Source organism: Ochotona princeps, chromosome 18 (genome assembly GCF_030435755.1).
Source record: "Ochotona princeps isolate mOchPri1 chromosome 18, mOchPri1.hap1, whole genome shotgun sequence".
Taxonomy (NCBI): Eukaryota; Metazoa; Chordata; class Mammalia; order Lagomorpha; family Ochotonidae; genus Ochotona; species Ochotona princeps.
Window position 1 is genome coordinate 16,295,369 of NC_080849.1, and position 122,273 is coordinate 16,417,641.

The window sequence follows — 122,273 nt, forward strand, 5'->3', positions numbered from 1 at the left end:
GCACATTGATCTTCAAATGTAAAAACTGATCTTGAATTCCTGGAATAGCTTCACATGGTGAAATATATCATATATTAGCATATTTTTATATTTTCCTTGGTAAAACTTATTTGAATTTTTAAGAAAGACTTTTCATTTATGTTCAAGAGTCACACTAGCCTATGGTTTGCCTCTCTTGTACTGTCCATTCCTGGATTTGCTTTCAAGGAAAGGCTAACTTTGCAGAATGACTTGATGAGTATTCATTCCTCTTCAGTTCAGGAGACATTCTTTAAATGTTTGATAGAACTCACTGTGGAAGCCATCAAGGTCTGGAGTTCTCCCTGTGAGAAGACAGTTAAATAAAAATTCATCCTCCTTCATGGACACATGACCATCCAATTTATGTATTTCTGACGGAGAGTAATCTGGAAGTTTTTGTCTTTAAAAAAAACTTATCAATTTCATCTAAAAAACAAAGACTGGGTCATTGTTATTATTCTTCATCACTGTGACTGTTATTTCAAATTTCAAATATCGTTTAATCATGGCTTCTTTTAGGGTCAGTTAATATTTTTTTTCTAAAACTCCTGTGCATTCCATGTAAAGTGGCTAAGCAGTCCACTGGCTGGCTTTGCTTGTGCAACTTGGTACCTACCACATTTACCAGTGAAGAGGCCTGCTTGCTTCCTTCGCCCTGAAACATGTCCATTACCCTGGTCGTAGACGTGTAAACTTAAGTTATTATTCCAAAGGAGGTCAGCAAGTACAAAACCAAGGACAATGGTAACGAGCAAAATTGCAGATGTGGCACAGGTGTTTTTCCCAGTGGTGAGGATGCTCATGGGATTGCCTGGGCTTTGGTTGTCAGCTATGTTTCTGGTTCCAGTGTCCTGTTAATGGCACCCTGGAAGGAAACGGGAGATGACACAAGTACTTGTATCCAAGACACTCAACTTGGGACATCTGGAAAGAACTTCGGCTGGTTCAGCCCCACTGCGCAGGCATTTGAGAAGTGAATCTTTCTCTCCCTCTCTCTTTTTCATCTCCCTTTCCTCTCCCTCCCCATTGCTCTTTCAAGTAAAAATAAATTAGACTTTTAAAAATATTAGGGTCATGTCCTGCTGCTGATGACACAGGAGTATCGCTCCTTGTTGAGTCAGGAGTATCACCTCTATTAATGATAATTACAGTGGTAACTCACACTTGCAGATCACTTGCCATATCCCAGGGCTTTTGCTAAATTGGAATCTTACAAACATTGTCCTATTTAATCCTTACAATAACCAGAAATGTAAGAGCTATTATTATCCTCATTTTGCTTAAGAGGAAACAGTCTTCGAGGAGCTAATACACTTGCCAAATCACAGTAACCATGAAACAAATTTTCAATGATAGCGACAGACATAACAGGAAGAATCCATCTACTTCATCAGAGAATATTAATACAACAGGTGGCTATGGACATGAAGTTGAAAAGTCAAAATGGAATTTATGGAGTTTTTTTTTTTTTCACTGACTTGTCCTACTAACTCTTAAGGAAATTTCTCTGCAAGAAGTCTAAGCTATATTCCTCCTCTTACAATACTTACCTGTTTCTTCTCTATGAGAAAGACAGAATAATAATTGTATTCTGGGGCCATCATTGTGGCAAATTTTCATTTATTATTGTATTTATTTGAAAGGATTACAGAGAAACAAGGACATAGCGTGTCAGCATTCTTTTCTATAGTTGTTATTTTATATTATAATCAGGTTTGTGCTTAAGACAGTTATGTGCAAGACATATTTTTGCTTGTATGATTTGAGTCCAGCCTTCTTGTGGATCTTTAAGAGCGGATAGTTGAGGGAAACCTATCAGGAAGAGCAGAGTTCCTGGATGAGGCAAGAAGATGACAATGAGACTTCCTGAAGAACCCTGGCGAGGACACATCACCTGCCTCTGATCACAGTACAGAGCAACTGCACTTACCTAAATGACCCTCTAAGTGCAAAGGTTAAACAGTCTTTGAAGTGGCACCGGAATTTTTCCTAAGCCTTTCCTAAAAACTGTGGCTCCCACTGCATTTACCAATCTGATTTTAGTGTATCGATGAGCTCAGCAGATTTTCATACACTAATATAACTATTTAGCTTACTGTAGATGAAATGTGTATAAAGAAATATATTCCTTAGGTTATTCTTCTCATAAGAGCTGGTGCTATGAAGACAGGCATGCCACTTAAATCCTGTCATCTTCTTTGTCAGTTCTCAAATGTGTCTAGACATGCAGGAAGAAGTAAAAAATTGAAGCAATCAACTACATAATTTGGACAGAAATATTCCATACAGCTGAAACACTGTGCTGATTGGATAAAATGAAGCAAACTGCCCAGCAGTCCTCATTTTTTACTGCCTGCTCAGACACAATTCTTATCTAGGATGTCAGAACAAGGCATAAATCTATGTAATCCATCTAAATTGGTGATAATCAGTTCAGCCTCTGCATCAAAATAGAGATAGCTAGTCACAATGATATAAACTGCCAGCTCTCCACACTTGACAGTTCCCTGGTCAGAGCTTGTCTGTATCTACAATACCCCGAAATGACTTGATGAAAATTGGCACTGCGGTCACATATGCAGATGCAGTATCTGATCACTGAATCTCAGCTTACACGTTTACAAAGCAGTTAGTAACCAAACCTTGTCCTACAAATATGAAAGCAAAACTGAGACATTGGGCACCGTATGTAGACAGCATTTCCATCAATTCCTGAAACACCGTATTTCAAATGATTTGCATCTTTGTTCTTCACCAAAAGGCCTATGCTTTTAGTCTACTTGGAGGACACAACCAACAGCTGCATATCTGGGAAGCACCTATCACATTAAAGAGAGTCTTACCAATGAATCCAGTTTGGGTTAACATCATCCTGCCAGCAGCTAACCATGCCTTGTCCTGGGGATGGTACATCTCCCTGTGTGTTCCTCTCCCAGGGGTCTTCCCAGCCTGCACAGTGAAGTAAGTACTTGGTGTCTTGGCAGAGTCAAACACAATGGTTTGTTTCTAAGCCATGCTGCAGTGAAACACCTCCTCCACCTTTTTGGTGGTGTGATTCTGTATAGGGTGAGTAACAATTATAAATACATATGCATGCCAATTGACAGGTGAGGTTTAATTTTTCTTTATCTCTTTTTATTATTATTATTCTCAGTTTATGATACATCTCCATAGGCCCTAGAATTTTCCTTATCCCCTCCCCAAATCTCCCTCCCACTGAGGTCCCCCATATTATTACTACAGTATAGTTCTTCATAAACAGTCATATGTCCATCATTTCAGGCATGGACAATGGCAGAGAGTCCAGCATCCTATTGTTAAGATATAGCTAATAGTTTCATTGTGAGTCCATCTTTGATTAGAGCTGCATACTGCACTGTATCCTCACATCTGGATATGATAGTCTCCCTTATAGTTACTATACATACCCTTAAATGAAAAGCCACAATACAAAATCAACAACAGCAAGAAAAATGGAAATTTACACTGCCATGAAGTTAAATAACATGCTACTAGATATGATAGTCTCCATTACACAGTTATTATGCATTCTCTTAAATGAAAATCCACAAAACAAAATTAACAGGAAGAAAAAAATGAATTAAAGTTCGTTTTCCTGGCAAAAACAGTAAGATACGCATTTAACTCAAGGTTTTCTACCAAGTTCATTTTTACCAATCTCAGAAGTTACAGAAAAGAGCAATAATCAAGCTTCTACATAGATCAATCTATAGAATCTTGAAAAATTAAACATCGTATCACCAGTTCTTTTACAACAATGGCACCGTAATTATGGAAACGGGACCTCTGAAGAATAAAATCCCACACTTTTACTGAGTCAGCACCCATTCTCCAACAGGTCCTGCCTCCAGAGTCAATGCGTGTGTCATGTTATGCACAAGCAGGACTCCTAGCATACCTCAAAGGTGACCAACAGAAATTGTTGGTCTGAGAAAATGGGACACAGTAAAGAATGATCTGAGAATGTCTGGACTGTCTGTGTTCTGCTGCTGTAACAGGGTACTGGCTCTGGGTCTGTTATGAACAGTGCAAGTTTATCCGGCTCACAATTCTGGAGGCTGGGAGAACAGGCCTCTGGCATCAGGCATCCCTGTTCTTACTGCATCATAGCATCGTGGCAGGGCAAGTAAGCCTATACAAGAGGCAGAAGCAGGAGACGGCTGAACCAGCGTTGTAATAGCTCACTCAGGTATTACTCCCCCTCCAGAAGAGAATATTAATCCATGTAAGAATGTATAGCCCTCATCATCGAATTAACACTTAAAAGACTTATCTCTTGATATTGTTACAATGCCAACAGTCACACCGCATTCACAGGTGGCAGAAGAAATAGCAAAACAGCCTGAAAAGCAGGCTTCATTGTGAAAGCATTTTTCTCTGTTTCAAAAGCAGAGGAGTTGTGGGGTAGGGGTTAAGTTGCTTTTTGGGATGCCTGTGCTCCAGGTCAGAATGTCTGGGCTGGAGGCCAACCTCTGCTTATGCTTCCCGCCAAGGCACACCCTGGAAGAAAGCAAGTCCTTGGCACATATGTGCTCCCACTCAGGTGCAGTTTCAGTTTCCTGGCTTTGGTGGGCACTGGGGAGTGAACCAACTGATGGAAGTTCTTCTCTCCCTCTCTGTCTCTTTCTCTATATGTGTGTATATATCATTCGCATAAAATTATGATATATACAATATGTTTATATCATTCAAAGCAAAGGAGCATTGTAAAAGCAGAAAATTTGATCTTTATGTCAATAATGCAATTTTATTTTCTTCATAATTTAAATTGCTTTTGAGTTTTGAAACAAACAAAAACCAATAATTAACAACTCCTGCTATTAAACGTGGGGTTTTGTGGTCATTTTCACTTACAACTTCATCAACGAGAAAGTCAACTCAGTATCCCCTTAGAAAGATTATCCAATTTGCTTTGCTGCCAGTGCAAGTATTACTGTGCTGGCCAAATTCAGCCACTTGAAGATCGTTGCGGGTTCATGTTCTGCACACTTGTAGGCTAGTTCAGCCATCTCACGTTGGGGTTTTTAATTATTATTAATATCTACGAATTCTGGAATATTGAATTGGTACCAGGCTGTCTTAGGCTTCTACATAACTCTACATCCCAGAAACTATGAATAATAGGAATTGTTTGCTGCTAAAGTTCCAGAGCTAGAGCAAGAATTACGGGAAGGCTGAATGATTCCAGGCAGATATCACCCAGGGAAAGCAGCATGACAGTATAAACAAAACAGGTGTGTTGGGTTCTCTGGTGAAGTACGCCCCTGTACACAGCACATTACTTTCAAGGGTTCAAATATGACACAAATGAACATTTTTGTCACTGAATATGTTTGCTTCCCTTAAACATCCTCTCAGAAATAGAAAGCTTAGTTTTATAAAACATTGCTTTATTCTCTATTGTTTTTAGCAGAGCATGATTCAGTAATGTAGACTATTTTATGTAATATTTTAAACAGCTTAAGCACGGTGCTATAGGATAAAAAAAGTAAATTGCAAAAGTTATAAACACAAAGATCAATTTTATGGGCCCAGCATGATGGCTCAGTGGCTAAATCCTTACCTTGCATACACTGAGATCCTCCAGTTTGTATCCCAGTTGCTCCACTTCCCAGCCAGCTCCCTGCTTGTGGCCTGGGAAACAGTAGAGGATAGTCCAAAGCCTTGGGACCCCGCATCCATGTGGGAGACCCAGAAGAGGCTCCTGGCTCCTGGTTACAGCTCAGCTCAGCTCTGGCCATTGAGGCCACTTAGAGAATGAACCAGCAGATCTTGTCTCCCCTTCTCTCTGTAAATTTGCCTTTCAAATAAAAATAAGCAAATCTTTAAAACAAGTTATTTTTAATAGTTACATTTTTCTCAGTTTTTGGAAGCTTTACATTATTTATTGTTATTGGTTTAATTGTACTCACCTCTTGAAAACCAACTGAAACAGGTCTGAATGTAGAAACTCATAAAATAAGACAGCTCCTTTTTATAAGATTACTAAAAATAAATAGAATGAGGATAATTACCAAAGTTAAGGACTAAATTTAGTTTTGAGTCTGAAAATATAACAGATATGCATTGAGAACTTAAAATTCCCATTGTTTTCATGAAAAGCAAAAGAATTCAAATATTTGGCAATGTATTTCAGAGGGAAGATTTAGAGTGTAATAGCCACCACTGAGTCAGTCCTAGGCCATAGATTTGCTGGGATACCCATATGAGAGTAGATCAAAGCATTTGTGGAAAATGTAATTAAAAGTCATTTATTTTGAAGGAAAGAAAATTTTTAATCCATGACTATGTTTTTCATGTTATGCAGTTCCCGTGAAGTTTTTGAATACTCTGCATATAACCTGTAAAGGAAAACACGCTCTTATCAATCATACTGATCCTTCTGATAGGTTATAGAATCAAACAAAACATCTTCAACTACATTTTACAATGATTCTGATTCATTATTCAAACAAATATTTTCATCTCCCTTCTGACAGAAAGAGGATGTAGTATTATTAATGGAAGATGAGCATGGCTGAGTATGAGAGAATATAAAAGACATGAATGGTTTGGCAAGCGTTGATTTCTGGGGAGCTGGCTCAGTGCAAGGATACAATGAGAGTTAATGGGAGAATGAAAACAAGCAAATCCTTTCATCAGCTCTGTGAAATATCAAATGCCTTAAGTAAGCGTTTGGCAGCTGCAACACTGCAGCGGTTTGTAGATGAATGCACTAACATGTTCCTGTTTTGTGGTTTTCTCTGTTGCCAAAAAAATTCCTGATGTGCAAAAAGCAGTGTTAGAATTCTGTAAAATTGCTAAAAATTCTCCTATGTAGAATCTGTCTTTGTGCCTTTGTTTTAAATAAGCTGAATCTATATTTTGTCACTTGGAATGGGTAAGAACCTTCGCTTTAAAACTTGCAAATACACACTGTTTGTAAAATGGAAAGTGAGGTTGTTTGGGATGCAACTCACATCATTGCTCTCTGTAAATTTCCAAGTTTAATTTTGTATTTTGTATTCGCCTGTTTGGACTTCTGTTATTGTTTGAGGTTAGCGGTGTCTACCATTCTTTTTTCTATTTGGTTTTCGGGGAAGAGGGGAGCTAATACAATTCAGCCACTAGTAAGTAGTAGTAGCATTTAAGGTGTTTTCAGTTTTTGTGCCATAACATTTTTAGTGCTTAGATCCAGCAATTCCAGATGTCTAATCAGGACTTGGAGGGACTCAGAGTTTTAGGAAAATCTTGTGTGTATTATGCAGAGGTTACTAGAAGTATACCACATTCTGAGGTATGCAACTTACAGACATTTACAATGCAATTAACTATATTCAACATACATATGTACATATATGAATATGTGTGTATGTATGTGTGCATACACACACAGTAGCCCCTCATTATCCACCAATGGCTGCTCCCAGGACACCAAAATCTGTGGGTGTTTAAATACCTTGTATAGTGTCTGCATATAAGCTGTTTCCGCTTTCCATATTTTTAAAATTTATTTGGAAGACAGCATTACAGAGAGAGAAACCTTCCATCTATTGATTCCCTTCCCAAATAACTACAGCAGCAGCTGAGTCAAGCCAAAGCCAGAAGCCAGGAACTTCTTCAAGGTGGCCCATGTGGGTTTAGGGGCCCAAGTATTGGGGTCACCATCCTCCACTGCTTTCCCAAGAACATTAACAGGGAGCTAGTTTGGAAGTGAGGCAACTGGAACAATAGCTGGCACCCCCATATACTTTAGGTAATCTCTAGATTGTTTTATTAGAAGTTATTACAGTTAATAGCTAATTATACTGCATTGTATAGTCCATGACGACAAGGGAATGTCTGTACACGTTCAAATCAAAAGCAACAGCTTTCTCAAGTATTTCTGATATACAGTTGATTAAAACTGTGAGTGCAGAACACAAGAAGACAGAGGGATGACTGTACAAGGACACTGCAAAAAGTTGAAGGAAATGGATATTATGAGTTTTTCTGTAACTTGCTGTGTGGCCACTGGGTTTGGGCTTTAATAAGATTTCCTGGCGATCTTGAGACAGTATTTCCTCTGTGTCCTCTGCAACCTAGGACACAAGTGAGAAATGAAAATGCTAGGTCAACAGTTATTCTAAACTCCTTTGTGCAGGATGAGCTATTTTGGTTTATATTTGACTTAGAAAAGAGAGGAACAGAGAGCTGCTCTGCTAAACTTAAAGGTGAGAGGGCCTGGCATGAGGGCTCAACTGGCTAATCCTAGTCTTTCAATTGCCAGCATCCCATAAAGGCACTGGTTCGTGTCTTGGCTACTCCACTTCTTATCCAGCACCCTGATAATGGCTTAGGAAAGCAGTAGAAGACCCTGCACCCACATGGGAGACCAGAAAGAGGCTCCAGGCTCTTGGCTTCAGATCAGCTCAGCTTTGAAAAAAACACCTTCAAGATGAGAAAAGCAGGAGTTAAACTTAAGAGTGTGTGTTGGCTTACACAGAGAAGACTGGTTCGGAAACTGGGCTTTGGGTTCCCTTCTGCATCACGGTGTCCTCTCTTTAGCATGGACAGTACAGCATCCACAGCATAAGCCAGCTCTGAGGACAAATTAGGCAAAATGTTTGCCAATGTTTAGCCGCTGCTTGTCATTTTCTCTCTGTCATCATCCTTGTCTGTGGAAGGCAACGTGACTTTGAACCACTCATTAGCCAAACAGACTTTCTCCCCCTTCCATCTCTGTGACTGAGGGTTATGCATTAAGTCTCCAGAACGTATTCATCTTGGAACTGAAACTTTGTGCCAAAGGTCCGACATCTCCTCCCTTCCCTGAACTCTTGGTGCATAGCTATCAAAGCATCAAGATGTGTGCCATAAGAATATATGACTTTCGTGTTTTGAGATATATCAACAAAGCCTTTGTAAAAAGGAGAGGTATAAGTAAGAGAGGAAGGAAAAGAGGATGAAGTAAAAATTATAGAAAGAAAGAAAAGAAGGGAGGGAGAGAAAGAGGTGGAGGAAAGAGAGAAAGAAAAGCCAGACAAGAAAAATTGATAAACAACAATTACAAGCTGGGAAATTTTATTGTCAATTTTGTAAACTTTTCAAAAATTCTGTCTAGTTCTCTTTAAACAAGGTGTTTTTCCCTCCAAACTTGCCATTAAGCACCACCATGTTTTTTTAAGATTCATTTTTATTATTATTGGAAAGGCAGATTTTAGAAAGGAGGGACAAAGATTTTCCATCCGCTTGGTCACTTCCCAAGTAGCCACAATGTCCAGAGCTGAGCTCATCTGAAGCCAGGAGCCTAGAGCTTCTTCTGGATCTCCTACACGTGTGCAGGGACCCAAGGTTTTAGGTTGTCCTCGACTGCTTTCCCAGGCTGCAGGCAGGGAGCTGGATGGGAAGTGGAGCAACTGGGACACTAACCGGCGCCCATATGAGATCCGGGTGTGTTCAGGGTTAGAAGTTTGCCTCTGGGCCATTGCACAGGGCCCACCATTTTTTTTTAAGTGTTACAACTAAGGGAGCCTTGTTGATTTAACGTAATTGTCATTCAGTGTCCCCTGACTTCTTCCTCACTCCTCAGAGGACACCCTAAATGTCTGAAGATAAGAAGGACTCACTGGAGAAATGAAATACCTAACCATCACAACCTCAAACTATTATTATGTTTTCACAAGTCATGGCTTTACTTCAGCTCTCTGTATTTTTCAATTGGTTGATAGCTATATATGATTAAATTTAGTAAACAGGAATTTAGCGCAGAGAATTCCTTGATTCCAAAAAAAAAAAAGTGGCTAATTTTAATTAAATTAAATATGTAAGTGGCTACATTTAGCCAATAAATATATATGTATAAGTTCCTGACCACAAATTTTCAAAAAGTAAAGTATTAGCAGAAATAAAACTATTCTCTAAAAATTCAAATATCGCAGCTGATACTGTTTACAACATGCATTAAATTTTAGTGAGCTATGTTAAAATAAAGTGGCATATGTTGTTTTTTCTACTTTTTCAGATTTCATCCTGTTTTTCCTTCTTTGTTTTATTTTCTAATTAGTTGTGTCTGATCATGGTACTCAAGATCCCAGTGCAATCACTTCACAGAATTCTTAGCAAAAAAAATATTACTAGTTCTCCTAGAATATTGCTTTCACTGATTGCTCCAAAAATGAACGCACAATTCATATATATTCTTATTATAACTGAAATTCTGTTTCTCAAAAAGAAAGAAAAAAACAAACACACCTGTCTTTGAAAACTGAGCGTTCTTTACCGCATGCTGTGTGTAGATCTGTTTTCAAAGGTTAAGGAATCAAAGATGACTCTATGTTTGGGTGCTGGCACTGGTCGCTGGTTAAGTGCAATGCTGCAGTCAGGTTTCCCAACCTGAGGTCAAGGCCAAGACAGCTGCTTGTACATAATCGCTCTGTGTTCCAGTTTTACCAAATGCGTATATTTTTCTTGAACAATTTATTTTAGGTGGAAGTCAGAGTTACAGAGAATAAGGAGACAGAGAGAGGAAGAGAGGGCTCTTCTGCCTGCTGGTTCTCAGCCCCCTGGTTGCATAGTCCAAGACTGAGCCAAGTCAAGCTTCATCCTGTCTCCAACTTGGATGAAACAGTCTGTGAACTTGGCCCCTCTTGTGCTGCTTTTCCCAAGTCATTAACTGGATCTGACGTGGAACAGCTGGGACTCAAACCGGCACAGATGCTAGTGTTGCAAGTTGAAGCTTTACTCACTATGCCACAATGTCAGCAAAACAGGTATATTGAAGGTAATAGGCATTCAATCATAAAATTTATAAGCATTAAGTGGTTAATTGTTGTAAAACATGATGATTCCCCACCCTTACTGTAATTTCTTTCTAAAACATACAGTTCCAGGAAATCAAAGTGTAAGCATGGAGAATCTCACCTGGAGAAGCACACTCTGCATTTCCTGATTCCAACGGGAAATGATGTTGTGATATAAAAATTCCAGGAAGAAATCAAATCAAAGCAATGGAGCAGCAACAACAAAATAAGATAAATCTGGGTTTATTTTGGTAGATGCTAAGAGGTTTGATAGACAGCTATTTGTTTTCACTTTGAGTTCACATTTTTTAATAACATTCATCTAATCCCAGCTCTCCATGTCCTGTCCCCCAAGAATTTGTTTTTAAGGGTTTTTTTTTTCCTAATAAAGTGCTCTCTGGTTGTTCCCTCTGTGAACTGAAAATTTACTGAGACTTAAAGTCATATCTTAATTTTTCTCTTATTTCTCCTCTAAATCCAAGCACCCTATTTCAGGTTCTTAAACATTCTTGCTGAATCATTGCTAATAAGACTTAAAATCGGCAGTTTCATCATTTACAAGTCACTCCCACATATCCCATTGTTTTGGATCCTCATTTTTTAAATATCCACATTTTTGAGTTTGGAAAACTGAATGAGAAAATTCAGTAATTCATAAGCTTAGCAAAACCAGTAAGTAGTAGAAGACACATTCTGAGCTCAGGGATTCCGGCCCACTCTTCCTCCTACACGTTCCACGCAAGCTCTCCTTTCTCAGCCTCCACAATGGATGGACAACTCTAGGGTGTGGTAAGCCCCTCATCTTTCACATCCAGGGGCAAAATGGTTTCTGGACTTCTACCCCAGTGCTCTTTTAACCAACAAGAAAGAATTACTAAGGTACGGTAGGGAAAGCACCCATGGGTAGCAATGTTCACGACTCTTCCTTTTGTTTATAGTCAAAACTTTGGCCAAACTGACTTGTAACTCCCCAGAATTTCAAAATGTATGCATCCTCTAAAACAGACTGGTTAGGGTGTTGGAGCCCTGAGGTTGTACAGAAAAACCTCTACATATTTAATTACACATTTTATTTCTTTTCTCCTTTAAGCCACATCGTACACAGCTTCTTTAAGGAGAGCTTCTTCAAACATGTGCCTTTGGTGTGGAAGATCAATATGTTCCCGACAAATCAATTAGCCATGAATTAATTCTAGTGTAGCAGATAGAAGTCTCAGTTCCCAAACGCAGGTGTTCAAGAAATATTGCAGTTTTATTGCTTTTTAATCAACTTAATATGGCGCCAAGCCCATACTACCGTTCCCATCAACATGAGTACCCCTATATTCCCAAGTCACAGCAGCACTGATGAAGATTCTGTGAAGTGAGAAAAAGCAGGAGGAGCTTCCAGCCTCGATCGCGACAGACAGAAGAAGGAGGATCAATGCCAAACACTCTGGCACTCTTCACCTCACAAGAATTAGAGATCTGGCCCGGCGCGATAGCATAGTGGTTAAAGTCCTCGCCTTGAACGAGCCAGTATCACATATGGGCGCCAGTTCTAATCTCGGCAGCTCCACTTCCCTTCCAGCTCCCTGCCTGTGGCCTGGGAAAGCAGTGCAGGACAACCCAAAGCCTTTGGACCCTGCACTCACTTGCGAGACCTTAAAGAAGCTCCTGGCTTCTGGCTTCGGATTGACTCAGCTCCAGCCATTGCGGCCACTTGGGGAGTGAACCATCGGACGGAAGATCTTCCTCTTTGTGTATCTGCCTTTCCAATAAAAATAAAATAAATCGGGGCCCGGCGGCGTGGCCTAGCGGCTAAAGTCCTCACCTTGAAAGCCCCGGGATCCCATATGGGTGCCGGTTCTAATCCCGGCAGCTCCACTTCCCATCCAGCTCCCTGCTTGTGGCCTGGGAAAGCAGTTGAGGACAGCCCAAGGACTTGGGACCCTGCACCCGCGTGGGAGACCCGGAAGAGGTTCCTGGTTCCCGGCATCGGATCGGCACAGCACCGGCCCGTTGCGGCTCACTTGGGGAGTGAATCATCGGACGGAAGATCTTCCTCTCTGTCTCTCCTCCTCTGTGTATATCTGACTTTGTAATAAAATGAATAAATCTTTAAATAAATAAATAAATAAATAAATAAATAAAATAAATCTTAAAAAAAAAAAAGCAATTAGAGACCTCTTCTTGGTCTGGCAGTCCTTGGTACCCGGGGTCTCTCTCCCCTGGAATCTTCCCTACCCACACTCTTGTCCCAGCATAATGCTCTATTCTCATTTCCTGTGTGACACGAAATCTTCAAAAGCCATATCTACTTTGTTTTTTCTGATAGGACATTTCCACAAGTTCGGAGACTCTCAAGCCTTGGAAAATGTGAAAGGAGGAAGGAAGGAAGCATTGTTTCTTTTCTCCATTTCACAAAATAATAATAATGATAATATGAATAATCTCTGGCCAAGGATAGAGAGCCAGGCTGTATTTCTCAAAAAGCAAACTTAGAGATGAAAGGGGGAATAACAGAAGAGAACCATCAGTATTTGGCAACTTATCCTGCCACATTACCTCTGCTCTTAGATCTCTGAGTAAGTGATTGCCACAAAGCTGTTTCACATGAAATAAGATTTAACAAGACTAGCTCCTCAAAACTGTGAGGTTGAACACAGCTGAAAGCATGCATTAAGAAGCATTACAAGAATAAAATGTTCCCACAGGCCCTGCAGACACAATGCAAACTTGATGGATAAACACCATCTCTCTGCTTGCAGGGAAGCAGGTGAGAGGTGCTGACGGCTGAACTGGACAGGATTAGAAACCCCAACATACACTTCCTCCTGCGGATGCCTCCACACCTTCAGACTCATCCCTGTCACCCAAGGGGCATCAGAAAAACTTAGAAACAGCCTTCAGAGAACAAGTAACCACTTCTATTTTTCCAAAAGCATTTGTTCCTTAGTTATTCTTAAATATCTGCACGATGCCGGAGAGTCTGGGTGAAGATGCAAAGGAAGAAAGGAAATTATCAAAGCCTTCCTCCAAGACAGCAGCCAAACAGAACTACCCCAGCCTACAGCTGCCTAAGTGAGGGAGAAAGACAGAACGCTAATGAATCACCAAAATCCTGTTGGGCAGGATTACAGGCTTAGTACTCACTGAAAACAGATAGGAAAGAACTTGAAGGCTCCCTTTCAAAGACAGGAAGTTAACAACATTGCTTCACCAGATTTTGGAGACAAAACGTCTCCCAGCACCTTTTCTAGCCTCTCTAATGCTTAATTAACATCATTAGACAGTGAGACCCCTTGAGATGCCCGGGCTTTTATAACTATTCTTTGTTCACTTTGAGGCACTTTATCTTGACTTGATATTGACAAATGGATTTGACGCCGACATTGTTAGCAATTTTTTTTGCTCAAATGTTTCCATTCTTCCCCTGCCTATTAGTTGTTCATTTACTTATATTGATATTAACGTGTGTTCTTTGGGTTGTAAACTAATATTACTCCATTTCTTTTATTCACCAAGTTGTTTCAGCATTGTAAACTAATATTAATAATGTTAAAAAATGAACATCAGAAGATAGTGAGCCCTATAAAATAAAAGCTATCCCTATTTTATAATAGGCAAATCCAGACAAAATTATCTTAAATAATTTTTAAAGATCATGATTGGAACCTCAAACCACAGGATCCACAGCAACTGTAACTTTCACACACCATTGCTGCCAATGGTTGGCAGGGAAAAAAACACTGGACAACGGCCAAAGGCAATGTTTGCACTGCACTTAAATGAAAAATGAATGATCTATTAAAACAAACTTTTGTAGGACATAAGCGGGATATGAGCCAACACACAGTCATTTAATGTTATTCTATGTGGACCTACATCATAATAATTATTAAAGAGCAAGTAAATGCACAAAAAAATCAAATAAATGTCTATAAAGAGCAAAATATTTTAAAGGGCAATTGAAGCAACCTAACAATGTTACTCCCAGCATCACCAGCTGGCTCCATGGCTCTAATTTTCAGTAGCATGAAAGTGACCAATTTGAATTTTCTCTCTTTCCTCCATTTCTCTACAAGTCTCATTTTTTAAATTTATTTTTTAAAACCAATGGGCAAGACCTAAATAATTGATTTGGAGAAATCTTTATGTCCAGGCCAGGAGGATTGTGGTGAAAGAGAGGCTCTATCTTAAGCTACCCCTGACTACACACACGATCAGCTAAGTAGCCCTGAAGGAGAGAACGTTAAGGAAAAGTTGTAATTCTGTCCTGTGCCTGACAGTCCTTCTTTCCTATGCACTTTTCCAAAATACAGTCAATTTCAATGTCAGAAATTTTCTTTTGTGAGGGAGAGACTTGACAGCAAACAACTTGTGTATCACAGGCTAGCGCTAGACCTTCAGCCACACGGCCTTTGGTTACACGACCTTCAGCTGTGTAACCTTTGGCAAGAGACACCCCTGAAACTGAGCTGCAGGGCATATAATAGATATTCAATATGTCATCTTGTTTCATTCTCCGGGAGAAAGTCTTCACTTTTCCTTGAAATATAGACTCTTTCTACTTTGAGTTACAATATATCTCTACTCCCAAAGCGCCCTTTGTTTCCCTCCCTGGTGGCCAAAGACTGGACAGACTCTTCCTCCCAAGGTTGCAACTGTTTACTCCCTCACTTCTCTGAACTGTGTTCCTACACGATCTGTGTCACTGGTTGTGACTTATCCCCACACTGCTTTTCATTGAAATTTAAGCCTTTTGTGGAGATTCTCTCACAAAGCTTGAGGGATTATTTCTTCCCTTCCATTCACACACCTTATTTAGTCCAAAATGATACATTCCCAACATGATACTCATTAACGGGATAAATGATACCTTTCAAACAAGTGTGCATGTGTGGCTTAGAGAGAGCCAAGCAGAATAAATGTCATTCTATTCATATACTGAGTAACCAAATGGCAGAATATCTTAAACTTTAAAAAATCAAATTAATGAAATTTTGACATTTGGAATCTTGGGAAACGCCAATATGATGTACTTCACATCCTCTCTAGACAGGAATAGTTCCCTTCCTAACAGCAGGTGAGTTCTAGCTGTAAGCCCAGCTCCCTGCTCAGCTGTCTTCCCTGCCAGTTCTAAGCCCATCTCTGTGCTACAGTAGTTCTCATTACTTTCTTTCCTGAGCATTTATTTGCTAGGTATGACATTGGACATCAAATAAATAAATAAGTTAAGGAAATATCAATCTCATGTAGCTGGCTGCTCATCTACTTAAGCATGTTATTTTCCACATTTCTTAGCTAGGACTGCCACAATAAAATGGCTGAAACAATAGAAATATGTTGTCTGACGTATCTGATGAGTGAAACTCCAGGTCTAAGGTGTTGGCAGGGTTGGTTTCACCCTGACGACTGTCCCATGATGCTCCCAAAGGCTCAGGTGGCTGGCTGTGAACCTGAGCATTCCGTGGCTGAAACACCTTCTCAGTCTCTGTCTTCATGTTCCATGATGCTCATCCTATGTGTGTGCCTCTGTCCAAATCTGTCCTTGTTGTGGTAGCTTGCCCAAATGCACACACTCCAATCTGATCCTGTCTTAACTATTTACATCTGCAGTCATTCTGTTTTCAAAGAAGGTGGTATTCTGAAATACTGAGGCTTAGGACTTTAACATATGGGGCAGGCAGTGTACACTGTAACCTGTAACAGTCATACAATCTGTATTTTATTGTATTATTCTATTGTAAAGCTTACTTGACAGCAAGTGCTAGACTGGTACTCTGCACCGTGAACTCTGGCCTTGCACTAAATGTTGGACAAGTGTTAGTTATCAGTACTAACAGTATTATTATTATTTAGGTATTAAATTTCAGCATAATGTCAAACAATAATTCACCTCCACTAATGAGTGATCAGTAACAGTTGAATCAAACAAAAAAAAAAAAAGAAAGAAAAAGAGTTGTGAGAAAAAGCACAATGTGATGAATTCAGGTGTAGTTGACCATAACTGGGAATTTACAAATTAGCCTCCATGATCTGAAATTAAGCATGCAGAAATTAAAGTGTAATGGATTTATTATGTAAATGTGTTCCTGATGTATTGATCCATCACGGTTTTTATTTTTATCACAAAACTGCAGAAAGGAGGAGTGAATTTCCCGGTGGGACACATTTAATGAAATATATGTGGACCACTAAATACTTATTAAACCTAAGAAGTATAAAAATACAGATACTCAAATTCTTTAACTCAAAAAGTTTACAAATTTTAAAAGAATATACAAATGATTAAGATATAAGATGAATGCTATGGGAATTCCATAGAAATGTGTAAAATGTTTTTGAAAATACACAAAATGATATAAATATTCTCATGAGGCATCAGCCTGTAAATTTTTGTTAGCGAAAAGTTTTACAAACCTATTAGCACCTGACTTGATCACAAAGGCACCTGGCTTTTAGACAAAATTGTGTTAGGATTGTTGGCTAGAGAACAAACATAGAAAGAGACTTAACAGCACACTTTACAAAATTTGCTTGGCTTTCAAAGGAGGCTTAGATGTACTGAGATTACGAGTATGAGTTTGAGATTATAAATATGGAGAGAGTTTAAAGTGAGATGTCAGGGCTGGTGGCAAGAGGTTTCCTAGAAGGGATGTGCATTAGCTGTTTGAGAATGACAGACAGGTAGAAATCATCGGTCCCATTATAGCTGGAGGAAAGCTAACCGAAGCAGCAAGATTCTGACAGATGACAAGCAAGCAGAGAAGCAACAATAAAGCTTCATGCTGAAAAAAAAAAAATACCTTCATGCTGGTGTGGCTGAATTTGTTCACTTTTCCCTTTGAAGTCACTTTTGGTGGCCCTAAGTTTCACCTTGCAAAACCTCCCAGTGTTTGAGATTTCCACTTCTGCCTCAGCCCTGAGAGCCTACCTAGTGAACAATATCGAGAAAGATAAGCACACAAAGTTGAACACTTTATGAATCAGTTTCCCACATTATCTTCCAACCCAAATGTCATACATTACTTCAACCATGTATTTACTGATACTATTTTCAAAATATTTGAAAACCGAATTACCAAATTAACTTCAGTGAAATAACACAAGAAGTAGGGATGATGTAGGTGCCGTCTGCTGTTAAATTCCATTTATGACTCAGTTGTAAACATAACTCCTCCTCTGTCCAAAGCTGTCTAGCCACTCCAACCAGCCAGATCTGAGCATCTTTCTTGGTTAGCCTTCTGTCACAGCCCCCTGATTCTGTGTCCTGCCCAGGCTCAGGTCCTGGAACCAGACTGGCCAGGTTTAAATCCTGTCACCCGTCCCCCTAACCTCCGCCATACTGTGATTTCAGGTCAATCGGCTGAATTCCTTTGATCCCATATCTTGATCTGTAAGTGGAGATTATAAGAATCTCTCTTCATTCACGAAAAGTACTTGAACCAGTCAGTCACTGTCCATATTAAGCACTCAAAAATATGTTTGTTATTTGATTCCCTCTGACATATAGTGTGTGCTCAGAAAATCCTTGTTGGATGGATGAATAAGATTCCTTTGCTTAAAAAGAAGAAAAATGTGCATATGTTCCTCTTTGCATTTCTCCCCAAACCTAGCTCAGTATTTGGTTAATAGACTTATTGTTAAAGAAAGACAAGGAGGCAAAGGTTTTACATAATTAAGGAAACAAAACAGTATCATTAGGGATATTCCAGATAACCAGGACAGACTTTCATTTCACCAGAGATTTTCTCCTTAGTCGCATATTTAATCTACCAACACAGGAGACACAGTAGAGTTCCCTAATATCACTTCCAAAGAAAAGATGTCCAGAACAGGTTAACTTCATCTTCCAAAAAAAAAAAAAAGTCCACAAGAGTTGAAGACAGGTGAAAACGAAAAGGACTCTACGTTCCACTCCTGAAATAATTCCTGGTCTTTTGCAGGATGTATGATGCTGCCATAACATCTCGCTGAGGTGTTTGAAGTCATTCTTTAATAACAACTCGGAGAAGCGTTAGAATGCTGCGGCTAATCATGGGTCTGTGGAACACACCCAAGAATCACAACAGGCAGGTGGAAACCTGTCCAGACAGTTACAGGAGGAGGACGGGCAAATGCGGATGTTCCCACTCAGAGGAACACCAGTGTTATCTAAAAAGCATGCATTCGCTACAAGCCCGTACCACTTTTATGGCAGATCTTTGTTCCAGATGTGAGCAAAGAACATTTACACGCAGCAGAGATCTTTCATAGACATGAACCTTCAATTACAAAGGCTGAACTACAACAACATCGAAGTTAAAAAAATTAAAATCATCAGTTTTGATCTAACTCCACTTCTGTATGAGCCACAATAGAGCTCTAGTCATTTAGTACCTCTGAGATGGGGCAAGAATACAGGTTTTGTGAAATAAGGGTAATGTTTTAATCATTTATGTATTTAGCAAGTCACTGTTGGAAAACTACCAAGGATCATGAATATAAACCATTAAGGCAAAATACATTCTATATAATACCCTAAAGAAATAAGTTAATATAAACTGAAAATGAATGGTGTTACTCTTTGTTATAAATATGGTTATATTTGTCTTTTAAGGAAGATAAAAATAAAAATCTGTTGGCAAGTGTCAGCTCTTAATTTTCCTACAGGAAAGGATGCAGCTTCGTGTCAATTACTCTGTGTTTTCATTTATTTCCTCCAGAAGCCATAGCCTTCATTCTATCTTTGGTATCCCTCCAATTCTGCTTTTTATTTTTAAAGTGGCCCCAGTTAGTTTCCTTGGTAGTATGTATTGGTAGCTGTATCTTACATTTGTTTACTGGCTCACTGTTCCTTTCCATCACAAAACATGCTCTCCTGGATGTCACAGATCAAATACTCGCTGTGTTCCTGCCACCGGGGTCTGAGCAGTCCCTGGAATACGGTAGCCAGTACCTGCTCTCTACCTGAACAGTTGGATAAGCATCATGTCACAAAGGAACAGATGCTATGCCTTGGGAGTCATAGCAATTCCTAGTTAGCATTAGTTTGAATTTTCTTTATATTCAGAGGCATAAAGAGGCAAATAACTCTGTCCTAGTTTCCGTGCCCTCCCATGGGAGTGGTAACCCAGCAAGGAGGAGCCCACTATTTCCCTCCCAGGCCTCTCCCACTCCCGGATTATGCACTCTCCAGGTGGTTTCTTTCTCTGCTTTTTCCACTGATCTTTTCTTTCTCAGTAAGGAAGCTTGTTAAAAAAATGAACAAAAGCCAAGCAAGACAGTATCATTGTGTTCACTGACATACAATTTGCTCTTTATGCAGCCTGAGCTGGGTGCTTTAGCCCAGAGTTTTCATGCATGTGTATTAATAAATCTTCCTCTGGAGAATAGAGGCATGCCCCCAGAAGTCTCCAGGAAATCAATTTTTGGCAGAACTTTCCTTAGAACCGTAACTATCTTGTGCAACAGAAACCAGGCTGCAGTGGTTGGCACAAACTTCTCCGGCGGTGTGTGAGCGCCATCTGATGCTCAGACGTAGAGTGGCAGCCATTTCAAACTGATTTCCAGGGTTGACACAACTAATCACCAAATACCATCAAAATAGTCACTAGCTCAAAGTTAGTGAAATTTCTTATTAATAACATATATCCAGAAATACCCAGGGTGACTGCTAACAGCCTCAGTACTATTTTAACATTTTTCTTTACATTAATTTTATTTTATACCTGAGGCCAGAGTTTTATCCAGGCAGGAGTCATACCTCATTCTTGGCTATGCAGAAGATCCAAAACTGAATAAGGAAGGGAGAAAAACAAACTCTTATTCTCAAGGAATTTTGCACTCTTGCAGGAGAGAGGAAACATCTTGACAACTTCAGAGAAAAAATCAACATTAGTCAGTATGAGTGTAACATGAGGAGGTTAAAAGTGGCTTAAAGAATACCCAGAACAACTCAGAGCATGGGGTATGTAATGAGCATGAGCAATCACTCCTGAGGACCACGGAACTGGGCGAGGGTGACTCTTCTGCTTAAAACCAGTGTCTCACCTGCTGGCGAAGGTGTGGAGGAAAAGGCGCCCTACTACATGCAGGTGAAATTGCAGACCAGTGCAGCCATGCTGGAAATCAATGTAGAGAGTGCCTAAAATGAATATGCCATTAGACCCATTAGACCAGAATCCCCACTCCTGGGGATATATCCAGAAAAAGTGAAATCTACATGTGACGAAGCAATCTGCATCCCTATATTCATAGCAATCCAGTCTACAATATCAAAGACATGGAAACAACCCATATGCCTACTGAAAGATCAATGGCTAAAGAAACTTGGGCACATCTACTTCGTGGAACACTACTCAGCCACTTAAAAGAACGAAATTCTATCATTTGCAACAAAGCGGTCCCAACTGGAGGCCATTATGCTTAGTGAAATAAGCTAGTCTCACAAGGACAAATGACATATATTCTTTCTGCTATGAGCCAACCTGCACACTGAATAAAAAGACATGTAGGGTAACAACTATGCACATACACCCTCACATGTAAACAGTGACATGAGAGTACCAGGAAACAAAGAAGTTCTAGAGTATGCATCTCTACTCCTGGGGGTCTAGCAGAAGAACCCCCAATGAAACTGCTAACTACACCCTGACAGCCAGACACTAAGTTCTCTACCATTGCCTCTACCTAATGTCATGGCCCATGTTCCTCACTGAATGTTGGCACTGTGGCTGCAGCTATAGAATTATACTATTACAAAATACAGGAGAATGTGGTGTGGAGGGGAGAGAAGATGGAGGCAGACCAGGGTGGGGTGGAGAAGCAATAAATAAAGACAGTTGTGGTTTTTTTAAAGGTAGTATTAGCAAGGGGAGACTTGCAACAGGGATATAGCGATGCACTGGGTTTGGTACTGAAACCTAGAGGCTCAGAAAGTAGGGGATATGTAACGGAAACAAGAGAGTGAAGAAAAAGAAGGCAGCTAGAGCACCACAGCAGCATGTTTGTTTGGTGGTAGAATGAACCTCCAGCAGTGCCCAAACAGCAAACCCATCCTCGCCAAAATGGCACAGGTCTGCAGAGATCAGGTGGTGGACTCCTCTCTCAGAAAATGTCTCCCTCTGTGTGAGCTGCTGAGACATAACCTGACCCTTGATTTCAGGCCCCAGGACCTTCTGCACTGACTGGGGAAAATTAGTGGGGTGCAAGCATTTGGGAAGGGGATTTAGGAAGAGCCTATGGAACCATATCAAGGAATAATAAAAAATAAATTTTCTTCTTCTATTTTATTTTTAATTTTATGATACAATTCCACAGGCTCTGGCATTTCCCCAGCTCTCCTCTGCCTGCCTTTCCCCTCTGAAACTGTGCCATGCCCCCAAGCTGCACTCCATAGAGCACTTAAGATGTTAACAGGTTGCCTTGACATGGAAGGGAGTCATGGTTATAAATGCAGTGAATTCTGAATGTCCGTGCCAAGGAGGTGTCTTAGCTCTTTGTAGGGATACAGGGTACTGCAAACACTTTGTGGGAAAAAAAAATAAAATTAAAGACAAGTTGATTTGGGATCGGGCATTTGGCAGAGCAGTGAAGACACCACCCAGGACGCTGGTATCTCACCTAAGTCTCTGGGTTTGAGCACCAACCATACGCCCAATCTCTCAGTTCCTGCTAATGCCCGAGAGGCAGCAGCCCATGGCTTGAATACCTGGGTTCCTGTCATCCACATGGGAGATGTAAATTAAGTTCTATGCTTTTTGATGATAGAAGAACTATATATCTGTTTTTCAGGAAAGAAGGAAGGGAGGGAGGAAGGGAGGGAGGGAGGGAGAGAAAGGGAGGAAGAGAGAGAAAGATACATTACGGGCGCTTCTCACCCTTTTTAAAGACTGCACATAGTTTTCAAATGTAACCACCTGAATGGTGTAGATGACTTAGCTCAGGATGGATGCCATTTAGCCTTGAGCATTGGACCACCTCCCAAGCCCACCAACAGTATGGCACCTGTCTTCACTCTCTGGCAGCGCCCTTTTTCAGTCTCAACTCTTTGGACTAATCTGTGTTGACTTAACTGATAAGTCTCTCAACCTTGAGCTCTTTTCTTATAATAGCCAAAATAATTTTGAAATTTTAAGGACCTAAATGGCCCATTCATAAATGTCAACGTCTCCAAATTTTCTATCAGATATCCAGCTGCCCCAGTATGTAACTCTATTTAGTGTTGCACAGGCAATTTCTTTTTTTTTTAATTATTTATTGTTTTTAATTCATTAATTACATTGTATTATGTGACACTGTTTCATAGGTACTTGGGTTCTCCCCACCCCTCCCCAAACCCTCCCACCAAGGTGGATTCCTCCACCTTGTTGCATAACCACAGCTCAAGTTCAGTTGAGATTCCCCCATTGCAAGCGTATACCAAACATAGAGTCTAGGGTCTTACTGTCCAGTCAAGTTCAACGGCTTCTTAGGTATACCCTTTCTGGTCTGAAGACAGAGCCAGCAGAGTATCATCCCAGTCAATTAAAAGCTCCAACATACCATCAGCAACAATTTACATCATTATGGAATTAATTGACATAAATGCGAGTTCCTAGCCACCTTCTGTGATCACCTCATTGACATTTCAATTTTAGTTTATAACATTCATAACATAACACAGGCAATTTCAAGCCAGCACATCCAATGCCCCAACTACTCAGTCATGACATACTTCACCTAGCACATCAAAGTACGAAACCACAGCTTTCCTCCACCAGCAGCACCACCTTTATTTCCTATTTCATTCATTTGTTCATAAGTCTTCAATATACTTTTATGAAATATTATCTTTTTCCCAATAAATCCAGAGGAGAGTTAATGTTGTTGTCTAGATCTTCAAGGGATAAGACTGATATTTAGAAAGGTGACAAAAATTTCCCAAAATCTCATACCTGGTAAGACGCAAAGCTAAGATCATGTCTTGGTTCCAAGGACAAGACCCATCTAATATTAATGGATGGAAACATTCCAGAAGCTATGGGTTCCTATATACCCAGACCTTACTATAATGCATGAGCCAAAGAAGATTTGAAATAAGCATGCCCCTTTAGGTACTGAATACATGTTCATCGTCAAATAGAAATGCGACGCTGCTAAGCAGCTATGAAGGAAAAAATAAATAATGAGACATAAATCCTACTCTCGGAGTGTTACCATCTTAAAGAAAATGAAAGCAGTGATTCAAAATTATCCTGATTCCCACATCATCCTTTAACATTATTCTAAAACTGCAAAACCAAAACAACTACCTAACCAAAAAAATAAAGCTGGAAAATTTCTCATAATTTTCAGTTATTTGATTCATAGAGCTAAAAATTCAACTTGATACATTTTTTCTAAAAATAGAGATTTGAGTAAGATGAACAGTTACAAAATGACTACATGAAAATCAGTAACTTTTCTGAATAATCAAAATAATGTAATAAAATATAGGGAGATATCTCATTCATAATTTAAAAGATCAATCACCAACTTAAGAAATATGAAAAAGAGGGCCTGACTTGGTGGCCTAGTAGTTAAAGTCCTTGCCTTGCACACACCAGGATCCCATATGGGCACCAGTTCTAATTCCAGTGGCCCCACTTCCCATCCAGCTTCCTGCTTGTGGCCTGGAAAAGCAGTTGAGGACGGCCCAATGCCTTGGGATCCTGCACCTGCGTGGGAGACCCGGAAGAAGTTCCTGGCTCCTGACTTTGGATCAGCTCAGCTAAGGCCATTGCAGTCACTTGGGGAGTGAATCATTGGAAGGAAAATCTTCTTCTCTGTCTCTCCTCCTCTCTGTACATCTTTGCAATAAAAATAAATAAATCTTTAAAAGAAAGTAGTATGAAAAAGATAAAGAAAAGTATAAATTATTATAAATTATATGAAGTATATAAGTATATATAAATTATTATGAATATTGTTTTATATGAAAGAGCTAATATTGTTTAAATGTCACACTTAACCCTTACTTTTTGGAAAACAAAAATGCAAGAATAACTAAGAATTGCAAAAAAATATTAAGGTGAAACCTAATGGTCTGACCATGACACTAACCATTCAGTGAAGGAATAGATAAATCAACAGTACATAAAAGAGAACACAGAAATAGGAGCAAAACAATAAATTTGGAATAAAAGCAACAGTGCAAATCAGTGAAGAAAAGCTGAACTATTGGACAATTACTGCAGGCAAAACCCCGGATAAAGATAGCAAGATATCTGACTTCATATCTCAGTTAAAAGCTAAGGACTTAGAAAAACACCTGTAGGATTTTTCTTTTTTTGGTTCACTTTCCTGTGGATTACAAATCAGGGCGGGGTCCACCAGAACAGCTCTTTTTTCTGGTCTTGACAGGGTTTATTCATGTGTTTACCATCAGCTGCCCCTCAGCTGCCATCTTGGCTGGGGACCAGCTTGTCTAACATGGCCCCATTCATGTCTCTAGAAGTTGGCTCTCCATCAGACTGAGTGACAAGAGTGACATGGTCACATTCATGCCATCAGCCAGCAGGCTTGTTCCCATGACCCTGTAGGTACAAAGGATGCAAGCAGAAGCAGAAAGGGTCTTCACAGTCTAGTCTTTGTCCTTGCACAATGGCACACCTGCTACATTTCACTAGTCAAAGTGAGTCAGAAGGTTAACCCCAATTTAAGAGGTGGGAAAAGAGATCCCATCCCCTGAAGAACACATTAGTAAAGAGACATAGAAACGAAATATTTATGCTAAAAATGGTGTGGGGGGGGTATCCCTTTTTGTTACCTATCACACATAGAAAATTTGAGTAAAATAAAGATTCCACAAATGTCTCAATGTATCCACAAAGTTACTAAACTTCTAGAATAAAGTATAAGTGAATATTCATATAACAATGGCTAAAAAAACATTTTCCTAAGCAAGACAACAAAAGTAGATATAACATTCTGATTTACCCAAATATCAGAAAGTTTTGCATGTCCAGAAAAACATCGACCAAAACGATAAGAAACTGGGTGTACTGTGCAATACTAACAGTTAACTCAAAGAATTTTTGACAATTTAGAAAGAAGACAAAGGATAGTCTATAGAAATACAAATCACTAAATATCAATAAAGATGTTCATCCTCTGTGATACTACAAGATGTGCAAATTTAAACAATAATAACACATTTTATTTGCCTTTGGAATTGGCAAAAACTTTAAAATTACGATTCAGAGGTGATGTAAGGTTTGAAAATTACACTGTTGATGGAAAGCTAGGTTGCTTCAAACAAACCTTTCTGGATGGCAGCTTAGCCATCTAGAAAAAGGAAGTTAACACTGTTGATGGAAAAACTGGATTGATGTAAAAAAGGCTTTCTAGCTGTCAACTTAACAGTAGGCAGCAAAAGTCTAAGTGTGTATACTTGACCATGATTATTCTAGATCTAGAAATACGCCTGTGAGCTCCACATGCCAGAGTCAGGGAGGGACATCTGTAGTAGAGCATTCATTTTTCTACTTTGATGCGGATTATTGAAAATGTGACATTTGAGCAAAATCCTGAAAGTACTGGGGAGCTCAAAATCATACAACACCCAAGCACCTGCCCTGAAACATCAGTGCCCTCAGGCAAACCCAGGCAACTGGAGAGCCAGGCTGATGAACCGGAAACAAGTGAACAGCAGCAAAAGCAATGAAGATGAGAGTGCCAAAGTAGTGTTGGTGAGCCTTGGAGGGATGAGCTATGGAGAGTGGCAGAGGACAGGAAACAGGTCACAGAGAACTTTATAGGACTCTGGTTTCTCTCAGTGAAATGGGAACGTTTTTAAGGAGAGAATGACATGATCCAACTTGGGAGAAGCATGGCTCTACTTGGTTCACAACACATCTGAAAGGTAGGCACAGAAGCAGACAGCCAAGTCAGAAAGTTCCTGAGACAAGTCGGAAGAGAAACAGTAATTGCTCAGGCTAGAGTGATGCTAGAAGAGATAGCAAGCCCTTGTCAGACCCAGGGTCTGTGAACAGAATGAATAAAGGATGAGAAAAATAAGGATAAGAATAACTTGCCAACTTTCTTTGTATTTCTGTTCTACAGCTATACCACCCTGAACACGCCCAATCTTGTCTTTGTATTTCTGCTCTTCTCTGTCCTGTAAATATACCTTTAAGATCTTCCCACACCCAGGATAGGTGGGAGCCCAGTATCATAAACTTGTAAAACCACCTTTTAATGCCTTTACGTTACAACGTAGTAAAAAGTTGTGCTTGAAAGACTTATCATGCAGGCTAACAGAAACGGTTATGTCTGACCCTTCACTACTTGTAATTCCTTGTGAACAGAGACAAAACAGTATGCAGGGACAGTAAACACTGGAGCAGTATTCAGTGAGGAAAGCTGGTCTAGGTACATGAGCCGTGCGAAGGCCTTGCTAGCATTTTCCTGCAATCACTGTTTTCTTTTTAAGACTGTAATGACTTGATTTTATTTCACACTATGGGGCAGACACAAAGCTCTATTCTTTTTTTATATTTAATGTTCCTGACACTACTAACATCCACAGAATACAACCTTTACAACAAAACAAAAAAATAAAAAAAAAAAACCTGCCTCTTGTCTAATTTCTTGAAAAGAGTCCAAAATAATAAGGGATTACTCATTGCTTTGCTGTTTGGGAAGAAGAGGTGATAAAGTGTTCAAATCTTTTTATTTTCCTGACATCAAAAGTGAACTTGCTGAGTATGTACTAATATTGCAGTTGGGTATCAACGAAGCCAGCATCTTCCCTGTATGGCCAACACAGTGTAGAGTCCGCCTTGGTCTGAGCACTGCAGTTTGCCCTCAGTAGGAACCTGCTTGCACTCTGAACGAAGGAAGCATCTGAAAACACCACGGCAAAATAATGATAAAATTTAGGTTTATTGTCAGTACAGTGAAGTTGAGCATTAACAATCAGGACAAGAGGTAAAGACCTATTCGGGCGAGCTGTGATTTCTTGTGTTAAAAAAAAAAAAAGCCAATTTTAGTGTGTTTAAACTTCAGGGATTGGAATGATAATCCCCAGCAAACACAAACTGCGGGGGCAATGTAATGTTATGAGGTTTGTGAAAAAATTGAGGAATAAGGGTTATTCAGACATTGGAATGTGAAGCACTGACTATGTTCATCTGAACATGCAGATTTACCTGTTCAGCTTCCTTAAAAAATATTATGGACTCACTGATAAAAATAGAAATGAATAAACATTTTGAATACACATGGTGTGCAAAGATCTGGGTTCAGGTAGTGCAGAGCAGGGCAAGAAAGTAAGCCACAGATTTGAATTTAAAACATTCAAGCAGCAAACTATTCCTAAAGTCACATCCTGTGTCTCACACGTAGTCTTAGAAGAATCATAGTCCAGGTGTAAACAGAAAATCAATGAGTAGGTCATGGGTTGTGTCACAGTAAGTTAAGCTGCCACTTGGGACGCCAGCCTCCCATATTGGAGTTCCTGAAGGTTGAGTTCCAGCACCTCTGCCTCCTGTCCAGCTTCCTTGTAATGTGCCTAACAGAGAGCAGAAGAGAGCTCTGGTGCCTGGACCAACGCTGTGCACATGGGAGAGCCAGATGGGGTTCCAGGCTCCTGCCTTCAAGCCTAATCCAGTCTTGCTGTGAAAGAGGTATCTCTCTCTCTCTCTTTCTCTCTCAGCCTCCCTTCCTCTCTCAACCTTTCGAGTGTATAAAGATAGATATTTTTTAAAGGGAAATATAACTTCAAAATCAATAAGTAATTGATAAAATAAGCATTGGCTAATATCTGATTCCACTTATAAGAGGTATCTGGAATAGGCTAATTGAGAGAGAATAGAAGTTACCAGAGCTTAGGGGAGAGAGCAAGAGGACAGAGTTTTTGTTTGGAATGACAAAAAATTCTGAAAGTGGTGATAGTTGGACAACACTGTGAATGTATACAATGCCCTTGGAATTGTTGACTTCATAGTTAAAATGGTAACTTCCATAATTACTTTACCAAAATATATTTTAATGAAGAAGAAATATTGTGTCATTGCCTACGCAGAAATGGGGAAGTATAATCTCAGGGAACTCTAACCGCCCCCTCATAGAAGTGACCGGAACATGGACAGCCCAGGATGCATATGGGAGGCCCAGCAAAGGAGAAGCAGACCCAGTGTTGGGCTGGCAGGTCAACAGGTAATCAAAGCCCCTGCTCCCACTTGAAGAAGGTGCATCGCCTCTGTGTGAAGGAATCTTCCATACACTTGAAAGCTGTGACCAAACAACCATTACACAGGTTGGATGTGGAAGATGAGAGATGCGGTTAAAATGCCTGAGATTTGCTCTTGAATATCTTCCTTGCCATCTGGACAAACCCGCCTTTTCAGGTCTCAGTTTGCATTTGGCAGATGTGAAGTGATGGGACCAGGATGACGCATGACCTCTCCTGTGATCCTAAGTCATCTCATTCCATTACTTCTTTTTTTTTTTTTTTTACATTTTTTTTTTAAGATTTATTTTATTTTCATTACAAAGTCAGATATACTGAGAGGAGGAGAGAGAGAGAGGAAGTGGAGCTGCCGGGATTAGAACCAGCGGCCATATGGGATCAAGGCGAGGACCTTAGCCACTAGGCCACGCTGCCGAGCCCTCCATTACTTCTTATACAGTTCCAGGTTAACCATGAGGAAAAACCTCAGAAGCCCATTTCTTCAGCCATCACTACACTTTTCTGGGCTCTCCAGTTTCTTCCTAGTTTTCAGAGGAACAGGGATCCTGTTTCAAAAAAAAGTTTCAAAAATTTTCCTTGGCACCGAGTACGGAGAAGACATTGCTGACAACTTCTAACGATAGCATTAAATTGCTGACTCTCTTTGCTGTATATTGAAGCAGTAATATTGCAGTGCTGACACATTTAACTATTGGGATAAACGGCAGTCATTGAGAATCAAGCTATATAGTAACAAGAACTACTTTTCTTTTTCTAGATTGGCTGGGTGATAAAAGCATCCTGATTACTCCTTAGAGAGTAAGGATGAAAGTAGGAACAAAGAAACTTTTTATAACCACTTTCCAGGATTTAGAAGCAATAAGAAACTCTCAGTAGTTTCTTTTTAACCTGTAGTTTTTGTTCAAATAACACTGATCCATCTCACTTCTGCAGAATTGCTGTTAAAAAGAGCATTACTTAATTTTTTTTTTACATTTAAGAATGTTTTATCTGCTACCATTCATGCCACTTCAAATCAATCAATGTGGTTATATCATAGAATGTTTTCAAGTATAAAATGGATATTGTAAGTTCAGTTTTTAAAGAAAATCTTTAACCAAAAGCGTAGCTTTTGCCTATGTAATGCCAAATATGAGTGTTGTTGAGTAATTTACTTTTTAATTAATTATAATAAATAGGATAGACAGACAAAAAAGCCTAAGGCACAACCATATTAATGCACAAAGTTATCCTAGAAAATAAAATTGCAAGAAAATTATCTAGGGCCCAGCGCGATAGCCTATGGGCTTTGGTTCAGATCCCAGCTACTCCATTTCCCATCCAGCTCCCTGCTTGTGGCCTGGGAGCAGTCGAGGACAGCCCAAAGCCTTGGGACCCTACACCGGCGTGGGAGACCCAGAAGAAGCTCCTGTCTTCAGACTGGCTCAGCTCCAGCCATTGCGGCCACTTAGCAAGTGAGCCAGTGGACGAAAGCTCTTCCTCTCTACCTCTCCTTCTATCTGTAAATTTGACTTTCCAATTAAAAAAAAATAAAAAATGGAATGAAGAATATCTATCAGCATCCCAAGATAGGGAAAAAGACCAAATTTATGAAAACCAAGTGCAATTGAATAACATATCCCACCGTAAGTAGTAAATGAACAATAGCATAAAGTAATTGTATAAGGTTATTTTTCAGTTTTAAATTCATTTTTTATTAAGTTAATCTTCAAGTTCCAGAGAGTTCCTGCATCATACAGAGTTTCCTTAATGGATGATAATTCATAGCTTGAGTATGCCAAAGGAAGTTCAATAATGCTTCAATCATAAAAACATATTTCATTGAAGATTATGACAAACTATCATCAAAGACTGGCAAGAGTTTCATTGGATGATCATACAGTAGTCTTGCACAATATTTCTTAAAGATTTATTGTTTTTATTGGAAAGGCGGATATATATAGAGGAGGAGAGACAGAGAGGAAGATCTTCCATCCAATGATTTACTCCCCAAGTGAGCCGCAACGGCCGGTGCTGCACCAGTCCGAAGCCGGGAACCTGGAACCTCTTCCAGGTCTCCCACAAGGGTGCAGGAACCCAAGGCTTTGGGCCGTCCTCGACTGCTTTCCCAGGCCACAAGCAGGGAGCTGGATGGGAAGTGGAGCAGCCGGGATTAGAACCGGCGCCCATATGGGATCCCGGGGCTTTCAAGGTGAGGACTTCAGCCGCTAGGCCACGTCGCCGGGCCCAGTCTTATACAATATTTCAAGACATATGAATTGGATCAGGAACAGTGGTTAGTATATTACTCAAATATTAAAGCAAAATAAACTTTCTATTTACACCTGTCAACACACATTTTTGTGTGCTTTTTGTGACCATTTCCCTCTGTTTAGAGAACCTATTTCATACACCCAATACAGGTGCTGCTCAGCGCAACTTTCCAACCACGTTCTTCCTTCTGGATGGGGACCCATTATCTTTCAAGTCTCCTGAAGGCAACACAACCACTGCCATCTCCCATTGCTGACAGGCACAGATCTTGCACACTCACACACACTCTCTCTCTCATTGTCATCCTCATGTGTTGGCTATCCCTTAATCTGCATTCAGAGCTCCTGCAGAACTCCTTCTTGACATCCGCCCCTGGCACCCTGTAGATGGGTTTAATAACGCCTCATCTAGGTAGGCACATACCGCTTAGGACAATGCACAGTTTGCATGCATACACATGCAGACACATACCACTTAGGACAATGTCCACCTAGCACAGCACTAACACATACAGTACCATCTCCTTTTTGGCTTCCCTCAATAGGTTGTAAGTACCTTGAGGGCAGATACCATTTAGTACTCAACTCTACAGCCTTAAATCCCAGATGATGGCTGAATATATGTGGTGTTCAAAACCATGGATCAACTAACAAATGCTCATTACAGATGTGATTACCTTGTGCAGCTAAGAGTGAGCCTGAGTTTCACTGTACACCAGACTTGATCAAAGGGCCAGCTGTTGAGATGTGAGGTTGAGACAGAGAGGGAAGGAAGGCAGAGATTTCTGGATGCCTGGAAACCATGACCCTAAGCCGTCTTCCAAATCCCACTAGCTAGGAGAATGATTGCAAAGGGAGGGTCCTCAAGGGCACTAAAAATTAGCTATACCTACTTCAGAATTTTATATGGAGCAGTCCAGAACTGAGGGAACACTAAATACCCACTATCACAAATTCCAAGCAAAAATCAAGCACTGATAAGACTTCAACAATTTCCTTTCTACTTAAGACAGTGACTCCCAGTGCCGAGCTGCTTCAGCATGATGATGTGTCCTTGACCCCGTATTTGCATACACAGCCAGCATTACCAACACACTCAATAGACCATATGCTTCTCTTGCACAAGAATGACTCTTGTTGAATGTAAATAGATGACAAGGTGATGGATGAAATCCAAATACACTCAAGGATGGTACTGAACTCATCATTAGCTTATCACTAAATATTTTCTTGGCTAATACAGAAGTACACGGCTACTATTATGAATCAGTCCTGCAAAGTTTGGCCTCAAAGAAAGTATTTCATGCCAACAAAAGGGCTGCGAATTGCCAGCTATGATTCCACGCTGAATTCCCCAGACACTGTTTGACATATCTGGATTCCACCACTTCAACAAGCATGTACAGACTGATCCGACTTCTTTCACAGATGCATTACAAATATTTGCAAGCTTTACTGGTGTGCGTAGGAAGACTAGATTTGCCTTTGGAATAATGAACTTGACAAAAGGAAAATGAAGATGCACACATAGCATTTGAAATCCACACAAAAACACATGGACTTATTAGGCCTCCCCTGGTCCATGCATTGACACTGAAATATCACCTGAGCATGAATCACCTACAGTCTCTCTCATCGGGGCTGCTTCCAATCTACTGTCTCATTCCCATTTCTTGAAGATCAGCAGTGGCCAGTGCAGCAGGAATGACAGACCCAAGCTTATCAGCCACTCTAAGGCCGGCTGATTGCCTGATCCTCCTTGAATTTGGGCCAGGATATGGTCTGCTGTGGCCTGCAGGTTATCATCCATATCAAGGGTTTGCAGCTGTGGGTGCAAAGCAAAGGAAGATGTGTCAGCACCAAGCCACTCAGACCGTGACAAAGATTCAACCGCTGCCAGGGCACTTGTCTGTCTAACTAAGAGCCACACACTCCTGGCAAAGGGCCTGCTGTGTGTCCATCTTCCCTTGCCACAGGAAGCACACCTGTGGCAGCTAAAGGGGCTGAGGTATCAAATGTTTTCCTTAGAGAGGATTCTGCCCAGCTGGAAGCAGTCTCACGGAACAGGAACCAGAGCCTCCACTGCTTTCCCAGGCCACAAGCAGGGAGCTGGACGGGAAGTGGAGCATCCAGGACACAAACCAGTGCCCAGATGGGATCCCGGCACGTGCAAGGCGAGGACTTTAGCCAGTAGGTTACCGTGCCGGGCCCATCCTTTTTTCATTTTTTATAGAACATTAATTAATAATCTAGATTCCCAGACCATAAGCAGGGAGCTGGATGGGAAGCTGGGCTGCCGAGATTAGAACCAGCGACCATATGGGATCCTGGCGTGTTCAAGGCGAGGACTTTGGGCCCAAGGTCCTATTCTAAAATAAGAAATCTAAGAACTAGAGGAGTGATAAGGATGACAATGGTTAAAATGTTTCAAAAAGGAAAATGCGAGACTTGGTCAGAGCTTTATAGAAATGTAAGAGTGAGAGGAATGAACTGTGTACAAGTCACGCATATCTAATCCCAAACTGAGGACCAACACGCCACTCAAAAACTTTGGGATTTTGGGAGCATTTCAGATTCCAGGTTAGGAATGTACCAACAGGGAAGCCCAGGCAAATATTCCAGAATCCAAAAGAATTCCAAAATCTGAAACACTCTAGTCCCAAGCATTTCAGATAAAGGATACTAAGCCTGGATTCCAAGCACGATAGCAATACGCACAAAAGCGAAAACATACACGGATAACTGGGGAAATCTAGTTAAAGCAATACAGCTACAGCACTTTGGAAATAAGTACAATTTAAAAGGGAAATTAATCTTAGAACAGATATAAGAAAAACGGGGAAAAGAGAGCAAGACAGGAGACAAAGGAAGGAAGAGACAGAGGGACACACTATCACCAACTATTGCTGAAAACAACAACGCGCTGTGCCTCGCTCTGCTGGGGGTCTGGCTCTGCTCTCCTCAACCACTAAGTGGCAAAAAACGAAGCCCAACATTATAAGATGTGAACAAATCCTTTCTACACAAAAAGAGGCACGCACAGACTTGCACATTTGAAGAAATGTCAACTGTTCAGGAAATGTGGTTTTATTGGTCTTTTGCGTCTTTCGCCACCTTTCACGCTACTGAGCTTTTTCACAAATTCACACGTTTTGGCAGCATGTCCGTCCAACAGGTTTTTATGGTTTGCAGGGAAGAGTGACAAAGTGGAACAGAAAACAAAATTAAAAATTCAAATTCATAAAATCAATTCTACGTAATCAAAACACAGGAGAAAATAAGAAATCTTTTCATGATGCATCTCTGGGCAACATTTCGTTATTGCAACATGTGATTTTAAAAGACATTCTTGTAAGCTGTTACATATAAGACAATATCAAAAATACATACTCACATTCATACATTTTGACAAGAAATAGTAAAAGATAAATATATACCAAAACAAACCCAAAATGACACAATTGCTCAATCTGGGCAGAAATACCAATGAAGGGGAAATCAGATGTTGCCAAAAAAAACCCTAAAAATAAAAATAATTCATTTCAGTCTTGACTCCACATATAGGTCACAGCTTTATCTCTGGTCTCAAGTAATTCTTGGAATTTCATTTTTATTCTATATTGTTTCAATTCACTTACATATGTAAACATGACTTAATATTACAAAAATTTATTAACTGTTTCTATATATTTTCTCAATACATCTGAGAGCACTGAGCACATTAAAGTTTACCATCCCATTATCAGCTCTAAGTTCTGAACTCATCAGTCCAGAATGTTGTCCCCTACCCAGAAATATCAAAGAAAAAATCTTGGCATTTAATCATGTAATTAAATTACTTCTTTAGAAAATTTCTGGAATACTTATTAAATTCAATTTCTGAGTTAACTCTCTTGCATATTTCTGTTAGGATTGCAATGAATAATTTTCGTGAAATTAAATAAATACTTTTTAAAAGTAAAAGACTCAATCTTCATATTTAACACAAGATAGAAAACCAATGCTCTTTTAGTAAATACTATCAAAATTTCTTATGGTATCAGTTAGAACACAACACTCTGGAACAGGCTCCGCCATTCAGCACTGGAGATGTTTCCAGCATGGGCAGTGCCGCGTCAGTGCTCAGCCTGACCGCAGGATCACGTCCTGGCGCTGCTCCCCAGGCACCACACGCAGTGAGCAGGGACAGTCAACAGCCGTTGCCTCCCGTCATCCTCCAAGGGTGACTCTTACTCGGCCTGGTGTATGGTTCTCGCACATCTGCTTAGGGACAGTCACTTCAACTCTGCATTGTTGTCACAGGTACTTTAATCCTCAAAATAACGCCTGTTAAGTTGTGCGTGCGATTTGCTGCAACGCAGATCACGTTCATTCAGAAAAACAGAACGTCAGTGGCAAAGAGAGTAAACACAGTTCTTGGCAAGTGCCTGGTAGACAAGCCAGGGCAACACGTGAAAACCTCACTGGGCAAGAATAAAATAAATAAATAAGCAATAAATAGTATTTGTGCTATCATGTTTACTATGTCTGCTTTAAAACAAAGGTACTACTAAATGGTGGTTTAACAATCTGGAAAACAAACTTCTTTGACCCACGGTGTTTGGGAAGTACCACTCAAAAGTAAATCTGCTTATCAAGTGTGTTGCCATTTGGGTAAATTATTAACCTGTTATATGTGTGTGTGTGTGTGTGTACACCAATATTCTTTAATTTCATGAGGCTTTTTATATATGCTACGTTAGTAATGCTTTATCACTTGAGCCTGAAGTTTTTGGTAAAGGAGTAACAGTAATTCGCCCAGGGTTGTGGCAAGCCACCATTTGTGACACCAGTACTGCATGTCAGAGTGCCAACCTGCTGGCTGCTCTGCTTCCCACCGAACCTCCTGCTAATGCGCCGGGCAGAGCCGCAAAGGATGGCCTGTGCACTTGGACCCTAGCCAAAGATGACTGTGGAAAAGTTCAATTCTTACAAAACAATTTCATAACAGCTGCTTGTGGCTTTTCCTTATTTGTTTTCTTTAGTGTCAAGTTTCAAAAACAACCAGCAACTGAAGTCAGTTTTCAATAGTTTAAACTGATCACAAAACTAAAATTGGGAGATAATCTGGGAAATATCTAAATATTAAATTTTCAAATGTCTCCCCCAAAATGTTTCATGAAATGGCAAGTATTACTGAGATTATTTTACACAGATCCAAACCATGAACTCAGCAGGGAGACTCCCCTCTGTGTTACAGTATCATCCAAGGTGAAACCGATGTTTGCAAATACATTCTCCTAAATGTCTATAAAAATAAGTAATAAGACTTCCATATAAATGGGAGATACCACAACTACTGAAGTTCCTTAAAGTGCTTAAAGCCTATAAAAAAATCTATTTCAGAGAACTTAGATCAACACAGTATTTCTTAGTGACCCAGGCCAGATGAAAAGGGTCAGCCTAAGCATATTGTAAGAACAGGCATAAGTCATCGTCAGACAGCAAACGTCTGTTGAACTGGAGTGAAAATTCAGGATACGTCTCTCCAGTTCACACCCCGCATTCTGGCACAAGATGAGGATAGGTCAGAAAACCTATTAGCATTCTCCAAGTTAGTTCTTTAAGATACATAATACCTGAACCAAGCACAGAATCGTATATGGCATATAATCATGTACTCAGCTTAAGTCATAGGAAAAAATACATGTCTGTTCTGGGTCGCTATTTATTATCGGGTGGTTCACTGTCCTCTTCACATTTTCGGTGGCTGTTTCCCACTGGTATCATCCACCAGCTCTCTCAGGCGAGATAAATGGTGCAAGGCCCTTCACAAAAAGTAGAAGAAACATTGTAAAGACACCAGGAAGGACTGAATAGCCAACGCAGGCAGTGAAAAATGACAATGACGTTGTTTGTTAATTTCAAAGACAGTATGAGAAATTAACTTCAAGAATAATAAAAACATCTAATTTTGAGAATTCTCCATTGTACAACTTTGGGATCTGAACAGTCAAAATATTTTTCTAGAGTTCTAAAAATATTTACTTAGGAAACTGTAATTTTTTTACATTCAACTTTTAAAAGTTAATTTGCTAGGAAGCATAACAAGAATAACCATTACTGATGTAACTGTACCTGTAACAATAGTTACTGATGTAACACTGATGGCATGTTCCATGTATTTTCCATGTAATTTTTCTCATAGTTCTATGAAGTAATAACTTCTTTTTATGTGTTGCATATATCACTTCATAAACATAAAATTCATCTTTCAAATTCAAACTTAAAATAGCTTTAAACAACATATTAAAAGAACTCTCGAGCCCAGCGTGGTAGCCTTGAACGAACTGGGATCCCATATGGGTGCCGGTTCTAATCCCTGCTAATCCACTTCCCAGCCAGCTCCCTGCTCGTGGCCTGGAAAAGTCGTAGAGGACATCCCAAAGCTTTGGGACCCTGCCTCTGTGTGGGAGACCTGGAAGAGGCTCTGGACTCCTGGCTTCCAATCTGTTCAGTCCCAACATTTATGGCCACTTGGGGACTGAACCAGTGGAAGATCTTTCTGTGTCTGCTTCTCTCTGTATATCTCACTTTACAATAAATATAAATAAAACTTAAAAAAAAAGAGCTCTCAAGAGGAAAACTTATCTTACTGTATATAGAGGAAACCAATGATTTTGCCATAAAGACTGAATAAAAGCTGTTAAAGATCTGATTTTTCCTAAAATGAAGCAAGGATTTCCTATCAGACCTCACTGAAGAAAACTGTCACCCTCAAACAAGTAAGGACATGCCCTAAATTCCCAAGCTTCCTTTGAAGCAAATCCTACAAGTTTTTCTGTACCAGATCTTTCTGTTTCTTGGGAACCACTCAAGAAAACGCGAATCAATCCTATACATTTTAGAAATAAGGGACACTAGGAAAAAGAGACAACATGAAGGATATTTGTGGTAATCTCCAATGTCAGTACTTTTCATTAGGTAATAGTGATTATAATACATATTGTTTCCAACATGGGAGGAGTAAATGAAATCAATTCAAATAACGTGTTTGGTGCAAAAAACTTGAAATCCGTGCATATGTTTTCATAATCTGCATTTTCCATGAACTTTTGGAAGATACCTTTCCTATTAAAGGCTCAATAGATATTTATAAGACAAAGCACCTTTCCCCCTTCCCCACGCAGCAGACAGGAGGCGGCCAGCAGTGCCCGTTGCTGTGGGAACGGCTATTTCCCTGGACTTCCTGGACACGCTCTAACTCAAAGGTAACGAAGGAAGAAACCGGATTCTTCCAACTGGGTTTGAAATTTTCAGTTACTTTTTGAATTCTTGATTTTCATCGACTAACAGCAACTCAAACCATACAGTAAGAGGCAAAATAACTAAAAACTTTAATACTGTTTCTGTGTCCTATGGTAATGCCAATCTATCTGAAGAATTCTTTTTCTTACAACGAGACAGTTACCAGAAAAAAAAAAAAAAAGAAAATGTGTAACTACACTTTGGACTTTTCAGGTTTGTTATTTATCTGTGATTCGGGGAAAGAAGAGGGCAGGCGGCTAAAGCCCTGCCTTATTAATTATAACTCTCAAAAGTGGGCCTTGGACCTCCTGGACTTAGACTCTATACACCGAATGCAGACGGAGTTTTATTTTTGTCAATCACAATCTGTCAGTTTCCTTCCACGGTGAATACAGACCAATATCTGTAATCCTGCAGCTCACAGAATTCAGATATTTCTAGGTCATTTACAGTCACTGTGAGTAAAACAAAGTATCTTTTTATACTCATTGTTTAACCTAAAAGTTATATGTTACTAAAATTACAGAAATATTTGTAATCTCTAAGGGCATGTGACAGTGACTAGCCAACTATTAGCCAGTCTTCTGCTAACTCATCCTGTGCCAACTAGTTCAATTCCTTAAGCAGCCCAGACACTCATATTTCCCAAGAATCCCTTCTCTAAGTGTTGATCCACACACGAGGAACGAGGTAAGCAAAAAATATCACTTCACAACAGAAAACCTCCAAATTGATGTTTTTACAAAATACATATTTTGTCTCAGCTTCGGATTAGCCCAGCTGAAGAACCTAGATGTTTTCTGCCTTTTGTAATTCCTGCCTTAACGGCTTGGCTGGGGGCTGTGTGAACCCCAGGCTGAGAGTCTACGTGACACCCATGACACCCTGCAGGACACCTGGCAGGTCAGGAAGGCAGACCACTCCTCAGAAAGGAGGTACCAAGTGTTTGATACGATTCACCGCCCTCGAAAAAAAAAAAAAGATTCACCGCCCTATAGCTCATTGATTTGTACTTTTTGAAAGTTGCTTGCTTCAAACCCACCAATAGAAGCCTGCTAAATCATGACTGTATAATTAATAGCCTGAAATGTATAAGAACTGGGGGCACGGGCTCTCGCCTCTCTGGCTTGTGCACTCTCCTTTTTGCTCACCGTGCGGATCCTCGCAGCAGCCTTGGCTGCAGCTGCCCCTCCCATGGCTGGGCTGGGGGCGGTGGCTGGGAGACCTAGGTTAACCTGAAGAAACCACCTTTATGCCTTAGCTCCGACTTCAGACTTGGTGATTTTCTGGGGATTTCAAAATCCGGCACAGCGATGGCTGTTACGGCTACTTGGGGAGTGAACCAGTGAACTGAACATGTCTCCCTGTCTCTCCCTCCCTCTCTATGTAACTTTCAAGTAAAATAGATTCTAAAAAAGACAAATAAATATTGTCACATTAAAAACATTTTATAATTAGCTTCATATGAATGATGGTCTTTGTATTCCTGTGCAGTTTATTCTATTGGCCTAGCAGCAGTCCCAGGAGTGGGAGGAAGCAAGGACGACAGGGCAGGACAGCACTGGTGTGTAGAGGTGTAGCACACCGGGAGAACAGTCCCTCTTCTCTTCTTTTCATCTCTATCTGCCCTGCTAAGACTGCGAGAATCAACCTACTTGGAAAACTAGCTATCTGGCAGTGATCACTATTGCCAGTGTACCTGGAAGGAAGGAAGGAAATTACTCATGATTTTCTTCTCTAAAAAACGAGGGAGGGGAAGCAAGCTAACAGGGAAAACATCCATTACGGGTGCCATTACAACCTGAATTGTCATGTACCTAAAAACGGAAGTGCGGTGGGGGATGCCCCTAGCAGCTGGGACACCACACCTCACATCAGCGGGCCTGGTTCTGTGCCTGGCTCTGGTCCTGACCAGCTTCCTGCTGCTGCAGACCCTGGGAGCCAGCAGGGATGACTGAGTACTGTGCTGCCCCCATGTGGGAGCAGAGACTCAGCTCCCAGCTCCCAGTGTGGCGCTAAGGACTGAACCAGCAGATAGGAACAATCTTCATGCTTCTGCCTCACAAACAAATAATAATAACAATAATAATTTTAAAAACAGAATAGGGGGCCCATCGTGATATCCTTGTGGCTAAAGTCCTTGCTTGGACGTGACGAGATCCCATATGAGAGCCAGTTCGTGTCCCAGCCTTGCTTCCCATACAGCTCTCTGCTTGCAGCCTGGGGAAGCAGTCAAAGACAGCGCAAAGCCTTGGAACCCTGCACCTGCACGGGAGACCCGGAAGAAGCTCCTGGCTCCTGGCTTTGGATCAGCTCAGCTCCAGCCTTTGTGGCTGCTTGGGGAGTGAATTATCGGATGAAAGGTCTTCCTCTCTGTTTCTTCTTCTCCCTATATATCTAAGTTTCCAACAAAAATAAAATCAATCTTTAAAAAGAAAAAACTAGAAATGAGATGACCCAAATGGCTAACTAAGGGCAAGTCAAGATGATTTTGAACATGGAAAGAGGCGCTAACGGGGAAGTAGAAAGCAGGAGAAGCCAAGAAGTCCACTTCTCTCTGTCTGCAGGTGCTATCAGCTATCAGGCTGAGTATTAGAAACGGAAAGAAACAACTTGTACATCAATCCCATCCTCAAAAGCTACAAGAAATTTAATCTTGGGTTAAATTTAACTAAGGATGTGAAAGAGCTCTACAATGAAAATCAGAAAACATTAAGGAAAGAAATAGAAGACACACAAAAAATCCTCTATATTTATGGATTTAAAATCAATATCATTAAAATATCCATCTATGCCAGTGATTTATACAGAATGAGAATGAGAAACAAAAAAAAGTGAAATCCTGTCCTTGACAAGTGAATGGCTGCGGCGCACGAACACCCCGCGCAGTGAGCCCCGCCAGTCCCAAGGAGCCCCCTGGCTCGCGCTAACACACAGAGTACAAACAAGTGCAACGTCCAGGAACGCACCGGGAAGCCCAGGCACCTGCTCACAGCTCTTGGCTCGACTCTACTTCACAACTGCTGACTTTTTTCTAATCACAGGGTTAGCTGGTGATTATAAAGTAAATTCAAAGTTTGTCATTGCAAAACCAAAGAACAAGAAAGAAGAGAGGCTGGGTCCAAGGGGGTGAGGAAGGGGATGGTACGCATCCTGGTGTTCTTAGATCTGTGCACACAAAGTAGGTCGGATCTATTCCCCTTACATACATTTTAACAGTATTTTAAAAAGAAAATGTTCTAAGTTGGATGTGGTGAGAGCTGTATTACAAATACATTCTGAGCGTTTATATTCATTGTATCTTAGATGTCCAAGGGTTCTAATTAGATTCTTAATATATTTTAAACAGGAAATCATAGAGATTTAAGAGAAAACAATATTTTTCTCTTACAGAGTAAATGGTGTACTCCAAGAAGCTTAAATATGACCAGCAGTTATCTAGTCTTGGAATTTTATGATTTCAGTCCAATTAACAGTTATCATGAATTCATACACATATTCTTAAAGAATACTCACTTTTGAAGTGACTTTGTAATGGGAATCATACTTTCTCTCAATTGTAATGTAGAGAAATCATCTTCTGAACTCTAATGTTAAAAACGTAAAAAATGTAATTACAAAATGCTATTTGAAATGTGATTATGAATATTACAAATATTTCTGTGCATCTCTAGAATTCTAGTATGTAATTTTTAAACAAAGCATTAAATAATTTTATTTTTCTAAAAATATACACATACTTACGTTCATCTTCCAATAGTCCTAAAGTATGCTTGTAAAACATAAGAATATTAAAAACTGTATGTTAGCTTGAGGTTACAATTTTACTAAACAACGTTGTATCTTTTTTCAAAGATTTACTTCTTTTTATTTGAAGGTCAGATACTGCAATGAGAAGGAGAGACGGTGAGGTCCTCCATCCACTGGTCCACTCCCTCCAGTGGCTGAAGTTGAGCTGATCCCAAGCAGGGATACTGGGAGGGAGAGTAAATTTAAGAGAGCTATGGTACAACATGGTGACTGACTACAGTAATGAATAATGTATTGTACACTGGGAAATCACTAAGAGCAGACTTCGTGTTTTCATCACAAACAGTAAGTATGTGATATGATAGACAGGTGTGGATACATCAGTTAAGCCTGATTAGCCACTGCACAATATACACATATTTCAAAACCTGCGGCACATCAAAAATGTATATAATTTTTGGTGATTAAAAAATAAGTAAATAAACCAAAGGAAATCAAAAGATGTTAAGTGATTTATAGAAACACTGCACTTGTTAATGAGTGGCAGAATTAGAATGCACAGTCAGACTAGGGAGAATGTAAACTGGACTCAAATGCTCCTTCACAGGATGATTTGAAATGAAAATCCATCCCTCACAGAGTAGCAGTCCAAAGCAGAAACAGATCTTCAAATTCCTGGGAAATGCACAAAATTTAAAAACACAATGATCCTAAAATAAACCTCTGTGTAAGTATGTCCTAAACAGTGAACAAACACACGGGAATAAAATTAAATTCCACGTGACGAATGAATTTAAATGTCGGGAAAAGCTTTTCTTGGTTTGCCCAAATGTAACAAGTTAGACTACACAGATTAATTTTGTAAGACATTAAGCAACAGCTCTTATAGTCTTTTCATACTGTCACTGAAACACACATTGAAATAAAGTGAATTTATAATCATCAAATTAAATACTGATTTCCAAAGTAAAAAAAAAAACTATAGAATCTAATACTATAAATGTGAGTAAATTATTTTCTTAAAAATGAATTACTATACAATTCTATTTGTGGGAGACAGCATGCCTGGTAACACAGATCTATAAGTAATAACGAAAAGATACAGGAAGCAATTTTAACGTAAGAAATAATCTTCATGTAAACTCACAGACCTCAATTCAAAAATCAAGTCTGTGCTTACCTGCTTGAGTCCTTCTTCTGGCTCTGTACTTTTATTCTGATTAAAACTTTCTTGTACTGCTTGAAGATTAAATAACATTTGTTTCAGGGCTTCAACAGGACCATGGTGTCTGCCTCCAGAAAGGGTACAACTCTGAAGTTGCAACAAATAATAGTAGAAGGTTAATCGCTAAAACTTGGGAGAAAAGCGATTTTGCTTTACGTTTCATTAGAAAACCAACATTAATATCCAAACCATACATGTCAGAAAGTACTCTACGATAGCAAATTTGCAGTGGCAGTGTTTTAATCCCCCGGGTTTCGCCGCCTTTGCAATGCCAGCATTCCGTGGCAGACACACTGCTGGTACAAGTCGTACAGAGTCTCTGCAATTGTCCTTGGAAAGGTAAGAGTAAAAGGCCTAAGTGATGAGCCACGCCACCACGTAGGAAACTACAACCGTGTTCCTGACTCCTGGCTTCCGGGTTCAGCCTGGCCCAGCTCCCACTACAACAACCAAAGGAGGAGTAAACCAGCTAACTAGAGATTCATTCTCTCGCTCTCTCCTCCCTCCCCTCCCCCACCATTTTACGCTGATTAAAGAAGAACTGTAATACAGCACTTTTCCACACCCAAAACCCATCTAATGTTCCTTAGGTAACCATCCCAGAAATTAACCCAGACATCTACTAGCAGCAAATACCAAACAAGCTAACACCATTCCCTGGAGAAAGCACAGGCTCTTCAACAATGGGTTTTGGGAAAATTGAATTTCCACGTGCAAAAATTTAAATTGAGACCCCCGCCACACCTCACCTCACACCCTATTCAAAAGTCAACTCACAATGGGTCAAGGGTCAAGGGTCTGAACTTAAGACCTGAAACCATCAAATGAGTAGAGGAAAGCATGGGGAAGATGGTGCAGACATTGGCCCAGGCAAAGACTTCTTGAACCAGACTCCAGAAGCACAGGCAAAAAAGAAACAGACACGGTATTACATCTAGCTGTTTCTAGAGAGTAAAAGAAGCAATTAACAAAGAGCCAACTGATACAATGGGAGGAAACAATTGCAAACTATATACACACTAAAGGATTAACACCCAGAATATATAAGAAGCTCAAGAAACTCCACAACAAACCAAACCACAACAGTATTCAATACCAGGTCTGCTTAATTTGAAATACTATAATAAACTATTCCTAATTCTGGAAGGCATATGGATTTTTGGATATGTGTTAGGGAAAATATGGGTCTTTCTCTGAAAAATATCTAACTTAGAAATTACTACATAAAAATAAATGTCAATAAATATATATGCATAGACACCATAAATAATCTTTTAGCAAGATGAAAAAATTTAACTTCACCCACCTGATCGTCATTATTTAAGAAGTCTTCAAGAACCTGATTAGCACACTTGGCCCTTGAACTTCCAGGAGGACTATCTTCAGAGCTAACAGGGACAGGAGATTTGCTGTGCATGATTTAAATACATACAAGGTATCAATTAAGTTCTCAGCTTCTAAAAAGTAGTATTTACTTTTTAATTTTTCATTTAAATACAAACGGTCACCAAGAAATCATCATCATATACTCTGCTGGCTCTGTCTTCAGACCAGAGAGGGTATACCTAAGAAGCCGTTGAACTTGACTGGACAATAAGATGCTGGACTCTATGTTTGGTATATGCTTGCAATGAGGGAATCTCAACGGAACTTGAGCTGTGGTAATGCAACAAGGTGGAGGAATCTACCATGGTGGGAGGGTTTGGGGAGGGGTGGGGAGAATCCCAGTACCTATGAAACTGTGTCACATAATACAATGTAATTAATGAATAAAAAAAAAAGAAATCATCATCATAGATAATAACAACTGTCATGATGTTGAAAAGCAGTGGCTGGCTGTATTTTCTCCCTAAATGACACCAGAATTCAACGCCAGCCTACCTCCTTTCTGCTTCTGTCAACCATAAAAATAACTACAAAGAAACACAAGCTATCATTCCTCAACCAAACCAGTAAGTCATCAACCAGAGATTAGGCACCAAAATCTCAATTTTTTCCAAAATAAATAGCACTTTTTAAAAATAATAAACAACAAGAAAAAAACATGAATTCCTAGGAGTTTCTACTGGAAGGACAATTTCATGTTCTCTTACTTTAAGGCAATAGGACAGACTTGTACTCCAAAACTGGTATTAACATAGCACAGATAACCTGGGAAAAGGATTAATACTAAAATTAAATTTCTTAGGACAAACCCCAGCCCCACTCACTCATTTAGATGAATTTCAGTGCCTATGTTGTGGTCCCTCCCCTCTGTAAGATTAGTAAGAGGTGTTGCAAAAACTAACTAAATTAATTCTCTGTGCATCTGGTGCAGCTAATAGGTTGTGTTAATTACTTTCCTGCTGCTCAAGGGCATCCCAGGCAGGACTGAGGCTCCCCCAGACTCGAAACTCACTGTCTTGTCGTTATGTATCATTATAAAGTATCTGTAACTCAAGTCCTCACACACTAATTCTTATAACCTTTTTTTAAATATATTTTTATTTTGAATTTTGAATTATGTGGTACAATATTGTATAGGCTGGGATTCCCCCCCAAACTCCCACCCCCGACAGATTTTTCCCATTTCGTTACAATAGTCTAGTCAAAGGAATCATCATTCTATCAGTCTCTTATTTAAGTGCACCCCGACACTGTTGGTACAGACAGTGTCAGACAGTCCAGCATCCCATTGTCTGCATGTCCATCAGTTTCACTGGGAGTCCATCTTTCGTCTGGATGCAGGGATGCATGTTCCATTATACAACCTTTAAATGTCACAATATTAATGTTTTTCTTAAAAAGCAGAACTTCAAAAAATTGAGAGTAACTTAGTGTAAGCTTTCTCGCTTGACATTTCTTTTCCCTCCTTCTTCCCCAGCGTCGTTTTGAACCCCACCCGTGCCATCCAAGGGCACTGACCTGACTTTGCCAGATGAGTGTGGAGCGCACTCACGGACTGCTATTCTACTTCTGCACTACCTGAAACTTTTCAGAATAAAATCTTCTTTAAAAAAGCAGTTATCTGGCTGTGGCTTTGGTCTACCTTTCAGAGTACTACAGTTAGTACATATTAATTTTGTTTCAACTTAATGACAGGTTGATAATCTGTCAATCTCAAACTGCGGTCTATTCATTCTTTCAGCAATACAGCATTAGTTTGATCTATAAACACATCCATCACAGTGTAAATTCTCTCTTCCAAATATGAACTACTGTAGACAAGATACTGAGTCATTTTGATAGTATTAATTATACAAGTTATATCATCTCATTACAACACACATTAAATGCGTTCAGAAATTTTACACTTGATTTAAACATTTCTGCTATAACTTTGACATATAATATCTGACATAATTTAAACATTCCTGACATATTACGGGCTCACTGATTTTGGTTCCAATTAAAATAGTGCAGTTATAATAATTTACACAGGCCAGCTGACAGAAAAATGAAACACTCAGAAATAAAAATAAGAGTTAAAAACTGAGTTCAAACCCGTTTTTTAAAAAAGATAATGTGAAATAACATGAGAAATAAAGCTAAAGGAGAAAACACAACATTCTTTTGTAATAGATTCAAATCTAGTCAGAAATTATTTCAAGAAATTTATATTCATGTTCTAATCAATTGAGTCTATGTTATAACCCCAAAGTGGCTATCATTTCCCATGCTCCGTGTCTCTGAAGTTACAGAGGCAGCTTGCAGAAGGTCTCACACATCCAGAAAGTGGCATACAGGATGCAAACAGAAATTACAGTCAGTGTGCACAAGCAGGAGGAGGTGTTAAACTTGGTAATTAATCAAGAAAGAATACAAAAATTAAAAAATTATTAAGACAATTACCAGAGTCTAAAGCACGAGTTTGGAATTATTAATACACCCAACAATAAAGCTTTCTCGTGTAAGCTCCCCGTTATAACTCCACACACACACACACAGTGAGCCACGTCAGTGAACACTTTTTAAATGAATCTGAGCAACTGTCACAGTAAAGCTAAGCACACAAATGAGAAGAACCTCAGAAACTACAGATATTTAACAACAGATCACTTAAGAAAACACACCATCATTTAACGAAAACACCAGCTAAACAAGAAGGTAAAATGTAAATGAGAAGTGATAGATAAATCTAATATATGGCAGGAACACAAGGGTGGGGCTTACAGGAAAATGTTCACAATAAATTCACAGCACTATTCCATCTGCAGAAAAGTAATTTTTGTTGTAATCCTTCTATTAAGATATCAGTATTCACATTGAAACCAAATGAACCCATAAGAAAGACAGAAGCTACAGCCAGCACCTAGGATTATGAAACATTACCCCATCTTGTGGTGAAAAAGGAGAACTACACCTTTGAAGCCAAGCCTGAAAGCTATGTTCTTAGGAACTGCCATGTTACTATCATTGCTAAGTCATTTAACATATAGGTCTATTGATCACATAAAGTTCTCCCACTGTGACTTACTTACAAAGGAACAGGAACATTTTCCCACGATCGCTCTGCTTCAAGTTTATCTAACGAGCAAGGACTGTCATCCTTCTGCACAGACCTTGGTAAGTCTTCAGCACTCTGCTCTAGATTGCTCTTGGCCTTCAGGATAAGCAATTCAATTTTGTCACCTAATTTTAAAAGACTATATTACTCCTTAAGAAAAAAATTAGGGGCAAAGCATAACAAAATCTGGAATCTACATAATTGAAATTATATAATCTGGAATATGCATATTTTAATAACAGCAAACTTTTTAAAAAATGTGCCATTTCAAGAAAACAAGACACTTTAAGTACAAAATGATATTACATAAATGAAGATTATAAGCATTCTAAAAAGATAGCATTACATCAAGAGTAAAACATAAACATCCGTAGCTACAAGTCAAGTAGTCTTCCTTTGGTTTAAAAATAACTTTTTTTAAAAAAACTAAGAACGAAGTATTACCACTGAATGGCTTTTTTCCTTGTCCTTGGAGCAGTGGATTTTCACATTGACAGTGGCTATGTTCAAGATCACATTTGTACTTATTATCTAGTCCTTTATCAACATTCAAGGAATTGGAAAAGTTTGAGGGTTCCAGAGCATATCCAAAACAATCCAATTTATTCGTTAGCCGAGAAGTTCTTTGTGCCTGATAACTGTGTCTAGGGGAACACTGATCTTCCTTAAATGCTTTACAAGCCTGCTGACCGTTCGCGTCAGGTAGCAAATCTTGACTGTGGAGCCAGACTGGATATTTGGAATCAGGTATGCTAGTGATTCCTGAGACATTCAGGTCGGATTTCCGGCTTGTGAGCCACCTTGGATAATTGTTCTCAGCGCTGTGTTCTGAACTGTCCTTGAAAGATGACTTCTTGGGAAAAAAGGAAGATGATTCAGAAATGCATTTATTGGTTCTATTCACAAGTTTTGGGTTTTTTAGCCTCCCACACTGCTTTCCACTTCTGCATGTGTACACAACAGGAGTGACTAATTTGTCTTTGTCCATGGGAGTGGCAGGGTCCCGGAAATCTGAATTCTGTTCCACGCTCAGTGAACCCAATCTTCCGAAGCTTTTCTTGTTTTTCTTGCTCGCTCGATGCCCTGGTCGGATGTAAGTGAGATCCAGTGATCCATCCGCTGGAAGTTTCAACAGATCATCAGTTGTTAGGCTAATAGAGTCTGTGTCTTTAAAAGTCTCTCTTCTATTGGGTAGGTTTAAGGAGTTGGACTGCTTTATGCGATCAAGATTTTCAAAAGCTGAAAAAATACAGCACAGTTCTGTTTAACTTTGTCACACAAAACTCCTGCATGACATTCGACACTAAAGAGTTAAGGACAATCCCCTTCTCTATTTTTGCTTCATCCTCACTAAAGCACTGATTAAAATAAAAAGGCACAGGTTAACAAAACACAGTATGTTTCTCGTCTGTTTTCTCTCCGGTCACCTGGATTTTCCCGTATTCTATAATTGACTATTTCTTTAACTTTTCATTTAGATATATCTGATACATTAATACAATCACATTGACGCTGTGTATTAATTTATTTGAATAGCAGAGTTAGAGAGGGTGGGGATGCCAGCTGATGGGCCACTTGCCGATTTGTTCACCCAGATGAGCATGAAGGCCAGGGTTGGACCAGTATCACTCAGTATTGGGTTCAGCACAGAAATAATATGCTATTAAATAATTGGGATAATAACCTGCTTTGCTACCTAATCTTGCAATGGCATTGCATATACAGAGACTAGCTGCTCTAACTCGCTTTTAGAATATACTGCCCATATCACTTAGAGTTGGAATAAAAACATTTACCTAGACCCATTCTTGAAGTGCTCGGTGAGGTGTCAGGACAGACATTTGGCAGAGCGGCTAGGATACTGTTTCTCAGCAGCGAACCTGCTTTCAAGTCCTACCTCGGCTCCCAACCCCAGCCGGCTAGGAGGCACGTGATGGCTGTAGGACTCGGGCCCTAAACTCTACATGGAAGTCTAGAATGAGTTCCTCTCTCCTGGCTTCAGCCTGGCCCGACCCTGCACACTGGAGGTATTTGGGGAGTGAATGAGCAGATAGGACAGTGAGCCAGGGGGTAGGAAATTTTTCTCTTTCAGATAAAATAAAATTTTCAAAGCACATCACTTAAAAACTCATGTTCTTATAATAATATTTCAAATAGCTTATATGCATTCTACGAACTTCTCAGGGAAGATTTTCTCAAAGACAATATGTTGTAAACAGTACTGTTTGACACAGATCAAAAAGGCCAGCATATGGGCCCGGCGGCATGGCCTAGCGGCTAAAGTCCTCGCCTTGAAAGCCCCGGGATCCCATATGGTCGCCGGTTCTAATCCCGGCAGCTCCACTTCCCATCCAGCTCCCTGCTTGTGGCCTGGGAAAGCAGTTGAGGACAGCACAAGGCTTTGGGACCCTGCACCCGCGTGGGGGACCTGGAAGAGGTTCCAGGTTCCCGGCATCGGATTGGCGCGCACCAGCCCGTAACAGGTCACTTGGGGAGTGAAACATAGGATGGAAGATCTTCTCTGTCTCTCCTCCTCTCTGTATATCTGACTTTGTAATAAAAATAAATAAATCTTTAAAATAAAAAAGGCCAGCATAGTTCTATGCCATCGGTTGGAATTGAGCAAATATAAATGCAAAAGTTAGGGCTTGTTTAAAGTCGTTTAGTTAGTTAACGAAAGCCATAATGAACGTGTTCATGCTCTTTTCATTATGCCACAAATGAATTGACAGTTTAGCATAAGCTTCTTCAGGCTGAAGAGTGTCTGTGTTGTGGCACACCATGCTAAGTAACTGACAGCATCCGATAACTATCAGTTCAAGGCCCTGCTGCTCCACTGCCAGCCCGACTCCCTAACACACCTGGAAAGCAGATGGCGGAGACCTCAAGGGGGTCCCGGCCTCTCAGCTGCAGCCTGGCCCAACCCTGGCCTTCAGGAAATTGGGGTGAGTTAATCAGTAAATGTCCCATCATCTGTCATCCCCACCCTCTCTCTCTAACTCTGCCATTCAAATAAATTAACTAACTTTAAAGAGAAAAAGTTCAGGGCCCGGCGGCTTCGCCTAGCAGCTAAAGTCCTCGCCTTGAACACCCCGGGATCCCATATGGGCGCCGGTTCTAATCCCGGCAGCTCCACTTCCCATCCAGCTCCCTGCTTGTGGCCTGGGAAAGCAGTCGAGGACGGCCCAATGCATTGGGACCCTGCACCCGTGTGGGAGACCCGGAAGAGGTTCCTGGTTCCTGGCATCGGATTGGAGCAGTACCGGCCCGTTGCGGGTCACTTGGGGAGTGAAACATCGGACGGAAGATCTTCCTCTCTGTCTCTCCTCCTCTCTGTATATCCAGCTTTCCAATATTAATAAAATCTTAAAAAAAAAAAAAGAGAGAGAAAAGGTTCAAAGAAGATACAGACGAAAATCTGCATGAACTAGGCAATTGTATCATTGTACAAAAATTGCTACATTTCAATGTTACATTATTTAAGTTATTTGTACTCCAAAATACACCAAGTTTTATAACACTATACCACATCTCTCAAAGGTTTTAAATCACTGGAAAAAGCAAAATGGAATAAACGCATACCATTGTGTGATTTATAACCGTGGCTGGAGAACTGGCGTGCCCGAGTAGACCCTTCGTCGACGCTCACTCGCCCAGGGCTTGCACCTGCGCCTGGATACATCCGACTTAGGTCATAATCCTCAATATAGGCCTGGAGAGCCTCAGAGGCAGAACTGTACAGCTTGTTCTTGAAGTGAAACGAGCCGGCAGAGTTGGAGGAATTACTCCCACTCAGGTTACAGCTTGCCAGCAGAGCAGAGACTGAAGATCCCGGAGAACACGTCCTGTGTTTCGTGTTGGGTTTGGCCATGGCTTCCTCAAAATGGGTTATTTCCATTCACTTCCCTTAAGAACTGCAAAATCAAAATAAAAGGTGAGGATACCATCTCAAGGGAATAATAGTCTCCAGAGAAAATAACAAGCACGGAAACTTCTAAAATTTTAAGAAACAAAATCTGTTCTCTATAAGTAACACTGCCTATTAGGCATTGCAGGTGTTCTTGTTATTTCTTCCATCAATAATTTAGAAAACATTTATTGAGCACCTGCTATGTACCTAGAAATATAAATATAAAACTTGTTTTGAGAATATATAAAGTACCAAAGAAAAACATTCACTTCTTCTTTTTAAAATTTACTTATCTTTATTGGAAAGGCAGATTTACACAGAGAAGGAGAAACAGAAACAGCATCAACTGGTTCACTCCCCAAGTGGCCACAGTGGCCGGAGCTGAGCTGATCCGAAGCCAAGAGCCAGGACCTTCTTCTGGGTCTCCCACGCAGGCCTAGGATCCCAAGGCCCTGGGTGGTCAGTCCTTCACTGCTTTCCAGGCCACAGGCAGGGAGCTGGATGGGCAGTGTGGCTGTCGGGATTAGAGCCAGTGCCCACATGTCGGGATTAGCCGGCACGTGCAAGACAAGGACTTTAGCCACGAGGTTACCGCACCAGGCCCCAGAAAAAGTATTTAAAATAAGTAACAATAGAGAACATGTACTTTCCTTTTTGCTAGTGAGTAAAATTCATCTGACAATGGGAGAACATTCATGCCTGCAGAACAAGTTATACCGAGAAACACACAACATGTGTACGCTGAAGAGAGGCTCCTTAACTAGGGAGAAAAGAAAACTTAAAAACAGCACCTGGGTTTGGGTAGTTCCAAGATCACGAGGCGGGAGAGTGGAGGAGCTCGGTCCCGGCACTGGAAGCCACACTCAGCACCTGAGCGAGGTCCGGGCTGAGAGCAGCGCTCTCTGGCCTTCGGTCGCCTTCCTTCTCCCACGAGCCCTGGGCCCAGATGCAACAGATGCATCACGGGAAGACAGATGGAGAACATCCAACATCTAACTTCAACCCTTTCCCCAAAAGACTGGGAAAATAATCTGGATATAAATGCCAACACGTAACTTTAGCTACTCTACTCCTTTCCCCAAACAGACTGGAGAAAATAATTCAGGGCCAACACAATGGCTCACTCAGCAAATCCTCCACCAGCATCTCACACGGGCACCAGTTCATGTCCCGGCAGTACCACTGCCCGTCTAGCTCTCTGATTATAGCCTGGGAATGCAGAGGAACATAGCCCAACGTCCTGAGACCCTGCACGTGCTTGCAGGAGCGGGGACCCAGAGGAGACTCCTGGCTCCTGGCTTGGGATCAGCTCAGCTCCAGCCGTTAAAGCCATTTGGGGAGCGAACCAGTCGATGCTGTTTCTGTTTCTCCTTCTCTGTGTAAATCTGCCTTTCCAATAAAGATAAGTAAATCTTTTTTTTAAATGAAATAGAATAATGTATATTTATCTGTTCAAAAACTACAAGCTACTTAATCTGTCTTCTTCTTAAAACAACACTATTAATGACTCCTTCACTGTCACTTTGGATACTACTGTCCCTTTTCAATTGACACATCAGATTCGCGTCTCCTCCCATTTAAAAATCAATCAATATATTCAGTTTATGATTTTGACTAAACCAAAATTGAGAGTATGCTGGGGCCAGCGCTGTGGCATAGCCGGTAAAGCCACAGCCTGTAGGGCCCCATCCCTTATGGGTTTGGGATCTAGTCCCAGACATTCACATCCAATCCAGCTCCCAGCGAATACGCGAAAGCAGTGGGGGACGGCCCCAGTCCTGGAGCTCCTGGCTCCTCGCTGTGGATCGTCCCAGCTCCAGCTGTTACAGCCGATGGAAGAGCTCTCTCCTTGTCTAAGTCAGCCTTTCAAATAAATAAATAAATCTCTAAAAAATAATTGAGAGAAGTCTTGTCTAGCTTAGTACAGCTATAAGATTTGTATTTGAAAACCTAAGAAATCACAGAATGAACAAACGTTAACTCCATAAATGACAAGTTCTGCTTAGAATTCAATCAGAAACAGCTCTATGTAAAAGAGAACGTAATGTTTATGACTGAACACATGCCATGTATTGTTTAATTAAGGGATGTAATTTCAGGAAACACTGAACTGACAACAACTTTTACTGTCATCTCCACTGTCCAAATTGAGTTTGTAATATGCAAAGCTTTCTAATTAAGGGAAGACAGAGTGAACCACCCTCCTGGCACCGCCTTGGAGGGTGCAAGCATGCAGGAGGCCTGCCGGTGACCAGGGGAAAAGCAGCAGAGACGCCAAGATACGGGTTGTTAAGCCTTTACAGCTTTTAAATCATGTCACATCTCCAGAGGAACGCCGAAATTAGAACAGCGGTTCAATAAATCCATCATCCTGCTCCCCAGTCACCAGTTCGCCCCGGCTTTGAAGCTGCATCTCCTCCTCCTTCCCTCCACTTCGCTCTCAGGTCATTTCTTGAATCCCGTGTATCTTACCATTTCCTCCACACGTGTTTTGGTTCGAATCCCCAGAAGAAAACCCATCGTGCAGAGAGAACAAGAATGTTGAGCTTAACTGCAGGAAATGTCAACTCCTGTGATTAAAAAAAAAAAAAAAGTTCAGGGTTAATCACGAACGGGAACATCGCCCAGGAAATGAGGACGTCTTGGCAACCACGGCACCCTGCCTCGCGGGCCGTAGGAGTGAAGTGGGCTGATAACAGGCTCTGGTGGGCGACCTGTCCACGCAGCACGAGTGAAGGCCACAGCAGGTGCTTCGACCCACCCTAAGCCCACCCCAGAGGCCCGGGCAGGTCTCCGCCCCAAAGGCACCCCTTCCCCGCGTCCTTAAGCCGCACAGTCCTCTTCCCGCCTCGGACTGTCCACGGAGGGGTGTCTCCCTGGAAAAGACGCCGCACTCTCCACTTCAACTCACCCACGGAGGCGCCAAAAGTGATTTTAAAAAAAAAAAATCTCACGCTCTTTCCCAAAAGCCCAGGCCCGTGACCGGCCCGTGACCGGCCAGGAGACGCGACAAAGCATCCCCGACAGGGACGCCGCCCCGCCTCAGGCGGGCTCCTCGGCCGTCACAAGCGAGGGCGACGCCCGCGCTCGCTTTCAAACTGTCCCAACATGGCGCTGGGCGGCGGTGCGCACGCGCGGCGCTCGGGCGCGGGCGAGCCAGGGCCGGGAGCGGGCGCGGCGACCGGGGCCGCCGCAGGGCAGAGGGTGGCGACCCCTGCTCGGGAGTGTACTTTCTCCTCCTTCTTTCTGGGGCTGGGAGAAAGGTGTGGTGCTGGGCTAACATCCACGGTGCCCTCCGTCTACCCCACCTCGTAGGTATCTTCTGCTTGTTTGCGTCGCTGACAGGCTGAGCTTCCTATAAGGCCAGGCCTGGGACTGTCGGGGAGACCCGGGTTTAGGGGGCAGCAGATGCGGCGCTGGGGGGCTGCCCTTGTGGGCGCCCCCGGACTCCGGTGGGCGCTTCTCCATCCCGCTCTGAAAGCATTCCGTCCCGAGAGGAGCCACCCTCTGAACCAGGGGCAGCTCCTCCCAGCGCTTCTTCCTCCCCTCAGAGCGCCTTCCACATCCCACTCGCAGTCTGGGCTTCCAGCCAGCCCCTCGGACCAGAGGCATCTGCGGGGTGGTGGGGAGGAAGTCCGGCCGAGGGTGGGATTTAACTCTTTAGAGACTTTGATTTTTCAGGGACGAAAACCCAGCCTGGACTGAGGACTTAGTCAGTCCAGAAAAAAAAAAAAAAAAGAAAGAAAAAAACTAAATACAAAAACCCAGTAACATGGGTGAACCCGTCTACAAGGCTGGGCAGGGTACCAGGTTTAAAGGATCCAGTTTCAAGTGATAGATCGAAATAGGAAAAGATGCCCGCTCAGTATTGGTTTCTGTTTATTTTCCACTGACCCTATGGATGAAGATAACTTTGAGCGTTACTCCTCAACATGCCCCAGCTCATCCGATGCTCCCTCACCAGGTACTGCAATTGTGCTCTTCCTGTTTCGCTCTTTATTTTCACTCTTTCTAAGCCTACTAAGCCTTACTTCCTTCCCTGTTCTGTTAGTGAAGACACCCGCAAGGTACAACATTCAGTTTGTTGGATCAATTAAACACATATCTACTATAGCAAGCAGTGCTGTGATGAGAAGATGGTAAGACGGTTCCTCTAGGAGTTCTGACAGTCTCCAGAATTTCTAGTCAATCACTTAATCAGGTTGCTGAGAAGAAATAACACAGAGTAAGGAAAGCCCAGGGAGCAGCGAAAGATTGTGAGTGACAAGAGATTTAAAAGCTTACATGCTACTTGCAGTGTTCGACCTAAGTGACTTTTAACCCATCCTTCCTTACAATGATATCTTAAAATGTCTTTTCGTGAATGGTATTTTTAAAGTTCTCAAACTACTTAATAGTCCATCTTGGAGCATATAAAAGACCTTCAAAAAGTCTGTAAATGTATGATAAAAATAACATGTAAATTTAAATGTTTTTGCACCAAGATAAACTTAGCTTTGAATTCTGCTTTTCCGAGATTTTTGAAGTTCCTTTTTGTACAATGGATATTTCCTAATGAAGTTACAAAATATAAGTAAAATACTGAAAAGATGTAAAGGAAATTAGGAGTTGCAGTATACAAGGGCACTTGGAAAACTTTGTGGAAAATGGACCTGCAAGATAAAAATAAAAGACAAATTCTTTTTCTCAACATAAGTATCATCAAGTTCAAGACACTTTTCTTAGTAATAATATAAACCCTTTCTGCCCTAAAGTACATAGGGTTGTAGGAGTTTAACCATTGCAATGCATTCTTATGTACTTTAAAGAGCAGCAAAATGGATGCTATTTAAGTATTTTTTTACGATTTGAAAGCAGAAGTCAGAGGAGCCAAATGAAGACTGTAAAGTGGATCCCGAACGGTTTCCATTCATACCAATGATTTCCCATTGTAAAACTACCCTGGGAACAGGGCATAGTCCTATTGGAGAAGGACTGCGGGGAGGAAGCTACTCTGGACATATTCCTGATAAAACTGTGGCTGCCAGGCTCAGAATCCTCTCCTAATAAACCTGTGTTAGAATTCTTTGGCCCTCCAGAATTCCAACGGAAAACTTTTGCCATGACTTTCCTTCCGGCTGATCCACTTTTCCCTTGAATTGACCGTTCCCACCTGTTGGTACTGTTGTCTTTGGAGTCTTCCTACTTAGGCCATGTTTCATCTCATGCTAGAATTTTTCAAAACGCTTCAGGGTCTTAATTCCACTTTCTCTCAACGTCTTTATCCGTCTCATTTCAATGTTTCATTCGAAGTTCTGCAGTTGTTTATAGCAGAGCTGGATAAAGCAGTTTCAGTCCGATTGTTTAAACGGAGTCAGCTCAGATAGCTTTGGTGTTAGTTATCGTACCCGCCACGACCAGCCCTCTTCAGTTAGGATGTTACTATTATTTTTTCCTCCCAAACTGATACGAATGAGCTGCTACTGCGAGCTTCGTCTTTAACATCAGCACATCCTTTCATCAAAGGAGTTATTTATCCCTTTGGAAAGTTCTGATTTCTTTGGAAATTGTCCCCATGGGCTCTTCTTATAACAGCCATGGTTTTGCTGTTCCTCCATTTTTGATCTTGCTTCAATTTTAGCAGAAATGATTTATCCCAAACTGATGCCTGCTACTTTATAGCGAATCACTCTAGATCCTCTTCAGACATGTCGTGACAAGTTAGTCCCACTTTATTTGGTGCGGTTTTTGAAATCTGTGCATTGTTTTCCCATAATACGCACAAATGTTTTGAAAACCCATTACAATGACCTAATCGGTGCATTCAAATAATTCCACTTTTTTGTTTCACAGGTTAAGAAATATGGAGATTTCCATGGGGATTTGGAGAAGAATCCCAATAGTTACTGAAATTTTGGATTAGGTTTGTTAGAAAAGGTAAAGAAACCAAGAATTTACTAAGAAACAGTTTTTCAAATATGGAAAAGCAGGTGTTGTGCCTTGCAGGAGAACTAAACAGGAGAAAACAGATTTATGACTGAACCTAAAAAGTTTTAAATCTCTTAAAGATGTTTAAATTGTAAGAGATATTCTTACAATTAAACTTGAAGAAGGTTTATTAAATGCTTAAGGAGATGAGACAACTTGTAAGAGTCTTTTGAATGATACATTTATTTGTATCTGTTAAGAACTAACCATTCTGATCATTTAGAATAGTGCCCTCACACAGTTTCAAGCACTTTTCCATATATTAACTCTTGTAAATTTCTATATATTAACTCTTGTAAATTTCAACAACTCTGTAAAATAGGTATTTCCCCACTCTGTATGTGAAAATCAAAGTTCAAATGCTAGGCAGTTTACCTCAAACAGTAGAGCTGCTGGTGAGAGACAAAAGGCAGAATTTGAATTCAGCTCCATGTTTGCCCATTCTTTCCACCACATCTGGCAGCTTCCCCTAACTGAACACTGCATGCTGGGCCATCCCAAACTCATACCAAAGCAGGTTCCTATGCAACTGTCAGCTACACTACGCCACTGTCTTAGTTCCTGTGAGCTGCTACAACAAATTACCTGAGTGTGTGTTGTAGAGACCATTAATATTCACGTCTGGCAGGCTGGCAGTCCAGGATGAGGGTGTGGACAGTATTGGCCTCTGGGGAGGTTCCTCTTCCAGGATGCACATTGTTAACTTCTGCCTGAAACCAAGTTTGGTTGAAGGGGAAAATGAGTAGGCACTTAGCCCATTCATGAGAATTTTGTCCTCGTGACTTTATCATCTCACAAAAGGCCCCCACCGTCTGATACCATCACCTGGGAGGTTAGGATTTCAAGATAGAAATTTCAGAGAGAAAAAAGTAGATATTCAGCCCACTTGACCTGCTAAAGCACTAGCCCCTAGGTTCCAGTAAGAGAGCAGTAGATGTGTTTAAGTTGATCTGAACTTGAATCTGTCTGGGGGAGGGGAGTACTATTGAAGCAAAGTCACCAGTGAGACTAAATTAGTCACGTGAACACACTGGGGAGAAATGTTCCCAGTAGAAGAAAAAACACATTGAAAGATGCTCAGTTAAGAAGTGAGTTGGTTATAGTGAGGGATGGTCAGACGTTTAGTCATTGGAGCTGAGTGGACAAGACCAGAAGGAGGCGTGTTCAAAGGAGAAACCTGGAGTGAGATCAGACAGTGCCCCTGCCATTCCCTTTAAAAAGATGATTTCCCAAAAATGTGCGACTGACAGATTGTGATACTTGCCAAGAAAAAGAAAGCATGATCCAATTACTAGGAACAATGTCCTTTTATTGATTGACTAGCTTGTTCCAGGAACTGAAGTAAGATTTGTAAGTGCATTATCTTGTTTAATTCTTACACTAATTTTATAGGTATTATTCCAGTTTTATACCTGAAGAAAATGTGGAAATAGTAATATTAATGTGATTCAATGACAGAGACATGATTTAGCCCAGGTATCTTTGATTCCAAATTCTTTTTTTTTTTTTTTACCTTACCGTATTTTCTTGTTTAAAAGACTGTGAATAAGGAAAAAAGGGTTCATGTATTAATATCATTGATAAGTAATTATCATTCATTGCTATAGGATAGACACTATAAAGTGATGTTATAATATTAAGTAGCATTTTTAAAGCTTTTACATGATTAAATTCTTACCAATTATTTGTTTTTAAAACTTTGCAGATAGATGGAGTATAAGGCAATTGCCCAACAAACTGCCCAAGAAGTTTTAGGTTACAGTCAAGATAAATCGGGCTGGAAAGTGGTGAAAACTGCAGTAAGAAAATAACTTCACCATGTTCCAGAGCTTCATTCTGTTTTTTTTTTTTTTTTTCAATTAGAAACAATTCCTTGTAAAGACATTTATTTAAGATATTTGGTTTACATGCATAAAAACATCTTATTTTTGGGTTGTTTTCATTATCATTATCTGACAGCTAATTTGTGAATTTTTGCTTTCCCTTTGAGAAAAAGATAACTGTTTACAGCAAAGCATCTAGAAGATTCCGGGGAAATCTGTGAGTACACTCACCTACTTACAGTTAGTTTTCAAATTCAATGCAATTAATGTATCTGGAATTCAGTGCTAGTTTGTTAAAATTATGCAAGCTATTAATTATCGGGCAATCAACTATTAAGTCACTAGGCTGAAATATTATCATTTTGAAAAAGTTATTTATTTATTTATTTATTTACTTACTTAATAGTAAGAGAGAGAGAAAGAGGACAGAGAGAGAGAGAGTTCTCCCTTCTGCTGATTCACTCTGCGGATGTTCAGAAAGGCCAAGGCTGAGAGCCAGGAGCTTCTTCCCACAGGGACAGTAGGGGACCACGTACCCACGTACGATGGGCCGTCCTCTGCTGCTTTTCCAGGCCAGGGAGGGCACTGGATCAGAAGCGGAGCAGCCAGGACATGAGTCAGCACCCTATGAAATGCTGGCATCTAAAGCACTGGCTTTACTCACTGCAGCACAAATCTAGCCCGTGACATGTGATATCAATAAAATAGAGCAACTATGTGCCACCTGATTATTTGTTTTTAACTTGAAGAAAATCAGTAAAAAAAAAAAAAAAAAAAAAAAAAAAAAAAAAAAAACTGTGCTGGTGAATAATTTAGTGAGATATTTTCAATTTAAGCCAGTTTGATATTTTGCTAATGCTAGCATTTTGTGATCTGCTAATTGGTTTTTTAAAAGCAGAGAGAAAAGGAAAGACACACAGAAATCTTTTTTTAAAGATTTATTTATTTTTATTGGAAAGGCAGACCTACAGAGAGGAGATGATACAGAAAGTAGAGATCTTCTACCCGCTGGTTCACTCCCCAAAAAGCTGCAATAGCCAGTACTGGGCCAGGCCAAAACCAGGAGCCAGGAACTTATACTGCTCTCCCATACGGGTGGCAGGGGCCCAGAGAGTTGGCAGTGAAGGAGCTGGAGCAGAAGTGGAGCAGCCACGAGACGCACAGGCAGCCAGATGGAATGCCACTGCCGCAGGGCTGGCTTTGCCCACGTTGCCACAAAGTTGGCTCCCAACGTTTATAATCCTGATGACATTCTCAAGAGAAAACAAATCAATTCATTTTTTTTTTTACTCGAGCAAATTTCTTCCTCAATGAATTTTGAGCCTTTAGTCTTTTTTATAATGGTGGGAAATACATGAACACCCAGAATGCGGGGCAGTTCGCCATCTGGTTACTGTTAACAGGTTTAAAAATCCATGAAAGGATGTGCACACCTCTGTTGGTATCAGTTTGGTTAAAAAAGAAAGATTGATTTTCAAAGAGTTACAGTACAAGTGGGAGAGACAGAGAGAGACCCTCCAGCTGCTTGTTCACCCCTCAGGTGGCCCAACAGCCAGTGCTGTGTCAGACCAAAGCTGTGAGCTTCGCATGGATCTTCCATGTCGGTGGCAGGGACCCGTCGCTTGGGTCACCTTCTGCTGCTTTTCCCAGATGACTGGCATGGAGCTGGATTGCAGCTGCAGCAGTCAAGACATGAACCACCCAAATGGGATGCCAGGTGTTGCATGTTTTACCCACTATGTCACAGCATAGATCTCCATACTTAAACTTTTTCACAAGATTTATTTGCTTTTATTTAAAAGGCAGACTTTACAGAGAGAAAAATAATTTTGTGCAACCTCAAAGCGAAAAGTGGGTTTTACAACTTCAAATGGGCACAAACAGAGTATTTCCTGGCATGTGGGGAACAAATGAAATGCAGAACAAGCCCGTGTCTCTAACATCCAGTGGCAGCCCAGCCACGTTCGCGCATCCGGCCTTGTCCAGGCTGCCCTGTCAGTGCAGGCGCAGTCACATAGTTACAACAGAGAACACACAGCCCAACATGCCTAAAGTTTCTACTATCTATGCCTTTACCAAAAAAATGCGCTAGATAGCATCACATGCTTACATTAAAAATTAGAGCCGTAAGATACACCATCACCACACACACCCCTCATCAATGACTGTTGGCTTGTGCTGAACCATAGCAGGTAAATGTTTAGTAGTACGCTTTTTGGAATAATACTAAGTAAAAAAACAACTATAAAAACATAGACAGAATTTGTAGGAAAATGAACTTTGTTTTTTGGAAAATGAACTTAATATGAACTATGGCAATGCATATTTAAGCCACACAACTTTCGATTTAATTTTAGTATATTGAATGCAGATGTTACATTCACTGTTAACTTACTTGAATCTGTACTTTCATGGCGTTATGTTTTCAGCTTAGGCTAAATTTGCTTTGAATTTTCTTCATTTTTTTTAAAAGATATCGTATTGAAGGGATAATTCCAGAATCAACAACTAAGCTATCTGAATTCCTCTACCAACCTGGAAACAGAGTTTCATGGGATAAATCGCTGAAAGTGTACAATATGGTACACAAGATAGACTCGGTAATGTGTTACTTAACATACTTAACACTGTGCTTCCCCTGCAGTAGCATATTTTTAGTTTTATATCTTAGTTGGATATTTTAAAAACTGTACTAAGTAGACATTTAAATATTCGGTAGATTCCAATAGAGCAGATATGTTTGTAACAAGCCCTCGAACTTCCTTCCTTAGGCATCAGTGGTACAATCCCAATTGGCTTTATTCTATTCGTGAATATATATTACATTCTGAATCTGGTAAACTGCCATGCTGATGCCAACCTCTTGTTAAAAGGGAAATAAACTCAGGGACTCACTTCTATGATTTCAAAGGCAAAGATTAAGCATAAATGTATCTTAGTCATTTTACACTAGAAAACAGGAAGGACATATATGTTGGGACTTTAAAACAAGGAATGTAGCACTTAAAGATTCAGGAAAAATATAAAGCAAAGAAATAACAGATAAGCCGTTGCAGTTTATTTACGTTTTCAAATATTTTATCTCAGTTAAGTAGATATGGAGAGAGAACAGACAATGAGAAGAGTACAGTGAGAATAGAAAGTTGAAGACAAGTGAGAGAATACTCAGGTTTAGACGAGGCGATCCACAGAAGAGCAGGTGGAGGGAAACTTCAGGAGGAGCCACAGTAAGTGAGAGGCAGAAACACGAGGGACAGTAAGACGGAAACGAGGGAAAGGAAGCAGGCTACGGGATTCTAGAAGTTGGCACAGCACACTGTTGAGCTCTCATCCAGTACGGCCACTGCAGAAATAGCCACCTAAAGGAGGTGATTGTTCCTTTGTCATGCTTTAGAATTTGTTCTCCATCTTTGTTGTTGCATCTGTTTTTTCCTCTTATGAATTTATCTGTAGAAGAATTTTGACTGTGTTCCCAACCCGTTCCAGACAGATGTTAGTGTTGTTTTGACTGGGTAGTTCATTCCACAAACACGTTTGCACTCTCACTATGAACTCTGAACTGTTTCAAGAAGCCAGGATATACAAGGGACAAGAAAGAGCCTAAAATCTTGTCGTGAGAAATGAAACAGATCAGCCGACTTTAAAAAAATATTGTATATTCATGAGGGTCATGAAGGCCATGATAAATAAGAATATGTATTTTTTTTTAAGATTTTATTGTTATTGGAAAGCTGGATATACAGAGAGGAGGAGAGACAGAGAGGAAGATCTTCCATCCGATGTTTCACTCCCCAAGTGAGCTGCAACGGGCTGGTACGCGCCAATCCGAGGCCGGGACCAGGAACCTCTTCCAGGTGTCCCACACGGGTGCAGTGTCCCAAAGCTGTGGGCCATCCTCGACTGCTTTCCCAGGCCACAAGCAGGGAGCTGGATGGGAAGTGGAGCTGCCAGGATTAGAACCGGCACCCATATGGGATCCCGGGGCTTTCAAGGCGAGGACTTTAGCCACTAGGCCATGCCGCCGGGCCCAAGAATATGTATTTTGAAAGGTTATGTTCATAGTAAAGTCAATGATTGGAGAGGTTAATGAAGACCTAGTCAGGAAAAGCTTCTGTTACGGCAAGGTGTTTAAGTTGCAACCTGAGAAACAACACTGAGGGGAGACACACCTGCAGCCATCCAGGGGGAGTGAGGCAAAGGCAGATGCAAAGGCCTTGGGACTGGAGAGCCGTTGGCACTGCTCAGTGCAGAGCAAAACCAGCCCATGTAAACACAGAGACCAGGGAGCAGAGTGGCAAGAATGGAGTTGGAGAGGTGAGGTTGGCATTAGACTGCGTAAGAGTCTCCTGGTGAATGGGGAGACATTTTATTCTGAGATCAGTACTAAAACGAAAGAGACTGGTTAGGGCTTGAGAATGCAGTAATGATGAAGAACAGTTAAAAGGCCATCAGAATATTTCAGATGAAGCATCTTATGCTTATGCTAGGGTGGAGGCAGCAGAGAGAGGATCGGTCACTGGAGTCAATGACTTAGTTTTGAGAGAAAGTCCGTGGTACTTACCAGTGCAGGGAGGGAGGAATCTTCTAATACAGGATCGTGATGAAGATTGTACAACTGCACATGCTTGAGAAAGCTCATTGAACTGAATACTTTCAATGGGTGAATGTATGGTTCCAGAAAGCTGTTTTTAAAAGCATCCTTATGTCTCTGGCTCCCAGTAGTCTTCTTAGAAAGAGGTGGTCATGTGACTGATGGGGCGGAAACAAACTTTCATGATTTTCGCAAACAAAGCCATTTGTAAGATTCCAGATCACTTGAAATTTGAATCTTTAGGTCTCCAAGCTTCATTCTAATCTCCATGAAAACAAACAAATAGCTTAAAGATCTACTATCCCTTTGTCATTTATTTAGAACTTTGTAATTTTACCTACTTTTATGAAACCGATCTTAAAGTCTTAGGGGAAAGAGAAAAGCCCAGGAATGTAAATTAGAAAGGCTCAGAAGTTTCCCCTCCACACAAATCACACCCCTTGACCTTTCTGGGAGGTGAGCATTCAGTTTGAAAAACACCATCCATCTCAAGGAGAAATGTGGACATTAGACTGATTCATTAATCATCCAGTTCCATAAGCTCTTCAGATACTTCTGCTCTTGTGGCAAATCATCAGTTACAATGGAAAGAACGTTAGACTTGACTTCAACAACTTGAAAAGAGATTCAGAAAGATTATGTGACTTGCCTGGTGTTTCTTCAGCCAATGTGTGGCAAAACCACAATTTGTGCCTGGTCCGCTGGTATAAATTCTAGGCCTTTTCAAGTACACCACTGTATCTCTGAGTGGCTTTATACTGTAAGGGGAGCTGTTTTGCTTTCCTGTTAACATCTGTAGTATTCACGTCATCTCCGGAGCTCTTTTCTGATTGCCTTGCATTCACCCCAGTGAATGGAAGGATTCCCACTGAGGTCCTCGACAAATGCACACCCCGGCACTGGACAGAGGAGACAGGCAGCACTGCATGCAGTAGTCACTAGTCCCAGAGCTAGGACACAGAACACACGATGCCGCACAGGGCAGCAGAGTGAGCAGCAGGGGCTGTGTGAGTCGATTTATGATGCCCACTCCTTCCTGGTTTCTGCAAACACCAGACTGGCCTTCTTGGGACCACAGAGGCCTCTGGAAGCCCTTCAACCAGGTTGCATGCAACTCTAGTTATGATGATAACACAAGATTAGGTGCCAGTTTCTCAGTGTAGAACTGAAAGAGCAGGTGATCTCAATTATTTTCTGAATTTTCTAGTCATAATTGAGGATTATAGACCCAAGTGTTCTTTTAGCATTGACAGTTCCAGTTGATTTGGTGACAGTGTTTAAAGCTTCAAAACCTTGTGTTGTTCAAATCAAAGGCAATCTTGTGCAGTGAAAGCCTTTAAGAAAAGTACAGAGAGCATACGTGTGAAGTAGTTCCAGTCTTTATGGTCTGATTTGTTACAGGACACGTTCATATGTCATACCGTCACACAAAGTTTTGCCATGGGCTCCATTTCCCCCCGAGACTTTATCGACGTAGTATACATCAAGCACTATGAAGGGAATATGGACATTATCAGCTGTAAGTTGAAACATTTTGGCCATATTTGGGGATTACTATGAGTTATTAATGGGTTTTTCCTTCATTTTAGATATGATCTGAAAAAAAGTGTTTTCAATTATTTCCTTTATTTTTTCTTATTTATTCAGTGGGACCAACAAGTGTATGTGTCTTTCCACAAACCTGATCTTTCACCCAGTTCTCAGGTGTTGCTCATGTAACAGTTGGTGGGTGTGGCATCCCCTGAGCTTTGGGAGGAATGTTACAGATACAGGCTAAAACTTCAAGGTGTACATTTTTTGCATTCTAAGAAATAAAATTAGTTTGGGGAATATGTAATACTTCAGTTGCTTAGATTAGGCCAATCTGCCAAATGTTTAAGCTAGTGAAGAATTTTCCACTATGTAGGACTTCATATAAATGTGCTTAAATGTAGTTTAGAAACTTGACCTTTGATGTAGACCTAGCCTCCTCCCCACATGTGTTCATCAGTAAAATTATAATGTTTAATCATTTCTCATAAACATTTCTCTACCATTTCATATCATGAGGATCTCAGGACTCTAACTCATGGCGAAGGGACTTTGTAATAATGTTGGCATGAAGCTTTTTCTCTGTAGATTGACTTAACTTCGCCATCCCTATCTGGATGATTTCTCTCATTGTAAATGACCTGGGCGTGGGAGCAGTTAAGCTTTGTTAATTATTTCGTGGCCAGATCTCAGCTCCTCTGGGATGGCTACAGTACTCAGTCTGAGTCTAGCGACTCAAGCACTCACTCAGTGAGGACAAGCACTCACTCAGTGAGGACATACAACACAAAATACTGTGTCTGAATTAAGGATCTGCTGTTACCTTCATCTGGAAGCAATCCCACTTTTATCTCATTATTTGTGGCCAGAGGGAAGTCAAGAAAGTACAGAGATTAAAATGGACTAGAAAAGGCGTCAATCACTGGATACACAGACTGCTGCTGGAGTTTCTGTAAGAAACTTTTCTGAGTGAATTTTCCATGAATATTCGTAATTGTCTTATTAATTTTTTTAGCTGAATCTCCAACATTCTTTGATTATTTTGTGTGCATTATCTCACTAATGAATAATTTCAAATTCAGTGAGATTAGGCAGTTAAGAAATAATAAGCAACTGAACAAAATTAAAATTCAAATCTTTGTTTTTCCACAATGTGGTAAAGTGGATACTCGTTGCTGTCTACAAGCCTACAACAGATTTTTTTCCACGTGTATTTATTTATTTCAGAGTTAAGGCTTACATGAGCTGCACCTGAGAACTGGGTAAAAGATAAGCCACAACAGATGGTTTACCCCCAAGGAGCTGCACTGGCCGGGACTGAGCCAGGGGCATCCACCCAAGCTCACACAAGCACTGAGGCCTTTTTCCACTGCTTTCGCAAGGTCATTGACAAGGAGCTGGCTAGGAGTGGAGCAGCCCCAAAGGGGATCTGGCATCACAGACGGCGGCTCTGTCCGCCTTGCTATGAGACTACCCCTACAACAAATTTCTTTTAAAAGACAAGCAAAATAGCCATACCTTAAACCTTAAATTATTAAAGTCACTCTGGCAGAACCATAATGCCAACCGAATAGTCCCTTGGTAAGACTATAACACAGGTCATAAAGTAGAAAATTCATTATTCTCCAAGGCAGTGATTCAAATTGTATTTCCCACAAAATTCATGGTTAAGATCATATAGGAAAATCCATCTTCTCTGACCAGGGCAGGGTTCAATTACATACATCTACTGGTATTTTTAAAAATGTTTTTGACACTAAACTAATCAGTATATATTACGCTCTGAAATTTCTAAAACAAGTAATTGGCTTTTTATTCAACTGCAAAGTCTGGCAGAAAGTCTTTTTGAATGAATGAATGAATGAGTGAATGAATGAATTGTTTATTTATTTACTTTATTTAGAGAGGTGAAAAGAGAGCACTTGTGTTCGCTGGTTTTCCTCTCAAATGCCAGTAATGGGAGCCAGGAGCCGGGAAACTCACTGCACGTCTTTCATCAGAGGATGGGCAACAATGACCTGACACTCTGCTTCCCTGGGTCTGACTTGGCAAGAAGCTAAAGTCAGGAATGGGAACTCAACCCAGGTGTTCTCATCTGGGCCGTGGCTGCCTTGACTGCCATGTCTAGTACCTGCCTCACAAGGAGATATTTCAAGCTACTTTGATTGACACATCATCTAGCCATTTAAAAGCTTTTCCTTAACATCAACATGAGCGGTGCTGTGACACAGTGGGCTGAGCCACCCCCCGCAGGGCTGGCATCCCAGATGAGCTCCACTTTGGTCCAGTGGCTCCCCTTCCGATCCAGCTCCCTACTAATGCTCCTGGGAAGGCAGCCCAGGAGAGTCTCGGTGTGTGGGCTGCTGCCACTCACTCAATTACTTTCCTCAAAATATTTTTTTAATCTTTATGGAATAGGTCTCATGTTCATTTCTTTTCACCATCCAGCTAAAAGTGTGGATTTTCCGGGCTACCCTCCAACTTCAAATTACATCCGTGGTTATAACCATCCTTGTGGCTACGTTTGTTCACCTCTGAAAGAGTAAGTGATTTTCACTGGTTTATTTTTAAAACTTTTTAAATTCACCTCGCAATTTAGCTCAGGATTCCGAGCCTATCAGTAAAACATGTGTCCGTAATTCTGTTGAGATCTAGGAAGCTAAATGTGACTTTGTAAGGGCCTTTGTCATCTACAGTCTAACCAGAACAGGTACTTCCCGTCAAGAGAGATTTGAGGAATGATGAGCTGTGACTACTCAAGCACATGCTAACGTTTTCCTAAACTTAAACTTTCTCTGATGTTTTCCATTTTCCTATTAAAATAATTTCCATAAATAACTAGAGAATATTTTGTGAATTAAAGATAAATTTCCCTAGAGTTACAACACAGTTATCAAATATGAATGCTTTACGTTGAAAAAAAGTTCTTTTCCAATGGCCCACCTGTAGATTCCTCACAATGAGGGACATGCAAATTAAAACAACTGTAACTATCCCGGGGAGTCCCTGAGCCCAGGTGGACAGCCTTGGCCTGAAATCGCAACACTGAATTAACATTCTATGAAAGTATGTATGCTAATTCAACATATGTAACTTCACAGATCTCCTAAGTTGCTAGATGACTTTGTATCAAGTAAAAACCACTGGTACATAAAACCAGATGAAAAACTTCATGTTGATGAGATATAAGCTTCTCAGTACAGGAAAGACTATGTGAAGGAAACCAAAAAAAATTAGATCGTAACCTGTATTCCTTCATGTTTTCTATACTCAATTAGAGAACTGCGAAAAACTCTATTAAAGGGTCCAATCCTTACTGTATATATGATCTTCCTATCCATTTGTCAATTCTGAATCAATGGTTTAGACTTTATTCTTTATATCAGGGGAGAAATTAACCATCAAAGGTTTACTATGTCAAATCAGTGAGGTAAATCAGTTGCTGGCAGGAACTCCGGTTGGGAGCTGACCATGCGCAGTGCGCTCCACAGACCAAGTCTCTTTCAGGAGCCTGTCAGCCTCCCATTTCTACTAGGAGAAACATGGGACAAAAGCTTTGGTCTAAATCCAAACCCCGTCTGGGTTGTTAGACTGCCTCAGGGTCCCTGTGCAGCAGCGCCCCGGCAGCCCTGGGGGATGCAGGAGCAATGGCAGCCACTGATGAGCTCGCCCAAGTGCAAGTGCCTGGGGCGGAGACCTCAGCCGTGGGGGTGCAAGCTTCTTCCGCAGGGTGTTCTGTTTGAGGGATATGTCTCTTCTTTTGAACAACCGTTCTCTGGTTTGATGGGTTGCCTATCTCTGTTGACTCTAAAGCCTTTCTGAATACAGAAGAATCGAGTGACATTTAGATCGTCTTCAGCATTCAGGGACCTTCTGTAAAACCCAGCGAGGGCAGTGACGGGGTCCACCAACACTTTATTATTCTCCCTTGAACATTAAGATTTTTCATAGGATTAAATTCATGAAAAGGGTACAATTTTCAACATACTCCAAGCATTGAAGTTTGTTTTTTTTTTTTAATGGTTATCACCTTTATAAGTGCATCTAGCAGGCTCTCAACAAAACCATAAAAACTTAAAACTCAGCATCATCTAATCTTTGCAAAATACATCCAATGTTTAGTGGAAATTTTGCATCATCCCTTTCCTCTTTAAACTCATTTTTAAATTTTTTTACCCTCAGGTACATTTTGCTAGTAGAATTTGTTTCATGCTTTGAAATCTGTTTTGTATCACTCTATCACGATTCTCTGCAAAATTACACTTATTTAAAGTTTTTACATTTGCTTTGTTTCCTTTAACCACAATATTTAAATGTAAAAAAAAAAAAAATCCATGCCAGTTGTCGTTAGAGTTTGGCCATAACCAAAAGGAAAAAAACACTAGCAATTCTCATATAATTATTAACCACAAGGCAAAATGTTATTGGAAATACATATTTTGTTATTAACAAGACTTGGCACTTGCCATGTGTTAAGTGCTGTTTTAAGCATTTGCTTCTGTTGACTCATTTGGCTCCTGAGCTAGCTCCTACGGTCGGTGGTGTTACCGTGCCCAGCTCGCACGAAAGTCCCGAAATGAGTTGCTTTCCTCACGTTCCACATCTCTCTCTTCTGATGACTGAATTCATGCTTCTAATTAATATACCCATTTTGGTTAACTGTGCATGGATATTACTAACAAAATGAAACAGCATTCAATGTCATGATGACTGTTTTCCTTGGCTAAATATAAAAACTCAGAAATTTATTACATTAGTTTCAAATGCAAGAGTCTGACTAGTTCTCAGTACTAGTACTAGTACATCGGTGCCTTGAAATCCTTGTAACTTCTATATCATTAAATCACTCCATGTCCTGTTACCAAAACTTGTTGAATGATCTAGTGGCTAATGAGCCAATTAGATCCTTAAGTCTTTTGGAAAGAAAGGGACAGACACGACATGGATTTACTACCCAGTCATTTTCTTTTCCAACTAACTTCCACTGACATCTCGAGATTTTTACATGCTGGAGTTAAACGCCATAGCACATTCAGTACTACCTCGGACGGTCACTGTGTCTTCGTTCGATGGAGTACAGAATGGTGATTGTGAAGAGGCTGGTGGTGAAAAAAGCCCATGTTTCAATCACATATGTTTTCCCAGGTAGGTTTGAGGACAAATGCACATGAAAGTTAGGGATTTTGAAAATTCACTCCCTTAACAGTATTCATCCTCTCAAACCCAGCTTAAAGATCATTGGGTTAAAATATAAAATATTGAACTTCTTAGAAGGCAACTTGTAAATAGCATGTCAAAATGTTAAATATGCAAATGGCTGCATTACAAAGATTGGGTTTTACAACTTGACTATAGTAACAAAAAATGGAACAATCCAAATGCCAGTTAAAAAATTGTTATACAATATGAAATACTGTCTGTGACTCTGAAGAATAAGCAGAACAAACATACAAGTAAGTAGTAACAGGGCCTGGCACAGCAGCCTAGTGGCTAAGTCCTCACCTTGCATGTGTCAGGACCCCATATGGGTACTGGTTTGTATCCTGACTGTTCCACTGCCCATCCAGCTCCCTGCCTGTGGCCTGGGAAAGCAGTCAAGGATAGCCCAAAGCCTTGGGACCCTGCACCCACGTGGGAGACCCAGAAGAAGCTCCTTGCTCCTGGCTTCCGATCGGTTCAGCTCCAGCCTTTGCGGCTGCTTGGAGAGTAAACCAGTGGAAGAAGATCTCTCTCTCTCTGTGTCTGCGACTCTCTGTATAGCGCCTTTGCAATAAAAAAAAAATAAGTACTTGACAGTCTTCTAAGAAAAAAGTAAAACTGGTGGCAGAAAACTGAACATACTTAATTTTACAATAAAATCCATGTGTGTTTAAGCGGGTTCCATGTGCAGGTATACGTACACAGGCCTGCGGCTGTGAAACGCATGCAGAGACAACCATCTGAGAAGGAACAGCTGAGCCTGTCAACAGTGATCCTGCCTGGGGACTAGAAGAAGGGAAAATGCTGCTTAAGTTTTCATAATAAGATACATACTTTTATAATCATAAAAATCAAATGGCAGAAAGTGAGAGGTGCCTAAAACTATGATGATTTTAAGATATACTCTAACTAGTCCTTGCTTGTATGTAGGATTTCTGTAAAGATGTTTCTGCTAATCATACCACCCCACCCCTTACTTCCTGTCATTGTTCACTCTTCATCACAAGTCCTTCAGGGACAATAAAGGGTAACTGGAGCAAGAATTGCGTTCTCTATCAACTTGCAGATTCAATAGATAAGCCTCAAAGTTATTTTTCTTTTGTTAACTCTTCCTTACAGAAATCCAGCATATTCCAAACTGGTGATGTTTGTCCAGACGGAAATGAGAGGAAAACTGTCCCCCACAATCATCGAAAAATCCATGCCTTCCAACTTAGTAAACTTCATCCTTAACGCCAAGGATGGAATAAAGACACAAAAGCTCGCGGCGTCACGTGATTGTCACCATACTGGTCATTCATCATGCCAAAAGAAGTAACGAGACCCTCCCCTGTGAAATCATGGGTAGCACGCACTGCGGCTTGCTCCGCAGTCTACCTGCACAGAGGCTGCTCACCGATGCTACACTGTGTTCTTACACAAATTCCTGAAGATACTTTGTGAAAATCAGAACTCACGGCTGTACAAGAAAGCAGCATTAAATCTAGTTTTTAATCTCAGAATGATGTTAAATAACCAGTGTGGTTCATACACTTTTATCATTTGCTTTCACTCCTCGGAAAATGTTCTGTATAACAATCAGTAAGAAAGCACATAGTCAGAGGCCAGTGTTGATTAAAGATTAAAATACACTTGAAGTGGTTCTTTGTTTCACTGCTAAAACTGGGAATTCCAGGAAATGTGAACATAAACATCAAAAGGAATTCCATTAAAATGTATGCTCAATGATACTTAGAACTGAAAACTGAATGAGTCGTGCATCAACTCCCAGCTCACACGTCCATGTCACTCCCCCCATCCCTTCTTGTTACAACCGAAAGATCCTGCAGTCACAGACACGTGAGGGAAACTCAAGCGTGGATGGGAGGCAGGCAGCACACTGCTGTGGGCCTTGGCATCTGAGCAATGGCTGCCAGTGAGTCACCTGGATTTCCTTATGGACTCAAACGTCGCAGGGCACTGCCGAAGCCTCCATCCAGGCACCACTCACAGGCACATGCCACAACTAAAAACCAAAAATCTGCCCAAAGACAGCCTGCACACCCTAGCTAGAAGGTCAGGAAACGGAAGCCTAATGAAGAAGAAGAAAAGACACTCCCCACCCTACGCCAGCCCTCTACCACATTCCCCCATGCCCTGAGCTCCTGTCCCATAAAGTAGGCAGTGATGCTCAGGCACCCTCGCTCTGTGACCACAGTTGCATTCTTTCCTCACGCAGAAAACTGGCCCTCACACAGAGAACCCTAGCTGTGCCACGATCAGGGACAGTAGCAGTCTTCCACTCTAGGATCGTGTGATAATCAGTCATATCCACATGCAGGTACTCTAGGGCAGAGACAAGACGAAGTTTCCTACTGCCGTGCACACACACACACACACACACACACACACTCTGTTCAGCAGGAAAAAGGATAAACACCGAAACGCCAAAACCAAAGGTGGGGAGCAGATAGTCATCGGGTCACCACAAGTCTGATGCTCGCGCGCCCACCGTCCCGGCAGTGGGAAGTGCTCCCCAACACAGTTCGGTTCCGCTCCCGGGGAGTTACTGATTGCTTCGCTGTGCTCCACGGCTTCCAGGAGCCCTCTTATCCAGCACTCTCTTTTAATCTTTCTGTAAAAATGCATCACTTTCTCAGGCTGCTTTCTATAAAGAATGCTAGAGGCCACGAGGCATTTTTTTAAAAAGATTTATTTATTTTTATTGGAAAGGCAGATATATAGAGGAGACACAGAGAGGAAGATCTTTCGTCCAATGATTCACTCCCCAAGTGACTGCAATGGTTAGAGCTGCGCCGATCTGAAGCCAGGAGCCTCTTCCAGGTCTCCCACGCGGGTGCAAGGTCCCAAGGCTTTGGGGCGTCCTTGAGTGCTTTCCCAGGCCACAGGCAGGGAGCTGGATGAGAAGTGGAGCAGCAGGGATTAGAACCGGCGCCCATATAGGATCCCGGTGCGTTCAAGGGGAGGAGTTTAACCACTACACTATCGCGCCAGGCCGGAGGCATTTTTATAGCTTGAACTACCTTTCAGTCCAAGCACTGGTTTCTGTTAGTGGTTTCTGTTAGCGCCAGGCCCTTTAAAACTTGTTAGTTCTCTGTGTTTGATTATCGTATACTCCATGTTTAAAAGTCACACCTACCAGTGATACCAAATGCTTCTCTAAATGTCCCTACTGTTGTCTTTGCCCCAGGCTTCTGTAGAATTTTAAGCCATTTCAGATGACCAGTGCCGCACCGCCGTACCGCTTTCAGAGGTCTTAATCCAGTACTTACCAGTCTAGCGTACATTTTAGTTTCACTTATGTTGCTGACTTATTTTGAAACTTTGCACGATGGAAAGGCTGATAAGACAACAGCTCTACTTGCAAGTTTTTTCGCTTCTGTTGCTTCTGTTTAAATTGAACTGCTTGCAATCAGGCCAGCTCTGGTGCTTACAAAACAAAATCCTATACATCTCCAGCACCTCAATCCTATACAGTTAAGTGCCACCAGATGGCGCTGTCTACATTTTACTTGGAGAGATCTCAGGTCAAGAGCAAAGGTTTATGGGTATATTTTCCATTTTCCAAGGAATTAGAGGTAGCTATTTGACCAGATGTTTCATAAGAGTTTCTGAAAGTCATTTCCTCACCATTATTACAGTCTAACAATTTTAGCAATCCCCTGCTGTCCAAAAACCAAAACAAGTATTCGTTGTGTAATATAAAATGAAAATGTGTTTAAAATGTTTTTAAAGACTTATTTATTATTATTTGAAAGGCAGAGTTACACAGAGAAGAGAAAGAGACAGAGAGAACTGGAGAGAGAGAGATCTTCCCTCAATTGGTTGACTCCCCAAATGGCCATAACAGCCTGAGCTGGGCTGAGCCGAAGCCAAGCAGCAGAAGCTTCTTCCTGGTCGCCCACGTGGAAGCAGGGCCCAGGAACTTGGACCATCTTCCGCTGCCTTCCCAGACCATAAGCAGAAGCTGGATTGGAAGTGAACCAACTCCCATCTGGGATACTGGCACCACAGGCAAAGGCTTAGCCTGCTATGCCACGGCACCTGTCCCTAAAATCTTCAGTACAAACATAATAAATCAGGTCCAATACAGATACAGCATGGAAAATGGTTTTAAAGTAATGGGATACAATTTACATATCATTCTAGGAATAGTTCAAAATTGAGGTAAACAGAAAGGAGTGGATTTAATATGAATAATTAGGCACTTAGAATATTATCTGTAAAAGTAGAAAAAGAAAGTTACAGGCCTGAAAGGTGCCTTCTGGTATGTTATTCCAGAGTCCAACCAGGGGAGAAACTACTTCTAAGGCTACACTGAACAAACCCATATCTACCCATCATGTGTTGGCAGTGAAAATCTGGGCAAATGGAGCTGAGCCGATCCAAAGCCAGGAGCCTCTTCCAGGTCTCCAATAGGGGTGCAATAGGGTCTCCAATAGAACTGCCACACAAGGCCTAAACTACAGGAGCAAGTGAGCAGGCGCGGAAACGAGAGAAGTGGTACCCATGGGCATCCTGGAATGGGGCAGAAGTGATGCCGCAGGGTTTATGCCTGTTCCTTAAGCAGCAAGTGTAAACTGTCCGAAGGAAAGCATTCACAATGTAGCTCCCTTGTCCTTCTGAAGGAATCAAAGACAAACACTCGGGGCCAGAAGAACAACGGGACAAAACAAGACTCATACACTTAAATACATGTGGATTCAAAATACTGACACACTCAGACATGGAACATAACAAAAGTTAAACTGGACTTACCAAACACAGTTAAGAATGAATACAAAGATGTTAAGAATCAAATAGAAAAAACCATCGTAACTAAAGCCGTGAATCCTATTTCAAATAGCCAGGAGACGCCGCTCAAAAATGGACTGACAGAATTGATGAAATTACCCAAGATGCAGCCACTGCAGGTGAAAAATATGGGAGCCTGAAACATGAGGGGAGAATTAGTCAAGCACTTGTTCAGAGTCCTGAAACAACGGAGGATGTTGGAGCAAGCTAAAATATCTAAAAAATTTATAAAATATGAAATGAAATATACAAGCAACAAGAATATACCAAGAATAGTAAATTAAAAGAAACCCACCCTTCCAAACATTAAACACACAGGACATGAAGAGATAAAAGCAGAGGGACAAAAGCGTCCACCTTACTGCGCGTGTGTGTGTGTGCAACACACATACATTTCCCTTTCCGCAAAGTCAACTTCACTCTTAAGGTAAATAATTTAACATATTTTTATTTTAAAACAAACATGAATGTATTATGCAGGAGAATGCAAATTTTACATGAATTTTTAAGATTAGGAGTGGATTATTCAGCCATTTCTTTAGATTATGTCATAGAAATGACCCTCTGGAGACCAGAACTTCTCCACATTGGTGCCCTGAAATACCTGAGTGCATTCTAGAAAGCATGCCCTCTCCGTTGTGCAGATTTCGCTACGATGGCTTCAGTCTGATAGCCAATTTTTAATCTGGCACGCCAGGAGGGAAGTGAGTAGCAAGAGAAGCAAACACAACCATTCAGTAAGAGTGTATTTCTGGGACCAGTGACGTTTCTAATCTCACCTCTACAGGCAGAGTTCATGCAAAAACACCCTCCACGGCTTTCAGACCCTCAAAAAGTTTACAGAGAAATGGACTTGCACCATCTGGTATTCCTATGGGCTCACACCTCACTTTTCTGATGTCCATGTTACTCTTTGATCGACGTAGCTGGAAACTTCCTTCACCACCATTCTCCACAGCAGATATATTTCTCTTTCACCCTCAACTCCCCATCCAGGTCCTGGCCATGTCATGGATTCATTCAGTATCACTCAGTGGTCTGTCGGTCAGGCCCTGTGGTAGATCCTAGGTGTGTAAGAAAGAATTAACTGAACATGCATTGCTTTAGCGTTTTAAAAGTCAGTTTATTAAATAGTATTACATGATTTAAGTCAAAATTAGCTACAGTGTTCCTAGGTCAGTTTGCAGCAGCTTTTGTCTTTGGCTACTTGCCACCAGGCTGACTTGCTAACAGCCTATGGCATTCCACACACACACAATACAGAGCACAGCCGTGAGTCAGTGAGTCTAGTTCTTGTTTGTAAGCATACATATCTCTCCCCACCCCCAAATTAAGGCAAGTGTACCAGAGCTGACCATGATTTCTTTTTTATTGAAAAGCAATATAAAACGGAACCAACAGGAACATTTTACACGATTTCTTGTTTTGAATATTTGTATGCATTGTGTCGGAACTGACTTCCTGAAACATTTTAAATTTGTGTTTCATCTGCAACAGCTTCACAAACTTCCAACCCGAGAACAATGAGGTTTCTGTGGCTTTTCACCCTTTGCTTATTTCCATACAATCTAGGGATCCGACCCTGCTCCCTTCCACGCAGCCAGCAGCTCTGCTTGGAGCTCTTCAGGCAGCTCATGGAAGACTTGAGGATCCACATCAGAAGGAAAACAGATGCTCTGATCGGCAGTCTCCGGCTCTCTATTTTCTGTGAGTTCTTCGTCACGAGGGGCTGCTGGTGTTGTCTGCCTGCGGCTCTGTGTGGCGTGACCTTGAGGGAAAGCTTGCTCACTTGGCAAATCTGGAGATGGAGGAAAAACAGCAAGAGAAGAGTTTGTATTTGAGAAGAGGAGCCCCTGGGATTTCTCAGATCCTGGACCCGTCTGTTCATCGTTCAGTCTAACATCGAGATGATGATCTTTTTGGCTGGACAAAGAGGACGAACCCCTGCTATCGAAGTCCGACGTCCCGGGTTCACCAGCAGACAAAAGGGAGACTCCCCGGCTCCTGGATAAATGGTCTTCAGATTTCAAGGGACCATCTTGCATTTGCTTTGTGGAGAAGTAAGACAGGATTCCTCTAGGTTTACGTAACGGAGAACTCAGACTTTCTTTTCCTTGAAAATTCTCTGTAGGTTTTCCAGAAAGGATTTCCTCTTGAATATCTCTTGGAAGTTGCTTAAAGACTTCTTGGTCAAGACCCTCAGGGAGTGAACACAGTGGCACTGCACTGGCACCCTTCTCTTTGGGAACATCTATAGAATCCAGGGGACATTCCCCAGTCCTTGCGCTTGCGAGTCTTCCACTTGGTAGAAAAGTCCACTTCGTTTTTTTACCTTTAGAAAAATCTTCCATATGAATGTCTTTTGCTTCCTAAAACACAAGGGATAACAGGATAATTTAGATGTCTGACATCTGTCCAACAGAGTCACTACTGAAACGTGCCAGTAGCTTGTTATCTGACAACATGATTTCATCCTACTCAACAACTTCAAACCTTAACCGTCAGTTCCAGACAACTAGAGATGATCAATCAACCGCAACCGGTCACCGCTGTATGGACCTCGGCTCACTCCACTGGCAGGTGCTCTCCACTCTAGAGAGCTCCGAATCACTGAATCTGAAAGCCCACAGAGATCTTAACAATCCTCTAGTCACACTTCCAATCATTCAACTAAAATGATGGTGACCTCAAAAACACCAATTGAAGTAGATATTCTTTAAAATACAGGAATAGGTCGTCCATGACTAGTGTTCAAAAAATTACTTATCACAAAAGATCACATTTTATAAAAGCAAAATGATTTCATAATGATAAAACTCTGGCATCAATAAAATGTAAGGTTAATTTACACTTACATAAAATCAAAACTTTAGAACACCTTCATTTATAATTTGCATAATACAGTTTTTTTATTTAAATTTGCCTTTTGAAGCTCCATAAAAAATGTATACACTTTCAAATACAACTCAGCAGACATCAATAAAATAATAACTTCAGAAATTAAAAGTACAAGAGAGTCAGCACAGTGCCATTATTTGGCACCTACGGTATGTTAGATACATGCAAGGTACTTCCACTTGTGCTTATTTCTTCAACCCCACACTAAATACGGGGTTTACAATTCCTATTCTTCAGATTCATAAAACACAGAGTAAATTTCTTTTAACAAGTCTTCATAAATAAAGAATACCAATATATATACATACAAGTAAATTGTGGAGGGCATTCATCTACTATTTCCATAATATTATATTTTCTATTTTGAATTAAATGTAAAAAAAGTATACTATTAACAATAAGTATTTAAATAGTTGAGTTAAAATTACAAAATTATAAGATTTTTAAAAGCAGTCCAAATTTACTAAGTAGAGATTTATCTATTTATTTTTTTCAGATATATTTATTTTTACTTGAAATTTCAGAGAGAGGAAGAGATGGAGAAAAACCTCCCTTCCACCTCCTTTCAGAACACTGGGGGCGGGAACAAGGCTTTAGGAAATTCAAAGACTTAAGCCACTAATTTTTCAAAAGTTTGAATATATGGGTAGATAGCAAGGTTTGGTTTCTAATCTTTGAAGATGCGTTTGTATCTACCACTCGGTGTCCTGAGAGAAAATCTGTTCCCTCTGAAGACAGAGCCTGTCCCCAGCATTTGATTCTTCTGCCCAGTCTGATACAGTTCCCGAACACATCACAACACATTCAAGGTCAGACCATCATCAGACAGGTGAAGTGACTTCAGAAAGTTTATAGAAAAGGGGAATAACAACACAGTTTACTTTGATATCAAAACATTGCGATCCATACACACAAGAAGTTTTCCAAAGTTCACAGGAAACACCTGTAATGACATAAAAATGCATGGATTTCAAAAACTTTTTGCACAAAACTGCTTTAAGTTCCATTTTTCTATAAACTTTCTGAAGTAGCCTCATACCACAGGCAAGCATATTATCAAAACTATCACCCCCAAACAATGTCTAAATTGCATGAGTTAAACACAAATTCAGACTCGGTAAGAATATACTTACAAATCTGCGCTTGCCGGCACGTGCAGCTGTTGAGGATGGTATTAAATAATGATCCATAGGCCCTTTCTTTGAAGCACTTGGCTCCTTCAGATTGCAGAAGCACACACTTAGCAGCGTGAGGTGGAACGGCATCTTCACATTCACCATATTTCGAAAAAGTTTCATAACTAAATCAACCATCGGGGTCATGACATCACTGTGTCCTAAATAAAATGTTTAAGAAGACAATATAGAAACACATTGCAAACAATCTTACGAGTTTTTTCTATTCCTGAGGTTAAGAAACTGAGATCCAAAATACATGCCTCTGAGTATCCTGGCACTGTTTATTAAACTAGAGCATCTCAATATTAACACTAAATGCCAAATGAGTCGGTGTTCTTTTTTTTTTTAATTTTTAATTTCTTTTTATTGGAAAGTCAGATATACAAAGAGGAGGAGAGACAGAGAGGAAAGATTTTCTGTCACTCCCCAAGTAGCTGCAATGGCCGGAGCTGAGTGGAGTGTAAGCCAAGAGCAGGGAGGCTCTTCCTGGTCTCCCACATGGGTGCAGGGTCCCAAGGCTTTGGGCCGTCCTCAACTGCGTTCCCAGGCCACAAGAGGGAGTGCATGGGAAGCAGGGCTGCTGGGACACGAACTGGTGCCCATATGGGATCTTGGAGTGTGCAAGGCGAGGACTTTAGCCACTAGGCTACCATGCCATGCCCTGAGTCGGTTTTCAAAGGATGTGAAATACAGGGTTTCTGGTTACAGTGAAATGACATGGTTGGAAAATCCTCCCCTTGCAAAACTATTATAAAACTTAACAGCAACAATCATTTCAGAAATCTGGAGATGAATTAAACGCAAAGTCAGAAAAACTGATTTTTGAAATGCTGCTAGAACTTGAGGCAGTGGAGCTAGCAGCTTTCCTGCAGGGTCCAATCATTCTAGGAGGGTGAGGCCCGTTCTAAAAGCCAGTTACACGGCCACAGGAGAGACAACCTGAACGGGGCGGGGGGCAGAGGCTCAGAGGAAGCAGTGTTGCTAGCAAAATGAGCAAACAGGATAGGAAATAAGTGGGGAAACCCCACAGCTCTGCCAGCCCCAGGCTGCAGTCGCAGTGCATGGAAGGGTAAGTTTAACCAAGGTATCTGCAAATAGGAGAACCACAGAGAGTCTAATGAGCTCCCATTACAACCCTAGGTACGTGGGAAACTGCCTCCACGCAGAGGAGTGACGGGAGAAGGACCAAAAGCACACTGCACATTCCTAACTGAAATGGCTGCGTGTATACTGAGCTATGAGAAGGCCTAGGCAGAAGATAAAAGTCAGGGAGAAAATGCCTAGCCTCACATCTAAATGCTCTTAACCACGTCCAAAGTACTGCTGGATTCCGAAGGTTCTATTCTTGGCTCTGGCCCCAGACTCCAGCTGCCCACCAGTGTAGATCCAGGGAGGCAACAAGACTGGCTCAAGGAACTGGCTTCTTGCCTCCCAAGATGGCTAAGGAAGACACAAGACCATCACAGAAAGGAGAGCATGACACACAGCTGAGTCTATTTACAATTTTTTTTTATCTTCCTGCTCCAAATTTACCTTTCAGTATCTGTTCTGCAGTAATGAGCTGGACTCTATAATTTTTACAGGGAACATGAAGTAAGTTTTCCAACACAGAATACCAGAACATCACGGAAGGGGAGGACCTCTCTTCCTCGTTCCAGGGTGTTGTCATTCACTTGTTCTTGGCAGGTGTGCAGTCTGTGCTGTCGTCAGCAGTGTTTTTGCTACATCACACACATGTGCAATCAGCTACTCTCTTGGCAACCAGAAACCCTGGCCCAAGCCCGGTGTCTAACTTACCATGACTCTACCATTGTTGGTGCTTAAGACAACTGCATGTGACCCCACCATCCCACAGCAGAGTTCCTGGATTTGAGTCCTAACTTCAGCTTCCTGTGGGTACACATGCGAGGCAGTCGGTGATAGCTACAGTGCATAGCTAGTTCCCTCGAGCAACATGGGAGACCTGGAACAGGTACCTGGCTTTCTGTTAGCACATGGCCCATTCCTGGACATTGCAGGGGCGAACTGTGGATAGGATATTTGCTTGTATGCCTCTCAAAAACGTTTGGATTTGTTTATGTCTTTGAAAGGTGTTGGGAGCACTGCACGAGTGCCCTGCTCTAAAATAATGACTGGTTCAAGGCCAGGAGGCAGCAGGAAGACAGGAGGTCACAGGTGAGGCGGATCTGCCTCCTTTCCAGGGCCTGGCCAGTCAGGTAGCACCCAGTGGACCCACGGGAATGCAAGTGATGGGAGTGAGAGCTGAAATTGCTATGGCAATAAGTATAGTTATTGTTATTTTATAGGCTAGCCTGTTTTTGCAATTTTTTGCAGCACAGAAAATGTAGCTGTTTTAGCCGCTTTTATAATTTTTAGCTAGAGGAATTAAGGATGTTTTTATTAAAGAAAAGTGCTTTTGATTATTGTTTTATTGTTTATGGGGTTATAGGGTCTATAGTTGTAGAGGGATTTAATATTTGTAATTTTTGTTTTTAGAATTATATTTTTTCCCTTGTAAACTATTTTCCCATCGAATAATGGGCAAGTTGTAAAAATAGAAATGTGGTAGGAATGTACTACTGATTAGCAGGTAATCGCATGTGCCTTGGCCTTGGAGTCCTGGCTGCTGCTCCATGGCTACTGTTAAAGAATGAATAATGGCTTGCTTTGAAGAATATGAATACAGTGTTTTAAAGAATTATCTCTAGGGACACCTGCTTAGCCCTGAAGTGCAGACGGAATGACCGAATGTCTGTACATGCCCCCTTAGTCTTGAAGTAAAAAAAATAGAACAATTAGTTGCTTGTGCAGAAGCTTGTGAGGTTTTGAGTAAATAAAAAGGACAGCTTTTTCTTGGGCTGTGGTGAGAACGCATCAAGTGTCAGTGTCTGTGTCTTTCTTTATCGCCGACTCCACGCACCCTTCCCGAGCTCCGAACTCTCGGCTGGAGCTGGACTCCGGCAGAAAGGCAGAGTGACAATGACAGTGAGAGACGAGGGGTGCAGGAGGGAGAGGGAGAGAGATCGCCCACCTGCTGTTTCACTCCCTAAATGCCAACAACAGCGTTGGGCTAGGCCAAAACCAAGAGCCAGGAATCCCACTGGGTCTGCCAAGTGGACAACAGAAACTCAAGTCCTTGGGCTATCATCCCCTGGCTCCTCGGCTCGCTAACAACAAGCTGGATCATAAGGAAGAAGCAACTGGCCTCCAACCAGCACTGCAATATGGGAAGCAGGTGTTCCAAGCAGCAGGTTAACCAACTGTGTCACAACGCCTGTTGTTCAAATAAAATTCTAAAAAACTGAAAAGTTTTCAAAAATAACATATGTTTTAGCCCAGAACTGCAAACTGTGGCCCAAGTCATTCTGTCTGGTCACATAGCAGCCTTGACCCATCACCAAGCGTTGCTTTCTACAGCCCTTCCCAGAAAGACATCATGTCCTGCACCTTGCACTTTTGCAAAAGAACCTAGATTCGTTCAGCACAACCTCCCACCAGCCTCTGCTTCCCTGTGCCCTACAGGACTAGTGGCAAAAACCTCCCAGCACGGGCACAGCAAACATACCCTTGCTCATGAACTTCCCGGCCAATGAGCAACACCCTAACATCCCAATTCCTTTCACATGCCCGCCCACCGGCCCCAGCCCATCTGCGGATCAGGGGGTCGTTTCTTCTTTCTAGCAACTATGAGCCAGGGCTGCATAGTATTGTTCATAATATACATTTTCTATGAAGTTCTTAAAGGTCTCAAATGGGAAAATTAGAAATCAGTGTAATCAAAGATTAGAACTTAGAACAGATATCAAAAATGATAAATCTTAGCTAAAATGCCAAATTAAGAAAGCAGACATAAATTACCAAAACTAAGGATGAAAATGGAAACATCACTACAAACTGTACAAAAATTAAAAAGATGAATAGTAATAACTTCATGCCAACTTCATGGATAAAATGTACAAATTCCTAAAAGACACAAGTACTAAAAGTGATACAAATGAAATACAAAATCAAATACACTTAAAAAGCCCCCCAATGACTCATACATAAATTATTCACTGGACTCTTTTTCATAACAGCAAAAAAAAAAACAACAGAAAGCAATCTATGCGCATATCAGTAAGTCACCTCACCCTACAAACAATTATGATGGTTTTCTTCTCTTTAAACATGGAAAACAGCCTTAACTGAATTTTTACTTTTAGTGCTATTTAATAACAACAACAAAATTTTCCAGTGAAAATTTCTAATAGAAAAATATTTAATGCTAACTTCTATGAGCACTCTTCACATTTGGAACATATTATTAGCTCAGAGGTCGCTTTCCTTAGAGTTCAAATTCAGAATTAAATTCCACAAAAGCTGCCTTACCTGTCCCCAACCTCTGCATGACATGGGATGGGACAGAGCACTGCCGACTCTCACGGCCCGGGTACTTCTCGCACGAATACCGACGGATTGCCAATCTTACGGTCTGCGGCTTCCTTCCATCTTGGCTTACTCTAAAACAAGCGGAAAGAGGGAATTACAGAAACACTACCTACAGATGTTTTAATGAATGACACCTTATTTTTCTAAGTCTCAGATTTAACAACTACAAGGGTACTTCAGGAAGTTCATGGACAAATCAAAAGATAAATTATGATACCAAATTAAAAAAAACCACCTTGGAGCTTATGTACAGTTCTTCAAAACCAATTGATCATGACCTTAAAGATTCCTTGAAAGTACATTTAGAACACTAAACTAAACACTAAGCCATGAAAGTGCCTGAACACTAAAACAAACATCACAAAGTCTGTACCAACAACACCCTCAAGCCTCACTCCTAACTGAGTACTGTCAAACGTCGAGTGGGACTGTAACATAATCCTAACAAGCTGCTCTTTAATCCACGTCCAAAATACAACCAAAGGCAACATAATAAAATCCACAGAAAATTCAAGAAACAATCACTCACTGACAGAAGCAAATAGGTAAGACATGGATTTTTCTATTCACCTCTTTTGAAAAATGAGCAAAATGTGTGCCAGGCATGTGGCACTGCAGCTAAGCTGCCAGTTCAGATCCCAACTGCCCACACTGGAGTGAATGCCTGGGGGAGTCCAGACCTGCTCCGACTTCCAGGCTCCTGCTAACATGCACCCCGGGCAACAGCAGAAGATGGCGCACACTGTGGCTGTCTGCTATCTTCCTGGAATGAGTCCCAAGCATTTCTGCCCCAGCTGGTCCATTTAGGGAGGAAACAAACCAGTGGGTATTTCTTGCCTCTTTGTCCCTTTGCCTCTTGAACAGAAAATTTACAAAATCTTTTGATGTTTTTATGAAATTATATTACTTACTTGTGTTCAAGAGCACTCCTCAAATAGATCTCAGATAACCAGTAGCACTACCCTTACATGATTCAAGGTGTTAAGAGTAATAGCCTGGGGCCCAGCAGCGTGGCCTAGCAGCTAAAGTCCTCGCCTTGAACGCACCAGGATCCCATATGGGCGCCGGTTTTAATCCTGGCAGCTCCACTTCCCATCCAGCTCTCTGCTTGTGGCCTGGGAGAGCAGTCGAGGACGGCCCAAAGCTTTGGGACCCTGCACCCGCGTGGGAGACCTGGAGGAGGTTCCTGGTTCCCGGCTTCGGATTGGCGCAGCACCGGCCGTTGCGGTCACTTGGGGAGTGAATCAGTGGATGGAGGATCTTCCTCTCTGTCTCTCCTCCTCTCTGTATATCCGACTTTGTAATAAAATAAATAAATCTTTAAAAAAAAAACAAAAAACCAAAAAACTACATGGCTCTACCTTTCTTTGCCTTCTATAGTATTTCACTGTTGCTCTAGAAAGAAAAACATCACACACGCATATACACACACCTTGCTTAGACATGAGAGCCATACTGCATAAAGCTGTAACCAATTCCACTGCACCAGTTTTCTGGGATTCAGTCATTGGAAAACCACATTCCCTAGATAGTTAACCCCTGGACCCCCACAAAAGCCCACCTACCCTGGGCTGTCAGACCTTTAATAACAAAGAGAGAAGGAATAGAAAGGATGCCCTTCTGTTGGGGTACCGAGAAACAGTCATGATGACTACTTTGCAGCAGCAGAAAACCAAACTTCTCGTTTAGTCTATCTCACGCTATTTCACCTTGCCGCTCCCAGCTGACTCACCATGTACTGAGATCAGAAACCATGGACACACGGAAGTCACTCACACTTAGCCCCGTGATTCTGATTCCTCTGCTATTATCTGAGGCAAAGGTCATATAAAGGGGTTTTAGAACTGTGACAAAAGAAATCCTCTTTGTACTTTTCCCCATTTAGTGAAAGCAAGTAATGGTTAGGTTGAGGGCAAAGGCTTAGTCACTGCAACAGCAAAGAAAATGAAAATCTTCTCACCTAAGAACTAGAAGAAGCGCAGGACTGTTAGAGACAGCCGTAACCTCTTAGGAAACTATCTACAACTCAAGATCCATGATATAACCAGTGACCAGAATCAAGACCCACGGCAGTGGATGGCTTCCACGCAGGTAAGCATTCTTTCCGTACTATATAACGAGCAAGTACATTAAATACTTAGAAACATAGATGAAAAGTCACCTGTTCAAAAGACTAGCAAGTAGTTCTTCAACCTTTTTCTTCACTTCAACTTCAGATGAACATTTTTTAAATGAATCTTCTTCACTAAAGGACTGTCAAAGAAGCAAAAATGAGGATTCATTGAAAAATAAGGATTCATACAAAGACAAAGACATCATCCAGCACAGGCGTTGGTGGCATAGTGGTGAGCACAGCTGCCCTCCAAACACATCACCCAGCTGTCAGTATGAAAGACAAATAAATATTCGATGTATCGCTATTTCCTGTACCTGGTTTGAGGCATTAGATTCACGCTGATGTTCACTGTTTTTATCTGCAAGTTATTGACTTCACTGGAAGGTACACTAGAAGTCAAGAAGGTTATAAAGCTCTAACATCAATTACAAACTTTATTGCATGATTACAGCAAGGTTCTTCATCTGCTAGCACTCAAATCTGAGTTATCCTTGGATATATTATTTAACTTTTCCAAAGTATAGTATCTTCTTGAAATAAGAAGAGAAGGAAAGCAGGTGGGTAGGACGGAATGAACAAATAACAGTACTGCCAACCCGAACGCTGGCTGTGTAGATTAAACAAGCTATTTTACATATATATATACACCATAATATTTGTAAATGTGCATATATACATATATATGTATGTATACATACACACATACATATAAGCAGTTAGTGAAGTGTGGGACACATGGGAAGGATGTCAGTCAGTGTTAATTGTTATCACATCTTCCCCCATTTGCTAAATCTTTGGGTTATCCCACACACAGTAACAGTTGTATTCCAAGTAGTTAACTAGAGATGTAAAATATTAGCGCTTAATATTTCAATGAAAAATGTTTATTAATCTAAGTCAGGGTTTTCATAGAAATCCTGTACTAACCTTATTGGTAAGTTTAAACAGTGAGAATGTGGTACTACACTTAGATACCTTGATCTCAAATGGCACGACAGTTCCATCAGACAGCACGAACGTTAACATCATCCCTGACCTGTGGGGGCCCCGAGGGCACCACGAGACTGTCGTCCTCCCCAAAACTGAGCTTCTGGATCTTCTGGGCAGCGGAGAGCCCCAGCTCCTTTTCCAAAACCTCAGATGAAAAGGTTTGAAGGTCACGTACACTACGGATACCCAGTGCTTCAAGACGTTTGGCAGTTTTGTAGCCAATACCTAAACAAAGTGCCCAGTGTTAAAATAAGTAGGTTTTCTCCTTACAATGAAGCCAATGAACTATATCAGCTATGTCGGTAAGTTTTGCAGTTATTATTTGCCAGGATCCAATCCTACTGTACCCTACACTGCTCTTCCACTCAGGGCCTCAGAGTTCTGTGCCTCGCTCTGAAGCCCTCAATATAATATAGTGTAACAAATACAATGACAGCCAATGGACCTAATAGCACCCAACAGGTCCAGGTACTTAGGGTCCTGCCAACCACATGGGAGTCTCAGAGGAAGTTTCTGGCTGCTGGCTTTGGACTGGCCCAGTTCTGGCCGCTGAGAACATTTGAGAAGTAATCCAACAGACTAAACATTCTCTTTCCCTCTCTCTCTCCCTCTGTCTTTCAAATAAATAATTTGAGAAAAAAGAAAAGAAAAGAAATTCACTTTCACAGAATTTTACTATATCTCATTCTCCAGCAATGCTACAGAAATGAAGATTAACATACCCATATTGATAGTCTGTAACAGTAAGACACTAGCTCAAAGATACAAACCTGACCCACGACCTGAACAGGTCCTCGAAAATGAAAACGGAAATGGAGCCATGCGTCAGTGCTGATGCAAGCAGGCTGTCACTGCCTGCAACACTGGTAGTCCATGCAGGCGACCGTTCAGGCCCAGCTGCTCCACTTCCAGCGCAGCTCACCCCATGATGCACCTGGGAAAGCAGCAGCAGGTGGCTCAAGGGCTCTGGGTCCCTGAACCCATGTGGGAGACCCGAATGGAGTTCCAGATTCTGGGCTTCAGCTCTGGCCCAGCTCTGGCCATTGTAGCCATTCGGTGGATGAACCAGCAGATCAAAGATGCCCTCCCGCACCTCCACTCCTCCCTCCCTCTGAAACTCTAGCTTTCAAATCAAACACATGAATCCAAAAGAAGATGAATGTACTTTGGTATAAAAATAAAGTTATAATTAAAGGTTTCTATTATGTACATTTTTAGAAAGACTTATTTATTTACTTTGAAAGTCAGAATTACAGAAAGAGGAAGACACAGAGAGAAAGATCTTCCATCTGCGGGTTCGCTCACCCACATGACTGTTACTGGCCAGAGCCGAGCCAGGCCAGGCTGAAGCCAGCAGCCAGGAGCATCAGCTGGATCTCCCACACAGTGGCAGGGGACCAAACACTCCGGCCAGCTTCCGCTTATTTTTCCAGGTCCTGAGCAGGGTGTCAGACTGCAAGTGGAGTTGGCAGGATTTGAATCAGCACTCATATGGGAAGCCAGTATTATATAACATTGGTCCCCATAATGTGCATTTTTTAAAAAGATGACTTATTTAACATCCAGAGCTATAGAGAAAGGGGAAGGCAGAGTGGGGTGGGGAGAGATAAAGAGAAAGTGAAACCCGTTGACACTGGTTCACTTGCCAAAGGCTCTAGCAGCTGGGGCCGAGCCAGGCAGGAAGATGGCCGCCTCAGACCCCATGCACACATGTGGCAGGGCTCCTGAAGGCTCCACTGGGAAGGCTCCATTGCCTTTCCAGGAACATCGTCAGGGAGCTGGGTCAGGAATGGATCATCCAGGACCTGCACCGGCACCCATATGGAACGGCAGCGTCACAGGCAGGGGTCAAGCCTGCTGTACCACCATGCAGGTCCTTTCACAATATACACTTTCCAAAAACTTTTTGAAGACCACTCCTATTTCACAGATTTCAAAAATTGTTGCACTATAATAAACTTACCTTAAGCGGTTAGAAAAAATACCTGAACACAGATTAAAAAAAACAAGTTCTAGTGGCCCACAGCACAGTGAGTGTGTTACTCAGTGTAAGAGGGACTGCAACAGAGGAACCAGGAGGACTCCAACACAGTGCAAAGGAGGAAATGTCACGGTTATCTGGCTGCTTTGTCAACCGCTCTACACGTGTGTTGACATACACGCTTTCGCTCTAAAAATGCATGCTTCTTACATGTCAATCAGAAAGTTCAACAAAAATTTTTTTAAGTTAAAAAACTAAAGTTTTCTAATTGTCTCTTCCTACACACTTTCCGAAGCATCTTAATAATTTTAACTACACAAGCTAGGTGAAAAAAGAAACACAGTTCCCGTATTTCCTAATAGAGTTGCTTTAGAAAACATGTGGCTTTGATTTTGGTCAAAAGACAAGCATCCACCTGTGTAAGAATTATTTACATTGCATCTATATTTTCTTAAAGAAATACAATAAAACCAAAAATGGATTTTCAAATATATTTGTCTTACCAGGCATTTCCTTTATGTGGTTCAAACTACGAATGAGATCTTGACAACTCTCAGGTAGTAACACGGTTTGTTGATTGGGCTTAAAGACGCCGGAAACTAATTTGGCCAGTAGCTTATTGGAAGCCACTCCAGCACAGCCAGTGAGGCCCAGCTGCTCACGCATGGCTCCCCGCATCTCTGCCGCAATCTGAGACCCAACAGCAAGTCTGACGTGCAAGGCATCTCGCAGGTTTACAGCTATAAAAACAGACAGGCTTTTTAAACAGCACATCCAAAAATGTTCATCTTTCTTTTCACAAAAGAATTTTCAAAAGATGCAAAGCTTCAGTCTACACTCGAGCCCTGTGGCTATCCCCACTGCTGGGGCCCCCTGCCTGCTCGCCACCTGACTCTTCCCTTTCCCTCTTGATAGGACCACTGTAAACAAATACCCCAGGGGAGCGCCAGGGCTCCCTCATCCTGACCGCGAATGTATGACAAATTATGAAAACTGCTTTCATGAAAAAATTGCTACTGACACTGATAAAAACTTTTACCACATTTATCTGTTAGGAAGCACGAATGATTACACAGCAAGAAAGGAACACCATAGCTTTAAAGAACTGACTCTAAACTTTATACTCTGGCTTCATGAGCTTTTAAAACTGAATTCTGAGATGTGCTTTAAGAAAGCCAGGGAAGAAGGAAGGTAGGAAAGAGGGATGGAGCGAGGGCAGGAGGAGGAGGAAGAAAATAGCATTCCATGCTGGGAATTCTATCCCTGAACTACGCGAAACCTGTCCTCTTTGGGCCCCTCCTTTTCCTACTCCCAGGAGACTCATGTCTAAAGTCCATGGACAAAGTGCCATGTGATCAGCAACTTACTTCCAAATCCCTTAGCGAACAACCTATCAGTTGACAGCAAGAGAGACCTACAGCCAACACGTCCTAACTCCAATAAGTGCTTTAGCTCTAGGACAGGAAACAATGAGTGTTCTCTGTATAATACTGTCACCTTTGCTGTAGTTTTGAAAACTTATTTTAAGATAAAATAGTGTGTGAAAACGGCTGAGTTAATGAATCGGCGTTCATCCTCTACTTGGGATGTGAACCAAAGCTCTCTAAAAAATCTGCCTTTCAAATGAAAATAATAAATCTTACAAACAAACAAAAAAACAGGCAGCTCATAAGATAAGGATGACCTACGGAGGTGTGAAAATTAAAACGGAAAAAAGAAACTATCAGAGTCCTAAGCTACATGGCAAAAAACCTCACTTTTTGCACATTCAGTATGGGATGACAACATGTAATTTTTTTATATATTAGAATAGACATGGTGTATCATAGACATGACTACACTGCAACCAAAATCAGGATTTTTTTTTTAGATTAATTTATTTTTACTGGAAAGGCAGATTTACAGAGAGACAGAAAGATCGATCTTCCATCCACTGGTTCACTCTCCAAATGATCACAACAACCAGAGCTGAGCCTATTTGAAGCCAGGAGCCCAGAGCTTCTTCTGGGTCTCCCACATGGGTGCAGGGTCCCAAGGCTTTGAGTCATCCTCCACAGGTTTCCCAGGCCATACGCAGGGAGCTGGAAGCGAAGGGGAGCAGCCGGGACACAAACCAGCGCCCATGCAGGATCCCAGTGCATGCAAGGTGAGGATTTAGCCACTGAGCCATCACACCGGCCCCAGGAATCTTTCCAAAGGACACAAGAAGCTCAAACAGCAAAGAGTGGACACCCTTTTAGATGATAAAGAGAATGAGAACTCACGTTGTTGGTTGTACACGTGACCTGAGACGGTCACTGCCGAGAGCTCATCACTCCGAAGCTGCTGGAATCGCTTCTCCACCATTTCTGTCAGATCCACAAAGTTTTCATCAAATCCAAGTCTCTCAACAAGTGGACTGAATTCTTCCAGCAACTCTAAGTTGACATAATATTGGAATACAGAGGTAAATTAACTCACAATTACAATATGTTTAATCATTTCATATTTGAAGAACACATCAAGTGTCCTCATATTGTTTTACACAGTCACAATTCCACAATCTCTTTGACAAAGTCCTCGGTTAACTGGGATTGTTTTCCCTGTACCACATTTTGTAAGGAAACAATATTTTATAATAAACAAGTCCAAAAGAACATTTGTAGGGCAGTGACTCATGGTGATATAGTTAGCATCATCTTCTGTAATTTTTGCTATCTGCCACACATTAAATATCTCTGCTTATGGTTAATTATCATCTTGAAACAATGTCAAAGAATAAATTATAGTCTCCTTCAGAAAGTAAAAACACTTAATAATTTCAGCTATATTTTCCACAAGTGTTAAAACGGCAAGGCAAAATAACACTTGACATCCCGAATTAGCACTGAGTCGAACAGAACAGCCCTCCGTTTTGAAAGCAAAAGACAGCACAGTAGGATTAAGCAGTCAGCATATTCCTTAAAGACACAGGAGACAGGCCACAGCTCACACACACCTAAGGTCCTGAGGCTGGGTCTACACCTAGCGACAAGTAAGGTTGCTCAACAGAACCAAGCTATACATCTCTTTTTGCATTATATTTATTTGAAGGATATAAGGAAAGAAACCCAAAAATAAGAGTGCCAGTTCACATCTGAAATGTCCTCCACAGCGGGGCCAGGCTCAAAGCCAGAAACTGGGGACTCTTGTGCTTGCATTGAGTGCCTGACTCCTGCCTGCATTGAGGTCTGTGTCTCCCACGTGGATGGGAGGGACCAAGCAGTTGTAACGTTACTTGCTATCTACCAGGATGCATCTCAGCAGGAAGTTGGAGTCAGGACAGGAGCCAGGATCAACGCAGGAACTCCGAGATGAGATGCAGGCATCCCAGGTGGCAGCTGAACCACTGGGAGAAATCCCTGCCCCTGAAGCAAGATGTCAAACAAATCCCACCCACCCCTCCAAGAAAAACCCCAAACACAGTCAAGTCCTATACATCAAAGGTTTTCAGAGATCACGGCACTGGAATTAAAAGATGATGGTGGGGGCTAGCGTGTGGCACAGAACACACCAAGTGAGAGGCTGGCATTTCATATTGGAGTACTGACTGGACTCCAAACTGCTCCACTTCCAAGCCAGCTCCTTGATACTGGGCCTGGGAAAGCAGCGGGAGACGGCCCAAGTCCCTGGGCTCCCGCTAGGCTCCAGGCTGCTGCCTTCAGCCCTGCCCACTGCTGCCATTGAGGAGCAAACCAACAGACGATACACCTCTCTCTCTACTTTGCAAAGAAATGAAATAAAACGGGGGGGGGGAGGGGAGGGGCAGGAAAGGAAGGGGAAGGGAAGAAAAGAAAGGGAAGAGGAAGAAAAGGAAGATGTTACGGGAAGCATTTGATCTAGCGGGTAAACTACTTCTTAGGGCCCCAAGTTACAGTGGGCTAAGTTCAAGTACCAAATACATCAGTTTTCAAAATTTTAAGTACAAATAATGTTTGACGCAGTAATGAACCACATAAGGAACATGATTTACTGATAGTTCCTTAAAAGCAGGTCAAAATTTGGTATGAAAATATCTACTACAGAATGTATTTCTAAGAGCTAGTAACAATTCCTTTGAGTTAGGGAAAGCATATTTATTATCCAAATAAGTGAAAGAAGGCCCTATCAATACTACGGGAGGGAGTATTTGGCCTAGCAGTGAAGGCGATGCCCATATAGAGCCCGTTTCCCATTTAAGAGATCCCGGCTTGAGTCCCAGTTCCAGCCTCCTGGCCACGCACAGTCTGGGGAGCAGCAGGCAGTGGCACAAACACTGGGGCTTCATCCACATAAAATCCCAGATTGGGTCTTGCCTCCTGCCTGCTACCTGGCCCAGACTTGACCATTGCACGTACTTGGGGAGTGAATCAGTGGATGAGAGCTTGTGTGTGCACGCTCTTCTTCTCTTCCAAGCAAATAAATAATTTCAACAAAAATAATTTGGCAGAGCCAGCACTTTGATGTAGCCGGTTCAGCCCTCCTGTGTTTACAGCGCCCCCTATGGGCACCAGCTGGAATCCCAGCTGTTCCGTGGCCCATCCAGCTCCCAGCTAATTGGCTGGAGACCCCCAGCCAGCACAAGGGAGAGCCTGGCTTCTGCTTGTCCCAGCACTGGCCACTGTCTCCATCTGGAGATTAAACCATTGCATGGAAGATCTCTGTCTCTCCTTTCTCTCTCACTGCAACTCTTACAAATAAAAAATCTTTAAAAGTAGTAAGACTTTTTTAAGGGGAACAGGCATTAAAAGAAACACTGTCCTTGAATCACTACCGGACTTGTTAAATCACAAATACAGATCTGTACAGTCAGTACAAAAGCAGGAGGAGAATCTACAAGTGTGACACAAGAGAACTTGTACAGCAACATTCAGCCTGCGATTACAAAGTAAACTGAAAGCATATGATTGCAAAAAAATAAAAGGCAAAACAAGGAAGGAAAGAAAGAGAAGGGAAGGAAGTCTCCTTATATTCTTAGAATGATGTCTATGGAGTACACAAAATCTGTTCTCCTGATATCAATAATTTTTTAAAAAATCATATAAAAGAGAATATTGAGCACGTACACAGCAAGATGTTGAACTCTACGTATTATATAACTGACCTTGTTGTACACGTCTATAAAGTTTTAACATGTGACACACACACGGGGCTGGCACTCTGACATGGCAGGTGGAGATGCCGCGTGCAATGCCAGCATCCCACACAGGCTCTGGCTGTCAATGTGCCTCGGAAAGCAGCAGCAGAAGGCCCAGCACGTCGCTGGGACCGTGCCATCCACGTGGGAAACATGGAAGAAGCTTTTGGGTCCTGGCTTCCACTCAGTCCCTGGCTGCTCGGAGCATCTAGTGACTGAACCAGGAGATGGAAGAGACTTCCCTGTGTTAAGTCTTTCAAATAAACACATAAATCCTTTTAAAAAAAATCATATTCTGGGAGTACAGTCTTTCCACTTCTCTTTGTCCCCCTTTCCTCCCATTCAGCACTGCCTCATTCCCTGTGAAAAGCGACCCGATGTCAAACATCCCGACTGCTCATGCACAGGGGTCGGGATGTTTATCCCACGGGTCTTATCATTTGGTCTGACCCCACCAAGACAACTGCAGGTGGGAGTGAACATTCAATAAATCAAAGCAGGCTAATTCTTAAGCTGATAAATTGTTATGGGCCACGAATGATATTATAATACCCAAAACACTCTTGGCAGAAAAAACGGGCTCACCACCCCGAATACATAGGCACATAAAGCAGTAGAGGCGTCTGGGCCACTGACAGTTCCCTTTCTCTGCATCTTCAACTCACTCAGCAAGGCATACTCCACAGTCAAATGGTAGTCAAATAAATTATTTTTACAGCTCTATAATAACCATCCTACAGAAGTCTTTACTGATGCACCCTTTTTAAAAAATATTTATTTATTTGTTTGAAAGGCAAAAGCCTGGAGGGGGAGAGTAAGAGAGCAATTTTCTTGTGAATCGTGCATTTAAACCCTTATTTCACTGGATTTGGATTTCTTTACCTCTGTATGCTGCAGATATTTAATCCTTTCATCTAAAACCTCCTACGCTAGAAGAAATATTTTAACAATAACAAAAAGATAATACAACATTGATGCTTAAAAATTATTGTCACAGGGCATCTGTCGGAGATTGGTCACAAACGCCGAACTATGTGGGCACTCAAGCTCCTTGGTAAATGTCCTATTTGCATATAACACAGGCATATCCTCCTGAACACTTGAGCGCCTCTACAGATTACCTATAATATCACTATAAATGCTATCCTGTAAACTACTGATATGAGACATGGACCCCATAATCTCCACCTGTGACCTTGTATGACGTTTCTCTGTAACGGGTCAAGTCTTCGCCATTAACTAACACCAGCTGGGGGCACTTCTCCTTCGCGGCCTGGATGCTCATGCACTTCTTCACCCCAAGCCTTCTAGCTTCATAGTTGCAGGTAACTACCAGACTCTTCTGTTGCACTCCTAGAAAAATAAATATTTTATGAGGAAATCAAGCAAAATTGAAGAAACTTTTTGAAAATACAATTTACTAATTTCATGTTATAGTTGTATAAATTAAAATGCAGCATTTTGAAAATGAAAACCTCTCAGTTAAAAAATTCTTTCCATTCATGAAAAAATCTACAAAGCAGAAACATTTTCAAGCAATCTTCCCCCCATGCAATGCATGATACTTTTATATATTATGTTTCCATATATCACTTTGAGTCATTCCTTGTTCTGCCTGCTTGTGGAAGAAGAGTGTTAGAATCAAATACCAAAACACTGAGCAACAGTAGTAAAAAATTATATGTTAAAAGAAGGATCAATTATTCAAACACAAAATTAATCTATATACTTCTCAAACATAATACCACAAATCAATAGTCTACAAAATCTTTACAAATAAAAAAAATCAAATCCTTATTTTTTCCAAACATTATAAAAATTAGCACTATATGTAACTCCTGCATACATTTCACACAGAAAAAAGAACTGAGTACAGTTGCCTCTAGATAAACTCACTTATCTTCTGAGCAGTCTGTCAAGGAATAGAAACGCCACATTCTGTGTGCTGTTGCATTATTTAGGGCTCTCCCCACAACAAACACCCTTATCATGATTGTACTTTATCATAATATGCAGAAGATAGCTATGACTGCCTATAAGTTCCCTAATGAAATGATTAAATTACAACCATCTATCTACATACTATGCAAAAATTCTATTCGCAGGCTGTCACAGTGGCTAAACAGATTGATCCTCCACCTACAAGTGCCAGCATCCCAAGCGGGTGCCAGGTCATGACCCAGCTCCTCCACCTCCCATTCAGCTCCCTGCTTATGGCCAGAGAGACCACAGGAGATTGGCCCAAGCCTTTCGGCCGCTTCATCCATGTGGGAGAAACAGGCATTCCTGACTCATTGCTACTTGTACTAGTATTCATTTAAAATACGCACGCTGGGACCTGGCATTGTGGCATCCGTTGGGGACACTGGTTCGCGTTCTGCCTGTTCCACTTCTGATACGGCTCTCCACAAACAGGCCTGGGAAAGCAACAGAAGATGGCCCAACGGTGTGGGTCCCTGCACCCATGTGGGAGACCTGGAAGAAGCTCTGAGCATCTGGCATCAACCTGGCTCCGCCCTAGCCTAGCTCTCTATTGCAGCCATTTGAGTAAACCAGCTAATGGAAGATTTCTCTCTCCTTCTCCTCTCCCTCCATCTCCTCTTCTTTCTTCTCCTCCTGTCTGTGCAACTCACCCTCTTAAATAAATAAATCAAAAAATATGTAAAATGCAGTAATGAGGAAGGAAACAAAAGTTGCATTATTCCCCTTCAGGTTAAACATCTGTTTCTAAAATTTTGATATTACAAACAAGGCAAAGCAACATGATTTGTACCAGCTGATGCTCAAAATGTAACCACTACATCAGAAATAATAACTTAAGATTCATCACTCCTCAACTAAAAAAGGAATCTTCAATGCAGAATTGCATCATACGTGCACGCACACGTGCACACCACCATTTTGAGCTGGTCATGGATTGATCATCAATGAAATACTATTTTTCTTAAAGAAACTTCTAGCACTCACAACTTCTCTTCCCAAACAATAATTCACAATGCTACTTATCAAAAATGCTTTCAGAAGATATTTACAAACTCTAATCCCAAATCCTTCAAACCCCTAGAAATCCTTGCCTCATTCGGGTATGCAAAAATTCTGTTAGCCCTTTGTTCAGTAAATCAACTAGGTTCAATTTGGATTAAACAAAGCCAGCACAAGAGGCGAGCAGCAAGGGCACCAAGATAGCTCTCCAGGTTTACGCTCAAAGACTAAATCCTTTTTAAAATAGTTCTTAATCTATGACATAAATCGTAAGAATGTTAAAACAACCCAGTATATCAGCAAGTGAATCTTCAAAGTAAAACTTCCTGTATTTAAAAAGATGTTTATGTTTTTCATGGAAAGCCTGCTGTTTTGGTATCTGGAGTTGAAGTTAGTTTCAAAACATAAAATGACAAGAACGACTTGTTTTTGAGACACAGACTTGCAAAATGGCACACACTGAGAAAAAGCCACAGACCTTAAGAAAAGACTAAAGTTTTCTTAGGCTTTTTTATTCATTTGTTCAGTTTGGCTCTAACCGGTCTCTGCCGGCCCACGCTTGCAATGAGATCAAGTTGACGCTTCATAGTGAAAAACGACTATCCAAGAGCACTTTAAAAACACCTCCAGAACAACCTTAACACGGCTCACACAGCAGAATACATAAACAGCACGAGCACCAAATGCTGTCAGCATACAATAAAAATACTACATCAATGTCCATAATTACCTAGAGGTTTGTCCTTTAATTCAGGATGTGAAATCATTTCTACCTGTGCATAGAAACAGTCCAGATCCACGTGAGCTATAACTCTAAACGAAGAGCTTCGAGCGGGTACCACTTGACCAGGAGCTGGGCACGGATGCAAAGAAACACAAAAACACACGTTCAGGCTGTTTATCCTCTAAGAGCCACTGACAGCTTCCTAACCCACGCTAAGAAAGAAAACTGCACAGCGATTTTCATTTCTCTAGATCTGATCAAAACATCGAAGACACTAAACCCCATCAACTTCATTCGCATTTCCTTGTGCGTGTTATTCTTTCTCAGATTAGGAAAAAACTCAACCGAAAGTGTCTTAAAGTGTCTTGATCAATAACGTTTGATGTTAAGTGCTAACAGGATCACTTGAAAGTTCATCTTAAGAGAAAAACAGGGCAGAAAAGTTATAATATCGGTTTTAACATGTCCTTACATTTGCAAAAAATAATGAGACATAAAACATCAAAAGAGCATCTGTGGGTTCCCACGTGAGGGCAGGATTTCCCGGCTTAATGCTTTCCCTGGCACCTGGAACAGTATACAGGCCACAACAGACTAGTAAACAGCCCTCGTTAAATTGAGACGCAACACGCAACATTCCGTGGACTTCAAGAAAGGTTTTTGGGGCGGTGGGCGGCAGAGGCAATGAGAGCTCTTCAACCAGGTTAGACCAAGAACACCAGGAAAGGACACTGCTAACTTCCCAATGGTGAAAAGTTCCCAATGGCTAAAGTCCCCAAAGGTGAACTTTAGTTCACCTGGTAATATTAAATCAACGTTGATTTCTCAGCTTCGGCAAATGTGCCAAGATACTAAGGGGACTCGCTGGCTTTCTCTCCAAAAATAGCTTCTTTTGTTTTTCTCGCTTTTGCCTCCGGGCTCCGGGGACAGCTCGCCCTGGAGTCAGGGAGGGACTGGTTCCGCCTCGCCGCCCACCGAGAAGGAGCAGGGAGGAGTGCAAGGGACGCCTGCACCTCCGCGCGCGCGGCGGGTGGACATCACCCACCCTGCTCCCACTCGGAGAAGTCGTACCCCTCGGGACGCCCCCTTCTCTGCCTCACACGTGACAGATAAGCTCCCTACCCCCACCCCAGCCTCGCAGGGCCAGGCCAGGCCAGGGAGACGGAAGGAGCCCAGGGAGAAGCTGGCACCCTAGCCTCCTCCTCCTCCCCAACCCCCTCCAGAGGCCCCCCGCGCACCCTGTGAGCCGCCCGCCGACCCCGCGGCCCAAGCCTCGTCCTCGCCCCCGTCCTCATCCTCGTCTCTGCAGCCTTCCTCCCCCGGCTGCTCCATGCCGCGGCCGCCCTACGTCGCTTCCGCCCGGGCTCCGGGGTGGGGAGCCGCGGCCCTTGCTGGCCGACCAGCCTGTTCCCCGGAGTGACGCACCGGCAAGGCTGGCCGGAGCTCTGTCGGAAGCGAGGAGTCCAAATCCCTGCCGGTTCCTGGTTTATCTTGGGGGCTTTGCAGCCAGTTCCACAGCACGAATTGTAACGTTTTATCTTTGCTGCGTTCTGAGCAGCTGCTAATTGTTATTGCTCCTTCTTGCACCGGAACAGTTTCTGGTGCGAGAAGGGAGGTGTCTTAGGGTAGACATAGGGCGGCCCGGAAAAGAGTGATTGTAAATACGTTATTAAGGTGTGTGGGGTTTTGTTTGTTATTTTTAAATGTGACAGATCGGATCCAGTTTTGTTTTGACAGAGACAGCGCCCATCGGCTTCTTCCTTCTCCAAATTCCCACGATTTGGGGCTGAGCTAGACCAACCAAAACAGAAACCAGGAATTCCACCCAGATCTCCCGCGTGGGTTACAGCGACCCAACCACCTGCCGCCTGCCTCGGTCTGCTTAGCATGAAGCTGAGGTCAGGACCACGGGAATTGAGCCCCTGCACTCCACAGTGGGATGTTGCCTGTCTACATTGATAGGCTGAGCTGGGGCTCCTGGACCCAATTACATGAACTTCTAGACTCTCCCTCTTGCTAACTGTGTGACTTCAATGAACTCTCCGGGGCGCCTTAGCTGCTCCACTACACACACACACAGAGTTCTCGAGTATTTTAAGATTAAGTGAAGACAGACTAGAAACTGACATACAGCTTTCATATCCTAATGTGTATAAAGCAGCAGGCACGGTGAGGGTGCTGAAGAAATGCTGGTTTTGTCTTTGCCTTGCTGAGGGTGCCGTGTGTATGTGTGTGTGTGTGTGTGTGTTTTCTTCCACTGACTTTACTTTCTCACACTCTTGGCCTCTCTGCAGCTTTCTCTCTAATATGTGTACACACGTGTGTAAATATGTATACTAAAATATACATATGTTTAAGCATGTATTTTTTTTTACATAAGTCGTCCTCTTTTGAGATAGGATGTGAGAACCATAAGACCTACTTTTAAAAAAAAAAAAGTTAATGCATCCAGAAAGCAGAAGGAATAACCAGCAGAGCCAGGTGCAATGGTTGGAGACCAGATCTTCCTCTTGGGCTATTTAATTCTTAGACATTGGGACCACTTCGCTAAAAGTCTCCTGTCTAGGATCTAAAGGTAATCTACTTGCTTTGTGAATGCTGTTTGTAAGTCTGGAAAAAGAGCTTAGAATTGAGTGCTTCATTAAGTGCCAGTCAAGGATCCAGTCACTTTCAGAAAACTAACGTTGGTTTGTTTTTCTAAGTTTCCAGATAGAGAATAATGCAAACACAAGTCCATGGTGGAGGAAGGCAGTTCCTCGAAAAGAGGTCACAGGGCAGTGACTTTCACATGCGTCGTAGGCCGGAGTAAAAACGAGTCAGGATGACAGGAACAAAACGGTTTCTTCCATCGGTTGCTGTCAGATTTTTAAGATGGCTTTTAATTCAGTGAAAGGATAGATAAATACAGCCTTGGAATACAGCTTATTTTATTCTTTTTAATTTGAATGAAAGAGGGAGATCTTCCACCTGCTGGATCGGTCCCTAGGGCTGGCCCAGGTTGATGCCAGGAGCCCAGGACCACATTCAGATCTCTCACGTCCATGGCAAGGGCCAAAGTCTTTGAGCCTTAACCTGCTTCTACCCCGGAGCAGGAAGCCAGATCTCAGCAGAGGTGGCACTTGGTCCCAGGTCCTCTGCTATGGAACACAGGCATCTCCAGTGGCAGTTGACCCCGCTGCTGCACAATGTCCACCTGCAGAGCTGGCCTTCTGGGTGACCCAGATGGTCGCACAACGCTCCCCTCCCCCATTGGCTTTAGGGTCTAGAGTTGTCACGTTATTTTAGTAAATTTTAAACAAAGATATCCTCCTTTTCATTTTGCCCTGGCTCCCACAATGTATTAACCAAGCCTGGCATCCAGTAATGCAAGTGGCATAGAGAATAACTCTTGGAGAAGGACTCTGTGTGAGGCACAGTGCTAAAGGCCTGAAACAGGTCATGCAGATCAGTGTGGCTCCCTGGGGAGCCTGTCTCACCGTTTGCACTTTAACAAAGCCAGCAGAGACCATGGTTATGTTCACGGTTATAATTTTAGTAATGGCAGATCTGCTTTTCAGAGTTTTCCATAGGGAAGAATTTGTTATTAATATTTGTTCTATGAGGGAATCGATTTCCTCTGTCCATTTTCTTAGTGTTTCAAACAGCAGACGATAAGTGGGGAGAATAAACATCCTTCAAATACATCAGGAGGAATAAAAATAAAATATGAATGAATATGTACTGCTCTCTTGTAGAGGTATTTTTAGGAAAGGAGAGGTTTTTTTTTATTATTATTATTTATAAATCCTTCTCCTTGGCTTTAATAAATAGTCTAAGCCATGGTAATTTCAATAAATAAATGTATGTTGATTTTGGATCACAATTGTATTTTTTAGACCCCAAATGAGGATAGCAATTGCAAGATGGAATAAACACGATTAATTAAATAAAATGATCAAAGCAGCATTAATGCGGAACATGGCAAGCATGGCTGGCAGGTCAGGAAGGGGCAGGCATTCTATGCTGCTTGAGCCACCCCTGCTCCATAGAGGAGTGCTGTGTTTGATCCGGAATCTTCCAATTCATTTTCCTGTTAAGGTACATCGTGGGAGGAAGATGATGGCTCCGTGCTTGAGTGCCTGTCAGTCACGGTGGGGACCCAAATAAAACTCCACGCTTCAACCTCCACCAGCCCTGGCCATTACATCTTTCTCTTTCCCTTCCTCCCCTCCAAAACTTCAAATAAAATGAAAAGAAAATTTTTTTTTTTTTTATGAAGTGAAAAGAGAAGATGCTGGGGCTGGTTTGGAGCTTTGAAGTCAGGAACTAAGCATGTCAGTGAAGAATGGCAAAGATGGCAGTGTGTGCCTCTCAGCCTCGCCAACGCCCCCATGTGGTTCGGACAAGTGTACACAGTGTCCAAGGGCTTTGGCATGGAGATTGCAAGGGTGCTTTTGAATGTTCATGGTTTTTTCTTGGTAGATGATAGCTGTGTAGGTAGAGCTTGAATGTAGAGCGATTTGAATGACTACGGCACAAACAGCTTGGTCTTGTAAGGTTTTCAGTTTAATGCAGTGATCCTCAGCTGAGGACAGCGATGCTGGCTGCTGGATGTGGCGGTCTGCACACGTTTCTGGTGCTCACTTGTCAGCCCTTGGAGCTCTGTGTCGTTGACATGTAGTCAGCAGAGGCCAGGGAGATTGCTGAACATTTTACAGTGTGTGAGAAAACACCTTACAGCAGAGAATCCTCTATTTTGAAGCATCAGCTGGGCGAAGGCTGGGACACCCGGGGGTGTCTACGCCACCTTGCTTTAAGTAACTTCTTCAGGTTAGAGTTCCCAGGTCTTCAGTTATGTGCTTTTAACTTTAATAAGGCATGTTTAGAGAGAAGGAGGATATCAAAAAAAAGAAGAAGAAATTCTATTTGGTTTTCATTGTGGGAATTTTAGCTCTGAAGCTCAAAAGCAAATGGAATGTGTTTGCTACAAGAGAGAGCTGAGAAAAAATGTCCACACTTTTATGGAGTTTGTGAGTTGCCCCAAGGGTGAGAAGCTAATGAGTCAGAAATAATTTAAAAGGCAAAGAAGTTGAAACCAGAAAACTACATGCTTAAGATGGTTGCAAGCAAACCATAATTATGCTGCACTGGCAGTTGGACAGTTTGCGTGGCGTGTGGTATTTACTTAATAACTTTGATCCGAAGGCCCAAAGCCCTTTGCGTAAAAGCCGCAGGAGCTATGAAGAAACTGTTTTTGTTGTTGCTGTCACACTCCACACAACAGCTGCAGTTTGCGATTTCAAGCTTTCCCTGTGCGACCTAGAAGTGTTTTGGTGCATGCCCTGCGACCAGGGCTGAAAGCAGACATCAGAACCCGGTTTTTCTAACGGTCAGAGTCTCCTTCTTTGGCCTTTCTCTGTGGCTCTGCAGAAATCTGCTGAAAAGTCTGCAGTCATTTTGCTAGTGCCATTTTAAATGTTGCTTGCGAGGGTTTGCTTGTCATTTTGGATGGAGTCAGGCAGAGCCCAAAGTGGTTCACAAAATACCTCATTTGGACCCCAGTTTGTAAATAAAGTCAGGAAGGTTCAAGCACTGGGAGGATGAAAACTATCTGGTGTCATAAAGAAAGTGCAAGTGGATTGACAGTGGTCAGGCACATAGTGTTCTTTTTTTTTTTTTTTTTTTTTTTCTCTTGTTTGAAGGGCGGAGAGGCAGGTCTTCATTTGCTGGTTCACTCCCTAGATTCCTGTAACAGCCAGTTCTGGGCAGGCCACGACTAGGAGCTCATAACTAAACGTAGGTCGTTCACATGAGCGGCAGGAACCCAAGTACCTCAGCCATCACATATTGTGCTCAGGGTATACGTGCACAGGAAACTAGGATCAGAAATGGATGTGAGAAGAGAACCAGGATTGTACCAAATACCTGGCCTGATAGACATTTGGCTTTACCACAACTTAAAAAAAATCCTCCCAGGGGCCAGTGTCATGGCAAAGTAGACTAAGCCTCTGCCTGCAGCACCAGCATCCCAAGTGGCTGCTCCACTTCTGATGCAGCTCCCTAATCAAGGCCTGGGGAAGCAGCAGAGGATGGCTCAAGTCCTTGGGACCCTGCACCTACTTGAGAGACCCCAAAGAAACTCCTAGCTCTTGGTTTCAGGTCAGCTTAACTCCAGCTATTGTAGCCATTTGTGAAGTGACCTGTGAATGGAAAGTCTCTCTCTCTCTCTGTTTCTCCTTTCTCTCTAAAATCTGCCTTTCAAACAAAAATAATTTTAAAAAGAAGAAGAACAACAACCACCTTGGGCCCGATGCGGTGGCCTAGCGGTTAAAGGCCTCACATCACAAGCACCAGGATCCCATAGGGTCGCCGGTTCTAATCCCGGCTGCCTCGCTTCCCATCCAGCTCCCTGCTTGTGACCTGGGAAAGCAGTCGAGAACGGAGCAAAACCTTGGGACCCTGCACCCATTGTGGGAGACCTGGTAGAGCTCCTGGCTCCTGGCTTCAGATCGGCACAGCTCCGGCCATTGCAGTCACTTAGGGAGTGAATCAGCAGACAGAAGATCTTCTCTCTCTCTCTCCTCCTCTCTGTATATCTGATTAAATAAATCTTAAAAAAAAAAAAAGAAAGAAAAGCCTTGCAGGTTTTTTTAAAGAATAATTAATGAGGTTATGGGGAATTTGGAAAACAAAGAAGGTAAGAAAAAATGGGAATATTGTTAACAATTCATAAGACTTTAATAGTCTTCAGAAAGCACAACTTAAAGGAAAATTATTGTTTTGCTTTAGAAATGAATTCGTCAGTTTCCTCACCAAACCACGAAAACCATTGTATGACGCATCACCTAATTAAATGACACACACACACAAAAAGAATTCACTTATTTTTCATGTTCATTTGAAGGCAATAAACGAAGACTGTGTGAACATAATCTTGGAAACAGTCATTTCAACCTAATAATTTTCATTTTCATTTTATTTGAATAGCAGAGAGACACAGTACCAATCTGCTGGTTCTTTCCCCAAATACCCACAATGACCCAGGACTGGGCCGAGGGCAAACCCAGGAACAGCATTGGAGCCATCACTGCGTAACCTCCTGTGGCCTCTCCTGGCAGGAAGCTGAGACAGGAGCTGAGGCTGGGAACCAAACCCCGTACTCTGGCACACAGGCATCTTAACTACTAAGCTAAATGCCCGTTCTCTACTTTCATTGTTAGTACAATATAAGAACTGTATAAAGCAAAATAATATTTATATTTGTAGAATTTATTTCCTAAAGTTGGTTCAAAGATATCAATGAGATGTCTATTCATCCTAGAAATACTGTCTCTATATTTTTTTATGTTTCTTATCTAAGAAAGTCTTGTAGGAGAAAAGTATAAAATGAAAACTATATTCTGCCTTGAGGTGATCACTAGTTATATAATTTCATAACTTTTGTTAGACTTTTATTTATAACACCAGCTGTTGGCTCTACAATGGTAAACATCTCTGACAAACACGGATCACACTGTGAATGTCATCTGCTCTGTATTTTTTTCCCATGACTGCCTTGTCTGACCAAGTCCTTATGGATGGGGCACATTTCTGATTTTTGCTGTTACAAACAATGCTGCCGTGAGTTTTTTTTATTGTATTTCGGTGGAAGTTTGATCCCACCTTTCCCTAGAACTGATTTAACCTCCTAAAATTCTAAAAGAATGTTAACTTTTCCTCTGAAAGTGAATAACAATGCATGAGGCCTGTCTGTTCTGCCTTTTAATGTTTTCCCAAATCCTTCCACTTCTCTGCATCTGCCCAGGGTTCCTTCCTCATCCAGAAACACACAGTGCTCTCTGGCTTGGCCTATTTTAATGGCCTCCTGCCGTCTTCCTGTCTTCCTCTTACAATCTGTGGGCCCCAGAGCAGGCCGAACCATCCAGAACCAGCTCTGAAGGATGGAATCACCCAGAGGCTTCCTACAATCTCTAAAATGCAAACCCCTTTCTGGCCAGGGTCCTCCAAGCTCTACTGGACGGGCTCCTCGTCTCTGTTTCTCACAGCCTTCTGACCCTCTTTTCTTGCACTTGGGTATGCATACCCCTTTCTGTGCTAGAGATACTTGTCCATCAGCAGTGGGCAAGCTGGAGACTCCAGGAGAACTGATGATAGAAGCTTCTTTACAAGTCAAAAACAAAAAGCAGAGAAAGCTCAATTTGCAGCCCTGAGACAAGCAGAGAACTAATCCTTGACTTGGACTTCCTGTCCTGTTGGAATCCAGGGCAGTGCATGAGGACCACCTACATTACGACAAGAAACTTCTTGGTTTCAATGCACTGTTTCAAATGTCCATTTCATCCAGAAACACGCACAAAGACATGCCCAGAATAATGCTTAACTATAAATCCGGGCACCCCAAGGTCCAATCACACTGACACAAGAAGTAACCATTGCAGGATAATTACTGCCTACAGAACATTCTATTGTTTCGAAAGTTTGGCACAGAACTGATTGCTATCTTCTATTAATTCTCTGTTAAATGTCAGCGTCAACGCCTCAAGCTGACCTTTCCAAACCACATTGTCAGAAAGCCTCCCCCGGAGTTACCCACTCTCTCATATCTTGCTGAGTTTCCTTTGGAACACTTTTCTCGCTACGTCATTATCTGCATTTATTCACTATGTGCTTACCATTAACTTCTCTGTGTCTCTCTCTTACTACAGTATAAATTGTGTTAAATATAAATGACATCCCTGGAGATGTCATTCCAGGGTCCTCAATGTGGAGCATTTTCTGCAGTCTCTACTTAACTGGTTTTCATAGTTCTGAGATGCTATTGATTTCATTGCTCCAAAATTGAGGAAATCCTTCCAAGGTTCATTTGCTGACATAGTCCACCTTAGAGTCTCAATTCACCCAGATACTCACTGTCAAGGCTTGACCAGAAGAACTGTCCATTTTTTTCTGCCCTTCATGGTACTAGACATTTTCTGCAGGCCTCAATGAACCGGTTGTCAGGTCCCACATGAGTACCTGGGTATTCCATCCACTGCACAGGCCTCAGCAACCAAGGATGCCCAATTCTGACACATACACTCCACAATCAAACCACAAATCCTGTGATCTTCACTGTGGTTGGAGTTCTGAGTTCAGTAATCCAGTTGTGGTGGGGGAGGCGTCCCAAAGAAAGCTCACCAGAGGTGACCCCAGACCTGACTGTGCCAGCCAGTGTGGGGTCCAGCTCAGTCCATCACCTACATCACCTTCCACACACTGGATGTTACACTCACCTGGTCAGTTACGTCCCTAGCACCATCTCATACACAAACTCAGTCCCAGCACCTGTTACCTGGTGCTGTGGTAAAACCCAACCAGTCTGCATTTACTGTGGCTCATGCCTGCACCTAGACTGGCTTTCCCCAACCCAGCTCAAATGCAGACCAACAGGTGTTGTATCCCTGCCCAGCATAGTTAGTCCCTAGTCCCAGCTCTCATGCTCATGCTCATCCACAAGAGCCCACAGTCTTACATGTGCTGGTAGGAGCTGCAGCCCAGTCTGACATGGCTCACCTCACCTTGGCATTCACCAGTGGCTGCTGAAGCCTGGTTCACCCCAGTCTGCCCCGAGTCCCAACTCACTCTGGTGGGTGCTGCAGCCTAGGCCAGAACAGTCATGCCCCAGTCCTTACCCTAATGTGAACTGGCTGGTGTTGCAGCTCAGCCTAGCCTGTCCTGCTTTTTAATATCTGTACATTGAGATGTCCATACTTCAAGAAGCTCATTGAAAGAGTCACTTTCCTATGCTTATGCTAGAGTATTTGGTTTTGAGCCCACACAAACTCACACACAGGTCCCCAGATCCTGTCTGCTGATTTGCCTAGTGTCTGCACCCCACATATCTTTAAAAAATTAGAATAGGCAACTATGCTGGCACACTGACTGATATAGTCAACACAGATTTGGAATTAACCAGGCCTAGGATGCCCATCAGCTAATAACTGCTATTTTCCCAAGCAGAGGGAGAAACACACACACACATACACACAGAGAGAGAGAGAGAGAGAGAGAGAACCATCCAACTACTGGTTCATTTCTGAATTGCTGCAATGGCTAGGACTGGGTCAAACTGAACTCTAACCAGGTGTTCCACGTATAAGTATAAGAGGCTCAAGTTCTTGGTCATCTTTCATTGCTTTCTCAGGCATTAGCACAAACTGGATTTGAAGTGGAGTAGCTGGAACTTGAACAAGTGTTCACAGGGATGCCAGTATTGCAAAAGGCAGCTTGACCCGCGAGCCAAAACTTACCCCAAGTGCCTACAGTTGGGTCTGAATAAGTTAAATACAATTACCATGAGTCTTTACTGCACTCCAATGAGGAAAATGAAAACAAGAGCTTAGCTGAACAGGTAATCAAGAATTATATAAATATAATTCATTATATTATATAAATATATATATGATTTTTAAAATCACATGCTTGCACACTTCATCTCTAGTTAAATGCATGACCCAGCAAGGATATATCCTATTCCCTTACACATGAAGACATGGAGGCTCAGAAATATGTAACAAATGAGCCTGTTCTAGGCTTCCAACCCCAACTGGGCTCTAATTGTCTATTTATATTGAATGTCTTATCCTGCAACAAATTCTGCTCTTAGTGAATTTCACCACAGCTATATTATTTTGGGTGTATTAAGGAGTCTTTATTAACCAAGCTTGGTGATTACAGGGCACATCACAAGTCTTTATAGCAATCCAGTCAATTGAAACCTTAAGAGGAACTTCGGGGTCATTACCCCAAAGTCCATCCATTAAGCTGAAGACCTATGTCCCAGCTTCCCCAGCAATATAAGTTATCCTAACACTTCAAAATTATAACTTTAAAAAGAAATGTAAGATCTCAAATGAGTCAGTCATATACAATTATAGTTTCTTCAAAACACAGAAATGCATGGGAAAACCCAAGATATCTTACTTATTAATCAAATGATTAGATTTTATTAATGAGTAACATTTTTAAGCTTATACATTTTATCTCATAAATTTTTCATTTAATACTCTCAAGAGTTTCTTTTAACAATGCACATTTGCAGCATAATAAACGTTTTTAAAAACATAAAAATATCAATGATTCAAGCGATGTTATCTTTTAATGTTTACTTTAAAAGATCCACTTTCCTGGCCCTTTATTTATTTATCACAGTAAAAAATTTATAAAGTTTGCCTTTCAAAGCAGAGCAAAATAATTACCTTTACTCTGATCTCATCGAGAGGTTCCTCATAAAAAATTTAATTGTGGACTTTTGATATGGGGAATATTTTCCAGTTGAGCTTTTATTCCATAATGCACATATGCTCTGATTGGCTTGGCAGAGGGAGCTGATTTACCTGATAGAGAGGGAAAGAAGGCTTTGCGGCTATTGTTGAGTTCCCTTTACAGTTAACAGTCACCTCATTAGACACTACACTTCAGCACTCTGTTGTAGGTACAGGTTGAGACCTATCCCTTGCATCATGAAACCAACAGGCTTCCCTCTGCGTGGCTGGCAGCCCCTGCTGGTGGAGGTGCGGCGTGAACGGCCTGCTGACATCTCTGCACCTCGACACAGAGTGCTCTTTCACACTCCCCAGCAGAACACACACTCACACTCCTTGCTGGGGCTTTCAAAACCGTGGTGCGAACCAGATGATCCTTGTTAGCTGGGCATTCCTGGCCACCAGAATCATCCAGACATAAATTCAAAATGCCTTTTCCTAAACACCTCGTGAATTGGGGAGAGGGTTGAAGAGCTGAGCTTTACACAGGTACTACAGTTCGTCAGGCATGTCTGAAACACACTTGTCTTAGGTTTTAAAAAAACAAAGCATTTCTTATTTTTTCAAGATTTACTTATTTGTACTTACTTATTCACTTACTTATCTTCCATCCTTTGGTTCACTCCAGATGACCACAGCAGCCAGGGTTGGCCATACCAAAGCCGGGAATCAGGAGCTACACTGGGGTCTCCCACGTGGGAGACGGGGAGCTCGACTGAAGGTGAAGTGATTAGGACTGCAGCTGGCACCCATATGGAGTGTCGGCCTAGGAGGGGGAAGCGTTACCTGCTGATGTCAGAGCATTAACTCTCAAAATAAAGAACACTTATTGCTGTGAGATGTTTCTATTAGACAAATTCTAGTCTCTCCATTTACATTTACCTTTTTCTCAGTGTCCAAGGAGATGATAATAATAGATATCTCTCAGATTTATTGTGTGTGTTTGACATGAGTGTTCTAGGTTCTCGCTTAGGGGACTATCAGCAATCAGTCACTGAAAACATGCGTAAAACAGAACCTGGAGAACCCATTAGTCAAACTGGTAAGTTGCCCTTTGGAAAGTCTCTAACCCCAAACAGAAAGCCTGAGTCTGAGTCTTTGATTTCTGATTCAGAAATCATGGGAAGCAGCAAATGATGGCTTGACTCCTGCCTGCATTGAGTGCCTGGCTCCTAGCTTTAGCCTAACTCAGGCCTATACATTGCAGGTATCTGGAGAATGAAAAGCAGCATTCTCCGTCTTGCTCTCTGTCTCTCACTGACCATCAAATACACACACACACACACACACACACACACACACACACACTTCAATACAGAGCTAGGCATTTTGCAAAGGGCAGTGGCGGGGGTACATGCAAGTTAGGAGCCCAGAACTCCATTTGGTCTCCCACACAGGTGTCAAGAATCCAAATATTTGAGCAATTCACCTGCTGAATCCTGGAGTGTGCATTACTTGACCCATGCACTCCAATACAGGATGCAGGCAAACCTGGACAGGACTGTAATTGCTGCATCAAGCTCCCATCCCTTGACTTGCTACTGATTTCCATTCACGGAGTCCATGCTGAACGTCAGGGGAGAGGCACTCAGAAACAAGCGTATAATCAGGAAATCAGGCTGCAGTGAAAGAAAAAGGAAGTTCCAGGACACTGTGCCAGGAGTTAAGCTGGCAACACACATTTTTCAGATGGTTTTTCCCCTACTAATTATTTAAAAGGTTTTAATACAAAAACATTTCAGAAAGTTCACGGAATATTGAATCATAATGCTTATTTTGATAAAAGTAAATTTTTTGAGATACATGTATAGTTCTCTTACACATTTCCAATAACGTTATGAGGATCCCTTAACATGCATGCATTTCAAACTTTTGGCACCAAAGTAAACTTTTCCATGAACGCTGTTTTCCACAAACATTTTTGAGTTATTCACATGGGGATTTCCTGACAATTTCTACTCAGATTTCACTGCCACGTGAGATTTTTGGCTAGCAAGGGAGGCTGAGAACCAATAATTACACTGGTAATTGCTTGAATAAAAAGTTAGGAAAAGCATCCTAAAAGGGTTTTAGATTTCCCCCCTTTTTTTAAAATCTCATTGAAACATGAGGAGTCAGAAGAGGAAAATTAGGTAGAACCTGTCTTACTGCATCAAAGACATTTTTGGTAATTGTGTTAAGATGCACAGCACAAGTCAGTACATGGCAAACGCAAATGAAGATATTTTAAACTTTGTGGGTGCGCTCAGGGAGCAAGAGAAAAGACACTTTACCACCATCAATATTTTAGCAGGAATACTTCCAGCATAACAGCAAAACGTCATTTTGGTATAAAACCAATGGGAATTCTCAGTTTCTAGGTACTGTAGCTGTAGAAAAAAGAGATTTTTTTTTCAGTGTCCATGTTTTCTCCAATGAGTGTGAACCCTAACAAAATTAATTGAGTTCTGGTGTTTGTGTTTTACAACTGATACTGCTTAAAACAATGTTTGCTTTGATTTTTCCCTGTAGCACTAGTTGACACCCACGCTTGGAGGCTTTTGATCCCACTGTATTGTGTAGGTCAGCTAGCAGCTTGGCTTCATACATGGCTACACCTCTTCCACTCTTTCAGGAAATGGTCAGGTGTGTTCTCATCTGTTGTTCTCAAGTCCTTGGAAGAAAGATCAGTACATTAAAAAGACTGGAACATCATGTTGGGTGTGCCTAGAATTCCTCATGTTAAGTCTCTGAACTTACTGCTCACCCTTTGCAATATTATACAGGCACAAATAACTATGCATCTTCTCCATTTCAGTATGGAAGATTCAGGAGCAGAGATGAGCCATGCCTTTCAAACTGAGATAATTCAGATGATCGAGGCCACAGGCAGTTTGTAAAAATAACAACATGACTTAGCAAAGAAGAGTAGGACAGACTGTCTGGAATCTTGAGTCTGAGGTCGAACTTTGCAGGCAATAGTCACTGAGCGAGCACAAGTGAGACCAAGGTCACAGTCTGTGGGTGAGGGTCTACAGCCGGGCGACAGTCCAAAGCCGCAGGACCGTGTGTTTTAAGATGTCCTTGAGATGACCATGTACTGACTTCTGCGCACAGCCCGCACCGCGGCTTCCTGATCATAAACACTGACTGCTGGGACTCGGTATGCAATGTTTGTGCCACATTTTACTCCCTAAGCAATTCAATGAAAGTGGCAGCAAGCCTTCTAAATCAGTCTCCCTAGAGAACAAGGCCGGGCTCTGGCCCCCACCCCCTGCCTTCATAGTCTTTGTCTTGTATCTGTCTGTTTTCCTCAGTTGCACATCACCCCCTCTCCAACCCTGTTCATCTTCACTGGTTGAGGTAATCAGTGGGTCACTGATAACTATATTTTCACGAAAGGTGCTTTGTACCCAAATTTACAAAATAAACCATTCTACATGTTGTCAGTTGAATGGGTATCTTGGGGTCTTAATTATATTACCTCAGAGAATGACCTCATTTGATAGAAGAGAGATTCAAAGACAGATCTTCCATCTACTGGCTCACGCCCCCAAGTGACGTCCACATCTTAGGGCTAAGTCAGGCCAAATCCAGGAGCCAGGCGCCTTTCCCAGGTCTCTCACATGGGTGGCAAGGTCCAAACATTTGGACCATTTTCTGCTGTTTTCTCAGGTGCACTAACAGGGAACTAGATTAGAAGTGGAGCAACCGAGACATAAACTAGCACCTGTAAGAGGTACCTGTGTTGTAGGGGGCAACTTGACGCACAGTACCACAACACTAGCCCTGGAGAGAGACTCTGAGTCAACCTAAACCCAACACAACTGGTATGCTGTCAAGTAGAGGCTATTTGAGCACTGACTTAGGGAAGATTTGTGAAATGACAAAGGAAGAGGGTGGCTGTTTATAAGCCAAGCAAAGATCCTTCCCTCACAAAAGGGATCAGCCTGCTGCCACCTAGAATTCAAGAACTGTGAGGCAATCTGAGGGTTTTTTTTAGATTTTTATTTATTTTTATTACAAAGGCAGATATACAGAGAGGAGGAGAGACTGAGAAGAAGATCTTCTGTCCAATGATTCACTCCCCAGGCAGCCGCAACGGCTGGAGCTGAGCCAATCCAAAGCCAGGAGCCAGGAGCTCTTTTGGGTCTCCCACGCGGATGAGGGGTCCCAAAGCTTTGGGCCATCCTCGACTGCTCTCCCAGGCCACAAGCAAGGAGCTGGATGGGAAGTGGAGCTGCCGGGATTAGAACCGGTGCCCATATGGGATTCCGGCGCGTTCAAGGCGAGGACTTTAGCCACTAGATCACGCTGCCGGGGCCCAATATGAGATTTTTAAACCACTCAGTTTCTATTGTTTTGTTCCAGAAACAGCCTAAGGCATCCAGACTGTTATGTACATACAATCTAAGAAGACAAATGGTATTTCCAATTTTAATGTTGACTTACAACTTCATGATAATAACAATGAATGCAGTAAGGCCGTGATTAGGGCACCCTTTCATGGGTAGCATTCATTATACTCATACCAGGTGTTGCTGTGTTCCAACCAACCTTTATGGATATCGAAATTTGAAGTTCAGAGAATCTTTGTGAGTCATGAAATATAATTTTATCCCTGAGTCACCTAAAAATGGAAAGAAACACTCTTCTTAGTTCACAGGTCTTACAAAAATTACTGACAGTTAAAATTTGCTCCTCAGGGATGACTCAGGGATTGGGACACTGAATTCACATGGACAAACCTGAAAGATGCTCCTGTCCTTGGACTGACTTAGCTCCAGCTGTTGCAGCCATTTAGGGAGTGAATTGGCAGATAGAAGACCTTTCTGTCTCTCCTTCTCTCTGTGGATTCCAACAAATAAATACATAAATAAATAAATAATTTTTTTTGGCTCCTCAGGTCCAACATAACAGTTATCCCCAGCCTTCACCAAACTATTGGAGCCCCAAAATTCATACTTAACTTCATCCTTATACAGAGGTCATTTATGGCTTTGGGAGAAAACATTTTGAAATAGTGAAGATGTTGATTTCAAGAAAAATAAGACTAGGTCCAAAAACAGGGCAGCTGCTCTTTGGTGGGGATAGAGATTCAAAGATGACCTAGAAAGCTTTTCTTGTTTGTTGTTTGGGACCTGAAATACTTTTCCAGACTCCACATGACAGTTTTTAAATTTCTGAGCTGGTCAGAAAACAGTGAATCAAAAGCTAGACCATGACTGGACTACACTTAAAGCGGGAACGTGAACTAGAATCGAAGTCCGTTCATGTGGGTGATAAGCCTCACATGAAGCCATCTCAACTCTGGCAAGTTCTGCTGCCATATTTGATGGCTCACTGACTGTGTTCTGTCACCCATTGTCTTGTGACATTGATTTCAAAATAGTTTGAACCTACCAAAAAGTTTTAAGAGATTCACCACTTTTAAATTTTTCACATCTCTCTCTCTCTCTCAAACACACACACGTCTATTCAAGAATCTTTTCAAAGCTGTTTGGGAATAGGTTTTATACCATGTCTTTTGCCCTTAATATTTCAGTGAATATTTCCCAAGACCTATCATTTCTTTGGCGTATAATTCCTTGATCACAAACTTACTTGTATTATCGTCTAAACAGAGTGCATATTCTCTCCTGGCCTTAGTTTGTTCCAACATGCTACTTAGTCATGTTTTTTCAGACACTGTGGCCTTTGAAATGCTGTAGTCTGTGGGTTTCCCACTAATTTTCACCTACACAACTAGCAAGAGTTTCTCAAGACCTCCCCTTTCTCCATAGCTGAGTTCCTCCAAACCCCCAGTATTTTATGTTTCTGGGAGGGAAGGGCCAGAACTGAACCATAACCCTGCTCCGTGTTGTGGCTACCGACCTGCATAACCAGAGCTCACTTGTTATTTTTCAATCCCTTTCAGTTAAATCCAAACGCATTACAACAGAGCAGTAGTTATTTTATTACTTCTATTCCTGTGACTCATTTTCATTTGAGTTTAGTGTGATTTCAGTAGCTACAGGATAGCTACGAATACGCTAATTCATACATGGAATTAATAATTCAAAACAAACATGAGGTTTTTTCTTGGTGTTGTCTCTGCAGACCACAGGAATTTTCTGATGGCACTCAATTTAAGAGCATGTTTCAGTTCTGCATTTCCTGGATAGGCAATCACTGTGGATCACTGAATTTTCCCTTAACTTAGTTATCCAACATTTCTATCTGTCCTCTAAAGACCTGTCTTAGTCCATTACAGGGATTCTTGTAAGGATAAAATCATAAAATACATATGTGCAAAAGCTTTACACAAAATGCCAGGCTATTTAGATACAGTAGATGAGTAGATAGGTAAGTACTTAAAATGTAGGAGACATCAGAGAAATGATCCGGTCCAACTGGATTATTTCACAAGTGAGGAAACTAAAAGTCAGGAAGATTAAATCACTCGCCCAGAGTCACGGAATTGTCAGACCAGGCTTCCTGGTTCCTAGACTGGTTCTTTGCTTTTAATATATGTATAAATTTTAGCAGAGAGAGAAAAAGAACAACAGAAACGTGATCTCTCATCTGCTGGGTCACTCGAGTGCGCACAACAGCCAGGAGCTGAGAACTCAGTCCAAGGCTCCCACAGGAGTGGACATGAACGCAAGTACTTGAACCATCACTTGCTGCCTCCTGAGTGTGAGTTTTTCTTTTATTTTTTAAAAAACATATGGGCCCTGCATGGTGGCCTAACAACTAAAAGTCCTTGCCTTGAACGTGCCAGGATTCCATATGGGCACCAGTTCTAATCCTGGCAGTCTCGTTTCCCACCCAGCTCCCTGATTTTTATTTATTTATTTGTATTGCAAAGTCAGATATATAGAGAGGAGGAAAGACAGAAAGGAAGATCTTCCATCCAATGATTCACTCCCTAAGTGACCATAATAGACAGTGCTGCGCTGATCCGAAGCCAGGAGCCACGAGCCAGGAGCTTCTCCCAGGTCTCCCACACAGGTGCAGCGTCCCAAGGCTTTGGGCTGTCCTTGACTACTTTCCCAGGCTACAAGCAGGGAGCTGGAAAAGCACTGTAGCAGCCAGGATATAAACCCGTGCCCATATGGGGTCCTGGCACATGCAAGAGAAGGACTTGAACCACTAGGTTACTGTGCCAGGCCCCCGGGTATGTATTAACAGCAGGCCGGAGTCAGGACCCAGAGCTGGAATTAGGCCGCAGGGACTCAAACATGAGATGTGGGCATTTCGATCAGACTAAATGCCCATTCCTTGATCAGTACTTTTCAGTGTCAGCAAACTGTCTTCCTAGATGGAATTCCCTTCTCCCGTGGTTTAGCTGCATCCTCCAAACATGTTGTGAAGAACATGACCATAAGAACAACTCTGACTCATTTCAATGCATAAGAGTATGCTGGCCTAGAAAGAGCTTGATGGTTTAAAGAAAATACACAAGAATCAAAGGTGGCTTAGAATTGAATTTCATATTATTTGAAAATGTTAGGAAATAATTCTTGCCCATTAAGGTGCCGATTCTGTAAAAATGCCAATAACCAGGATCTATATTAAGCTAGTACAGATTAGTCCTTAGCTCAAGGTCAACGCATGGCCAACAAAAGCTGTCCATGAGCTTATAACCATTCCATTGATGTAATTATAAGCTATTAGAACAGTTCAGCGGTGGAGTATTTCTGTCTAATGCCCAATTCAATACTGATCTGAAGACAGACTCGCAATGATTCAAGAGGATACCAGCAGACAAATTGAGTAACACATTACTTGGTCTACAGTGTTGTGTGTTAGAGGACACTGGATTGAATCTACCGTTGCTGCCACTCAAGCAGATCTCATTACTGGAAATAGGGAAGTAAAACATTGGCTCAGTTGGATCCCACAAATTAAAGAAAAGGGTGTTGTATTATTCTGATAGAGAAAGTCTTCACAGGGTGTTCAATATTTGACTCAATATATTTGTTGAGGTGAATTATAGAAGGATATGTTACTGAGTTTAGAGAAAAGATTGCAGTCTCCCTAGTTTAGGTCAGTAGTTTTAAGCTAATAGAAGCTTCCAAATTGTCAGTTTCAGAACCCTGATTTCATGTACCAGACATATCCTATTGTCCTCTGTGAAGGTTAGCATGATCGGATTCAGGATTTTATGCTTTTTTGCATAATGTAATTAGACTAAAATTTATGAAGTTCTTGGCCTCAAGTTTATGCCCCTAATATATTAATCATAACATTTAAATATGAGAAGGATGAAGTTAGTTTTGGATTATTCATCTACTTTTGGATATATCTGAAATATTTTTCAAAAAAATAATCAATATAATTTGAGAGCTCGTCAATCAGAACATTGAAATTATTTCTTTTAATTCAATAACATTTTGCAAATACAAAATCAAAGTGATCATTCTCCACCAGGCATGGAAGTCACGTTCTCAGACAGCAGTACGATTGTCAAGACTGTTGCTGTTGAGATCATGACCACAAACAATAGTCGGACTTAGGAGAAAAACACATCCCATGAAACCATCACCTGTGTTGTAACTCAGTGAATAAAACTGGATGGCAGCCACTTTTGAAACAAACTGGAATTGCTGGCATTGTAGTAGGTGAGTCACCTTCTGTCAGTTATTCAGAAAAAAGAAAGAAAACTGCTGAGGTAGATTATCACATTAGCATCACGATGTCAGACTGTACAAGTCTCATGCTTCTGAATCAGCCCTTTCTGCTTCAAAATGTTCTGTTTCTGTTCCCTTGCTTTCCTCCGTTTCCTCCAAGTCTGAGCAAATACTTCTGTAACACCGAACTCTTGGACAATGCATCTTAATACTAAAGTATTGGTGAGGAGGAAGGCTGGTCTGAAAGCCACATACGGACAGGCTGGCCCCATGTCCTCTCAACTCAGCCACACCTCCCAGCAGAGGATCGAACTGATCTGCACCTGCGCATCAATCAACCCCAACTTTCTGTTGGCTTACTCTTTTTTTAAATCTCAAAGCCTGTAACTCAAATCCTCTCCAGAGTCTGTTAACTCAGAAAGAGATCCAAGGAGGATAAAAGATGTTAATTTCGAACTTAATTTGTGGTCAAAATTAGTTTTGGATGGAAAATCAGCTTTCCCTTGAGAATGGTAGCCTGTCTCCCTTAGGGCCTTACCCACTGTGAACTGAAAATAAATACCCTTATGTGAACAGCCAACCTGATGTTTCTATCCAGTCGCGGGATAAGAAGCTGGTTCTGAGAGCAGAGGCCTGTTGGGACCTGTGGGAAGGCAAACACACCTGCCAGTTGACTGATTAGGAACGGCAAGCAGAGTGAGCCCACAGTGCCCCAAGGGGAGACAAGGCTGGGCCATGCCACCATGAACCCTTGCTGGACAGGCTGCCTCCTCTCACTAATTAAATAATCTGTTCTTGTCTTGGGGAAGATCAAAGAGAAGATGGGTAGATGGGAGTGGAGACAGAAAGTAGATGCAGAGTCTCTAGGAGAGGAGACCTCACGTCCTCTTCATTCTTTCTTTATTTTTATTTTTAAAGATTTATTTATTTTTGTTTGAAAGGCAGATTTACAGAGAGAAGGAGAGACAGAGAGAAAGACCTTCTCTCTGCTAGTTCATTCCCCAAGTTGTTACAATGGCTGCAGCTGAGCTGATCTGAAGCCAGGGACCAGGAGCTTCTTCCAGGTTCCCCATGTGCGTACTGGTTCGCAAAGCTCTGCGCCATCCTTTGCTGATTCCCCAGGGTCAAACAGGGAGCTGGACAGGAAGCGGAAGAGCCTGGACAGTGAGGGGTTAACAATGCTCCCTCTCCCATGTTAATAAAAACTGGGAAAAAAAATAATCACTAGTATTTTGGATGAGACACACAGCGTGTGAGGGTTCTTCAGCTAGCCTCGCTCCCTGAGAATGTTCAAGCCAGACAGAGGATTCCAGCAGCATATGGTCCTATTTATCGATGCTCAGAAAAAACTATCGCATTGAAGCTAGCATATTCACCCTAGAAGGATAAGACATGCTAACAAAATAAAACAAGGGAAAACACCCGTCCTCTGATTCTGAAAAGGCTTTCAGTAGCCCTTGAATCAATCCAGATTCATAGGACCCAGTAATGGGCCTAGGACATGGCAATATCCAATAGTCAAGAGAGCACATCAAGGAAAGGCGACTTAAAGCCACAATCAGATACCAATATGCCTTCGTTAGGAAGATTATCAAAGCCACCATTGCCTAAGCAGAACATAGAGCAACTTGAAATCTGCACATTTGTGGTAGTCACACCCATGGAGCAGTGGGTTTGTAAATTAGCATTTGGGGGCTAGTACATGGTACAGTGGATTGGACCACCACTTTGGATGCCCGCATCTCATTTCAGAATTCAAGTCTAGGGTTCCTACTAATGCATTCTGGAAAATAACAGATGATGACTCAGGGGCTGCGACCTCTGCCCCCCATATGGGAGATGCAGCCTGAGTTCTGCGCTCTCATATATATGACATACATATACCTTCCACATGTCATTTACCAAAGAGAACTGAAAACATTTATGCATAAAGATGTGCAAATAATATTCATTATAGATTCATTGTAATGTAGAAAATTATCCAAATATTCATCGATATGTGAATGGGTAAAAATGAATTGTGATGTCTCCATGAGGCTGGTGTCATGGTGCAACTAGTGGTATTCCTGCCTGTAATACCAGCATCCATTATGGGTGCTGCTCTGTGCCGTGGCTGCTCCACTTCTAATCCAGCTATCCGCTAAGGGCCTGGGAAATCCAGTGGGTAATTGCCCCTGAAACCCTCCTGAGATATCTAGAAAAACTCCAGGCCCTGGCTTCACCTGGCCCAGCCCCGATCACTGTGGCCCAGAGTGGGAGTAAACCAACGGATGGAAGATACCTCCCCTTCTCTGTCTCTCCCTCTTTGTGAGTAACTCTGACTTTCACATAATGAGCTTTTTTTAAAAAAAAAAAAAGCTAAGTGATATTCTTTTGATGTAAATGTTTTGGTTGTGAATAAAATTTAAAAGAAACATTAAAAACTTAGTACTTTAGTGTCACTTCCTAGTGTATTTACAGGATGAACATTTCTGTCACTTTCCTGTGGAAAAAAAATTGCATTATGGACCTTACGCATACTGCGGTTAACTGAAACCGTAGCTGATAGACTTTGTTGCACAAAGCACATATGTTCAGATTTTGACAGCAGCAGAGTTATTTATTCCAATTGGTGAGTTTATTGGCTGCACAACGTGGGTTGCCATGTCATTTTCAGGGGGCATGATTGTTGTCTTAAGTGTGTACAATAAAACCTTAGCTCAAATAGCTGAACTCAGTAGTCTTGTTAGGCTAGTAGATGGACGTGATCAATTTATAAAATAGCCCCATAATTCCAGCAAAGAACGCATTGAGTTGGATTATTACTTGATGAGGCTCGTGAAATTCCCAAGTTTACTAGCTGCAGATCCAGGCGTGTCAATTGTTCAAATTCCTTTCTGGCTTTCAAACGTTTTTAAAGCACTGCACTCTTAATCAAACAAAACCTCGCTTAAAGATCCACCTCAAACACCACTCCTGCTATACATAAAGACACAACTGTTTTAATGATGCTTTTTTTCTTTTCTTTTTTTTTTTTTTTGGTAACTTGCTTGGATTGTAGAAAATGACTGGACTCACACAGAGAAGCAGTTTGAACTGACATTTTCTAAAAATCAGTCCCCATAAACTGTGTTCATCCTTTAAAGTGATCAGGGGTCCGGCTCAGTAGCCTAGCAGCTGAAGTCCTTGCCTTGTACGCACCAGGATCCCATGTGGGCATGTAGGAACCTGTTATAATACCAGCAGCCCCACTTCCCAGCCAGCTCCCTGCTTGTGCCCTGGGAACGCAGTTGAGGATGGCCCAAAGCCTTGGGACCCTGCACCCATGTGAGAGACCTGGAAGAGACTTGTTGCTCCTGCTTTCAGATGGGCTCAGCTCCAGCCATTGTGGCCATTTGGGGAGTGAATCATTGGATGGAAGATCTTCCTCTGTCTCTCCTTCTCTCTGTGTATCTGACTTTCCCATAAAAAATAAATAAATCTTTAAAAAATAAATAAACAAACAGATCCAGACCTGGATAGGATGGTAGTACTTGTTTGCCTCTAACTCGAGTCCTAAACGTCACTTAACAATTGATCTCATGCATTACCGAAAGAATCGGGCAGGATGCATCAGCATTCAGGCCTTAAACTGAGCCAATGCGAAGGCATCACCATTTCCCAGGCTTGCACCTGCTCCTGTGAGTGCGTGATTTTTACTGCTTGTCCACACCCACGAAGCAGTCAGCCCATGTTGTACATGACATTTCATGATGGCACACGGGAGCAGTCACAGTGTTTTCACTTGCACAATTCTATGTGTTAAACCTTAAAATTGAGGGGAGAAAAAGCTGAGTCAGAACAATGCGAGTAACCAGGGAAGCAATTGGGAAGTTTAAATGCAAACATATTTTTGGAAGTTCATGAAAAAATGGAATTAAAAGATAATAAATTAGGACCTGGTGTGGTAGCCTAGTGGATCCCTTGCACACGTCAGGATCCCATATGCGCGCCGGGTCTAATCCCGGCAGCCCTGCTTCCCATCCAGTTCCCTGCTTATGTCCTGGAAAAGCAGTCAAGGATGGCCCAAAGTCTTGGGACCCTGCACTCACATGGGAGACCTGGAAGAGGCTCCTGGCTCCTAGCTTTGGATTGGCACAGCTCAGTGGTTGGAAGAGCTCTCTCTCTCTGTCTCTCTCTCTCTCCCTCTC

The 122,273-nt window shown here is 41.7% G+C and overlaps 3 protein-coding genes and 1 long non-coding RNA gene across 10 annotated transcripts; 1 reads left to right on the forward strand and 3 right to left on the reverse strand.

Moving 5' to 3' along the window:
- Positions 1-36,867: 36,867 nt before the first annotated feature.
- C18H18orf54 (chromosome 18 C18orf54 homolog) lies at positions 36,868-51,892 on the reverse strand. Of its 3 annotated transcripts, none has more exons than XM_058676829.1 (7): positions 51,650-51,892; positions 48,428-49,222; positions 47,958-48,108; positions 44,804-44,906; positions 43,453-43,584; positions 42,039-42,109; positions 36,868-37,042 (listed from the first exon to the last, which is right to left on the reverse strand). In XM_058676829.1, the coding sequence occupies exons 1-7, from the start codon at positions 51,879-51,881 to the stop codon at positions 36,970-36,972; spliced, it is 1,557 nt and encodes a 518-aa protein (XP_058532812.1). In that variant the 5' UTR covers positions 51,882-51,892; the 3' UTR covers positions 36,868-36,969. The 3 variants fall into 3 exon arrangements, 2 of the variants coding, with proteins under 2 accessions (XP_058532812.1, XP_058532811.1); XM_058676828.1 differs by having other exon boundaries at positions 51,566-51,892; XR_009247048.1 differs by lacking the exons at positions 36,868-37,042; positions 42,039-42,109 and having other exon boundaries at positions 43,566-43,584; positions 47,954-48,108; positions 51,566-51,892.
- A 379-nt stretch (positions 51,893-52,271) lies between these two features.
- LOC131482498 (uncharacterized) lies at positions 52,272-54,881 on the reverse strand. Its single transcript, XR_009247049.1, has 3 exons — positions 54,805-54,881; positions 54,366-54,463; positions 52,272-52,407 (listed from the first exon to the last, which is right to left on the reverse strand). It is a non-coding gene; the product is annotated as an uncharacterized LOC131482498 (long non-coding RNA).
- Positions 54,882-55,645: 764 nt separating this feature from the next.
- STARD6 (StAR related lipid transfer domain containing 6) lies at positions 55,646-72,640 on the forward strand. Of its 3 annotated transcripts, none has more exons than XM_058676833.1 (8): positions 55,646-55,857; positions 57,726-57,809; positions 59,566-59,659; positions 59,857-59,900; positions 62,157-62,283; positions 65,676-65,793; positions 68,253-68,346; positions 72,123-72,640. In XM_058676833.1, exons 3-8 carry the CDS (start codon positions 59,570-59,572, stop codon positions 72,319-72,321), a joined length of 672 nt encoding a protein of 223 aa, XP_058532816.1. In that variant the 5' UTR covers positions 55,646-55,857; positions 57,726-57,809; positions 59,566-59,569; the 3' UTR covers positions 72,322-72,640. The 3 variants fall into 3 exon arrangements, with proteins under 3 accessions (XP_058532816.1, XP_058532813.1, XP_058532815.1); XM_058676830.1 differs by having other exon boundaries at positions 55,647-55,857; positions 59,851-59,900; XM_058676832.1 differs by lacking the exon at positions 57,726-57,809 and having other exon boundaries at positions 55,647-55,857; positions 59,851-59,900.
- A 4,517-nt stretch (positions 72,641-77,157) lies between these two features.
- Positions 77,158-100,255, reverse strand: POLI (DNA polymerase iota). Of its 3 annotated transcripts, XM_004579675.4 has the most exons (10): positions 99,467-100,252; positions 98,235-98,357; positions 95,711-95,875; positions 91,653-91,805; positions 89,892-90,128; positions 87,454-87,632; positions 86,463-86,554; positions 84,242-84,372; positions 79,829-80,031; positions 77,158-78,166 (listed from the first exon to the last, which is right to left on the reverse strand). In XM_004579675.4, exons 1-10 carry the CDS (start codon positions 99,558-99,560, stop codon positions 77,366-77,368), a joined length of 2,178 nt encoding a protein of 725 aa, XP_004579732.2. In that variant the 5' UTR covers positions 99,561-100,252; the 3' UTR covers positions 77,158-77,365. The 3 variants fall into 3 exon arrangements, with proteins under 3 accessions (XP_004579732.2, XP_036349503.2, XP_058532966.1); XM_036493610.2 differs by lacking the exon at positions 89,892-90,128 and having other exon boundaries at positions 99,467-100,255; XM_058676983.1 differs by lacking the exons at positions 98,235-98,357; positions 99,467-100,252 and having other exon boundaries at positions 95,697-95,831.
- Between the last annotated feature and the right edge of the window lie 22,018 nt (positions 100,256-122,273).

What these genes read in the sequence shown, in the direction of transcription:
- C18H18orf54 (XM_058676828.1), bottom strand. Translation starts at nt 51,881, where the DNA reads ATGGAAATAACCCATTTTGAGGAAGCCATGGCCAAACCCAACACGAAA. An exon ending in AGGAAAAAAGCCATTCAGTG is followed by an intron (nt 48,109 to 48,427) that starts GTAATACTTCGT and finishes TTTTAAAATTAG; the next exon opens with GTGACAAAATTGAATTGCTT. An exon ending in CAGAAGAAGGACTCAAGCAG is followed by an intron (nt 42,110 to 43,452) that starts GTAAGCACAGAC and finishes TTTTAACATTAG; the next exon opens with AGTTCAGAAGATGATTTCTC.
- STARD6 (XM_058676830.1), top strand. Translation starts at nt 59,570, where the DNA reads ATGGAGTATAAGGCAATTGCCCAACAAACTGCCCAAGAAGTTTTAGGT. An exon ending in GGAAAGTGGTGAAAACTGCA is followed by an intron (nt 59,660 to 59,850) that starts GTAAGAAAATAA and finishes TTTCCCTTTGAG; the next exon opens with AAAAAGATAACTGTTTACAG. An exon ending in TGGTACACAAGATAGACTCG is followed by an intron (nt 62,284 to 65,675) that starts GTAATGTGTTAC and finishes GATTTGTTACAG; the next exon opens with GACACGTTCATATGTCATAC.
- POLI (XM_004579675.4), bottom strand. Translation starts at nt 99,560, where the DNA reads ATGGAGCAGCCGGGGGAGGAAGGCTGCAGAGACGAGGATGAGGACGGG. An exon ending in CATGCAGAGGTTGGGGACAG is followed by an intron (nt 80,032 to 84,241) that starts GTAAGGCAGCTT and finishes CATTTTATTTAG; the next exon opens with GACACAGTGATGTCATGACC. An exon ending in GTGCCGGCAAGCGCAGATTT is followed by an intron (nt 78,167 to 79,828) that starts GTAAGTATATTC and finishes CTTGTGTTTTAG; the next exon opens with GAAGCAAAAGACATTCATAT.